This window comes from Salmo salar, chromosome 04 (genome assembly GCF_965601325.2).
Source record: "Salmo salar chromosome 04, fSalSal1, whole genome shotgun sequence".
In the NCBI taxonomy this organism is placed as follows: Eukaryota; Metazoa; Chordata; class Actinopteri; order Salmoniformes; family Salmonidae; genus Salmo; species Salmo salar.
Genome location: NC_138294.1, coordinates 37381059 through 37525237, shown reverse-complemented (window position 1 = coordinate 37525237; position 144179 = coordinate 37381059). Strand labels below are relative to the sequence as shown.

General features: G+C 41.8%; 4 protein-coding genes across 10 annotated transcripts; all 4 read right to left on the bottom strand.

The window, feature by feature from the left end:
- Nucleotides 1–25: 25 nt before the first annotated feature.
- On the bottom strand, nucleotides 26–21218 carry LOC106602834 (septin-5). 2 transcript variants are annotated; one of them, XM_014195759.3, is made up of 12 exons: nucleotides 20937–21218; nucleotides 9734–10135; nucleotides 6334–6430; nucleotides 6085–6171; nucleotides 5800–5923; nucleotides 3534–3668; nucleotides 3262–3379; nucleotides 1597–1698; nucleotides 1395–1491; nucleotides 948–1110; nucleotides 680–791; nucleotides 26–495 (listed from the first exon to the last, which is right to left on the bottom strand). In XM_014195759.3, the coding sequence occupies exons 2-12, from the start codon at nucleotides 10082–10084 to the stop codon at nucleotides 424–426; spliced, it is 1458 nt and encodes a 485-aa protein (XP_014051234.1). In that variant the 5' UTR covers nucleotides 10085–10135; nucleotides 20937–21218; the 3' UTR covers nucleotides 26–423. The 2 variants fall into 2 exon arrangements, with proteins under 2 accessions (XP_014051234.1, XP_045572768.1); XM_045716812.2 differs by lacking the exon at nucleotides 20937–21218 and adding an exon at nucleotides 11173–11517.
- A 21015-nt stretch (nucleotides 21219–42233) lies between these two features.
- On the bottom strand, nucleotides 42234–71082 carry LOC106602833 (septin-4). Of its 5 annotated transcripts, none has more exons than XM_014195753.2 (12): nucleotides 70869–71082; nucleotides 69946–69972; nucleotides 61898–62041; nucleotides 55550–55646; nucleotides 55281–55367; nucleotides 54957–55080; nucleotides 54630–54764; nucleotides 54427–54544; nucleotides 53924–54025; nucleotides 42775–42871; nucleotides 42507–42649; nucleotides 42234–42329 (listed from the first exon to the last, which is right to left on the bottom strand). In XM_014195753.2, exons 1-12 carry the CDS (start codon nucleotides 70875–70877, stop codon nucleotides 42300–42302), a joined length of 1113 nt encoding a protein of 370 aa, XP_014051228.1. In that variant the 5' UTR covers nucleotides 70878–71082; the 3' UTR covers nucleotides 42234–42299. The 5 variants fall into 5 exon arrangements, with proteins under 5 accessions (XP_014051228.1, XP_014051222.1, XP_082830497.1 ...); XM_014195747.2 differs by having other exon boundaries at nucleotides 61898–62137; nucleotides 70869–71081; XM_082974371.1 differs by having other exon boundaries at nucleotides 61898–65325; nucleotides 70869–71080.
- Nucleotides 71083–76589: 5507 nt separating this feature from the next.
- On the bottom strand, nucleotides 76590–92246 carry LOC145878634 (uncharacterized). Of its 2 annotated transcripts, XM_082974369.1 has the most exons (15): nucleotides 92177–92246; nucleotides 91947–91970; nucleotides 89308–89367; nucleotides 88642–89091; nucleotides 88420–88536; nucleotides 87501–88022; nucleotides 87050–87385; nucleotides 86644–86964; nucleotides 86483–86515; nucleotides 85997–86401; nucleotides 85279–85338; nucleotides 85080–85118; nucleotides 82806–82847; nucleotides 82287–82352; nucleotides 76590–79928 (listed from the first exon to the last, which is right to left on the bottom strand). In XM_082974369.1, exons 1-15 carry the CDS (start codon nucleotides 92229–92231, stop codon nucleotides 79882–79884), a joined length of 2577 nt encoding a protein of 858 aa, XP_082830495.1. In that variant the 5' UTR covers nucleotides 92232–92246; the 3' UTR covers nucleotides 76590–79881. The 2 variants fall into 2 exon arrangements, with proteins under 2 accessions (XP_082830495.1, XP_082830496.1); XM_082974370.1 differs by lacking the exon at nucleotides 85080–85118.
- A 14-nt stretch (nucleotides 92247–92260) lies between these two features.
- elnb (elastin b) lies at nucleotides 92261–138688 on the bottom strand. Its single transcript, XM_014195741.3, has 33 exons — nucleotides 138380–138688; nucleotides 127168–127320; nucleotides 125965–126114; nucleotides 125355–125594; nucleotides 125234–125260; nucleotides 124853–125041; nucleotides 124356–124541; nucleotides 118183–118371; nucleotides 117728–118036; nucleotides 117466–117546; nucleotides 117296–117343; nucleotides 117070–117132; nucleotides 116929–116979; nucleotides 112119–112181; nucleotides 110649–110699; nucleotides 109669–110175; nucleotides 109231–109257; nucleotides 106580–107050; nucleotides 105522–105554; nucleotides 105051–105392; nucleotides 101275–101307; nucleotides 100829–101149; nucleotides 100441–100527; nucleotides 100255–100284; nucleotides 99919–100068; nucleotides 99645–99683; nucleotides 99399–99473; nucleotides 99035–99199; nucleotides 93458–93520; nucleotides 93201–93275; nucleotides 93068–93100; nucleotides 92417–92437; nucleotides 92261–92307 (listed from the first exon to the last, which is right to left on the bottom strand). The coding sequence occupies exons 1-33, from the start codon at nucleotides 138450–138452 to the stop codon at nucleotides 92261–92263; spliced, it is 4392 nt and encodes a 1463-aa protein (XP_014051216.2). The 5' UTR covers nucleotides 138453–138688.
- Between the last annotated feature and the right edge of the window lie 5491 nt (nucleotides 138689–144179).

Here is a 144179-nt window from a genome sequence, read left to right as displayed (position 1 = left end):
AGGACAAAAGTATGATGAAAACAAATAATAATGAAGATTCTTAATAAATCATATTACATTTACTACACACTGTTTGTGCTGCTTCTTTCTTTCTGACACTTCAACGGTCTAAGTTTACTTCCTGAATTGACACCTAAGGTATGTAGGGAATCAAGACTAGGCCACAGCATTAGTAACAATGTTTACAGGACCTTCTCATAAAACAGTTTGGGGGAACAAAAATGACATGGGTTCAGAACATTCAGATGCAGAGGATTCCTGCCTGATCTCATTTCCATGGAGACCTCGAAGACTGATACACCAATGAGGTGAATGTGCTGGTTTGAGTGAGGTTGTCACGTTTCTTCCTCTGATGCAAATTTCCTCCCCTTTTCTAGGTGTCTACGGAATGAACCTCAGAGGCCCAGGAGGATTGTTGGTAAATCAGTAGTCTGGTTTCTGTCCTTGTTGCATCTGCTCCTGGATCCTCTCCAACACCTCCTGCATCCTCCTCAACTAGAGGTGAGAGAGAAGGTAAGGAAAGTGAGTATGTGTGTGTCGGTCTAGGTTTTTTGAGACGCTGAAGAACGTTCCAAGCGTAGACTGGAAGAAGACCAACTTCTATGCGGTGCAATACATCCAGGTACGGGTGTGTGTGCTGTCGGTCTAGGAGTGCACGTGTGTGTGTGTGTGTTCTCACCTCCTCGTCCTTCTCCCAGATGAGCCTCTCTGTCTCGCGGTCTACGGGGGCCAGTGGGAGTGGGGTCATGGGGAAGTCAACGCTGCTCTCACTCCGAATCTTATCACGCAAGCTAACACACAGAACAAAATAAAGGTCAAATAAATGATGTCATTATTTTTGTGCATAAAAACTTTGTAGCACAACCGTTGTGCCAAATGTGTTGTATATCAGTCCAACTTTAGTGTGTATGGGCCTGGGTAATTCTGTGTGTGTGTCTAGTACCAACCTGCGTTTCCTCTCCTGCACCACCATGCGTGTCATGTTCTGTATACACTGTGCTCTGTAGTTCTCGTAGTGTGTCTCTCTGGTGACATCCTTCAGGTCCTGCATGTGAGTCTTCACCAACATGTTCCTCAGCAGCAGGAAATCACTGTGGGCCGGGTCCTCCACTGACAACACAACACTGGTATTAGGTCCGTGTGTTTTCATAGAAAGACATTTAGGCTGGGATTCAATCGAAGGTACACTGTCGACCAAGTCATTTCCTTGTAGTTCACGGAGATTGAATTCATGGTAATCTGTGCGGATGCTGGTTCAAATGTAAATCAAGTGTATTTTTTACAGGCAAGCTCAATGAGGCCCAACTCTGCTGTTCACCGCAGCGAGGAAAGTTCAGTTGTGTGTGTGTGTGAGATCTGTAGTGTAAATGTGAAGGTGTGCCTGTGCAGCGTACCTTCCACTACACCCCAGGGGTAGAGCCGACCCCTGAACTTGCGTCCTTTACTCTCAACCTGGATGTTACTGCCTATTACAGCAAAAGGAATACTGTCCTAGAGAGAGAGAGAGATTTTCATGGTTAAGCCATGTGGTCAGCGCTATATGCAATGGACAAAACATACAGATGCCCTAATAGCCCTCCCCAGGTCTGAAGTCACCTTGAGCAGTTGCTCCTGCTGTTTAAACTCCTCATCTTCATCAAAGTCACAGTCTGGGAACTGGTAGATGTTGATGCCAAACTTCTCCATCTCCTCTCGGATCTACACAGGCACACACATACAGTATTCACACCCCTTTACTTTTCCACGATGTGTTACACTTAGAATTTAAAATGGATTCAATTGCATCCATAATGTCAAATTGATTTTTTGTCTTGATTTTTACAAATTAATAAAATAATAAAAAGCTGAAATGTTTTGAGTCAATAAATATTCAACCCCTTTGTTAAGAAAGCCAAAATAAGTTCTGAAATAAAAATGTGCTTAACAAGTCACAATCATTTGCAACAAGGCACTAAAGAAATACAGCAAAAAATGTGGCAAAGGAATTCACTGTTTGTCCTGAATATGAAGTGTTGTATTGGCTTTACCTTAAACACAACACATTACCGAGTATCAATCTCCATATATTCAAGAATGGTGGTGGCTGCATCATGTTATGGGTATGCTTGTAATCATTAAGGACTGGGGAGTTTTTCAGGATAAAAAAGAAATTAAGTTTAGCACAGGCAAATTCCTAGATTCCTAATTCCTCACCATTCAGCAGGACAATAACCTACTACACAAGGCCAAATCTACACTGGAGTTGCTTACCAAGAAGACAGTGAAGTTTCCCGAGTTACAGTTTTGACTTAAATCTACTTGGAAATCTATGGCAAGATCTGAAAATGGTTGTCTAGCAATAATAAACAACCAATTTGACAGAGCTTAAAGAATTTTGAAAAGAATAATGGTAAATATTGTACATTCCAGGTGTGTTACCCAGAAAGACTCTCAGCTGTAATCGCTGCTAAAGGTAATTCTAACATGTACTTACTCAGGGGGTTGAATACTTATCTAATCAAGATGTATGGGTTTTATTTTTCATATTCTCTTTTACAAATGTTAAAAATGTTCTTCCATGCTGACAGAGTAATGAAAAAAAAAAAAAAAAGACAAATCCATTTGATTGCCATTTTGCACCAACATTATAGCACAAGTATATACCCCAACATTATTGCACAAGTATATACCCCAACATTACAGCACAGGGCAAGTATATACCCCAACATTACAGCACAGGGCAAGTATATACCCCAACATTACAGCACAGGGCAAGTATATACCCCAACATTACAGCACAGGGCAAGTATATACCCCAACATTACAGCACAGGGCAAGTATATACCCCAACATTACAGCACAGGGCAAGTATATACCCCAACATTACAGCACAGGGCAAGTATATACCCCAACATTACAGCACAGGGCAAGTATATACCCCAACATTACAGCACAGGGCAAGTATATAACCCAACATTACAGCACAGGGCAAGTATATAACCCCCCATTATAGCACAGGGCAAGTATATACCCCAACATTATAGCACAGGGCAAGTATATACCACAACATTATAGCACAGGGCAAGTATATACCCCAACATTACAGCACAGGGCAAGTATATACCCCAACATTACAGCACAGGGCAAGTATATACCCCAACATTATAGAACAGCTATAGATTACAGAAATTCTGTAGCACAGATAGGAATATCTCAGGTAAAATTAGCACTGGTAAAGATAATTAAAGATTACCATAACACAGGTACAGTACAGTCTCTTACCTTCATCTTCTTCCTGCGGACCTCAGTGGGTGTGAGGCTGTCAGCTTTGGCCAGAACAGGGACTATGTTCACCTTCTCATGCAGAGCCCTCATACATTCCACATCCAACGGCCGCAGACTGGAGAGTCACACACACACAGACAGACAAAATTATTAAAATAATTGTGGAAAAGCAGGTTTACTGTGAAAGAACTGTGTGTATATACCTCGTACTTGTGTCGAGAGAAAGAAAATATGCATTGTATGTGTAGCATGTGTGTGTAGTCTGGTACCCATGTCCGAAGGGAGAAATGAAGTAGAGGCAGCAGTGGACTCTGTTATCCTGGATGTTCTTTCTGTTCAGGCCGCTCTCGTCTCTGAAGTACTGCTCAAACTGCTGGTCAATGTAGTCCTCTATCTCTTTCCAGCTATAAAGAGCACAAACACCACTCAGAGGAAACTACAAACATGGTGGATCAACATGATGATAGATGTACACTCTCCACTATAGCTCCACACGGCAAAGTGACATTTTCTACGAAAATCACGGAAGTGGGGTATAGAAGCAATCTTTCCCCATTGAAAGTAGTCAAGCCAAGCCCGAATTCAAGCAATAACGACACGCATAGTTAAAGCATTTTTTCAATTATAGCGCCCGTCCAAATGTCGTGAACGATATACAGTAAACACACACACAAGTATATATATATATATATATATATATGTCATAGTCACCAGTCAACTCCATTACACTCAAAAGTTACTTAACTCTTTAGGGATAGGGGGCAGCATTGGGAAGTTTGGATGAAAAGCGTGCCCAAAGTAAACTGCCTGCTACTCAGGTCCAGAAGCTAGGATATGCATGTAATTGGTAGATTTGGATAGAAAACACTCTAAAGTTTCCAAAACTGTTAACATAATGTCTGTGAGTATAACAGAACTCATATGGCAGGCGAAAACCTGAGAAAAATCCAACCAGGGAGTGGGAATTCTGAGGTTTGTAGTTTAAGTGAATGCCTATCGAATATCCAGTGCCCGTGGGGTCAGATTGCACTTCCTAAGGCTTCCACTAGATGTCAAGTCTTTAGAAGTTGTTTCAGGCTTCTATTGTGAAAGGGGAGCGAATAAGAGCACACTAAGCAGATGGCCCAGGTGAAAGCCTTTAATTTAGTCACGCGCGTGAGCGCAAGCTCCGTTCCCTTTCTAATGAATACAGTATTGTCCGGTTGAAACATTATTGAATATTTATGATAAAAACACCCTAAGGATTGATTAGAAACATCGTTTGACATGTTTCTACGAACTCTAATGGAACTTTTTTGGCTTTTCGTCTAGACTTTGTGCATTTGGATTACTGGACTAAACGCGAACAAAGAGGAGGTATTTGGACATAAAGATGAACTTTATCGAACAAAACGAACATTTATTGTCTAACATGGAGACCTGGGAGTGCCATCAGATGAAGGTCAAAGGTAAGTGATTCATTTTAACGCCATTTCTGACTTTTGTGACACCTCTCCTTGGTTGGAAAATGGCTGTACGGTTTTTGTGGCTAGGCGCTGACCTAACATAATCGCATGGTGTGCTTTAGCCGTAAAGCCTTTTTGAAATCGGACACAGCGGCTGGATTAACAAGAAGTGTATCTTTAATCGGATAACATTAGTATCTTAAATCAATGTTTATGATGAGTATTTCTGTAATTCGATGTGACTCTGCATTTTCACCGGATGTTTGTTTGAGACAATGCATTTCTGAACATAACACGCCAATTTCAAATGAGGTTTTTGGACATAAAGATTAACTTTATCGAACAAAACAAACATTTATTGTCTAACATGGAGTCCTGGGAGTGCCACCAGACAAAGATAATCAAAGGTTAGTGATTAATTGTAACACTATTTCTGACTTTTGTGACACCTCTCCTTCTTTGGAAAATGGCTGTATGGTTTTTTGTGGCTAGGAGCTGACCTAACATAATCGCATGGTGTGCTTTAGCCGTAAAGCCTATTTGAAATCAAACACTGTGGATTAACAAGAAGTGTATCTTTAAAATGGTGTATAATACTTGTATGTTTGAGGAATTTTAATTATGAGATTTCTGTTGTTTGAATTTGGCGCCCTGCAATTTCACTGGCTGTAGGCCAGGTGTTCCGCTAGCAGAACCCCCTTCCCAGGAAGGTTAACCAGTGAATGCTAGCATTGGCTAGCTAATCTACCAGTCTGTATTAATGAGTGTTAGCACAACCTGCACACGTAAATGTATATTTATATTTAAGGGGTATGCAGCAGATTGATAACAATATCACCAAAGTATGCTGTATTAGACATTTCAAAACAGCATTCCTAGCTAATGAGTATTTAATTTAAAAGTAGGAACAAGATTTAACAAGGCAACCTTGGGACTAATGTGACTTGGTGCCAATGGGCAGATTGAGGGATTTTTTACATCTGTACCCCAGTAGAGGGGCGTGGCCACTCAATCGTCATTCCATGAGGGACTATGATAGCAGCAAATCATCATGAGATAATCATGATTCCGGCCTAGATAACCCATGTACCTCTCTGTGTTGTTGACAGCGTCACCAAACCCTGGTGTATCTACGATGGAGAGTCTGAGTCTGACCCCCTTCTCCTCGATACCCACGGTGTGTTTGGTGATGAACACTGTTTGTGCGATCCGCTCTACACACACACACAAAAGCAATCTTGAAGATCAGGGTTGTAACAGTAGAGGCAAATCATTCCAAAAGGACACAACTTGATGTTATAGCAATACAATAATAGTAGTTAATAGTAACGGACATATTGAGAAATGAGTTTTACTGACAATATTTCCGTCTCACCCTCTGCATTCAGCACCTTCCTGTTGTTGTAGAGGTCTGTAAGGTACAGACTGTTGACCAGAGTGGATTTACCCAGACCAGACTCTCCTAGAGAAAGAAGGCAAGTCAGTCATTCTTCTATCATCTACTTTTTTCTGCGCAAATACATGTTGGGCAATGTTCAGCTAAATAAAACAAAGTTATTTGGAATAGATTATTCTCTGTCTATAATTAATTTCAGTAGTAATCTAAGTAATTTAGATGTCTCACCTGCTACCATGAGGGTGAAGGCAAAACCCTTTTTGACTGACTTCCTGTGTACCTGGTTGGGCAGAGTGGCAAAGCCTACATACTCCCTGTCCATGTCCTGTAGGGAAGACAGAAGACAGGATATAAACACGTTATGTTTGCAAATGTATTAAATGAAATACAAAAATATCTCACATACACTACCATTCAAAGGTTTGGGGTCACTTAGAAATATCCTTGTTTTTGAAAGAAAAGCAAATTTTTTGTCCATTAAAGTAGCATCAAATTGATCAGAAATAGAGTGTAGACATTGTTAATGTTGTAAATGACTATTGTAGCTGGAAACAGCAGATTTTTAATGGAATATCTACATAGGCGTACAGAGGCCCATTATCAGCAACCATCACTCCTGTGTTCCAATGGCATGTTGTGTTAGCTAATCCAAGTTTATCATTTTAAAAGGCTAATTGATTATTAGAAAACCCTTTTGCAATTATGTTAGCACAGCTAAAAACTGTTTTGCTGATTAAAGAAGCAATAAAACTGGCCTTCTTTACACTAGACAAGCATCAGCATTTGTGGGTTGGATTACAGGCTCAAAATGGCCAGAAACAAATAACTTTCTTCTGAAACTCGTCAGTCTATTCTTGTTCTGAGAAGTGAAGGCGAGAATTTGCCAAGAAACTGAAGATCTCGTACAACGCTGTGTACTACTCCCTTCACAGAACAGCACAAACTGGCTCTGACCAGAATAGAAAGAAGAGTGGGAGGCCCCGGTGCACAACTGAGCAAGAGGACAAGTACATTAGAGTGTCTAGTTTGAGAAACAGACGCCTCACAAGTCCTCAACTGGCAGCTTCATTAAATAGTACCCGCAAAACACCAGTCTCAACGTCAACAGTGAAGAGGTGACTCCAGGATGCTAGCCTTCTAGGCAGAGTTCCTCTGTCCAGTGTCTGTGTTCTTTTGCCCATCTTAATCTTTTCTTTTTATTGGCTTTTTTGTTTGCAACTCTGCCTAGAAGGCCAAATCTGCAAAGAAGAATGGGAGAAAATCCCCAAAGCAAAGATACAGACATACCCAAGACAACTCAAAGCTGTAATCGCTGCTAAAGGAGCATCTACAAAGTACTGACTCAGGGGTGTGAATTCTTATGTAAATTAAATATTTCAGTATTTCATTTTCAATAAATGTGCAAAATTATCAATTTAATCCATTTTGTATTCAAGCTGTAACAAAACGGGAAATATGTGAAGGGGTATGAATATTTTCTGAAGGCACTATGTTGGGCCATTTACAGTGCATTGGGAAAGTATTCAGACCGCTTGACTTTTTCCACTTTGTTACAGCTTTATTCTAAAAAGGAAAAAAGTATTTCCCTCAATCTACAGACAATACCCCTTAACGAAAGCAAAAAACTGGTTTTTAGAAATGCTGCTAATATATAAAAATAAAGTGAAATATCACATTTACATAAGTATTCTCAGACCCTTTACTCAGAACTTTGTTGAAGAACCTTTGGCGGCGATTAACGCCTCGAGTCTTCTTGGGTATGACGCTACAAGTACATCTGTATTTGGGGAGTTTCTCCCATTCTTCTCTGCAGATCCTCTCAAGCTCTGTCAGGGTGGATGGGTAGCGTCGCTGCACAGCTATTTTCAGGTCTCTCCAGAGATGTCCAAGTCTGGGCTCTGGCTGGGCCACTCAAGGACATTCAGAGACTTGTACCGAATCAACTCCTGATTTGTCTTGGCTGTGTGATTAGGGTTGTTGTCCTGCTGGAAGGTGAACCTTCGCCCCAGTCTGTGGTATATGTATTTATTAGGGATCCCCAGCAGCTACTCTTCCTGGGGTCCAGACACATTAAAGCACCCACATTACATATAAAACAAAAGATAAAACAGTACAACATATCTACAATACAAAATGTTTGATACCACCATACAACAATGTCATGTAGTCATGGCTCCTTGTAGTCGTATGCGCCTCCCACAGTCCGTTCTGGACTTGGGGACTGTGAAAAGACCTCTGGTAGCATGTCTTGTGGGGTATGCATGGATGTCCGAGCTGTGTGCAACTATTTTAAAACAGACAGCTCGGTACATTCAGCTCTTACAAAAACAAGTAGTGATGAAGTCAATCTCTCTTCCACTTTAAGCCATGAGAGATTGACATGCATGTCATTAATTTTAGCTCTCTGTGTACTTTTAAAGAGCCAGCTGTGCTCACGTGCGCTCTGGAGCAGGTTTTCACCAAGGATCTCTCTGTACTTTGCTCCGTTCGTCTTTCCCCTCGATCCTGACTAGTCTCCCAGTCCTGCTGCTGAAAATCATCCCCACAGCATGATGCTGCCACCACCATGCTTCACCGTAGGGATGGTGCCAGGCTTCCTCCAGACGTGATGTTTGGCATTCAGGCCAAAGAGTTCAATCTTGGTTTCATCAGTCCAGAGATTCTTATTTCTCATGGTCAGAGAGTCCTTTAGGTGTCTTTTGGCAAACTCCAAGCAGGCTGTCATGTGCCTTTTACTGAGGAGTGGCTTCCGTCTGGCCACTCTACCATAAAGGCCTGATTGGTGCAGTGCAGCAGAGATGGTTGTCCTTCTGGAAGGTTCTCCCATCTCCACAGATGAACTCTGGAGCTCTGTCAGAGTGACCATCTGGTTCTTGGTCACCTCCTTGACCAAGGCCCTTCTATCCCGATTGCTCAGTTTGGCCGGGCGGCCAGCTCTAGGAAGAGTCTTGGTGGTTCCAAACCTTGTCCATTTAAGAATGATGGAGGCCACTGTGTTCTTGGGGACCTTCAACGCTGCAGATATTTTTTAGTACCCTTCCCCAGATCTGTGCCGACACATTCCTGTCCAGGAGCTCTACGGTCATTTCCTTCGACCTCATGACTTGGTTTTTGCTCTGACATGCACTGTCAACTGTGGAACCTTATACAGACAGGTGTGTGCCTTTCTAAATCATGTCCAATCAATTGAATTTACAACAGGTGGACTCCAATCAAGTTGTAGAAACAGCTCAAGGATGATCAATGGAAACAGGATGCACCTGAGCTCAATTTAGAGTCTCATAGTAAAAGGGTCTAAATACTTATGTAAATAAGGTATGTTTATTTGTAATACATTTGCAAACATTTCTAAAAACCTGTTTTCACTTGTGTGTAGATTGAGGAAAACAATGTAATATATTTTAGAATAAGTCTGTTATATAATAAAATGTGGATAAAGTCAAGGGTCTGAACACTTTCCGAATTCACTGTAGTTTCACATTATAAAAGATGCTTATTGGTCACTACATCATTAGATACAAATGCTATCACACCTCTGCACACTCTTCCTGAAGTTTTCATAATGACTCTTGCACTACATCTGTGCACACATAGGTCTCACTCACACACATATCCACCCCTCACCCACCTCTGCAGAGTCGTACGGGTCAAAGTGTCCCCAGGGGCTGCGTGGTCGGGACTGAGGGGAGGAGTCCATGGACCGCGACCCCATAGAGGTCAGCTGGTACTTCCTCAGCTGCAGCGGCTCAAACTCTCCCTCCAGGGGGGCACGTTTGGTCCTGGGGGGGGTGAAGGGAGGGGGGCCACCAGGGGAGGGCCGAGAAAGCAGGGGTGTCCCTCCTGGGGTGTGAGGGGGTCGCCCCATCTCGAGCCCAGTTCCCTGTGGTTCTCGGTCAACGACAGGTGTGTGGCATCCCGGAGTTGTGTTTTGGTCCACAGATGCACCCCGGGGTGGGGGGGTGGGGGGCAGGTCTCTCATAGTGTAGGCCAGCTCTGCATCCTCTGGCTCCTCGATAGACAGACTGGACAACTGGGAGAGGAGGGGGTTATAAAGCCAAATATCAATCATATAGCCTTTTTACATCAGTAGTTGTCTGAAAGCGCTTTACAAATACCGGCCTAGACACTGAAGCGCAAGCAAAGCAGAAACATAGCGGAGGAGGGAAACTAGGATATATACATGCAGAACAGATTGTCACCACATAACTAACATCTGTCTCGTTATTTCATGTTAAAGGACATGAGTAAAGGAAGCCTCTTTAGACTATTGAGATGTACAGTAAATGGCCTAAGCATCACTTCCTGGCGGGGGGTGGGTCTGTGCTGTATGCAGGGCTTCGTAGAGAAGAATCCTCAGTCAGCTCACATTAACTGTCTGATCAATAGGCCCGTCTACCTTCTCACACTAGTTAACCATAGAATTGCCCTACTTCACACCTTAAATAGCGCGTTTCACTCTGGGATCGATAGGTGGTAAATTTGCAAAGTCTGAGGTAAACACTGACTGAGTTAAGTGAAACATGGGGTCCTGTGCCGACAACATACCCAAAGTAAACTGCTGTGTACCCTACTGCCGGTTGGATTCCACACGACACAACATGCAATGTCACCAACTACCGACTGACCCAAAACAACAAGCAATTTGGAACACTAATTCGGAACGACAGACATAAAAGTAGCAAGTGGACATCTGTATGTAGACTGCATTTTGAGGGGGTGCCAGGACATACGACCAGAATACGTCAACAATATTTCCCTGGTTCAAGGAATGGCCTGACATAATCAAAACACACAACCTGACTAATGCACAAATTCCCCTGAATGAACCCCAACTTGCCCCATCGACTGTAAAAGGCCTTGGAAGAAACCAGCTGCGCCCAGACGAAGAGGACCATCATCTGCTTGCTTGCTAGCTAAGTTAGCTTGACGCATGCTGTTGTTAATTAGCTAGCTAGTTAACAGATCTTTTGTAGCTAACCAGGTTGCTTACGGTGCTCTTTTGGCAGCCAACAATAATATTAAAACAGGCATAATAAAGCGGGTGTTTCTGCTTTATTCAGCCCATACCTGAATGTGGATTGTGCCTGGCTTTATCTATGTAGTAGTCTTACAAGGCACAGCTTCATAGCTAGCTAAAGCTACAATCTGGTATTGGGCTATCCTACAAAAAAAAAAATGAAGAGAAGAGACACTGTTCAAAACCACATTTTTTATTTTTTTATCAAGTGTTGAGTAATGGCCAAGAACTGCAAGAGAATAATTAGGTAACTAGCTAGGTACTCCTAAAATAACAGGCTTATAAATAACTAGGCTATTCTCGTCCACACGTTCCAATATGGTGACTTACCTTTAGAGTAGTTTGTGAGTGAAGAGAGGCTGTCATCTAATTGTGACAAAGAAAACTGTCTAGGGCAGGGATGTGTGGTCCCCATTTTGAAGGCCCCTCCCCTTTTTTTTTTTTTAGGAACTCGGTCTAGGTCTCAACTACTATTGCGAGTTAGGATAACTGCTAACTGCTAATGCGCTATCTTGTTATGTCAGTCACTGATAGGCAATTAGCCCATGTCAGATTTTTTTTTGTTTAGCGGCCAGCTAATTTAGCAATCTATCTAAACTTGTTATCATGGTTAAATTACCAGCCGGGGGCCCCCTCATTTACTTTGTTGGTCAGTCTCACTCAGATATCATAATAAAAACTGCAAACATTTCTCTCCAGCCTATGGCAAAATGTGTAGAATTGCAGGAAATTTGTTGTACAACAGCTCATTTTCCTCTCCGCCCAAGGCAAAATAAGTGAATTGCACAGAATGAACACTAAAACTTAAGAAATGTATCTCTGCTGTCAATAGGGCGGCCACTAAAAGGTTTTGCTACGCGTTCATGAAATCATGCTAGCACTTGCACCTCAAAAAGCATGCTGGACTGACTATGTGACTTTCATGATCCCAGTTGGGGCAGGACGAGATCCTTGTCTGTTTCACATGCATTAATTCTTACCACAGTGGTTAAAAGAGAAATAGGAATAGGCCCAAGCCTCGTAGGCCTCTACAGACCTAATAACTTACCTCTACAATAACGCCTTGCTGTGTAGGCCATTTGTGAATACATGCAACAGTGTATATTATACTAGTGTTATTGATTCAGAGAGGCAAGAATAATATATCTCCTCTGTCTCGTTCAGGCTCCTCTTGGGTCTGTGCACACAGTGGGAGAAGGCACCTCAAGCGCTGTGGAGACAGTGAATGATGATCAGTTAAACATTATTGTACTACAAGTATGTTGCAGGTGTGAATTGGTGTTATTGTTTTTGAGAGGAGCCACAGAGTGTCTAGATGACATTACAAAACTGAAAATCATTGAAACAAGTCAGGAGACTTACCTATTCTTACTGGTCTAGTATTTTTCTTTAACTTTCTGGAGGGCTGGTAACATCTCTGCTCCTGGAAAGTACAGCTTGGGTCTGCAGTGTTGATGCCGGTGCTGATTGTATCCAAAAGCCCAAACAGAAGTCCAGCCACATGATTGCACTTCTCACCTGCCCCAGCCACACAGGTACAGTGGGAACTTGCCACTGGTCCAGTGTTATGGAGGACCAGACCAGTTTGGTAGTTTTTTTTCTTCTTCAAAATGAGGAAAGGACTTCTGCCCTGACATCAGTAGCATCCTGCACTTCGTTGAGTTCCACCTCGCTCACACCAACAGTGCATTCGGAAAGTATTCTTTTTCCACAATTTGTTATGTTACAGCCTTATTCATAATACCCCATAATGACAAAGCAAAAACTGTTTTTATTTTAGCAAAAAAAAACAAATACATTTATATAAGTATTCCGACCCTTTTCTCAGTACTTTGTTGAAACACCTTTGGCAGCGATTACAGTCTCGAGTCTTCTTGGATATGACGCTACACGCTTGGCACACCTGTATTTGGGGAGTTTCTCCCATTCTTCTCTGCAGATCCTCTCAAGCTCTGTCAGGTTGGATGGGAGCGTCGCTGTACAGCTATTTTCAGGTCTCTCCAGAAATGTGAGATCGGGTTCAAGTCCGGGCTCTGGCTGGGCCACTCAAGGACATTGAGACTCGTCCCGACGCCACTCCTCCGTTGTCTTGGCTGTGTGCTTAGGGTTGTTGTCCTGTTGGGAACTGAACCTTCGCCCCAGTATGAAGTCCTGAGCGCTCTGGAGCAGATTATCATCAAGGATCTCTCTGTACTCTGCTCTGTTTCTTTCCCTTGATCCTGACTAGTCTCCCAGTCCTTGCCGCTGAAAAACATCCCACAGCATGATGCTGCCGCCATCACCACGCTTCACCGTAGGAATGGTGCCAGGAATCATCCAGGCGTGACGCTTGGCATTCAGGCCAAAGTGTTCAATCTTGGTTTCATCAGACCAGAGAATCTTGTTTCTCATGGTCTGAGAGTCCTTTAGGTGCCTTTTGGCAAACTCCAAGCAGAATGTCATGTGCCTTTTACTGAGCAGTGGCTTCCGTCTGGCCACTGGACCATAAAGGCCTGATTGGTGGAGTGCTGCAGAGATAGGAGAACCTTCCAGAAGGACAACTATCTCCACAGAGGAACTCTGGAACTCTGTCAGAGTGACCATCGGGTTCTTGGTCACCTCCCTGACCAAAGCCCTTCTCCCCCAATTGCTCAGCTCTAGGAAGAGTCCTGGTGGTTCCAAATTCCTTCCATATAAGAATGATGTAGGCCACTGTGTTCTTGGGGGACATTTGTGTCTTGACACAAACCTGTCTCGGACAATTCCTTCAACCTCATTGCTTGGTTTTTGCTCTGACATGCACCGTCAACTGTGGGACCTTATATGGACAGGTGTGTGCCTTTCCAAATCAATTGTATTTACCCCATGTGGACTCCAATCAAGTTGTTGAAACATCTCAAGGATGATCATGGAATCAGGATGCACCTGAGCTCAATTTCAAGTCTCATAGTAAAGGGTTTAAAATACTTACACAAATAAGATATTTCCGTTTTTTTATTTTTAATACATTTGCAAACATTTCTACAAACCTGCTTTCGCTTGGTCATTATTGGGTATTGTGTGTAGATTGATGAGGAAAATGTTTTTAATCAATTTTAGAATAAGGCGGTAACGTAACAAAATGTGGAAAAAGTGACAAGGTCTGAATATTATCCGAATGCACTGTATGTATGTACAGTTGAATTCGGAAGTTTACATACACTTCGGTTGGAGTCAATAAAACTTGTTTTTCAACCACTCCACAAATTTCTTGTAAACAAACTATAGTTTTGGCAAGCCGGTTTGGACATCTATGTGCATGACACGTAATTTTTCCAACAATCGTTTTACAGACAGATTATTTCACTGTATCACAATCCCAGTGGGTCAGAAGTTTACATACACTAAGTTGACTGTGCCTTTCAACAGCTTGGAAAATACCAGAAAATGATGTCATGGCTTTAGAAGCTTCAGATAGGCTAATTGACATTATTTGAGTCAATTGGAGGTGTACCTGTGGATGTATTTCAAGGCCTACCTTCAAACTCAGTGCCTTTTTGCTTGACATCATGGGAAAATGAAGAAAAAAAAAATCAGCCAAGACCTCAGAAAAAGAATTGTAGACCTCCACAAGTCTGGTTCATCCTTGGGAGCAATTTCCAAACACCTGAAGGTACCACATTGATCTGTACAAACAATAGTACGCAAGTATAAACACCATGGGACCACGCAGCCATCATACCGCTCAGGAAGGAGACGCGTTCTGTCTCTAGAGATGAACGTTCTTTGGTGTGAAAAGTGCAAATCAATCCCAGAACAACAGTAAAGAACCTTGTGAAGATGCTGGAGGAAACGGGTACAAAAGTATCTATATCCACAGTAAAACGAGTCCTATATCGACATAACCTGAAAGGCCGCTCAGCAAGGAAGAAGCCACTCCTCCAAAACCGCCATAAAAAAGCCACACTACGGTTTGTAACTGCACATGGGGACAAAGATTGTACTTTTTGGAGAATGTCCTCTGGTCTGTTGAAACAAAAATAGAACTGTTTGGCCATAATGACCATCGTTATGTTTGGAGGGAAAAGGGGGATGCTTGCAAGCTGAAGAACACCATCCCAACCGTGAAGCACGGGGGTGGCAGCATCATGTTGTGGGGGTGCTTTTCTGCAGGAGGGACTGGTGCACTTCACAAAATAGATGGCATCATGAGGCAGGAAAATTACGTGGCTATATTAAAGCAACATCTCAAGACATCAGTCAGGAAGTTAAAGCTTGGTCGCAAATGGGTCTTCCAAATGGACAATGACCCCAAGCACACTTCCAAAGTTGTGGAAAATGGCTTAAGGACAACAAAGTCAGGGTATTGGAGTGGCCATCTCCACTGGCTTCCTGTTGAAGCTCGCATCCGCTACAAGACCATGGTGCTTGCCTACGGAGCTGTGAGGGGAACAGCACCTCCATACCTTCAGGCTCTGATCAGGCCCTACACCCAAACAAGGGCACTGCGTTCATCCACCTCTGGCCTGTTCGCCTCCCTACCTCTGAGGAAGCACAGTTCCCGCTCAGCCCAGTCAAAACTGTTCGCTGCTCTGGCACCCCAATGGTGGAACAAGCTCCCTCACGACGCCAGGACAGCGGAGTCAATCACCACCTTCCGGAGACACCTGAAACCCCACCTCTTTAAGGAATACCTAGGATAGGATAAAGTAATCCTTCTAACCCCCTCCCCTTAAAAGATTTAGATGCACTATTGTAAAGTGGTTGTTCCACTGGATATCATAAGGTGAATCCACCAATTCGTAAGTCGCTCTGGATAAGAGTGTCTGCTAAATGACTTAAATGTAATGTAAATGCCATCACAAAGCGCTGACCTCAATCCCATAGAAAATTTGTGGGCAGAACTGAAAAAGTGTGTGCGTGCAAGGAGGCCTTCAAACCTGCCTCAGTTACACCAGCTCCGTCAGGAGGAATGGGCCAAAATTCATCCAACTTATTGTGGGAAGCTTGTGGAAGGCTACCCAAAACGTTTGACCGAAGTTTAAATTGTTTAAGGCAATGCTACCAAATACTAATTGAGTGTATGTAAACTTCTGACCCACTGGGAATGTGATAAAATAAATAAAAGCTGATATAAATCACTACTATTATTCTGACATTTCACATTCTTAAAATAAAGTGGTGATCCTAACTGACCTAAGACAGGGAATTTTTACTTGGATTAAATGTCAGGAATTGATAAACTGAGTTTAAATGTATTTGGGTAAAGTGTATGTAAACTTCCGACTTCAACTGTATATAGTATATATATATATATATATATATATATATATATATATATATATATATATATATATATTATATCAGCAACAAAAGAAACGTCCTTTTTTCAGGACACGGTCTTTCAAAGATAATTTTTAAATATCCAAATAATGTCACAGATCTTCATTGTAAAGGGTTTAAACACTGTTTCCCATGCTTGTTCAATGAACCATAAACAATTAATGAACATGCACCTGTGCAACGGTCATTAACACACTAACAGCTTACAGACGGTAGGAAATTAAGGTCACAGTTCTGAAAACTTAGGACACTATCAGAGGCCTTTCTACTGACTCCGAAAAACACCAAAAGAAAGACGCCCAGGGTCCCTGCTCATCTGTGTGAACGTGCCTTAGGCATGCTGCAAGGAGGCATGAGGACTGCTGATGTGGCCAGGGCAATAAATTGCAATGTCCGTACTGTGAGATGCCTAAGACAACGCTACAGGGAGATAGGATGGACAGCTGATCGTCCTCGCAGTGGCAGACCACGTGTAACAACACCTGCACAGGATCGGTACATCCGAACATCACACCTGCAGGACAGGTACAGGATGGCAACAACAACTGCCCGAGTTACACCAGGAACACACAATCCCTCCATCAGTGCTCAGACTGTCCGCAATAGGGCTTGTAGGCCTGTTGTAAGGAAGGTCCTCAACAGACATCACCGGCAACAATGTCACCTATGGGCACAAACCCACCGTCGCTGGAACAGACTGGACTGGCAAAAAGTGCTCTTCACTGACGAGTCGCGGTTTTGTCTTACCAGGGGTGATAGTCGGATTCACGTTTATCGTCGAAGGAATGAGCATTACACCGAGGCCTATACTCTGGAGCGGGATCGAATTGGAGGTGGAGGGTCCGTCATGGTCTGGGGCAGTGTGTCACAGCATCATCGGACTGAGCTTGATGTCATTGCAGGCAATCTCAACGCTGTGTGTTACAGGGAAGACATCCTCCTCCCTCATGTGGTACCCTTCCTGCAGGCTCATCCTGACATGACCCTCCAGCATGACAATACCACCAGCCATACTACTCGTTCTGTTTGTGATTTCCTGCAAAACAGGAATGTCAGTGTTATGCCATGGCCAGCGAAGAGCCCGGATCTCAATCCCATTGAGCATGTCTGGGACCCATTGGATCAGAGGGTGAGGGCTAGGGCCATTCCCCCCCAGAAATGTCTGAAAACTTGCAGGTGCCTTGGTGGAAGAGTGGGGTAACATCTCACAGCAAGAACTAGCAAATCTTGTGCAGTCCATGAGGAGGAGATGCACTGCAGTACTTAGTATCTGGTGTGGCCACCAGCTGCATTGACTGTTACTTTTGATTTTGACCCCCCCCCCCCTTTGTTCAGGGATACATTATTCCATTTGTGTTAGTCACGTGTCTGTGGAACTTGTTCAGTTTATGTCTCAGTTGTTGAATCTTATGTTCATACAAATATTTACCAATGTTAAGTTTGCTGAAAATAAACGCAGTTGACAGGGAGAGGACGTTTCTGTTTTTGCTGAGATATATATTTACTACCAGTCAAAAGTTTGTACACACCTACTCATTCAAGGGTGTTTCTTTATTTTTTACTATTTTCTACATTGTAGAATAATAGAGAATACATTAAAACTATGAAATAATACATATGGAATCATGTATTACCCAAAAGTGTTAAACAAATCAAAACATATTTTAGATTATTCAAAGTATCCACCCTTTGCCTTGATGACAGCTTTGCACACTGTTGCCATTCTCTCAACCAGCTTCATGAGGTAGTCACCTGGAATGTTTTTCCAGCAGTCTTGAAGGAGTTCCCACATATGCTGAGCACTTGTTGGCTGCTTTTCCTTCACTCTGCGGTCCAACTCATCCGAAGCCATCTCAATTGGGTTGAGGTCGGGTGATCTGATGCAGCACTCCATCACTCTCCTCATTGGTCAAATAGCTCTTACAGCCTGGAGGTGTGTTTTGGGTCATTGTCCTGTTGAAAAACAAATAATAGTTCCACTAAGCCCAAACCAGATGGGATGGTATATCGCTGCAGAATGCTGTGGTAGCCATGCTGGTTAAGTGTGCCTCGAATTCTAAATAAATTACAGACAAAGCACCATCACACCTCCTCCTCCATGCTGCACAGTGGGAACCACATGTGGAGTTCATCCATTCACCTACTCTGCATCTCAAAAAGACACGGCGGTTGGAACCAAAAATCTCAAATTTGGACTCATCAGACCAAAGGACAGATTTTCACCGGTATAATGTCCATTGCTCATGTTTCTTGGCCCAAGCAAGTCTTCTTATTAGTGTCTTTTGGTAGTGGTTTGTCTAGGTCTTCCTTTCCTGTGGTGGTCCTCATGAGAGCCAGTTTCATCATAGCGCTTGATGGTTTTTGCGACTGCACTTGAAGTAACTTTCAAAGTTCTTTACATTTTCCGGATTGACTGACCTTCATGTCATAACGTAATGATGAACTGTCATTTCTCTTTGTTTATTTGAGCTGTTCTTGCCATAATATGGACTTGGTCTTTTACCAAATAGGGCCATCTTCTGTATACCAACCCTACCTTGTCACAACACAACTGATTAGCTCAAACCCATTAAGGAAATAAATTCCATAAATTAACTTTTAACAAGGCACACCTGTTAATTGAAATGCATTCCAGGTGACTACCTCATGAAGCTGGTTGAGAGAATGCCAAGCGTGTGCAAAGCTGTCAAGGCAAAGGGTGGCTACTTTGAAGTATCTAAAATATATTTTGATTTAACACTTTTTTGGTTACTACATGATTCCATATGTGTTATTTCATAGTTGATGTCTTCACTATTATTCTACAATGTAGAAAATAGTAAAAACAAAGAAAAACGCTGGAATGAGTAGGTGTATCCAAACTTTTGACTGGTATATTGTGTGTGTGTGTGTTTATATTTATATATATTTTTTTATTGTTGGACATAAGACTGTAAAAACACCAGGAAACGAGCTCCATATGATTTTATTTCAGAAATATGTTCCCAAGTATTCCCACTCATAATAAAGAGACACGTGAATGTGTACAAATGTAAGCAAGGTTGGAAATGTATGTTTAGTCAAACATATGTTTGGGCTTCTTGCAGTCAATTTGCAGTCTACAAATGATTTGCAATTATGTTCCGGATCCCCGACCATCTGCTCAAGAAAAAAAATTGGGCCGTGGCTGAATCTAGTTGATCTCTGCTGTACAGACACAGTGATCTGAGATAACTGATTGGCCTGCTAACTGAAGTGCACCTACCACCAACAGCGTAAAAAATAAATAATTGTAATGCAAGGTGTTTGTTTACAGAAATGTTTGGTGATCGACTAAGAATGCCTTGAAGATTGACCAGTCGATTGTGACCGGTTGGTTACCACTGTTCTAATCATTATAATTCTATGGAACCAACGTCCTACCCGTCACATCATATTACCCACAACAACGGGCTTAACGCTAGGCTCTCTCTAATACGCTGATCTCCGGTAAGAGGATGGGGAAGTTGGAGACTTAGTCTAGCACACAAACACACACTTGTTTACCTACTACAGTACATTGTAACCTACAACAATTCTACAAATATAGATTTAACTAAAAGGTAAACTCTTCTCCGTATGTAGGGTTTTCAGCAATTACATTTGCCCACATTTGGCTCTGTGTAAACTACAATTCCGACACTATTTTAACGTATAGAAACGTCAAAAATCAGCACTTTCAATAAGGTTTTTCTAAACGTATACTGACATGCCTCTTATCTTTCATGTAAGCGAGAAATAATCTTTCAAATTAAAAAGATACTTACTGTAGCAGTTTTGCACAGATCCATACACCGTGTGTGCCTCCAGTTGAGAAACTACACTACCTCCCCATTTAGCTTCACACAGGTGTTCAAAGCAATTAGCATAGGTGGGGGCCAGTCGTTCCCAAAAACAAGCGCTGTAACATGGAGATCTGGCAATGTGGCAACATTAACCCTATAAAATGTGTGTAGTAATTTACCTTTTGTTTTTTTATTATTATTTCCTGCTGATATGAAAGATATATTCCTTATGTTTCCAAAACAGTACCGCAAGCAATGCGAGTTAATGTTTAGAGGAAGTGTTGGGCTCTTTAACAAAGATACTATCGTTAATAGGCGCTAAAGTCTATGAATGGGGTACTAAAGGTCCTACCTGGATGTCTGAACAGAGTGCGGAATAGAGACCAGAGGAGAGGACAGGGAGGACACAAGAAGTTATGGGAAGATAACATGCTGTTCAATCAATAAAGAGATTAATTGATCAATGTAAAACTGTCTGACCTGGCCAAACGGATATCAGTAAAAAAAAAAAAATGAAATAGACGACAGCAGAATAAACTAAATTATAGACCATCTATTGCACAAAAAAACATTATCCAACATTACACCATAACTGCAAGTAAAAGTAGAAAATGTTAAATCATACATAGAACAGAGCGTAAGCTCTTTTTCAATAATATTGCAGTTGCTATTTCAAAGGGCTAGATCCCATGACTGCACCCCGAATTTACCAGGGTTGAAGCTGCCACGTAACCTGACAGGCGACGACATGTGGTCCATGTTGTGGTGCAGTGCGCTGTCAGCTGGTCATCGGACGGCTAGGATCGCGTACCTTCCGTGTCTGTCAAAACAAACTCGCTGCGTCAATGACCGGATTTTATTCCAACTAGGCCCTAAACCAGTGGTACGTTCAGTTTGCTTGAACGTTTGCTACGTTGCAGAACGGTTTGTACTTAACGACACGTTTTCCCAAAACGTTCTTGAACAGACTTTGAGATATGTTTGCTCGGGTCAGTAGGTGTGCGGGGGTGTGGCTTGCAGCAACGAGTGACCAATTTAAAGGGCAGCGGTGAATTTTGAACCCACCCCTTCCCCGTTTTTCAACTGGTTACACCGCTCCTTTTCAGTTGGATGTTCTATACAATTTTGATGTATTCAACGCAGCCCTGACCAACTGAGCTAATTGATCAGTTCACTTCAACACGCCTGGTCTTCCAGGTCGGTTAAATAACAAATATGTAGTGCCTGCGCCACTCCAAGACCAGGGTTGCCTACATATCTGATTTCACTGGGTTCATGACAACTCTGAACTCGGAAAGAAAATTAGATCCGACTGGGAAGAAATCATCATCCAACTCGGAATTCCAAGTCGGAAACTCAGGCATCTTTCTAGCGCACTGACTTTCCGACCTGAAGCTCACTGACGTCATGATTTGACCTTGTTTCTTCCCGAGTTCCCAGTTGTCTTGAAAACAACATTAGTCAATGCTTATGAACTGAATATTGTATGTGAATTTATATATGACACTAACAAAAGAGTTGAATTTTTAAGCAACATGTGCAGTAAATGCTAACATGGCTTTGGTGATGAAAGGTACATAATGCTTTTGTCATATTCTTATCTGGCCACTGCATGCTGTGACATGGGCCTGGATGCTGACACATCTTCACGCTGACTGACTGAATACTGTGGCCTTCAGTGGTGCCGGAAGCACAAAAACCCTCTCTGTCTCACAGCCATTCTTTCAACATGTATTGTATGTAACCACTCAAATTCAAGCAAATCACTACAGATGCAATCACTGACTTATATTCATATTGTCTACTTGTCCCATTCTTCAATCTTGTCTGGGATATATTTTAGTTGACACACCTGTGTGATGTCTGATATACATGAATAAAAATGTATTCACCCTGGACCCTACTTTAGAACTTTTGAATCATAAGCTCCAAGTGTTGTCTTTGTGTTTAAGTTAACACAAAGGTTAGTGTGAATACCAAAATGACAAACATGCTATGAAAGTTGTTTTGTAATCTAACAATAACAAATAATAAAAAATGAGAATACAAAACTATTGCATTTGGACATCCCAAAACTGTTTTAGAAAGGATGCAACTATCAAGGCTTTCAAAGGGAACTGTATGCTGATAACCTGCCAAACTGTTGACAGCAATTTTTTTTATAAAAAAATGTTTACCCCCTTTTTGTCCCCAATTTCGATCTTATCTCAGAGAGGCGAAGGTCTTATAGTCATGCGTCCTCCGTAACATGACCCGCCAAACCGTGCTTCTTAACACCCACCCGCTTAACCCGGAAGCCAGCCACACCAATATATTGGAGGACTGTTTTAGAAAGGATGCAGTCAGCCTGCAGTCAACCGCAGTCAGCCTGCAGGCACCCGGCCCGCCACAAGGGGCATTGTTTACTAACTAAATTATTGGGATCATCTGGTTACCACCAATGTTTGGAATACATTGAGCTCATTGACAAATAGACCATGGGATGCCTTTTCACACTGAGATACTTTGTCAAAGTTCCGGTCTGTGTAAGCTATGCAATTTTTATATTGAATGTCATCTATTAATTTACTCTTATAGCATTTTAAGTAGCAGCTAAATGTCAGCCAGGGAAACGAATTGTTCTCACATACAGAATTTTCTGCATGACTGTCACGCTCTTTACCTGAATTGTTAGGATGTTCTTGTGATCACAATATTCACGACAGTACTACTTATTGTGTTCAAACAGAAAGATAATTAAATCGTGTTTACTTTAAAAAGATGGGCCTGGCTTAGAATAGAACATTCAGTTTTCTGCCTGTGTGGCACTGTTTACTGCAATTTTCTGGAATATCTTGTGACCAGAACTAGAGATTGAAATAACGGTGTTTCTTTAAAAATACATTAATACAATACATTAAGGGGAAAGGATCCACAGACACAGATTATCTTTCTGCACATCTCTTTATTTGCAATGCTGGCTGCCATGGTTAACACAAACACAGGACATTCAGGGCCGGCATTATGGGCTGGCCATATAAAATATTGATAATTTATTTGACGAGGCGCGCTAACAGAAAGATGCATCAATCTCACATAAAGCATCCAAGCGAGCGAAACAGCGCCCCTCTGTCTCCGTATGTGTAAACCATGTATCTGATGCTGTCTGGACAAAAGGAGTATGGCATGTCACCTTTTCTGTCCAGACAGTATCAGATACATTGACTACATAAGAAAGGGGTGTTGTTTCAGCAGAGAGGAAGAGGCGAAGCGAGAGGGGTCACTCTCGCAAAAATCTGTCCTGAATAAGCTCAACGCGTTTCGATAAAAATAATATGCAGACCTAAATTTGTCGACTGCATTACCGCCTTGTCATTATATATGGATCTCTGGTTTCACGCACTTGCAAATTAGAAAGAAAAGTTGGCGGGTGCACGGTGCACAGTGCATTGTTCGGATGCTGGCTTCCCCTTTTTCCAAAACTATATAATTACTCCTGTCTAAATGAAATCATTTAAAATACTTAGCTACACAGGATCATTACCTTCTTTAAAAAAAAATGCTGTGGATTGTTTCAAATCACAAGTATAGGCCTATGCAGTGGCGACCCATCATTCAGGGCAGGTGGGGCTCAAAACAGGTGGGGCTCTGCATACAAACATGGTCTCTTTTTTGCTTTCTTGAGTAAGGCAGCTCTAAAATGCAGGTGTTTCAGCCTAGTTCAGTCCTTTTTGTGGTGGGGCAGCCAGCGGAAAATACGGAGCGTAGGGGTTGGTAATATTCTCTAGTTGCGCCGTGATTGGCTCAGTGTTCTGTCACTCATGGGGACTCTACGTCACAGCAAAATCTACGGGTATAACTCGAAAATTCAAGCCCCTTGGGTGCTGCCATAGTTACATTAGAAGTGCCCCTCCAAGAAGGCTCAAGGTCATTGGCACCAGATAATATTATGTCAAATCAGGTTACATCTACCGTAGCTTTGATTGGACTGATCATGTCAACATCATACTTTCAAAATCTTAGCTAGCAAGCTAGCAGTCATCATCATGAATCAAGTCAACAATCTACTGGCAAATCATTTTCGATCCTTGTCAAGCTTTATCTGAATGATGCACTGAAATTAACTACTCTCGGGGGGGATCACTATTGTAGCTAGCTATGGCTATTCTCAAGAACAAGCAAGCCCCTATCTGAGAAGCATGTCCGACTGACTGATGGAGTATATTCGATGAGCGCTGATTTAATCAAAAGTGCATTACAGGCTGACCACACCATTCGCGTCGTGTGTGCGAGCGTTGCAAAATAAATGTTGAAATCTATGTTATTCAATTATTGCACCCATACTGCTCGCATGCGCCAACGAGCATCTGTGTGCCAAGGACTAAAAATAGAAATCAGTTCTATTTCTGATGCAGATCGCGCTGCAAGTCCTGCCTCTCTCATCTCCTCATTGGTTTATAGAAGCAGGTACCCACGTGCCATCTCCTCATTGGTTATACCCACGTGGGTGACTGAAAGACAAACGAGGTTAGTGGCGGTAATGCACCTAATTTATGAAAGTTGCCCATCGCAATATAAAGTCAAGAGAAGATAAAGCCTGGAAGGATGAGAGATGACTAGAAAAGATTTGGTTGACCGTTCAATGTTTATATACCAGGACAAATTAGCTATCGACAGCAAGCTAGCTAAAAAGGACAAATTAGCTAGCAAGTGCAAGCTAACTAGCTAAATTGCCATAAATGTTTAATGCTTTTCAACCTATCCCCAAATTAATATAATTGGTTCAGAGTTTGTTTTGATATTTTAACCTGTGTGTTGTGATCGCATTTGGTGTGGGGGGACAAAATAAATGTATGCACGATGGAGCACGCACACAGCCGGATTGGGTTCCGTGTTACAGTGGCTTGGAAATACAATGACATTACAAAGGGATCCTGAGTGGCGCTGCGGTCTAAGACACTGCATCGGCAGTGATAGAGGCGTCACTACAGACCCGGGTTCGATCCCGGGCTGTATCACAACCGGCCGTGATCGTGAGTCCCAAAGGGCGGCGCACAACTGACCCAGCGTCGTCTGGGTTAGGGGAGGGTTTGGCTGGGGTAGGCCGTCATTGAAAATAAGAATGTGTTCTTAACTGACTTGCCTCGTTAAATACTTAAAATAAACATTTTAAAGGGAGTAAAAATGTGTAGGAAAACCTTTAGTCATCATTTTAATGTCACCAGATTGACTTCAGATGTAGTATAACGTTAGCTAGCTAAGATTGGGGGGAGACCAACTCGGATTTCCAACTCGGATTTTAGCTAGCTACCGTTAGCATTGCTAGCTATTTTGGGCTAACTTTGTTAGCTATTGACAACATTTCCATCCATTTGACAATATGTTAATGATGGGAAAGTTGTTTCCTACTAAACATCTGCTTACTTCAGCAATATCTTATTTCTAAGTCACTATAGTGTTATTTAGACAAAACTGTTGTTAGCCTCCATCTATCACGACTTTTGGGCACCAGTATGGCGCCTTCTTTTTCAATGAGGTTTAACGATGGTTGGCATCCAATAAATGTTGCATTACCACCATCTACTAGACTGGAGTATAACTCCCTTATACTTTGCTTAATATATATATATAATAAAAATAATAATACAAATACCCTACCATCTAACACTATACTCACAAAAAATAATAATAAATACCATACTCCACTATTTGAATCTATTTAGTTCTACTTCAGTCCAACAGCCTGAAAGGATGAGACACCACCACTTAACACACCCTGTAACTATTCTGATGTCTCGCACACCCAAATACCTCTTTGCAGCTACCACCACAACCTCTATTTTCCACGACTTACTTTCCATCTCTGCAGTACAGTTGATAACCATTCCTATAAATGCCAAAAATCCAATCTTACTGAAACATATCACTTGTACTGGTACAGATCTACTACTCACACCCCTTCTCTCAGAAACCCTCCCCCTTGACCAATCTTCCTCTACTTTCTTCACTGCCTCAGCATATGACAACTTCTGCACTACTCTAACCCTTGAAATCTCAACCTGCCTCTCTCGCACTGGACATCTGATCCCCAGCCCCATAGGCACCCCTACAATTAACACATACCACAACTTTCCCCAATGCTACACATTTCTTTGTCTCATGCCCTTTTGCACACTTCTCACACGTTGGAACCTCCCTCCTACACATTGCTGCCACATGCCCATAAGCTTGACACCTCTAACAACATAATGTAGTCAGCTCAAAAGCTTGTACAGAATAATTTATATTTCCTAACATCACTTTGTCAGGCAAAGACTCAACATCAAAACTCAAAAGAACAGACAATGACTCCTCTGTTTCACCACTCACGCCATCCTGTCTGCGTCGCACCAAACGGCGAGCATCACAAACACCGGGAATCTTCCCCTTCAGTTGGTCAGCTTTCACATTTACTGCTACCCCAGTAATCACTCCTTTCAATGGCACCCTTTTCTTGAGAGTAAAACAATTCACATCTCTTGCCCCCATTTGTTTAACACGGAGCACCTGCTCCCTCTAACCAGCAAACACATACAATTATCACAAGACCACTTCTGGTTACCCTCACCGATTCCACAGCACCCAACTCTGTTTTCACCCACCCTGAAACCTCAAAATGGATCAGCCAAAAGGCAAGGGTCCACTTTACCAAAAACTTCACTCCTATTGTCATAGACTCATCTTTATCCTGACCCTCGGTGCAAGCCTCGGGCTCAGAGGACTTCACCAAACCTACGACCTCCAATACTTCGCCCTCATTCACTTCCATTTCTCCTCCTGTCTTCAGCTCCCTCTGCTTACACTTTCTACCATTCTTCTTTAACAAACATCTTTTTTCCACAATTCTTAACCAACTCAAGCTCACCCTCTTCCTCTCTCTCTTAGACCGCCTCTCTTTTTCTCCTTATGATAATGCTGCACTTCTCTTGACATACATCTTCTTGCCTTATGACCATTTAACCAGCGGTCACAATCTCCGTACAACCAGCACAAACCCCTCAGGATGTAGCACTCAACAGTGCATCCCATTTGTAAAGCAGCCACTTCGTCTTGATGTTCTTCTTTACCAATATATTCCTCAACGCTTTTCCATTTCAAACACGCTTGCTCTCTTTCTCCCGTATTCCTCGATTTCCTGGAACGTGAAGTCCGCCTCCAAACCTCTCCACTTCACTTCCCATTTGGGCGTTTACGCGTGCCTCTGTCATTATGCACAAGCATCCCAAAACTGAGGGTATAGATGCCAATTAGACCCTCCGATCCCAGTATGGCGCCGCCGGTAGAGGGCGGCTTGACATGGCCCAATGACTGAGGTGCAACCTATCAATAGCAACATTTGTTTAGCATTTGCCCATTTTGCCCAGGTCTCAGATTGTGTGTATGTGTGTCTGTTTGCCAGGCTGTCTGTCTGTCTTGGGGTATTCTATATTAGGTACTACTACAGTGCTAGCTAGTACATGGATTTACAGAACTAATCATATTTAATTGATGTACAGGGTCCACTTTGACCCAAGAAAACAATCCAGACTAAGAATTTGCACAAGGTAAGATCATAATGAATATGGACAGATTGGACTTTATCCTAGATCAGCACTCCTACTCTGATGACGAATTCTCACTCTCCCTCATCTTTTCTATAACTTCAGATTGACCCACTGGTCTATGATTAGTAGATGTGGGTGAGTGGACATACAGATCTGGGACTAGCCTGGCAACAGCAGCTCTTCTCAAATATTGGCAAGGATTCATTTGACAGCCAATCACCAGGAGAGATGCATTATTTTGCATTCAACACTTCTATTGCAGGAGTGGAGAGCACCTATCAGATCACCCTGCTGTCCTTCGCCTCTTGGTGCAGTCTGCTGACCATCGCTGAGGCCAGGAATAACTCCACCAGCCAAAGTAGGAGCCATGTTAATCGCCATGCAACACTCTACTGACCGAGGTAGACTGTTCTTTGAGTAGCAACTAACTGACAGGCAGACAGACAGGCACACACACACACATTTGACATTACTCGTCGGTATAGGTACCCCCTTCTCCCTTCACATTGATCTCCCTTTCACCACCTTAGGTGCCAAGTGGTGTCCCATCTCCTTCATAGTCGCCTCAGCTGGACCCCGCTGCATAACCTCTTGGTCTAGAAAGGTGAATCAAGAGCTTCACCAGAGACGGAAGTAGAAGTGAGACATCCCACTCCCAAATGTTTTCTGTTTCAATTCAAGTCAATGAACTAAGTAGACCAGACCCAGCTGCTATCGGATTGGGTGTCTATGGGAGAACCACCCCCTTAAATAGACAATGGTACACGGCCTGAGTAAACAATCTTCATTTATCCACCATCTTTGGCTTCCTTTGAAACTCCACCCTAAGTGTATCCCCAAAGATGGAGGGAGCACATCTGCTTGCTCTGTCCCTGCAGTACTGTTTACACCATATTCGCTTGAACAATAAAGTTGTTGCTTGAGTCAATACTTTTAAAGATACATCTTATTTCACAAGATAGAAAATCCTACAATAAATGCATATCAAGTTGTTCCTTGTCACTGTCAACATGAAAAGGTTGTGTGAGGTATAATGTAAATAACGTTGATATCATTAGTTCATTGATTTGTCATGGCCAATCTGAACATTTAACAATATACCGTTACTGTAGTCTTGGGGACCTATGATGGAAACATTGTCCTAAAGGTTACGCAGTCATTCTTGTCCTAAAAAGCACTGATGTTCAACAAACAGGTTACAATTTTTATAAGTAGTACGCAACTATACTAAACAAAAATATATACGCAACAATTCCAACTATTTTACTGAGTTACAGATCATATAAGGATTAGGCCCTAATCTATGGATTTCACATGACTGGGCAGGGGCGCAGCCATAGGCCCACCCACTGGGGAACCAGTCCCAGCCAATCAGAATGGGGTTTTCCCCAAAAAAAGGGTTTTATTATTGACAGAAATACTCCTCAGTTTCATCAGCTGTCCAGGTTTCAGACGATCCTGCAGGTGAAGTGGAGGTCCTGGGCTGGTGTGGTTACACATGGTCTGCAGTTGTGAGGCCGGTTGGACGTAGTGCCAAATTCTCTAAAACTACGTTGGAGGCAGCTTATGGTAATTCTCTGGCAACAGCTCTGGTGGACATTCCTGCAGTCAGCATGCCAATTGCACACTCCCTCAAAACTTGAGACATCTGTGGCATTGTGTTGTGTGACGAAACTGCACAATTTAGAGTGCAGCACAATGTGCACCTGTGTACTGATCATGCTGTTTAAGCAGCTTCTGGATATGCCACACCTGTCAGGTGGATGGATTATCTTGGCAAAGGAGAAACACTCACTAATAGGGATGTAAACAAATTTGTGCACATTTGAGAGAAATAATATTTTTGTGCGTATGGAATCTTACTTCAGCTCATGAAACATGGGACCAACACTTTACATGTTGCTTTTATATTTTTGTTCAATATAGGTTTCCGTGAATATGGTTTCCAGCAAAGTGGACAGAACTTCACTACAGAGCAAGTACATGTCTGTATATTAATTATATTTACAGAATACATTGGCCATATGACTATGTAACACCTACCGCCTATAGAGTTACCTAACATGGCACAACTACCAGACTACGGCAGTTCCTTTTTACTGAGGGGGAACCATAGGAAGACTGGTTCGTTTCAGGCCACCCATTGAATTGACTCATGAGTTCTGAGCATTACAATGGACCAGACAACACTTTATAAAAAGTTGATTTTTAAGTTACAAGATTAAAACAACTGGCACTTCCTGTTTGTTAGCCAGTTCCAACAGTCATTAATCAATAATACATAGCCGGCTGGTAGTCTCAGACGGGTTGCCTCCCACAATGTACCGGCTTATACGTCTGCACGTAAAAAACATCAGTTTGGCATTGAGGAACGGGCGGAGTTGGGACATCCGGCATTCCTACGTCACTGCCTTATCCACATTATTGCCCTAGCGCAATGTTTCACAACTCCAGTCCTCAAGTACCCCCTACAGTACATGTTTTTATTGTAGCCCCAGACAAACACATCTGACTCAACTTGTCAACTAATCATCAAGCCCTTGAGCTGAATGAGGTGTGTTTATCCAGGGCTACAACAAAATAGTGTACTGTTGAGGAATGGAGTTGGGAAACACTGCCCTTGCACAATGAGGGAGTTCTATTAATCTGAGCTGCGGTGCAACGGTATGACCTGTGACGTGAATGAGCAAAAGTGGTGAGGGAGGAGCGCCCTTCTCAAATCTAACAGTAATTTGCCTCGCTCTGTCATTTTGTCATTAAGGCAGCATGGTGCATCGTCCAGAAATATCCCTTCTCCATAAAATATGTTAACATTTTAAAAATAGTTCTCATTGGGAAGGCCAATTTAAAGCAATTTTTTTCTCCAAAAGGAATCACTTTTGCATGTGAAAAAACACAATCCTACTCATTACACCATGTGCTTAATCTTGCCTTCGTCACTTTTGTTTTGAGCCGACTTTGCGTTGGGCTTTTAAAATGGGGCACCTGGCTCACGCCCAGGAGGCAGTTCCAAAATGAATGCAATCACTTTTCACCCAGTGCAAACTCCTCTCACTGGGTTAATCTGGGCCAGATAATCTAATCCCCTCAATTCCTGCTAGCATTTTAAACCCTGTCCACCCAAACTTGTGATTTGTTGGGAGAGTCGTCTGAAGAGGACCCTCCTCCAGATTTTATTTCTTCTTTCGTTTTATGAAGTTACCAATAGAGTCCGTCATTAATCCAAAACCTAGTCACTGCTGTTGCCTTGGTCTGGATTTCCGAAACTACCCGGATGGTGGTTTGCGCTCTATTCAATCAATACTTTATATAGCTTGGAGTACAAAGCAATAAATTAGTTACATCTCAATCATAACAAATACCTTAGCGAAGCCACCATCACACCGAGCATGGGGAAGCACGTGGAGTGGCGCAAGATATTTAAAAAAATAACAATAGCTGACATCCCTGAAAGCAGGGAAAACTACACAGTGTACAAAACATGCTATGATCCCTTGTCATTTGTTAAATCCACTTCAATCAGTGTAGATGAAGGGGAGCAGACAGGTTAAAGAAGGATTTTTAAAGATGCACTATGGAGAAATCGCTCCACCAGTTCCTGGTTGCAAAAATTTGAATAGTTTGCCTTATTTCAATTTATGTGAAAAAACAAGCAAGTATAACGTAGAGCAGGGGTATTCAACTCTTGCCCTACGAGGTCCGGAGCCTGCTGGTTTTCTGTTCTACCTAATAATTAATTGCACCCACCTGGTGTCCCAGGTCTAAAATCAGTCCCTGATTAGAGAGGAATAATTTTTTAAAAAGCAGTGGAACTGGCTTCGAGGTCTAGAGTTGAGTTTGAGGGGTGTAGAGAATCATTGTACCATCTAAACCACTGAAATATATTTTCCACAACCAAATATATTGTATTTCTTAGCTGTTTGAAGCAGGTGTACAAAACTGAAACCTAACAGGAAGCATAGAAAATGGACATAGAACATACCTACTGCTTCTTAGACCTGCTTCCAATGAGAATGACAGATTTATAACACACATTTCTATGTGAATTTGGTCAGGATGTCCCAAAAAGGTACATATTGCAGCTTTAAGCCATGAGACATGGATTGTGTATGTGTGCCACTCAGTGTGTGAATCGGCAAGACAAACTATTTAACTTCTCTAGGGCCAGTGGGACGAAATCGTCCCACCTACGTAACAGCCAGTGGAATCCTGTGGCGCGTTATTCAAATACCTTAGAAATGCTATTACTTCAATTTCTCAAACATATGACTATTTTACATCATTTTAAAGACAAGACTCTCGTTAATCTAACCACACTGTCCGATTTCAAAAAGGCTTTACAACGAAAGCAAAACATTAGATTATGTCAGCAGAGTACCCAGCCAGAAATAATCAGACACCCATTTTTCAAGCTAGCATATAATGTCACAAAAACCCAGAAGACAGCTAAATGCAGCACTAACCTTTGATGATCAGCAGATGACACACCTAGGACATTATGTTATACAATACATGCATGTTTTGTTCAATCAAGTTCATATTTATATCAAAAACCAGCTTTTTACATTAGCATGTGACGTTCAGAACTAGCATACCCCCCGCAAACCTCCGGTGAATTTACTAAAGATTTACTAAATTACTCACGATAAATGTTCACAAAAAGCATAACAATTATTTTAAGAATTATCGATACAGAACTCCTCTATGCACTCGATATGTCCGATTTTAAAATAGCTTTTCGGTGAAAGCACATTTTGCAATATTCTCAGTAGATAGCCCGGCATCACAGGGCTAGCTATTTAGACACCCAGCAAGTTTAGCACTCACCAAAGTCAGATTTACTATAAGAAAAATGTTATTACCTTTGGTGTTCTTCGTCAGAATGCACTCCCAGGACTTCTACTTCAATAACAAATGTTGGTTTGGTCCCAAATAATCCATAGTTATATCCAAACAGCGGCGTTTTGTTCGTGCGTTCAAGACACTATCCGAAAGGGTAAAGAAGGGTGACGAGCACGGCGAATTTCGTGACAAAAAAAATCTAAATATTCCATTACCGTACTTCGAAGCATGTCAACCGCTGTTTAAAATCAATTTTTATGCAATTTTTCTCGTAAAAAAACCGATAATATTCCGACCGGGAATCTGCGTTTAGGTAAAAAGAGAAAAGAAAATAAAGCACGGGGTCGACTCGTGCACGCGCCTAAGCCCATTGTCCTCTGATCGGCCACTTGCCAAAAGCGTAAATGTGTTTCAGCCTGGGGCTGCCTCGATATCATTCAGCTTTTTCCCGGGCTCTGAGAGCCTATGGGAGCCGTAGGAAGTGTCACGTTACAGCAAAGATCCACAGTCTTCAATAAACAGAGACAAGAAGAACAAGATCTTGTCAGAGAGGGCACTTCCTGTAAGGAATCTTCTCAGGTTTTTGCCTGCCATATGAGTTCTGTTATACTCACAGACACCATTCAAACAGTTTTAGAAACTTTAGGGTGTTTTCTATCCAAAGCCAATAATTGTATGCATATTCTAGTTACTGGGCAGGAGTAGTAACCAGATTAAATCGGGTACGTTTTTTATCCGGCTGTGTCAATACTGCCCCCTACCCCCAACAGGTTAAGTACCTTTGAACGGGGTATGGTAGTAGGTGCCAGGCACACCAGTTTGTGTCAAGGGCTGCAACCAGGGGCAAAAATCTGATATCAACTTTGGAGGGGACAATTACATTAAATTTTCTCAAGAGCAATTCCTGAGGGGGACACCAAAAGTAGTGCTGTAACACATAGCCTACGTTGTAATATGGTAAATGTATATTGAGGAACCAAAGAAATAAGGTGTTTGCCGTACTCCTAACTACCGGTACCCAAAACTACACAACTAATCACAACAGCAATACCATTGCCTTTAACAAATCTTAGTTCAGTCACCAGTTTAAGTTGAGAGTGGGGGTATCCATGGCATTTTCCAATTATGTTCCTATTTTACAAGTAAAAAAAATTGAGAACCTTTCATAATGTTGCCAAACAAAGACTCAACAAACTTACCTGAGACTCCCTGTCTCTGCCAGTCTGTCCCTGCATATCTGTCCCCAACTCTGCTGTCTGTGTGCCATCTGTTGCCTGCTCTGCCTAATGACATCATTGTGAAACATTCCATTAGCATTTCACTTCTTTCTTATGAACATTTTATCAACTAGTCTGAGATATTAGGCTACTAGGGTTCTTACTTTGCGTTTTGGTGTACTGAAAAATACTCTGATGTCCATCTTTTTTTGCCATTTTTCTACCTGGCTGGCTACACACACACAGTATGTAGGTTATTTACAGTAGGAGATGGGCTTCTATCATCTTATCTTCTATCATTCTATATGGGCTTCGATCTAAAAGGTAGCTAGCAAATGTGAAACAGATTGCAGTGACAAGAGTTGACAGCTGTATGAGTTCACAATTTACACAACATATGCTGCAACCTTTTGTAATTTTAATCGTTTGCTTCATATTGGCTGGCTTCTAACAATAGCTGAATTTGCAAAGCTAGCGAGCACCAATTCAGTGGTGTTTGCTATAATCTTTGCTACCCGGGTTAAATAAAGGTGAAATAAAATATATAAATAAAAGTTCCCTTGCGACAATTTAGCTTTTGCAACGAGACCATTAAATATATTTAAAACAATGGTAGAAGAGAGTGTAGTTCTGTTCAGTTTATCGCTAACCTTATCACAGGGACGTTGAAGCACTAACTTACATGCATGCTGATCTTGGAATAAATTGACGATAGCAAAGATTCCATCTTTGACGACGCCACATAAATGGAATAGGTACTAGCTAGCTTAATAGTTAATATTTGTGCGCTAGCTCTGCATATTCAGCTAGTGTGTGTGCGCGATTGACTGGATTAACCTCACGTCAGTTACGTTCATTGAGTGCCTTTCAGACAGTAGATACGACCTCTACGTTACCTAGCAAGCTAAGGATCTGGCAGTGGATCAAACCATTGTGAGGCAAAGGGTGGGGGGGGTCGCAATCTTTTGAAACTTAAAAACGCGCTATTAAGTATCTATAATCAGCACAATTGCTTTCATTGCGTATTATTAATATTATTTAAATTACATAGTTAGGTTTCAGTGATATATTGGGGGGGACACATCATATTTTTCCCAGGATGGGGGGGTCGTGTCCCCCCCGTCCCCCCCGGGATTTCCGCCCCTGGCTGCAACACTGCTGGGTTTTTCACGCTCAGAAGTTTCCCGTGTGTATCAAGAATGGTCCACCAACCAAAGGACATCCAGCCAACTTGACAACTGTGGGAAGCATAGGAGTCAACATGGGCCAGCATCCTTGTGGACCGCTTTCGAGACCTTGTGGAGTCGATGCCCCGACAAATGAAGGTTGTTCTGAGGGCAAAATGGGGGGACGGAGTGCAACTCAATATTAGGATGGTGTTCTTAATGTTTTGTACACTCAGTGCATGTTAGGTCCGACGCCACTATGAGCTAGCACCAACTAGAGCTCCGCAACTCAGACATTTGCAGTTTGGACCGACAGCTTGTTTCTTGGACACAAGCGCCATGGAAACGTTCCTGCTCCCTTGAGGTGATCGACCACAAACACAGGTGGACTACAGGTTATAAAGAGGCAGATGGCATGAAATGCAAGGAGAGGAGTTAAGTAGTATGCTCCAATCACAACAGGAGGGTATTTCAAAATGTTCAGATAATGAAACACAGTTGATTGGAGTGGAGGCTCAGTAGTTGGAGTTGAGTACTGTAGGATGGTTGTGGTAGGAAGGAATGTTTGTGGTTTCTGGAATGGAGATACAAGCACATCAATTAGGATACACATAATATAAAAAGTGCATGCAGGATGAAGTAGTGGCAAATATGTAGGGAGAGTGCCAGAGCTGAACAAAACTTTAATAGCGTACCCAAAGTGGAGATGAGGAAGATCCTAACTTATATTCAGGTACTAATGCAGATTCTGGATGACAGGAAAACATGGCTTGCTATAAAACAGTCTTGTCCATAGTTGCCAGTTTAATGCACTAAGATTTTCAGGGGTACAATTTACTTTTTGGAGAAAGGAGGCAGTAACCAGGCAACTTTCAGCCAATTTGGTGCCACAACATCCCTTCCTTTCCATGGGAGAACATCCTCACCTGGCTGATAGTGGACAGATCTAAAAGACAGGTGGTCGGCTGGAGCACCTACAGGAGCTGCTGAAGTTAACTACACACATCAATGGCATTGGTCAGGTGTTCCACTCCCTTCTCCTGAGGGTTGGAAAACAAAATAGATTAGTTGAAAGGCACACTGCCAGGTCAGGATTAGATGAAGTCTAAATTATTATAAACTATACAGAACAAAAATATAAAGGCAACAAGTTAAGTGTTGGTCCCATGTTTCATGAGCTTAAATAAAAGATCCCAGAAATGTTCCATATGCACAAAAATCTTATTAATCTCAGATTTTGTGCACAAATTTGTTTCATCCCTGTTAGTGAGCATTTCTCCTTTGCCAAGATAATCGAATAGAATTTTCATTTCTCTACCATAAGCCGAGGCGGCTTTGTTGTTTTAGAGAATTTGTCAGTATGTCCAACCGGCCTCACAACCGCAGACCACGTGTAACTACACCAGGACCTCCACATCCGGCTTCTTCACCTGTGGGATCGTCTGAGACCAGCTATCCGGACAGCTGATGAAAAGGAGGAGTATGTCTGTCTAATAAAGCCCTTTTGTGGGTAAAAACAAATTCTGGCTCCCCAGTGGGTGGGCTTTGCTCCCAGGCCCACCCATGGCTGCGCCCCTGCTCAGTCATGTGAAATCCATAAATTAGGGCCTAATTAAATTATTTCAATTGATTGATTTCCTTATATGAACTGTGAATCAGTAAAATTCTTGGAATTGTTGCATGTTGCGTTTATATTTTTGTTCAGTATAATATAGAAAATTATTTATTCCCAAAAAACTTCAGTAAACTCCTAACCAGGCAACAGCCCACTTACAGTCTCCGGTACTGTCCCGAGGGAATATAATCATTCACTATTGTAAGTCATCCGACCATGATGACATTTAATTTATAAAGTAAAATCTGCGCCTCTAGAAGAATGTGAAGCCCCTAGTTGATAAATGAGGCTGGTGGAAGCAAACGGGATTGTAACTGTAATCCAGCTGAGGCCACTGAAGTAGATGGGAGACCAGGTGGCACCTAAAGTGGAGAAAGGGAGGTGAATGGGATGGGAAGGAAGATGGGGGGTACCTGTGAGTAGAGTGCTGTCACTATAAGGTCAAGTCAAATTTGAGTATGTTTCAGTTGCTACTCAAAGCATAGTCTACCTCGGTCAGTAAAGCGTTGCATGGAGATGAACATGGCTCCTACTTCGGAGATCTTCCTGACCTCAGCGATGTTCAGCAGAATGCACCAAGGGGCTCACCTCTCCTGCAAAAGAAGTGTTGAATAAAGGATAACGCATCTCTCATGGTGATTGGATATGTAATAAATCCTTGCCAATAATTAAGAGCTACTGTTGCTAGGCTAGTCCCAGATCTGTATGTCCACTCACATCTACTAATCATAGACCAGGGGCTCAATCTGAAGTTACAGAAAGTATGAGGGAGAGACAGAATTCACCATTAGAGTAGGAGTGCTGATCCAGGATCAGGTCTACTCTGTCCATATAGTACTAGTATTCATTATGATCTTCTCTTTTGCAAATTATTAGTCTGGATTGATGGCATCGACAGAGATGGTCGCCTCGCTTCTATTCCTTCGGAAACTATGCAGTATTTTCTTTTTTTTATGTATTATTTCTTACATTGTTAGCCCAGAAAATCTTAAGTGTTATTACATAGTCGGGAATAACTATTGGATATCAGAGCGACGTCAATTTATAAACATCACGACCAGGAATACGGCTTTCCCGGAAGCGGATCCTTTGTTCGCACCACCACCCAAGGACATTGGATCTGATTCCAGAGGCCGACCCAAAACAACGTCGTCGCAAAAGAGGTAGACGGAGGGGCCTCCTGGTCAGACTTCGAAGGCATGCAACACCACCCACCGCTTCCGAGTATATTACATTTGTCATATTATTACTCGCCAATGTGCAGTATCTAGATAACAAGGTAGACGAAAATAGTCGGTACAGCCATTCTTTATACGTCGTTCACCTGAACTAGAATTCCTTACAAATCAAATGCTGACCACATAATCCCCCAAAATAATTCTCGTCAGTCATTATCACAGCCGTTTATATCCCTCAAGCCGATACCACAGTGGCCCTCAAGGAACTTCACTGGACTCTACACAAACTGGAAACCATATATTCCCGAGGCTGCATGTATTGTAGCTGGGGATTTTAACAAAGCAAATTTGAGAACAAGGAAACCTAAATTCTATCAGCATATTGATTGTAGCACTCGTGCGGGCAATACACTGGATCACTGGTACTCTAACTTACACAATGCATACAAGGCCCTCCCCCGCACTCCCTTCGGTAAATCCGAACATGACTCCATTTTGCTCCTACTGTTCTATATAAGCAGAAACTCAAACAGGAAGAACCCGTGACTAGAACTACCTAACGCTGGTCTGACCAATCGGAATCCATGCTTCATGATTGTTTTGATCACGTGGACTGGGAAATGTTCCTGGCAGCCTCAGAGAATAACATTGATTTATACGCTGATTTGGTGAGTGAGTTTATAAGGAAGTGCATTAGAGATGTTGTACCCATTGTGACTATTAAAACCTACCCTAACCAGAAACTGTGGATAGATGGCGGCATTTGCGCAAAACAGAAAGAGCAAAACACTGCATTTAACCACGGAAAGATGACTGGGAATATAGCCGAATATAAACAGTGTAGTTATTCCCTCCGCAAGGCAATCAAACAAGCGAAATGTCGGTATAGGGACAAAGTGGAGTCGCAATTCAACGGCTCAGACGAGACGTATGTGGCAGGGTCTACAGGCAATTATGGACTACAAAAAGAAAACCAACCACGTCACGAATACCGACGTCTTGCTTCCAGTCAAACGAAACACCTTTTTTGCCTGCTTTGAGGATAATACAATGCCACCAACGCGGCCACTACCAAGGACTGCGGGCCCCCCCTCTCCTTCTCAGTGGCAGATGTGAGTAAGACATTTAAACGTGTTAATCCTCGCAAGGCTGCCGGCCCAGACGGCATCCCTAGCCGCGTTCTCAGAGCATGCGCAGACCAGCTGGCTGGTGTGTTTACGGACATATTCAATCGCTCCCTATCGCAGTCTGCTGTCCATACATGCTTCAAGATGGCCACCATTGTTCCTGTACCCAAAAAGGCAAAGATAACTGAACTAAATGACTATCGCCCCGTATCACTCACTTGTCATCATGAAGTGCTTACCTGCCACCCTAGACCCACTTCAATTTGCATACCGCCCCAATAGGTCCACAGACAATGCAATCGCCATCACACTGACCTATCCCATCTGGACAAGAGGATTACCAATGTAAGAATGCTGTTCATTGACTATAGCTCAGCATTCAACACCATAGTACCCTCCAAGCTCATCATTAAGCTTGAGGCCATGGGTCTCAACCCCACCCTGTGCAACTGGGTCCTGGACTTTGACGGGCCACCCCCAGGTGGTGAAGGTAGGAAACAACATCTTCACTTCACTGATCCTCAACACTGGGGCCCCACAAGTTTGCATGCTCAGCCACTTCGTGGCCATGCACGCCTCCAACTCAATCATCAAGTTTGCAGACGACACAACAGCATGATTACCAACAACAATGAGAAAACCTACAGGGAGGTGGTGAGGGCACTCAGAGTGTGGTGTCAGGAAAACAACCTCTCACTCAACGTCAACAGAAGATGATCGTGGACTTCAGGAAACAGCAGAGGGAGCACCCCCCTATCCACATCAACGAGACCGCAGTGGAGAAGGTGGAAAGCTTCAAGTTCCTTGGCGTACACATCACAGATAAACTGAAATGGTCCACCCATACAGACAGTGTTGTGAAGAAGGCGCAACAGGAGGCTGAAGAAATTTGGCTTCTCACCCAAAACCCTTAAACTTTTACAGATGCACAATTGAGAACATCCTGTCGTGCTGTATCACCGCCTGGTATGGCAACTGCACTGCCCACAACCACAAGGCTCTCCAGAGGGTGGTGCGGTCTGCACAACGCATCACTGGGGGCAAACTACCTGCCCTCCAGGACACCTACACCACCCGATGTCACTGGAAGGCCAAAAAGATCAACAAGGACGACAACCACCCTATCCACTGCCTGTTCACCCTGCTACCATACAGAAGGCGAGGTCAGTACAGGTGCATCAAAGCTGGGACCGAGAGACTGAAAAACAGCTTCTATCTCAAGGCGATCAGACTGGTAAAACAGCCATCACTGACAAAGGTATATACTGTATTCTATACCATCTATTGCATCTTGCCTACGCCACTCGGTCATTGCTCATCCATATATTTATATGTACATATTCTTATTCCATCCCTTTACTTAGATTTGTGTGTATTAGGTATGTGACCAATAAAATTCGATTTGATGAATTCATAGGTTGCACCGTTGTCACCTCATTACATTGGTGGAGTTCGTTTTTGCATGGTCCGGTGTCCCGGGTAAGGGGACATTTAACTTAAGGACTCATGGAATGGTCTAAAATAAGCAAACTCTGCTCACCTGGGGCACCAGGCCATGCAAAACAAACTCCACCATTGTTATGAACGTTCTTCAACCGCCCTCTGCCAGCAGCGCCATGGTGGTGCCCCAAAGTCGTGATATAGAGGCGAACGACTTTTGTCTAAATGGTCTGGAAATATGACGACATTGCTAAAGTAGGCAGATCTTTAGTAGGAAACAACTTTGCCATCATTATCATGTTGAAAGGATGGCAATGTTGTCATTAGCTAACAAAGTTTGTCAAAAACATAGCTAGCGATGCTAACGGTCGATCTGCAACTAAAGTAAATCTGGGAACATCAAAATTATGACTAAAGGTTAATTGAATATGCTCGATCAGTCAGTCGGACATGCTTTCCAGATAGGGGCTTGCTTGTTCTTGAGAATAGCCATAGCTAGCTACCAGTGATCCTCTCGAGAGTATCTAATTTCAGTGCGTCATTCAGATAGTTTGCTAACTACAGTAGTTGGTTGTGCTAGAGAATATATAATCATGCTAGCTAATTGTTTCAACGCAGCTTCCAAATATGAAATTACAAGACAAAAAGGACACTTACCTAAACTCTTCCTCTATGTCCTCTTAGTTGCAAAGGTAGGAGCTAGTCTCTTTCCAAGAGACTTCTGCCCAAAATGCAGTCCATGGGGGTCTAGAAGTATATGTCTGACTTTGTTTTGGGTCACCACATAACCCGTTCGGATGCATTTAAGATGCATTAGTTTGTATCCATGAAAATGTCCCTCGTCCGCCCAGTTGATCAAGACGGAATAACGTTATGTCAAGGAGGTCCGATAGTTTTTTCTGTCTGCCTTAGAGTACTCAGATTTCTCTGCAATGTAGGTAAACTACTGACAACACCATCTACAGTATATTGCACAATGACACGAATATCTCCCAATGCCTCAAATTGTGGAGAAAAATAAAACCGCCCATGTCAAGCTGTGCATGAGATGAAGTCAAGCCGGCCAAGTACCCTATGCTAACATTTCAGCATGATAAAGGCTTTCTCTCATAAATAATAACATGCAACCGGCTTATTTCGTATTAACTTGATCTTTCACGTCTTAAAGTAAATGGACTGTTGTTTCTCTTTGCTTATTCAAGCTGTTTTGCCATAATATGGACTTGGTCTCTTACCAAAAAGGGCAATCTTCTGTATACCACCCCTACCTTGTCACAACACAACTGACTGGCTCAAATGCATTAAGGAAAGAAATACCCCAAATTAACTTTTAACAAGGCACACCTGTTAATTGAAATGCATTCCAGGTGACTACCTCATGAAGCTGGTTGAGAGAATGCCAAGAGTGTGCAAAGCTGTCAAGGCAAAAGGTGGCTACTTTGAAGAATCTTAAATATAAAATATTTTTTGATTTGTTTAACACTTTGATTACATGTGTTATTTCATAGTTTATGGCTTCACTATTATTCTACAATGTTGAATGTAAAAATAAAAATGTAAAAATAAAGAAAAACCCTTGAATGAGTAGGTGTTCTAAAACTTTTGACTGGTAGTATATGTAAAGTCAGTAAAAAAAAGTGAACTAGCCCTTTATTACTCCTGTATGAGCAGAGAAAAATACTTGTCAGCACCCACTGTGTGTTTGATATGCTCCTTGTTCTCTTAAGTAAAGCATTCCTCACTGAAGTCAAAAGCATTTTGTCTCATCATCTAACACAATAGAATGAGAAAGATTGAAAACAAACTAAACTGACACAGTATACTGTACACACAGTATCAAAAAGGGACACCGATACTACATTTAGCTTGTGTCTTTATTCCAGTAGTAGTGTATCATCTTTTGTTTTACACCAAAGGCCTCCTGGATTAGATTGAGGTGTGGCAGAAGTCATAATCCTAAAAGAGAATGAAGTTAATGGAGATTTTACATATTAATTGGCAATAAAGTATTATTCTATTCAATTAATAACTTATTTAATACGATCAATATTATTTCATCAATCAACAAAAAAATAAAAAATATGATTTTGGTCTAAGCACAAGGACAAATCTCTTTCGCGTGTGTCTCCCTACCACAGTGCGTTGGCTCTTGCACAGCCACTGTGCTCTGTAACTCTCGTAGTGTGTGTCATGGGTCATGTCCTTCAAGTCCTGCATATGAGTCCTCACCAACATGTTCCTCAGGTGGACAAAGTCACTGTGATATGGGTTCTCCACTGACAGCACAACAAGACAACAGTGAACTGCAATAAACTTAAATGGAGTGTACAGTACATTTATCTGAAGTTTACTTACAAGGTGTGTGAGTGTGCATGTTCATGTATGTCTATTTATTCTGCACCTTCCACCACTCCCCAGGGGTAGAGACGGGCACGGAGCCGCCGACCATTAACATCCACCACCATGTTACTGCCGATCACTGCAAACGGAACACTCCTCTGACAGAGAATGAGAGACAGAAACTTATAGAACACACTTCCTCATTTAGCAGCAGGGTAAATCCATTTGAACGGATTTGATTTTGTTGTTATTGACAGCATCGCTTTTGATTTAAACAAAACTTTCCTTACATGTTTGCCCATGGAAGAAGTGGTGAGAAAGGGACTTTTTTGACCTGAATGCAAAAACATTTAGGAGATAAAGGTCCTCAAAGTTCACCCATTTTGCATACCTTACGAGACAATGTCTTATTACTGGAAAAGATAAACGGTTGAGTTTGATATCATTTAAAAGCTTAGTGTTGTCAAACTATTTTATTATATCATTATAAAAAAATAAAACATTTTTAAACCTTTAATGTCAATTATCTAAAAACGTGTCAACTCAGATTGTCATTCGCATGTGTGGTAGCTTAGACCCTATAGCACATCTGAAGCTTTTGTGTTGTGCCCGCCATCGGTTGGGACAACATGCTCTTGAATAAAGCGTGGGTGTCATTTCAAGCTTAGAAATAAGTCACGGAATGGACCTGTCCCTTCAGACCACTGCAATTTAGCTGGTACACCCCTAACCCACCAACCGGCGAGGACGCTGTAATCAACTTATCTGATAAGGTACTTACTACACATCAGGCGTCTGCTTTAAGCAAAGGCCTCCCTTTTGTCCCCACATGAAACCAACTCTTGAGATAAAGAGTGATCTTTTTTAGCTTTTTTTGAAAAATATACAGTGAGGGAAAAAAGTATTTGATCCCCTGCTGATTTTGTACGTTTGCCCACTGACAAAGAAATGATCAGTCTATAATTTTAATGGTAGGTTTATTTGAACAGTGAGGGACAGAATAACAACAACAAAAATCCAGAAAAAGACACATCAAAAATGTTATCAATTGATTTGCATTTTAAATGAGGGAAATAAGTATTTGACCCCCTCTCAAATCAGAAAGATTTCTGGCTCCCAGGTGTCTTTTATACAGGTAACAAACTGAGATTAGGAGCACACTCTTAAAGGGAGTGCTCCTAATCTCAGCTTGTTACCTGTATAAAAGACACCTGTCCACAGAAGCAATCAATCAGATTCCACTCTCCACCATGGCCAAGACCAAAGAGCTCTCCAAGGATGTCAGGGACAAGATTGTAGACCTACACAAGGCTGGAATGGGCTACAAGACCATCGCCAAGCAGCTTGGTGAGAAGGTGACAACAGTTGGTGCTATTATTCGCAAATGGAAGAAACACAAAAGAACTGTCAATCTCCCTCGGTCTGGTGCTCCATGAAAGATCTCACCTCGTGGAGTTGCAATGATCATGAGAACGGTGAGGAATCAGCCCAGAACTACACGGGAGGATCTTGACAATGATCTCAAGGCAGCTGGGACCATAGTCACCAAGAAAACAATTGGTAACACACTACGCCGTGAAGGACTGAAATTCTGCAGCGCCCGCAAGGTCCCCCTGCTCAAGAATACATACACATGCCCGTCTGAAGTTTGCCAATGAACATCTGAATGACTCAGAGGACAACTGGGTGAAAGTGTTGTGGTCAGATGAGACCAAAATGGAGCTCTTTGACATCAACTCAACTCGCCGTGTTTGGAGGAGGAGGAATGCTGCCTATGACCCCAAGAACACCATCCCCATCATCAAACATGGAGGTGGAAACATAGCGCTTTGGGGGTGTTTTTCTGCTAAGGGGACAGGACAACTTCACCGCATCAAAGGGACGATGGACGGGGCCATGCAAATCTTGGGTGAGAACCTCCTTCCCTCAGCCAGGGCATTGAAAATGGGTCATGGATGGGTATTCCAGCATGACAATGACCCAAAACACACAGCCAAGGCAACAAAGGAGTGGCTCAAGAAGAAGCACATTAAATCTCCAGACCTTAACCTGTTAGGGCTAGGGGGCAGTATTGACACGGCCGGATAAAAAACGTACCCGATTTAATCTGGTTACTACTCCTGCCCAGTAACTAGAATATGCATATAATGATTGGCTTTGGATAGAAAACACCCTAAAGTTTCTAAAACTGTTTGAATGGTGTCTGAGTATAACAGAACTCATATGGCAGGCCAAAACCTGAGAAGATTCCATGCAGGAAGTGGCCTGTCTGACAAGTTGTGTTTCATCTTGGCTCTTTTTATTGAAGACTGAGGATCTTTGCTATAACGTGACACTTCCTACGGCTCCCATAGGCTCTCAGAGCCCGGGAAAAAGCTGAACGATATCGAGGTAGCCTCTGGCTGAAACACTTTATCGCGTTTGGCAAGTGGCCGATCAGAATACTATGGGCTTAGGCGCATGCACGAGTCGACCCCATGCTTTATTTTCTTTCGTCTGTTTACCTAAACGCAGATTCCCGGTCGGAATATTATCGCTTTATGAGAAAAATTGCATAAAAATAGATTTTACACAGCGGTTGACATGCTTCGAAGTACGGTAATGGAATATTTAGATTTTTTTTGTCACGAAATGCGCCATGCACGTCACCCTTATTTACCCTTTCGGATAGTGTCTTGAACGCACGAACAAAACGCCGCTATTTGGATATAACTATGGATTATTTTGAACCAAACCAACATTTGTTATTGAAGTAGAAGTCCTGGGAGTGCATTTTGACGAAGACAGCAAAGGTAATAACATTTTTCTTATAATAAATCTGACTTTGGTGAGTGCTAAACTTGTTGGGTGTCTAAATAGCTAGCCCTGTGATGCCGGGCTATCTACTGAGAATATTGCAAAATGTGCTTTCACCGAAAAGCTATTTTAAAGTCGGACATATCGAGTGCATAGAGGAGTTCTGTATCTATAATTCTTAAAATAATTGTTATGCTTTTTGTGAACGTTTATCGTGAGTAATTGAGTAAATTCACCGGCAGTGTTCGGTGGGAATGCTAGTCACATGCTAATGTAAAAAGCTGTTTTTTGATATAAATATGAACTTGATTGAACAAAACATGCATGTATTGTATAACATAATGTCCTAGGGTTGTCATCTGATGAAGATCATCAAAGGTTAGTGCTACATTTAGCTGTGGTTTGGGTTTATGTGACATTATATGCTAGCTTGAAAAATGGGTGTCTGATTATTTCTGGCTGGGTACTCTGCTGACATAATCTAATGTTTTGCTTTCGTTGTAAAGCCTTTTTGAAATCGGACAGTGTGGTTAGATTAACGAGAGTCGTCTTTAAAATGGTGTAAAATAGTCATATGTTTGAAAAATTTAAGTTTTTTCATTTTTGAGGAATTTGAATAACGCGCCACGGGATTAACACTGGCTGTTGAGTAGGTGGGACGCAAGCGTCCCACCTAGCCCATAGAGGTTAAACCCATAGAAAATCTGTGGAGGGAGCTGAAGGTTTGAGTTGCCAAACGTCAGCCTCGAAACCTTAATGACTTGGAGAAGATCTGCAAAGAGGAGTGGGACAAAATCCCTCCTGAGATGTGTGCAAACCTGGTGGCCAACTACAAGAAACGTCTGACCTCTGATTGCCAACAAGGGTTTTGCCACCGAGTACCAAGTCATGTTTTGCAGAGGGGTCAAATACTCATTTCCCTCATTAAAATGCTAATCAATTTATAACATTTTTGACATGCGTTTTTCATGATTTTTTTGTTGTTATTTTTTCTCTCACTGTTCAAATAAACCTACCATTAAAATTATAGACTGATCATTTCTTTGTCAGTGGGCAAACGCACAAAATCAGCAGGGGATCAAATATTTTTTCCCCTCACTGTAACTTAGGCATATGTTTGGCAAGTCTAATGACTCCAATGATGCACAAAGGGCCAATATCTCTGACTATATTAATAAAGCTGTCAGCATAAAACAATGTTTTCTGGACAGGGGTTACTCCACTCCGTGTTTGGAAGAGGCATACCAAATTGCGCTCTCTAAACCTCGCCAGGCTATACAAAACAAAGTTAAAACTTCTGAGTTGTTTGTTACTTGCATTTCTACATTCACTGGCATATGCTCACCTCAGACCCAGCCAGGAATTCAAGGATCCCCCCTTTTTCATCTACAAATGGGACCCCAATTTTGAGTTGACTAGTCCGTGCCAGCCTCAACACGGGTTCTAAACAAACCCTCTTTACTCCCCTGAGACGGAAACTACCCCTGTGGCAATTGAGCTCAGTGCAACACCAATACAACACCTCAGCGTTCTGACACCCTAGGTCTGGAGAAAGATAAGAGGTAAAGGCCATAATAAAATGTGATTTACATCCTACGCTGTGTTTGTGATAACATGTACGTGGGCAAGATATCCAGAAGCTTGAAAGAGAATTATTGAACATAAGAGTTCTATAAAGACACCAGGATGAAAATGACCGTTGCTTGTCACTTTGTACAGTTCTCAGTGTCTTCTCTACACTTAAAGGGCATTTAGAAGGTGGAAGTGTCACCAATATGAGATGACGACGACAGTAAACTCTGGCAGAGAGAACTCTTTTGAAGATTTTTATATGAGGGTCAAGTTATAATTCCTATTATCATCTTACACACCCCCTCCCTGTTATTAGGGGGTCCTGTATTCATGACGGCCCTAGTGGTCCAATACTTCCGACAGGTTACCTTTATCTAGTTATTTTCTAGATTTCTCCTGGTTCTATATTTGAAGGTGTCCACATACTTTTGTATATGTTTTCCTTCTTTTCTTTTGCCCTCTCTTTGAGAGTATGGGTTCCTTATACTAACACCACATTCCCTGTGTACATGTGTTTTTGTTCTAGTAGAAATAAATCCATATCCTGTTCTGTCCTGTAATGACACCTGGTGGATACATTAGATTACTACAGGTTTATTTTTATTTAACCTTTATTTAACCAGGTAGGCACATTGAGAACAAGTTCTCATTTGCAACTGCAACCTGGCCAAGATAAAGCATAGTAATTCGACACATAACAACACAGTTACACAGAATAAACAAAACAGTGAAAAATACAGTAGAAAAGAAAATAAAGTCTATATACAGTGAGTGCAAATGAGGTAAGTTAAGGCAAAAAAATAGGCCATGGTGGCGAAGTAATTACAATATAGCAATTAAACACTGGAATGGTAGATGTGCAGAAGATGAATGTGCAAGTAGAGATACTGGGGTGCAAAGGAGCAAGAAATAAATAAATACAGTATGGGGATGAGGTAGGTAGATAGATGGGCTGTTTACAGATGGGCTATGTACAGGTGCAATGATATGTGAGCTGCTCTGACAGCTGGTGCTTAAAGCTAGTGAGGGAGATATGAGTCTCCAGCTTCAGAGATTTTTGCAGCTCGTTCCAGTCATTGGCAGTAGAGAACTGGAAAGAAAGACGACCAAAAGAGGAATTGGCTTTGGGGGTGACCAGTGAGATGAGATAAGGCAGGGCTTTACCTAGCAGATAAATAACCTGTAGCCTGTGGGTTTGGCGACGAGTATGAAGCGAGGGCCAACCAACGAGAGCGTACATGTCGCAGTGGTGGGTAGTGTATGGGGCTTTGGTGACAAAACGGATGGCACTGTGATAGACTGCATCCAGTTTGTTGAGTAGAGTGTTGGAGGCTATTTTATAGATGACATCACCGAAGTCGAGGAGCGGTAGGATGGTCAGTTTTACGAGGGTATGTTTGGCAGCATGAGTGAAGGATGCTTTGTTGCATTTGCGATATAGGAAGCCGATTCTAGATTTCATTTTGGATTGGAGATGCTTAATGTGAGTCTGGAAGGGGAGTTTACAGTCTATCCAGACACCCAGGTATTTGTAGTTGTCCACGTATTCTAAGTCAGAGCCGTCCAGAGTAGTGATGCTGGACGGGCGAGCAGGTGTGGGCAGTGATCGATTGATTAGCATGCATTTAGTTTTACTTGCGTTTAAGAGCAGTTGGAGGCCACGGAAGGAGAGTTGTATGGCATTGAACTCGTCTGGAGGTTAGTTAACACAGTGGCCAAAGAGGGGCCAGAAGTATACAGAATGGTGTCGTTTGCGTAGAGGTGGATCAGAGAATCACCAGCAGCCAGAGCAACATCATTGATGTATACAGAGAAGAGAGTCAGCCCAAGAATTGCACACCCATAAAGACTGCCAGAAGTCCAGACAGGTGTCTGCAATTACCTCTGGCTCACTGTGTGGCCTTACCTGTCCCACTATTGTTTGTGGAGTTATGTTCTGATGAAGGTCGATTGACCGAAAACTCAGATATAATTAAAATACATTCGCATCTGACTGGAAGTGAGCACGCCCCCATTCTCATCGACGGGGCTGTAATAGAGCAGGTTGAGAGCTTCAAGTTCCTTGGTGTCCACATCTCCAACAAACTAGAATGGTCCAAACACACCAAGACAGTCGTGAAGAGGGCACGACAAAACCTATTCCCCCTCAGGAGACTGAAAAGATTTGGCATGGGTCCTCAAAAGGTTCTACAGCTGCAACATTGAGAGCATCCTGACTGGTTGCATCACTGCCTGGTACGGCAATTGCTCAGCCTCCAACCGCAAGGCACGACAGAGGGTAGTGTGTACGGCCCAGTACATCACTGGGGCTAAGCTGCCTGCCATCCAGGACCCCTACACCAGGCGGTGTCAGAGGAAGGCCCTAAAAATTGTCAAAGACCCCAGCCACCCCAGTCTTAGACTGTTCTCTCTGCTATCGCATGGCTAGCAGGACCGGAGCGCCAAGTCTAGGACAAAAAGGCTTCTCAACAGCTTTTACATCCAAGCCATAAGACTCCTGAACAGGTAATCAAATGGCTACCCGGACTATTTGCATTGTTCCCCCCGCCAACCCCTCTTTTACGCCACGGCTACTCTGTTTTTCATCTATGCATAGTCCCTTTAACTATGCCTACATGTACATATGACCTAATTTTGCCCGAGTAACCGATGACCCCGCACATCATAATCTAAAATAACCCTAATTTGACTAATGGTGGTCAGACCCATCTATGTGGTGCTAGCCACAATAAGGATTAGCCACAATAGTGGACTTTGCTGTTAGCTTTCAAAATAAACATATGTCACTGACAGTGATGCAAATTAATACAAATAGTAGAATTATGCATTAATTGAATAGATCATGCTAAACAAGATTGGAATGTTATATAAATGTCAACAAAAAGACAATTTGTTAATTTAACAAAAATTTGTTGAAATCACACTGGACGTATTATACTTTAGAATTTTATTGGGGGCATACTTACTTCACTGTACAGCCTTACCTATGGACTGTGGATCAATGACATGGGGTATCAGTCTACTCAGTGACACCTAGAGAACATTAGTGTCATAGCTCTTATTGCGGGACTCTGAAACAACTGAATTGAGCCACATTTATTGTCAACCTACAGTGGCTTATGAAATGATTCACCCCCTTTGCATTTTTCCTATTTTGTTGCCTTACAACCTGGAATTAAAAGATTTTTTGGGAGTTTGTATCATTTGAATTACACATGCCTACCACTTTGAAGATGCCAAATATTTTTTTATTGTGGAACAAACAAGAAATAAGACAAAAATACAGAACTTGAGCATGCATAACTATTCACCCCCCCAGTCAATACTTTGCAGAGCCACCTTTTGCAGCAATTGCAGCTGCAAGTCTCTTTCTTGGGGTATGTCTCTATAAGCTTGGCACATCTAGCCACTGGGATTTTTGCCCATTCGTCAAGGAAAAACAGCTACATCAAGTTGGTTGGGTTCTGCTGGTGTACAGCAATCTTTAAGTCATACCACAGATTCTCAATTGGATTGAGGTCTGGGCTTTGACTAGGCCATTCCAAGACATTTAAATGTTTCCCCTTAATTAAACCACTTGAGTGTTGCTTTAGCAGTATGCTAAGGGTCATTGTCCTGTTGTAAGGTGAACCTCCGTTCCAGTGTCAAACCTCTGGAAGACAGATTTCCCTCAAGAATTTCCCTGTATTTAGCACCATCCATCATTCCTTCAATTGACCAGTTTCCCAGTCCCTGTCGACGAAAAACATCCCCCCCCCCCCCCTGCATGATGCTGCCACCACCATGCTTCACTGTGGGGATGATTTCTCGGGGAGATGAGAGGTGTTGGGTTTGTGCCAGACATAGCATTTTCCTTGATGGCCAAAATGCTCAATTTTTGTCTCATCTGACCAGAGCACCGTCTTCCATATGTTTGGGGAGTCTCCCACATGCCTTTTGGCGAACACCAAATGTGTTTGCTTATTTTTGTCTTTAAGCAATGGCTTTTTTATGGCCACTCTTCCGTAAAGCCCAGCTCTGTGGAGTGTACAGCTTAAAGTGGTCCGATGGACAGATACTCCAATCTCCGCTGTGGAGCTTTGCAGTTCCTTCAGGGTTATTTTTGGTCTCTTTGTTGCCTCTCTGATTAATGCCCTCCTTGCCTGGTTCGTGAGTTTTGGTGGGCGGCCCTCTCTTGGTAGGTTTGTTGTGGTGCCATATTCTTTCAATTTTTTAATAATGGATATAATGGTGCTTTGTGGGATGTTCAAAGTTTGATATTTTTTATAACCCAACCCTGATCTGTACTTCTCCACAACTTTGTCCCTGACCTGTTTGGAGAGCTCCTTGGTCTTTATGGTGCCACTTGCTTGGTGGTGCCACTTGCTTAGTGGTGTTGCAGACTGAGGCCTTCAGAACAGATATATATATATATATATATATATATATATATATATATATATATATATATATATATACACACACACTGAGATCATGTGACACTTAGATTGCACACAGGTGGACTTTAACTTATTATGTGACTTCTGAAGGTAATTGGTTAAATAGGGCTTCATAGCAAAGGGGTGAATACATATGCACGCACCACTTTTCTTTTTTTTTTTATGAATTAAGTTATTTTTTTCATTTCACCAATTTGGCATATTTTGTATATGTCCATTACATGAAATCCAAATAAATATCAATTTAAATTACAATGTAATTGTAATTTGTTGTAATGCAACAAAATAGGAAAAACAAGGGGGATGAATACTTTTGAAAGGCACTGTATGTGTATTGAACACTATTCCCAAGTAAAAACCATACTGCGTGGATGTTTTGGAGTCTGATAACTCTGATGTTGGGAGAAAATAAAAAAATTGCTTGGGTATTGATAAACTTATACCCCATTTCACTGATCCTCAATCCTTTGGTAAAGCTGTGCAGTGCAATATGAATGTCACACACAATAGCCTGACTAGGGAGGTGATTTCAGTCAATCGATAAGAGCTACAAATTAATATTTGCGTAAACTGGCCCAAGCAAGTCTCTTCATATTGATGTCCTTTAGTAGTGGTTTCTTTGCAGCAATTCGACCATGAAGGCCTGATTCACATAGTCTCCTCTGAACAGTTGATGTTGAGATGTTTCCAAGCATTTGGGCTGTATTTCCAAGGCTGGTATTTCTAATGAACTTATCCTCTGCAGCAGGGTCTTCCTTTCCTGTGGCTGTCCTCATGAGCGGCAGTTTCATCATAGCGCTTGATGGTTTTTGCGACTGCACTTGAAGAAACTTTCAAAGTTCTGACTGACCTTCATGTCTTAAAGTAATCTTTGCTAATTTGAGCTGTTCTGGCAATAATGACTTGGTCTTTTACCAAATAGGGCTATCTTCTGTATACCACCCTTACCATGTCACAACACAACTGATTGGCTCAAACACATTGAGGAAAGAAATACCACAAATTAACATGGCACACGTGCTAATTTAAATGCATTCCAGGTGACTACCTCATGAAGTTGGTTGAGAGAATGCCAAGAGTGTGCAAAGCTATCATCAAGGCAAAGGGTGGCAACTTTGAAGAATCTCAAATATATTTTGATTAACACTTTTTTGGTTACTACATGATTCCATATGTGTTATTCCATAGTTGGTCTTCACTATTATTCTACAAATGTAGAAAATAATAAAAATAAAAACCCTTGATTGAGTAGGTGTGTCAAAACATTTGACTGCTACTGTATATGTTGGAGGTCAATGAAGGGTGAATAAGAACTTTGTGTATAGAAAGTTACTGAGTGAGACAATGGGAAGTGCAGAAAGTTCATCTTCTGTTCAAACATGTTATTGCTAAATATTAATATTTCTAAGGAGGCAAAGGGTAGCAGTCTGGTTTCAGTTCCTGATAAGGCAGGCCAGCTGCTGTGGAACTAGGACAATGAGGGATGTGGAACTCAACTCAAGATAAGTCAACAGTTGAAGAGAGAAGACACTGCTGGGAGGGGGGCCATAGGGGTCCACCCTGAAGACCATCTGACTACAGTGCTATCCCATATTCACACACTTCCACGCCCATGATGGTCCTAGATTTAGGTAGGGCCATGACAATACCAGTTAGAGGAAAAGATTGAGAATTGTTTATCTTACACATACAAGGGGGTGACTCTGCCTTGTCAGACGGTATAAATATGTTATTTTGTGACTTGTATGTTGTGTTCGCAGCAGAAGCACCCAATGGGTTGAATAAAGACGGTTTTAGCTTTTTCTAGATGTCTGAGTTTTTACTCGGTTTGTTCAGAACCTAACAATATATATGTACACACACGACTCTGACTTTTACTTTTTAGATGTGTGTATTGTTAGATATTTCTGCAGTATTGGAGCTAGGAACACAAGCATTTCACGACACCCGCAATAACATTGCTAAATATGTGTATGCAACCAATAAAATTTGATATTTGAAAGAAATCAGAGATTAGAATTTTTTGATAATTGACATTAAAAGTAAAAAATAAATATATTTTTAAGAGATTATAAAACAGTTTGACAACCCTGTTTGGAGGCTTTTAAATTATATAAATCTCAACCATGTATCTTTTCCAGTGATGAAGACATGGATGTCTCAATGTACAGTGGGGGATACAAAATGGGTCAACTTTGAGCACCTTTATCTCTTGAATGTTTTGGCATACAGGTCCAAAAAGTCCCTTTCTGAGCACTTCTACAATGGGCAAATATGTATAGAAGGTTTTGTTCAAATCAAAAGGTTGGCTGTCAAAAAGTGATTGAATTCAAATGGTTTTAACCAACATTTTGCTGATAAAGCTGTTATTATTGTCATCATCATCCATCTGTCCATTTTCACCTTGAGCTCCATGTCCTGCCTCCTGAACTCCTCGTCCTCATCAGAGTCACAGTCTGGGAACTGGTAGATCTTTAACCTGTACTTATCTATCTCACTTAGAATCTGTATAGGGGAGGGAGAGGGGGGGATGGAGGGAGGGGGAAGTAGAGAAAAAGGGGGGGAGAATACAAGGAATATGGAAGCGGGATTGGGGGAAGGGGAGATATAGAAGGCAAGAAAGGGGGAGGGAGAGGGGAAGCGAGAGAGAGGGGGAGTGAGGGGGAGATAGTGGGTAAGAGTGAGAAGGAGCAGGAGGAAGGGGGAGAGGGGGTGAGGGTGAGAGGGGGGGAGACAGGGGAAAAGGGAGAGAGTTAAGGTTTACAGGTGTAAACCTCTGGCTTCTATTTTAGAGTGAAAATGTGTAATAAAGGTAAAATATCTGCACAGTGAAATAAACAACTGGTGGGAAAGGTGATAGCTTGAGACATGTCACCAACTAGGGTCTGGAAAACTCTCTTATTTACCCTGCTCTTCTTCTTCTTGACCTCATCATAAGTGAGACCATCAGATTTGGCCACAATAGGGATGATGTTGACCTTGTCCTGCAGAGCCCTCATACACTCTACATCCAATGGCCGCAGACTGACGACACACACAGAGTGTAACATTTGTATAGGTTGAGTGTGTAGTATGAGAGTGTGTAGTATAAGTGTGTGTAGTCTGGTACCCATGTCCGAAGGGAGAGATGAAGTAGAGGCAGCAGTGGACTCTGTTATCCTGGATGTTCTTTCTGTTCAGGCCGATTTCATCCCTGCGGTACTGCTCAAACTGATGGTCAATGTAGTCTGAAACACACTTATAGCTACAGCAGCACACACACACACAGGACAGAAATGTGTGTAAGTACAGCTCCCATGACACACACTCACAAGTGCACACAATGGCTCTGGGGAGGACTTTTTCATGAGCACACCATGTCATTTTGAGACTAGGGTAAGCTTATTACTACTTAGCGTCTTTATGACTCTACATGTACCAGTGAATACCTACATACCTGTCTGTATTATTGATGGTATCGCCATAGCCTTGTGTGTCCACTACGTTGAGTTTGAGCTTCACTCCCTTCTCCTCGATGCACACTGTGTTCTTAGTGATGCCCACAGTCTGAGCCAGCCTCTCTGGACAAGACAGATGCGCACACACACACAAAGAAAAAACAAAAACACACATACACAGAAGATCAGAGGTTGTATAAAATCAATCTTGTAGATCAGGGTTGGGTAGGTACAGTAGAGAAAACCACTCCACAGGATACAACTTGATGTTGCAGAAGTACAATAGCAACAGTAATAGACCCATTGAGAAATCACACTCTCACCCTCTGCATTCAGCACCTTCCTGTCCTTGTAGAGGTCTGTAAGGAACAGACTGTTGACTAGTGTAGATTTACCCAGTCCAGACTCTCCTAGAGAAAGAGAGGGAGGGAGAGAGAATGATGAAGAGAATGAGGGAGATAGCGCGCAAGAGATCCTGCTTAGCCTCAGACCCTGATCATATGCCTGCTAAATACTTCTAATTTGGCAGTGGAAACACTGTCATGAAAGTGAACAAACTACAAGTCCCTGACAGCCCTTCCCCTGTCCTCACCTACCACCATCAGAGTGAACTCAAATCCCTTCTTCACTGACTTTCTGTGTACCTGGTTGGGTAGAGTAGCAAAGCCTACATACTCCCTGTCCTGGTCCTGCAGGGGTTGACCACATGACAAACCAATATAAAGCAAAGACAAACAGATTATACTGTAACTCACTACTCGCTTAAGAGAATATACTGTACTCACTGCTTACATAAAATAAACTCAGCAAATAAACAAAACATCACTTTTTCAGGACCCCGTCTTTCAAAGATAATTCGTAAAAATAACTTCACAGATCTTCATTGTAAAGGGTTTTAACACTGTTCCCCATGCTTGTTCAATGAACCATAAACAATTAATGAACATGCACCTATGGAACGGTCGTTAAGACACTAACAGCTTACAGACGGTAGGCAATTAAGGTCACAGTTCTGAAAACTTAGGACACTAAAGAGGCCTTTCTACTGACTCTGAAAAACACCAAAAGATGCCCAGGGTCCCTGCTCATCTGGGTGAACGTGCCTTAGAAATGCTGCAAGGAGGCATGAGGACTACAGATGTGGCAGGGCAATAAATTGCAATGTCCGTACTGTGAGATGCCTAAGACAAAGCTACAGGGAGACAGGACGGACAGCTGATCGTCCTCACAGTGGCAGACCATGTGTAACACATGCACAGGATCGGTACATCCGAATATCACACCTGCGGGACAGGATGGCAACAACTGCCTGAGTTACACCAGGAACACACAATCCCTCCAACAGTGCTCAGACTGTCCGCATTAGGGCTTGTAGGCCTGTTATAAGGCAGGTCCTCACTAGACATCACCGGCAACAATGTCGCCTATGGGCACAAACCCACCGTCGCTGGACCAGACAGGACTGGCAAAAAGTGCTCGTCACTGACGAGTTGCGGTTTTGTCTCACCAGGGGTGATGGACGATTCCGCGTTTATCGTCGAAGGAATGAGCATTACACCGAGGTCTGTACTCTGAAGCGGGATCGAATTGGAGGTGGAGGGTCCGTCATGGTCTGGGGCAGTGTGTAACAGCATCATCGGACTGAGCTTGTTGTCATTGCAGGCAATCTCAACGCTTTGCATTACAGGGAAGACATCCTCCTCCCTTATGTGGTACCCTTCCTGCAGGCTCATCCTGACATGACCCTCCAGCATGACAATGCCACCAGCCATACTGCTCGTTTGTGCGTGATTTCCTGCAAGACAGGAATGTCAGTGTTCTGCCATGGCCTGCGAAGAGCCCGGATCTCAATCGCATTGAGCACGTCTGGGACCTGTTGAATCGGAGGGTGAGGGCTAGGGCCATTCCCCCCCAGAAATGTCCGGGAACTTGCAGGTGCCTTGGTAGAAGAGTGGGGTAACATCTCACAGCAAGAACTGGCAAATCTGGTGCAGTCCATGAGATGGACTTAATGCAGCTGGTGGCCACACCAGATACCGACTGTTACTTTTGATTTTGACCCCCCCCTTTGTTCAGAGACACATTATTCCATTTCTGTTAGTCACATGTCTATGGAACTTGTTCAGTTTATGTCTCAGTTGTTGAATCTTATGTTCATACAAATATTTACACATGTTAAGTTTGCTGAAAATAAAACGCAGTTGACAGTGAGAGGACGTTTCTTTTTTTGCTGAGTTTATAATATGCAGCTCAATCAACAGAGACGTTGTAAATAGGTATGATGGCATCATGAGAAAGCCCTGAAAGCTGCCTGTTTTCAGACCATATATCACGTTTCACCTTTGACTCTTGAAATCTAGGTTTTAGATTTACATCAGGAAAATCTAACTCCATTAACAATTCAGCACAGGAGCCAATGTGGGCTCTTAATACTACCGTTCTCTTCCTGTGCCTAGGGTTGCAAAAGGTTGGGAAATTTCCCAGAAATATTCCATGGGAAGTTAAGCCCGGGATTTTGGGGAATTTTGCTTAACCCCTCTTGGGTAGGGGGCAGTATTTTGAAGTTTGGATGACAAACATGCCCAAAGTAAACTGCCTGTTACTCAGGCTCAGAAGCTAGGATATGCATATGCATGGTAGCATTGGATAGAAAACACAAAAGTTTCCAAAACTGTTAAAATAATGTCTGAGTATAACAGAACAGATATGGCAGGCAAAAACCTGAGGAAAATCCATCCAGGAAATGGGATTTTTTGATGTGGGTAGTTTTCAATTGAATGCCTATAGAGTATCTAAATGGTTAGGACCCAGATTGCAGTTCCTATGGCTTCCACTAGATGTCAACAGTCTTTAGACATTGTTTCAGGCTTGTTTTCTGAAAAATTAATAAGAATGAGACCAATTTATAAGTGGATTGTAGAATCAAGTAGAGCTGGTTTGCGCGTGACCGATTGCGCGCTCTTCGTTGTTTTTCCTTTCTAATGAAGACGCTATTGTTTAGTTGAAATATTATAGATTATTTAGACAATAGACAACCCGAGGATAAATTATAAACATCGTTTGACATGTTTCGACGAACTTTACCGGTACTATTAGGATGTATGCCGTCTGCATGTTTTGACCGGCTTTGAGCCAGTGGATTACTGAACAAAACGCGCCAACAAAACTGAGTTTTTTGGATATAAAAGGGGACTTTATCGAACAAAACAAACATTTATTGTGTAGCTGGGACTACTGTGACTGCAACCAGAAGATGATCTTCAAAGGTAAGTGATTAATTTTATCGCCATTTCTGACTTTTGTAATTCCTTTACTTGGTTGTAAAATGTTTGTATGCTTTTGTAAGCGGGGCGCTGTCCTCAGATAATCGCATGGTATGCCTTCGCCGTAAAGCCTTTTTGAAATCTGACAAAGCGGCTGGATTAACAAGAAGTTAATCTTTAAACCGATGTATAACACTTGTATTTTTATGAAAGTTTATTATGACTATTTCTGTATTTTGAATTTGGCGCTCTGCAATTTCACCGGATGTTGGCCAGGTGGGATGCTTAAATTGATCTAAAAAGTTAGCTTATAACAGTGAACCTTTTTTTGTGGAATACACACAAGGCAAGTCTAAGTCTTGTGGCATATTTTGGTTAAACTATCCCCAATTCAATGGAATTGCCACCCTCTGCATGCACAGTGCATTCTTCCATCACAAGTACAGCCGATTCTCAAGATCTTGCACACTAATGAGATGCTATTGAGCCCACACTACTACACTGTCTGAGCCAAGGACCACATGCTTTCTGGTAAGTATTGATTACAATACTGGGTGAGGTGAATGTATTTTATGACATACGTGCTTTTTTTGCTAACTAGTAAATAGTAGCCTACAGCAAAGTGTGTTTAAATCATTTCTAACTTGTTAGCCATTTCTGCTAGTTAGTTTTTGCTACCATGTGGGTTTTAGCTTGCTTGAGCCTGCTAACTGAGGATTGTTAATTCACCTGTTGTTTCCAAACAACTTACAAAGGAGGTATTTAATTTAACTGTTTAACTATTTATCTGTACATGGAATTGTATTTGGGTTTTCTTTTTACTCATTTTTTTCTAATCTCTACAGGAAAATGCCACGGGCACTATCTGATGTGTGGAGACATTTCACTGCAGCTAAAGTAGAAGGAAAAGCTGTACATTTGCAAATACTGTGCCAAATCATATGTGACGAATGCAACAAAGATGCAGAATCATCTGGCCAAGTGCATAAAGTTCCCTCAGTGCTCACAAGCAACCTCTGACAAAAGTCCCTATACTTCTATTCGAGGTGAAAATGAAGAAGCAGAAACCTTATCGATAGCAACAGCTCATGGTCCTCCTGGAATCGGAGTTTTTTTTTTACTCAATGGAGGAACGCAGTCAGAGAAATGCTGATGAATGTCTTGCTCGATCTGTGTATGCAACTGGTTCACCTCTGATGCTCACAGGCAGTGTGTATTGGAAGAGATTTCTAAATGTTCCTCGCCCAGCATACACCCCTCCAACCAGACATGCTTTATCTACTCATTTGCTGGATACAGAGTTCAGAGTTCAAGTGAAGGTCAAGCAAATCATAGAGAAAGCAGACTGTATTGCAATCATCTCTGATGGGTGGTCAAATGTTCGTGGGCAAGGAATAATTAATTACATCATCTTCACTAGAGGTCGACCGATTAATCGGAATGGCCGATTAATTAGGGCCGATTTCAAGTTTTCATAACAATTTGGACGCCGAATGTTTTTTTATTTTTACACCTTTATTTAACTAGGCAAGTCAGTTAACCTGTCAAGGTATAGGGGGCAGTATTTTCGATTTCGGATGAAAAGCGTGCCCAGAGTAAACAGCCTAATACTTGGGCCCAGAGTCAAATATTTGCAAATTATTAGTAGATTTGGATAGAAAACACTCTGAAGTTTCTAAAACTGTTTGAATGGTGTCTGAGTATAACAGAACTCATATGGCAGGCAAAAACCTGAGAAAAATACAACCAGGAAATGAAAATCTGGTGCCTGTAGTTTTTTCCAAGTCATTGCCAATCGAACACACAGTGAGTTAGGGTTCATTTTGCACTTCCTAAGGCTTCCACTAGATGTCAACAGTCTTTAGAAAGTTGTTTGAGGCGTCTATGATGAACAGAGACCGAACAAGAAGGCTGGGAAGTTGGTGACCCAGGGAAGGACATCAGTTCATTGGTGCACATTCACATGAGGAGGTAGCTCTGTTCCAAAACGTTTTTCAAGACAATGGAATCGTCCGGTTGGAATATTACTGAATTTTCACGTTCTAAAGGCCCTAAAGATTGATGCTTTACAACGTTTGACATGTTTGAACGAACGTAAACAGAACTTTTTTTGACTTTTCGTCGTGACATTTTCCTCGCGCGCCCTACATTTTGAGTAGCTTACTGAACGCGCAAACATGGAGTTATTTGGACATAAATTATTAACTTTATTGAACAAAACAACATTTATTGTGGACCTGGGATTCCTGGAAGTGCCTTCTGATTAAGATTATTAAAGGTAAGTGAATATTTCTAATGCTATTTATGCATTTAGATGACTCCAAAATGGCGGGTATCTGTAATTGCCTGATGTATTTTTCTGAGCGCAGTACTCAGATTATTGCAAAGTGTGCTTTCCCAGTAAAGTTATTTTGAATTCTGTCAATGCGGTTGCATTCAGGAGATGTTAATCTATAATTCTTTGAATAACAGTTTAATATTTTATCAACGTTTATAATGAGTATTTTTGTAAATTGTTGTGCTGATCCACCGGCAGTTTTGGGGGAAATACATTTTCTGGACGTCACACGCCAATGTAAAATGCTGTTTTTGGATATAAATATGAACTTGATACAACAAAAAATGCATGTATTGTCTAACAATGTCCTAGGAGTGTCATCTGATGAAGATTGTCAAAGGTTAGTGCATAATTTTAGCTGGTTTTCTGCTTTTGGTGACGCTTGTCCTTGCATTGAAAATGGCTGTGTGTAATTTTCTGTCTATGTACTGTCCTAACATAATCTAACTTTATGCTTTCGCCGTAAAGCCTTTTTGAAATCGGACAACGTGGTTGGATTAAGGAGACGTTTATCTATAAAATGGTGTAAAATAGTTGTATGTTTGAGAAATTTGAATTATGACATTGTTGTTTTCGAATTTGGCGCTCTGATTTTTCACTGGCTGCACGGTGGGTGGGACGCTTGCGTCTTGCAACCTTACAGTTAACTAGTCCAACGCTCTAACCACCTGCTTTACATTGCACTCCACGAGGAGCCTGCCTGTTACGCGAATGCAGTAAGAAGCCAAGGTAAGTTGCTAGCTAGTATTAAACATCTTATAAAAAACAATCAATCATAATCACTAGTTAAGTACACATGGTTGATGATATTACTAGTTTATCTAGCCTGTCCTGCGTTTCATATAATCGCTTAGGTACACGTTGCTCCAAGTGAAATAATCTGTCTGTAAACAATTGTTGGAAAAATTACTTGTGTCATGCACAAAGTAGATGTCCTAACCGACTTGCCAAAACTATAGTTTGTTAACAAGAAATTTGTGGAGTGGTTAAAAAACGAGTTTTAATGACTCCAACCTAAGTGTATGTAAACTTCTGACTTCAACTGTATTCCCGTTAATTCCCATGGAAAGTTTCCACCTCTGAATATTTCCCAAAATGTGCAACCCTACGCTGTGCCTAAAGCCTAATTGTGAACTTACACAAGTACGCAACGCAAGAACACAACTACACAAAATGGCTGTTCTGCGTACTTGCGTAGCAAAAATATGCAGACATGTGCAACCCCGCAATTTGTAGCTCGATGCAACTACACAGGGTCGCAATTTTGTGAAGCCAATTGGGTCTTTCTGTGTTTACTTCCATAAGGAATAAATTCAGATTTTGGCCATAGCTAAATCACCTCAGAGGTGTAGGGGTCTAGGCAGCCCCAGGGGCTCTTGGGTCGTGGGGGGCGGTCAGAGGTCCAGCTGGTGGGTGTGGCCAAGTAGCGGTGTTCCGGGAGAGGGGAGGAGTAACAGAAGTTTCCCAAGATCGATCCTGTGCCCTGGTGGGAGGAACAGTTGTAACTGTCCTGGGGTAACTCCCTGATGAAACTCTCCAGACTTAAGTTCCCCATTTCATCTATAGCCAGGCTGGAGAACTAGACAGAACAGAGGAGAGAGGAGGGAGGGTTGTAGAGGAAGGAGAAGTAGAGAGGGGGAGAGGAGAGGGAGGGGGATAGATTCCTTATTAAACCGGTGTGGTTTGTGCTACTGTATGTCTGAGTGTAGGGTTTACAATAGCTTACATAGGGAGAAAACAAAATCTGATGACACTTCATTGGCATGGCACAGTGATAACAGTATCTCCAAAAATATTGTTGCTAACTGCTTTCTGTGCATCCTACATACCTCTCCATCTGAAGGCAGTGCAAGTATGGTGGCAGAGGAGAGAGACACACACATTCAGGATCATAAAGAGAGAGGGGACCAGGATGATGTCAGCACAATTTCAACACCGAAGGGCGGAATCTTACTGTTATATTATAGGCTAGTCTACACCTGCTGAACATCACGTCAAAATACCAAAATTGCTGCCAAGAAATGTGTGAGTATCTGACAGGCAGCAATAAGCTACATTTCTATTGATTATGCAGGGCTCTACAGTGACATTTTTTACAAGGAGCAAATGTGCTCTAAGTAGAAAGATGTCGGAGCACAATGAAAAATATTTTAGGTATTAAAGCAGCAATCCACAGTTGAAACAATAAAGCATTCTCAACACCACTGTTTCTGTAAAAGGTTGAGGGATGCGGCTGCAGAAACGTAACCACACTCAAATTCATAGACAGATGGATGCATCCATGATATCAAAATTAGTTTGAACCATGTTTTAAGGCTATACAGTGTTTGTTTACATTTAGTTTGTTTACAAACCTTGGAAAAATAAGCTTATATTTCGGCTTCTGATGTGGTACGACAGTTAAACTAAGCTCATGGGGCATTTAAAAGTGATATTCTTCAATAATCAGCGGGTTTACATAATTCAATTTTAAGTCCAAAAAGTGATGTAGTAACTGCAGCAAGCCCTATTAAATTATAAGGATTGACAGCAATAACAAAATACAGGGTTTAGGAGCACCAGAAAAATGTATTTTTAAGATTGGGCCTATGAATCCTTGCTACTTTTGAAGCACTCCCTTTCTTTGTGCTACCACATATTTGCACTACTGTGGCTGCGGGACATTCCAACAATTATTCCATGAGTGATTTTTTTCTTCCTAGGGGCACTGGTTCACGGTAGCACAGCTGGCCACACCATTATAGACAGAACACCAGCTGACAGCTTCTTCCCTAAATACTACTCGCATAGTTTGGAGCTGTACTTTCGGTCATTGTCCTGTTGTAGGAGGGAATTGGCTCCAATTAAGCGCCGTAGACAGGGTATGGCATGGCGTTGCAAAATGGAGATCCCTTTTACCCTGTACAAATCTCCCACTTCACCATCACCAAAGCATCCCTAGACCATCACATTGCCTCCACCATGCTTGACAGATGGCGTCAAGCACTCCTCCAGCATCTTTTCATTTTTTCTGCGTCTCACGAATGTTCTTTAGTGATCCGAACACCTCCGACTTAGAACACTTTCCTAATCCTCCTATGTCCAGTGTCTGTGTTCTTTTGCCCATCTTAATCTTTTCTTTTTATTGGCCAGTCTGAGATATGGCTTTTTCTTTGCAACTCTGCCTAGAAGGCCAGCAGCCCAGAGTTTCCTCTTCACTGTTGACATTGAGACTGGTGTTTTCCAGGTATTATATATCTGTTTCTCAAACAAGACACTCTTATGTACTTGTCCTCTTGCTCAGTTGTGCACTGGGGCCTCCCACTCCTCTTTCTATTCTGGTTAGAGACAGTTAGCGCTGTTCTGTGAAGGGAGTAGTACACAGCGTTGTATGAGATCTTCAGTTTCTTGGCAATTTCTCCCATGGAATAGCCTTCATTTCTCAGAACAAGAATAGACCGACGAGTTTCAGAAGAAAGTTCTTTGTTCTTGGCCATTTTGAGCCTGTAATCAAACTCACAAATGCTGATGCTCCAGATACTCAACTTGTCTAAAGGCGGCCAGTTTTATTGCTTCTTTAATAAGTACAAGTTTTCAGCTGTGCTAAGATAATTGCAAAAGGGTTTTCTAATGATCAATTAGCCTTGTAAAATTATAAACTTGGATTAGCTAACACAACGTGCCATTGGAACACAGGAGTGATGGTTGCTGATAATGGGCCTCTGTACGCCTATCAAATCAAATCAAATTTATTTATATAGCCCTTCGTACATCAGCTGATATCTCAAAGTGCTGTACAGAAACCCAGCCTAAAACCCCAAACAGCAAGCAATGCATGTGAAAGAAGCACGGTGGCTAGGAAAAACTCCCTAGGAAAAACTCCCTAGAAAGGCCAAAAACCTAGGAAGAAACCTAGAGAGGAACCAGGCTATGAGGGGTGGCCAGTCCTCTTCTGGCTGTGCAGGGTGGATATTATAACAGAACATGGTCAAGATGTTAAAATGTTCATAAATGACCAGCATGGTCAAATAATAATAATCATAGTAGTTGTCGAGGGTGCAACAAGCACGTCCGGTGAACAGGTCAGGGTTCCATAGCCGCAGGCAGAACAGTTGAGACTGGAGCAGCAGCACGGCCAGGTGGACTGGGGACAGCAAGGAGTCATCATACCAGGTAGTCCTGGTACGCCTATGTTGATATTCCATAAAAAAAATCTGCCGTTTCCAGCTACAATAGTCATTTACAACATTAACATGTCTACACTGTATTTCTGATAAATTTTATGTTATTTTAAATGGACCAAAAAAAAAGCTTTTCTTTCAAAAACATGAATGCCAAACTTTTGAACAGTAGTGTGTCATAAACCCTCAAAGTTCCAGGACGGTTTGAAAATGACAGCCATATTAGTCAGCAAGAAATCCAAACCAGTCAAAAAAATTAAAAGGCACGTGATATACACTATATATACACACTAGAGGTCAACCGATTAATCGGAATGGCCGATTAATTCGGGCCGATTTCACGTTTTCATAACAAATCGGTATTTTTGGCCACCGATTTGCCGATTGTTTTTTTTGTTTTTATAAATATTTTTTTACTAGGCAAGTCAGTTAAGAACACATTCTTATTTTCAATGACGGCCTAGGAACGGTGGGTTAACTGCCTTGTTCAGGGGCAGAACGACAGATTTTTACCTTGTCAGCTTGGGGATTCAATCTTGCAACCTCACGGTTAACTAGTCCAACGCTCTAACCACCTGCTTTACATTGCACTCCACGAGGAGCCTGCCTGTTACGTGAATGCAGTAAGAAGCCATGGTAAGTTGCTAGCTAGCATTAAACTTATCTTATAAAAACAATCAATCAATCATAATCACTAGTTAACTACACATGGTTGATGATATTACTAGTTTATCTAGCCTGTCCTGCGTTGCATATAATCAATGCGGTGCGCATTCGCGAAAAAGGACTGTCATTGCTCCAACTTGTACCTAACCATAAACATCAATGTCTTTCTTAAAAATCGATACACAAGTATATATTTTTTAAACCTGCATATTTAGATATTTCTTTTAACTAGGGAAAATGTGTCACCTCTGCATCAGAGTCAGGGTATATGCAACAGTTTGGGCCGCCTGGCTCGTTGCGAACTAATTTGCCAGAATTTTACGTAATTATGACATAACATTGAAGGTTGTGCAATGTAACGGGAATATTTAGACTTATGGATGCCACCCGTTAGATAAAATACGGAACGGTTCCGTATTTCACTGAAAGAGTAGAGATGATAGTTTCCAGATTCTACCATATAAATGACCTAAGGCTCGTATTTGTGTGTAATTATGTTATAATTAAGTCTATGATTTGATAGAGCAGTCTGACTGAGCGGTGGTAGGCACCAGCAGGCTCGTAAGCATTCATTCAAAATAGCACTTTTGTGCGTTTTGCCAGCAGCCCTTCACAATGCATTGCACTGTTTATGACTTCAAGCCTATCAACTCCCAAGATTAGGCTGGTGTAACCGATATGAAATGGCTAGCTAGTTAGCGGGTGCACGCTAATAGCGTTTCAAACGTCACTCGCTCTGAGACTTCGGGTAGTTGTTTCCCTTGCTCCACTGGATATCATAAGGTGAATGCACCAATTTGTAAGTCGCTCTGGATAAGAGCGTCTGCTAAAGGACGTAAATGTAAATGTAACGCTGCTTCGAGGGTGGCTGTTGTCGATGTGTTCCTGGTTCGAGCCCAGGTAGGAGCAAGGAGAGGGACGGAAGCTATACTGTTACACTGGCAATACTAAGGTGCCTATAAGAACATCCAATAGTCAAAGGTATATGAAATACAAATCGTATAGAGAGAAATAGTCCTATAATAACTACAACCTAAAACTTCTTACCTGGGAATATTGAAGACTCATGTTAAAAGGAACCACCAGCTTTCATATGTTCTCATGTTCTGAGCAAGGAACTTAAACGTTAGCTTTTTTACATGGCACATAATGCACTTATACTTTCTTCTCCAACACTTTGTTTTTGCATTATTTAAACCAAATTGAAATGTTATTATTTATTTGAGGCTAAATTGATTTTATTGATGTATTATATTAAGTTAAAATAAGTGTTCATTCAGTATTGTTGTAATTGTCATTACAAAAAGTATTTTTTTAAATGTAAAAAAAAAATATAAATTTTTTTTTTAAAAAGCTGATTAATCGGTATTGGCTTTTTTTGGTCCTCCAATAATCGGTATCGGCGTAAAAAAATAATAATAATAATAATAATAAGTCGACCTCTAATATAAACACAAAAGTATTTGGCGACTCCTACAAATTAGTGGAGTCGGCCATTTCAGCCACACCCGTTGCTGACAGGTGTTAAAATCGAGCACACAGCCATGTAATATGCGTAGACAAAACAAAGGCAGTAGAATTGCTCGTACCCAAGAGCTCAGAGACTTTCAATGTGGCACCATCATAGGATACCACCTTTCCAACAAGTCAGTTCTTCAAGCTTCTGCACTGCTAGAGCTGCACCGGTCAACTGAAAGTGCTGTTATTGTGAAGTGGAAACGTCTAGGAGCAACAACGGCTCAGCTGCAAAGTGGTAGGCCACATAAGCTCACAGAACGGGACTGCCAAGTGCTTAATATAAGGAACTTGAAACGATTTATACTTTTGATGCTAAGATGTACTTAAGTAATTCCATTTGTAGAGTTAAAATTGTTATTCCAGCAAACTTCAGATTATTGGAATAGTGCACAATGCAGAGCAGAACAATCAGGTTGAGGGTCAGTGGCCACAGACCGCGAACAGGAATGTTCCAAGTTCAGACAGAAGGGGGGAGTCAGATCACTATGATCGCCAGGAACTTTGCTTTTGGTTTCTAATTTTAATTGTTGAGCTACTGGTGATGCCTGTTGATGTTAGGTGGGCAGCTACAGTAGCTGAATGATGTTAACATCTTCGGGTTTTATTTCATTAAATGCATTTTATTTTATCTGGGTGCTTACGTCACCTACTAACACCCTGGTACTACCAATAGCTCCCGCTCTCCTCAGTCTGAGAAAACACAGAGAGAAAGAACAGCTTGTCAGGTGGTGCATTGGAGACTGATGTGTTCCTGTCCTGTCTTTTCACAATACTATTGCAGATCAACATAAAAGCCTAAAAGACAGCCGTTGTGTCGCTCTTCATTTCTTGGTTCTCCTGTGGTGCATAGTAGAGCCGCTCCACATTTAATTTTAATACTTAAGTATATTTCAAACCCAAATACTTTTACTCAAGTAGTATTTTACTGGGTGACTTGAGTCATTTTCTATTAAGGTATCTTTACTGTAAGTGTTGTTACATAGATGCTGTGTTCACTATGCATGATTAATACATAATTCAAGGTTTATTTGATGTAGTAAATAAATAAATGATTTATTGATGTATAGATAAGAATTTAAATGTGATGTAACAGGTAAATTAACGTTAGGCCATTGTTTGATTTTTTATGTTCCATCCCTGAACTAACGTTCTCTGTTGTGTTACTGCTACGGAATTTGTTAATTGACTGTGTGCAATCTAACTTAAGCAGATCTTAGTCTGAGTCATAATTGTTGATGGCAGAGGCTAAGAAAGACAGTAAAGGGACTTTCAAGGGACTTTAAGGATTCAAGAACCTATTTTCAGGACAAGCAGCCAACGAGGTATTTTGTTCAACCTATAGAACTTTGTTTATAGTCGCGCCAAGTTCTATTTGTATTGTCGCGCCAAGCGCCATTTGTATTTCTTTGTTTCAGTACTCTATAATTTATCAACGTTACTGTGTTCATTCAAACATATAGTTCTCACGGCGTGACGTGGATGCATCGAAGAAAAAGACGTGCAATGCAATAAACGCCCGTTTCAAGGAACCAACCTGTGTCTGTTGTCGTGAAGAGAGCTACATTTACTTTTACTCAAGTATGACATTTGAGTACTTTTTCCACCACTGCTAAATTTGAGTTGAGTTCTTGGAAAGCTATATGTGCTATTATATGATAAAATGACAGTACTTGTTGCAATTACAACTTGTCTAAGTCCTATCAAATGATTTCAGCCAGTGTATGGCTGTAGATTGACTGCATTGTTTGAATGGAATGTTGACAAATTGGCAGTTTATTAGAAAAATGTATATAATCATTCCTTAACTGTCTGGCTGCTAAAACATACAGTGCAGGTAAATTCTTCTAATTCATTATTCTACACTATCTTTTCTCAGCACTGGCAAACCATGGTTGACCAACTCCCTGACCTTTATCCCATCATAAGAAGGTTCATGTCCATTCTAGTATTCTAATTAAGCATTAAGGCCCAAGGAGGTGTGGTATATTGCCGATATACCACGGCTAAGGGCTGTTCTGGACACAGCCCTTAGCTGTGGTATATTGGCCTTATTGCTATTATATACTGGTTACCAACGTAATTCGAGCATTACAAATAAATGGTTTGTCATACCCATAGTATATGGTCTGATATTCCATGGCTGTCAGCCAATCAGCATTCAAGGCTCGAACCACCCAGTTTCTAATTCTTAATTATATGCCCAGAAATGTTAAAGTATGTCATGTTGCTAGGTAGCCAATGTGCCTGTGCAGCTAGCTTTACTAATGTTGCTAGCTAGCTAGCTAGAAATTGTAGAAAGTCATTTGGCTACAACTAGCTAGCCCAAGATGTACTCTTAAATAGCCAACCGTTACTCCCTAAGGTCCAGGGACCTTATATGTTATTTACTGAGGTAGACTGACTTTGGGAGCCAAAACAGCCATATACTCCATCTAAACAGGAATCAATTCTCAATCGTGATATCTAGAAACAAAGCCCTTTACTTTCATATGACATCAAAATAACTTCACAAATGCAACATATACACTTACTGTACACTGGTTTAACCAGATGTATCACTATTGCAGCCTACAGTATTTTTTTCAATTACAAGTTTTGGGAGCCTTCTTCCATTACACAGGTGTTCGGGGCATGCTAGATAGCTAATTAGCACTCAGTCTTCCGTAAACACGCGCTGTAACATGGAGATATGGCTGTCTGGGAACACTAACCCTAAGGTGTGTATCATTTTTTTTTTTTTAATTATTATTACAATATTTCTTGATAATATAAAACGGTCCTTATGCTTCCCAAAACGTACCGCAAGCGATGCGTATTAATGTTCAGACCGAGAATTTGGGCTCTTAATGAAACTCCCCTGTACAGAAAATGCCTTCATCCAATGACTTACGTGTAATGTAATGAAACTGAGTCATGATCACAGGCTAGATAACTAGTTAGCAAGACGTTTAATAATTTAATTCACCCTCACCACGCTGTAACTAACATCATGTAGCTATGTAGACATGGACACCTGCAAATAAGACTTCTTAGACTAGCCTACCTGGAAGGCCTTCGTCTGTCTGTGTGCCTGGAGTGGAAAAATGTTAAAGGTTTTAGCTTTGTAACCAACTCAAATGGCATAATGCCATGTTATGAATAAATAACTTATCTCTGAACAACAGTCTCACTTGGACAAGTGACAAGCAGGGAAGTTACACCATGATTTGTTTGCTAGTTGCTAGCTACCTCAACCTGGTCTCAGAGCACTTCATATTATTATAAATAATCCGAAAAACTCAAATTTAGTTTGATATGTTACGTATGGTATGTATTAATTTGTGGATATCCATCATCCATTTCGTTAATGTTGCGAATTACAATTTGTATGACTTGTTAAGAACCTGAAATATGTACAATATGTTACGAATTCTAGTCAATGCCACTCCTACATTGCTCGTCCTAATATTTATACATTTCTTAATTACCTTTTTACTGTATGTATTGTTAGATATTACTGCATTGTTGGAGTTAGGACACAAGCATTTCGCTACACCCGCAATAACATCCGCTAAATATGTGTATGTGACCAATACAATTTGATTAGAATTTTCTAAAGTATGATATGTTACAAATTCTAAATTGTTTTGGCTCACATTAGCTAGGTGGCTCTAATGGTTAGGAGCAAAAACGTACTAAGTAGTTGAAGTTGTTAATTAACTAACTAAAGTTCTCCGTGATGAGATTCGAACAAGCAACATTTCGACTGTGGCTACCTAGGTAACATTCTGACTGTAGCATTGAATCGAAGCTGTTTTCAACCCACAATAAAATACACAAGGCAAGCTAGCTGGAGACAGTCAATAGCTTATTTGGTGTATACTGTAAAAGCAAACGGGACAGGTGAAAATAAAGGTGTTATCTTAGTAGATATTGATGTGGCTGGCTTATTATGTTCTTGTTTTTTTGTCTACAATTTGTGTTTACCTTGTTCATCGTTGTACATTGTATTTATGTTGTCGTCAGATAGCGAGGTTCAACGGTTAGAATCGTTACATTTAAAAGTAGGCTATATACCCAATGCGTTCGGGCACCAACATAGATAAACCGCCAAATCCTCAAATCCGCGCGCTCGACGACATGCGTTACGCCTCATGTCCACCAGATGCATCAAACGCTTTGCGTTCCTCTGGAAGTAATTCATTATCAATCTAGCAGACCGCAACGCTACGTTGGGGGTGCAGCGCTAGACTTCTTCGGTGGTGTTTATCGGTGGTTGGCATCCAACGTTATGGTGCATTACCGCCACCAACTGTACTGGAGAGTGGGCCAGAGACGGAGAAACTAAATCCTACCTGCCAGCCCTGTTGTTCTTCAAAAGATAACAAAATATTTGAGACTATATCAAATGACGTTCTACTCCATATACTCTTTAAACAAATGTCCTGTATCCTCTTCTCCCTCATACTAGATCTCATCCTCTCTTTCCCTCCAATAATGTCCACACTGAATCAATACATGGTCCACTGTCTCTGTTTCCTGGCGAACTCACATTTTCCTGTTGGATGCTTTCCTATCACATGTAAGGTCTAATTCAACTGGCTGTGTCCCACCCATAATCTTGTAAAAATAGCCTCCCCTCCCCAACTTTCCTCTGTACTTGAAATAAATGCCTGCCATTAGTATCTCTATCCACTGCTCCTGCCATTTCTCCACCATCACTGTTCATATCATGCTTTTTGCCTCTGCCTAACTCATTGAAACTACCACATCAACATCCCCAGTACTTAGTGCTTGTTTAGCCAGTATATCAACTGCCTCGTTCCCTTCCACTCCCACATGAGCTGGGACCCATGTAAATATTATCTGTATACCCATTTGTTTACTCATGCCATGGGTTTGTAGTACCTCAAAGCAGGTTTTGTCTGCTACGTGATATAAAAGAACTGGAGATGCCTTAACACTGCACATGAATCAGAGCAAATAACTACCCTTTCTGGCTTAACTTCCTCCACCCAAGGCAAGGCCAACAGTATGGCCATCATCTCCACCGTATATAGAGACATTCTCCCTACATTCCTGCACTACAAATGCTGACCCAGTACATCCTGTCCTTGGAACTGTTGAACCATCTGTGTATTTGGCCACAAAATCCTGATACACAGTATCCAGACTTCTGTTAAAACAAATCAGATGTATCAACACCCTCCCCATCTTTCCGTAGTCTCTCCAACACTTCTAGATCAACTACTGGAAGCGGGGGTAGTCATGGTGGATTCACAGGAATAGCTAACGTTGGGCTAAACTCCCTTCCATACAGTCCCTTCTCCTTCGCCTGGGTATTACTCACCCAAAGCTCGTGTTCTGTCTTCGCTCATGTTCCCAGCATGCCTGTAAAATCCCTTTTATAGGATGAGATACCCCATGTCCCTATAGGTTGACCCAAAAATTCATTGCCAGCTGCTGTCTCCTAATCTGCAATGGAATTTCCCCCATGTCCACCTGTTGTGCAGCCACTGGGGATCTCCAGAACGCCCCACAACATATTCTGAGTCCTTGTCCCTATATGACATCTAGCCTTTCCAATGAGGTCCGGGCTGCAGAACCATACACTATACTTCCATAGAGTATAACAGATCGGATCAATGCAACATACATGGTCCTCAATGAGGAACGCCCAGCCCCCCACTCCTTCCCCGTCAGACAGCACATCACATTTAGAACCTTCTTACACTTCCCCACCACTCTCAATGTGTTCTACCCAGGTCAGTCTAGTGTCAACGTTTACCCCAAGGAACCTGAAGGCCCCCACCCTCTCCAAGTTGCTCCAAGCATACCTCATCTCACACCTTCCTCCTGGTAAAGAACATTGTCCGAGTTCTCTACAGAGAACCTGAATGTCCACATTAATGCCCACCGCTCTACCTCAATTGCTTACTGTACCTGACTATGTATGGCACATTTCTTCCTCTCTTCCATAAAGCCAAATCATCTGCAAATAACGACCTCCTAACATCCGTCTGTACCTAAGAGTAAACATCATTAATCACGATTGAGAACATAGGACTAATCAAACTCCCCTGTGGTATACCATTATCCACCAGGCAGCTAGCTGCCTGATAAAGGATTTCCTATTTGGAAGGTTTATCCAGTTGTACGTTCTTCCTCCTAACCCCACAATATCAAGCTTGATTAACAATATCAAGCTTGATCCAAGATGGTGTAGCAGTCAGACGTCTTTGTCCTTCGTCTTGTCCCATGTATAAATTTTTTTCTGAACCTCAACATCAACTCTCCTGCAACCCGCCTCACCCAATGTGGTGCGGATCTGTCTTTTTTCGAAAGTATTTTTATTCACCTCGAATCCGGAATCCCCCAACAGAAGCTAGCCAGCTCACTAGCTACTAGTCAGCTAACCACTGCTAGCAGTCATCAGCTAAGCTTTAGCTCGGAAAGCTCTCGCCAGTTTGTACAACGCGACTCAACCAGAGCATACCAGACCTATTTTCTCTCCATATCCCCAGATTCCTACTGCAAGCTCTGGACATTTTCACCTGGATCGTCGCAGCTAGCTAGCTACTATCCGAGTGACTACTGGCTAACGTCGGTCCCGGAGCAAGAACCAATTAGCCTGGAACTAGCCCATGCTAGGCCCTTTCTCCCGGCTAGCTAAAGAGGCCCATCAGCCACTCCTGGGCTACAATACCCAGACCCCTTCTACTGCCGGTATGTGGCACGGAACCCCGCCGATCCTTCACGACAGGACTACGACGTAATCTGCTCGAGGGGGTACTCAACTGGCCTCTACATCGTGACGTCCACTGAATGCCCATCTGCTCGCCGCGGCCCGCTAGCTGTCTAGAGCATATTAGACTGTTAGCTGTATAGCTCCATCGGCCAATTTCTTGGGCCACTATACCTATTTTGCCAATTGGAAATCTAGCTACAGTTTCAGATATTATACGTTTCTAATTTTGTCAGAAAGTTGTTTTCATTGCAAGTTAAGGCTTGCCGTTAACTAGCCAGCTGGAGCTCGATGACTGGCTTGCTAGCTAACGTTAACATTGAACCTAACTTATTTGGTTAATTAAGTTTAGCTATGACAATCGGTTTGTATTGCTAGTAACATTACTCTATTGATTGGGATTAGTAAATGTTTTAGCTAGCTAACGTTATTGTGACATGTCTTAACGAAAGACCCCAAGTTAAAGCTTGCTGTTAGCTAGCTAACGTTAGCTGAGGTTAGATTGCTGGCTTGCTAGCTAACTTTAATTTACATGTATGAATTGTGTATAATGTTAGTGATGTTTTCTCAGAATGCCATTTCGTATTGCTAGTTATAGCCTAATGCTAGCTAGATAACATTAAACCTATTTGGTTAACTTTAGGTAGCTATGACAATCGGTTTGTATTGCTAGTTAAAGCTTGCTGTTAGCTAGCCAGCTGACGTTAGATGGCTGGCTAGCTAGCTAACATTACGTGTGTGTAGTGATGTTATCTCAGAATGCCATTTCGCATCTATTGTATAATACTGCTAAAATATTTGTATCTGGAATTTGTCTTTCAGCATCAGTAGAACATGCCTGACTCTCCTCCACCAGTCATAAGGAGAATGGTCTAGTGCCTCCCATCAAAAAGAGACCTGGCCCAACAAGCAAAGGCAGCAGCACAGTCATCAACTACATGCACCATTTCTTCACCAACTACGGAGTTGGGGAAACACGTGTGGACCTGAATTGTGATAACTGCAGTGGTCAAAACAAGAACAAGACTGTGCTCTAGTATTGTGCCTGGTGGACCATACCACAAGCTCCACCACAGTCTGGACCTTCACTTCCTGATCACAGGCCACACCAAGTTTGACCCCGACTGGTTCTTCGACCTCATCAAGCAGCACTTCAGAAAGACCAGAGTGAACACTTTGTCTGAGATTGCTGGTGTTGTGAAGGACAGCATTGTGACGGGTCAACATCCCACAGCTGGTTGGACTGGAGGATGGTACGGTGCTGGTGGAAAGCTATGGCTGGCAACAACACCTGACTCCGTACTTCAGGCCATTGCCACAGTTTAACCAGTACCAGCACAGGTGAACATAATTTTCATTGCATTGTATGAGGTTATTCTTCTTATCTAGACTTTCAAGGTGAATTGATGTTGTGCATTTGACACTTTCTATTTCCTATATTGCTACTATGCAAGTAACCATTTGGCTGTACCGTTTACAACTTCTGTAGAGACCATCCACTTAGCAAGACATTGATTTATAAAATGAGTATTGATATGTGTGTTCTTAACATGATTTTGTAACATATCACAACAATATCATGTGACCGTATCAAGTGTCCACCACACGAATATATGGCGGATGCATCTGTTTATGTACTGTACATGTGTACCTCACTCAGGTTACAACTCAGGTTGCATAGCCTTAACTTATGTATGGAATACTATGTGATAAGTGTGTGTGTAACAGTATATAAAGTATGCTAATGTACAGGTGTGAAGGCATTTGGGCAGTGGTCAAAAATACTTAAGTAGTAATTTAAAGTATTTTTACTTTAAGTATTTTTTTTTTGGGGGGGGGGGGTATCTGTACATTACTATTTATATTTGGGGAACTTTTACTGTTACTAAACTACATTCCGAAAGTAAAGAATGTACTTTTTACTCCATACATTTTCCCTGACACCCAAAGGTACTCGTTACATTTTGACAGGAAAATTATCCAATTCACACACATATCAAGTGAACATCCCTACTGCATCTGATCTGGCAGACTCACTAAACACAAATACTTTGTTTGTAAATTATGTCCGAGTGTTGGAGTGTGCCCCTGGCTATCTGTCAATTGTCATACTTGAGTAAAAGTATAAATCTTTTCAAATTCCTTATAATTAAGTAGACGGCAAAAAAAAGTACTTTTTTTATTAAGTACTTTTTCCACCACTGGATGTGGCTGAAATTAATGCATTTCTTTTACATGACCCATCATTTTAGTGTGTCTGGGTAAGCGTCATCTAATATTTATAAAATATTTCTGTTTTGACACTTGCTGTTTAACTGACATTTTTCCTTATTGTAGGCTGACTGTTTAGCACATGACCTCATGTGAATCCTTAAAGGCTTGGGTGGGGCTAAAGCTTAGGAGGGTGTGAACAATGCTGAATGGGTGTAGACAAAGGAGAGCTCTCCAGTAGGTACCAAAATATTCAAAGGCCCTTTTCTCAAAAGTGAGTTTACAAGTGTATCAATTTTCAAAGCAATACCAAGAGAACACCAAGAGTGTGCAAAGCTGTCATTAAGCTAAAGTGTGGCTACTTTGAAGAATCTAAAATATATTTTGATTACCACATGATTCCATATGTGTCATTTCATAGTTTTGATGTCTTCAGTATTATTCTACCATGTAGAAAGTAGTACAAATAAAAAAAAACCTGGAATGTGTGTGTCCAAACCTTTGACTGGAAATGTATACTGTGGTTCTGTTAATGCTACGCATAGCCCCAGGCTGTAACTCAGGGTTACAGTGGTGGTGTAGCATGCCAGGCCAGCAGAGGAACACTTATGGTTAATGCTGGGAGTAGAATGTCATGTGCCTTGGTGGGAGGGGTGTATCTGTTTCCTCTTGCTGTGCAAAAAAGCAGACATCACTAGAGTGGTGTGTGTGTGCTTGCGTGTGTTGGAAAAGGTTACACTTACAACACAACATTCAGGTAATTTCTTTATTTAAAAACTGTGTACTGTGTGGGAAAAAAAGTGCATAATTCTCTTCTAAGGTAAAACACAGATGTTCTTTGTCTGTCTGGGCTTAATGATATAAACACTAGAGCCCATAGATGATAACTCAAGATTACAAAGTTTCATTAAACATGTAACATGACACCTCAGGTAACACTAGCATTACAGAGCAAAGACAATGTAAAAAAATAAAGCACTTCATTTTTTTAAATCAGAAGACTAAACATTGTTGAAATTGTAGGTTAATAAAGACTACAAAAATGTTTTAGCATTTTTTCTTCATAATTTAAAAAGCTAAAGTAAACAAATAGTTTAAATTCAGAGTGAAAAGACTTGAACTGCATCAGTGTTAAGCCGAAATCACACCAGGAGATGCCTGTCAACCGTGTGAAATTTGCTTGCGAGAGGCGAGCGTCAATTCACATATACTGCGTAGTGTACGTCAACGTAATCGTCATGATAATCCATAATAAACAGTTGTATTTGTTATGTTCGCTATATAGCACCTGGGAACTATTTTTGTGTGTTCCTTTTGATTCATCTTAGATGTCCTATGGGAGCCACCGTACCTGCCTGCACAGGCTAAATAATTGTTATTCATGAACATGAGAGTTGTAGCTAATAAACCTGAGCAGTCTATAAGGAATTTAGCTAGTCTCGTTCTTCCTACATAATAGTATTCTCTCTTGAAATCGTAGTTCCTCGAGTTTCCCAGCCGTAGTCTGCCAAGGCCTGGGGTCTCCAGCAGGTTGATCATGAGCTACCAGTAGCTCGCAGCTCACCTATGAGTAGCTCACCAAACAATTCTGAAAGCATATGCAATTGGTCATGTGTTCCATCGCAAACTGTCATAAACAAATCTCCCAAGTATCCGGCACTGCAAGCTCCCACCTATCTAATCAACACAACATTGACATTATCCCAGCCCTTGTTAGCCACTATTGGCATAAAAAATAAAACCTTAAACAATATCTGCCAATTAATTTCCGGTAGTATTGCCCGTCTGTCTACTGTATATGGTGTGGCGCGTTTGTCTATCACTCTGTGTGTATAGCCAGTTGATGCGATAACCGTCTTGTGGGCTGACAGAAATGCTTTCCCTAAAAAGTTCTCAATTAAATGTTAACTGCAAAGTAGGCTTACCTGGCAGAAGTTTATCATAAGTAAGTATATCATTTGTATCTATTTGTTATTTACTAACTTTGCCATGAAATTAGCAGCAGTACAGAACCATCGCTAGACTGGCACATTAGACAGCACATTCCTTACTCGCTAGATGCACAATAAAGGGGAAATCTATTTGTTTTCCTCCAGACCCCACCCAAAAAAGGTATCCTGATGTGATTTAACCATGACATGGACTCAGAACAAACTATTTTGTTGTTTCTCTATGAACAATTGTAATTTTGAGAGTAAAATCAAAAACAATCTTAAACCAGAAAACATAAAACAGAGAACGTATTTTGGGAAATTGAAAACATAATTTGAGAAAGAAAATCAGACTTTATAGGGATCCCCTTAGAGTTGTTTATTAATAATTATTTTACCAGGTATATTGACAGAAAACAGTGCACTACTTTCTCTTATACACTAAGGACCTGAGGAAGAGTTGAATGGGAGAGGAGAAGAGAAGCGACATGTTTAATTATTTTTAAAGTAACTCAGGCTAGAAAAGGTTGGAGACCCCTGGCCTAGGCTATATGCCTGTGATCGAAATCCCATGCCATTGTTTTCAAATATGTATTGGCAGTTAAACTTATCAACACTAAATAGACACTTTTAAACTATACATTTCACATTTCCAGACATAACGATGCAAACAGTCTATTTTCTGGCAATTTATTTGCTAATTTTACCAGCATTGCTTCGTGTAGATGTGGAGAGAAATAGACTTGCTTTCTAATTTGATGTGGATTGACGCTGTTGAGGCCAATCTGTCTCTCATTCACTCCCATGCATTCTATTTCCTGCGTGAATTCACGCGCGTAAAAAAACATGTCTCGTTTAATTTGGGCTTTTGTCAACAGTCTGCAGCTATATGCTCTCTACAGTTCACTGTATAACATAACCGTCTATGTCACTAAAACTAAATGAACTGAGTACTGGTAACTTACAAAAAATGTGTTCCTTTAATTGAATGAGTCAAGGCAATCAGTTTTCTCAAATAATTTGAGTTAACAGAATTATGTTTTACGGTGATAGGTCTGAAAACAGGCCAATCTGTGGCGATCAGCATGATTATAATATTAGTTTTAATCAACTGCAAATGTACATGTAGGTACTGTTGCTCTCGGTAAAGCCAATATGAGGATTTTAAATAGAAAATATACGTTTGCACATTTTCAGTCATCTCAACTATGGCTGTACTAACACGGTCATATCGATGTGATTAAGTGTTCAAAACACTCACAGCAATTCAGTGTTATACAGCCATTCAGAAAGATGTTGATAATATTTCAGGCAAGTGGCTTATTAAAACCTTACTATATATTCTGTAAAGGCATTATAAACGACTGCATATACAATCTTAAAACCTTTACTAATGGCTCTAAGGGCAATAAGCTCCCTTTTTTTGAGAACTGCCGAAACTAGAAGCAGTTAGAACATGAGCATTGCTGTGGACACACACTGCTTTTGAGGGTTCAGAGTGGACACAGTTCTAAATCAAAAATGGTGGTTGTAAAATTACCACTCTAAAGATATCTCCTATGATTTTAATTTATACCAGCAGTGTATGTATATATCTCAAGACACCTTGGGCCAGATTTTGTAAATGTTTGCTACTAAACACCTTGAACAAAAACTAGGTGTATTGAAAAGTGCAGGTGCAAATGTTGAGTAAGTCTGGGCCTGTGTGTCAATAGCATAGCTTCGTAGAGGGATGTTAGTCACATTAATCAGAAAACAGACAGTCAGCATACAGACAGGTCTAGAGGCACTCCGTTGTGGGACGCCTTAGTATCAGTGTTTTAAACAAACATAACTCATGGTGGAGCTAAATGGGTAAATGGGGTACACAGGTGGGTTAAGGGGGGTGGAGGTAAAGGGGTACACAGGAGGGGCTAAAGGGGTACAGGTGAGGAACAATTAACACATCACAGTTTCAGAATAAAAGATCAAACAGGCTCTGGTTTTGCCATTGCCCGAGATTCACACTTTAAAAGAAAAAAAAGGGACATATTAGTAGTTGAAAATCAGTACATTCTGGAATCATGCAGTAGCACCACAATGTTGTTGATGAGGTCACTTCTTTTTGCTGCTCTCACTTCCACCTCCGTCCGCAGTATTTACCCTGGCAGTCGGCGCCCCCTGAAGGACCATTCACAGCACAGTATCTCAGGGCCATTTGATCAAATGACATACAATCAAATAAGAATATTTACAGTACAGCAAGGGTGGAACAACATGTATTATGCACAGTGGTGTCTGAAATTACTGACAAGGGCCCCAGGACCAGGGGAAGCGAAATAGCCCCATAACTTCAATAATCCACTTCCATATTTGTCTGTTGATATGGGGTTCTTTTCTGGTTGTGCATTCTCATTTTAACACCTAGCTCACCACTGGTGTACGTGGCCAAAGAGCTCTATTTTGTCATCAAACATATGTAAACGCCTGGAGTTTGCTAAACGGTATTTGGATTGGAACTGTGCTTTTGTCAGATTACATGAAAATAGAGCTTTTTTGCCACGCACACCAGTGGTGGGTTCAGTATCGAAATGAGAATGTAAAAGCAGAAAAGAATCCCATACCTACTGTCAGGGACGGACTGGGACAAGAGTTCAGCCCTGGAATTTCATCCTCACCAGCCCACATCACTGTGCGCACTACCAACTCATCCCAAAAACCCAAATGTATACATATTTTATTTTTTACCTTTTAACCTAGGCAAGTCAGTTAAGAACAAATTCTTATTTATATATATATGCAGTACAGTACCAGTCAAAAGTTGACAACACCTACTCATTCAAGGGTTTTTCTTTATTTTTTACTATTTTCTACATTGTAGAATAATAGTGAAGACATCAAAACTATGAAATAACACATATGGAATCATGTATGTATACTGTGAACCATCAGATCCTCCTCTCCACCCTCTCCGAGTTGGGCATCTCCGGCGCGGCCCACGCTTGGATTGCGTCCTACCTGACAGGTCGCTCCTACCAGGTGGCGTGGCGAGAATCTGTCTCTGCACCATGCGCTCTCACCACTGGTGTCCCCCAGGGCTCTGTTCTAGGCCCTCTCCTATTCTCGCTATACACCAAGTCACTTGGCTCTGTCATATCCTCACATGGTCTCTCCCATCATTGCTATGCAGACGACACACAATTAATCTTCTCCTTTCCCCCTCCTGATAACCAGGCGGCGAATCGCATCTCTGCATGTCTGTCAGACATATCAGTGTGGATGACGGATCACCAGCTCAAGCTGCGCTCCATCCATATCTCATAGCCATATCAAATATCTTGGTTGTATTACGTTGTTATTAAGCTGAATAGTGAGAGTTGAGAAATTATACCTACAGAAAGCTGAGACCCTACTCTCTTTGACAGGGACAAGGGGAAGAAGCTTCAAAAGGTGTGTTTTTCCCGCAATTGCATTTTTAAATGTTTTACGATCGAACGCATTTTTCTCTCAAGTGCATTGGGGAAGAGGAGAGGGGTTCGCTTATCACAGCAGCATACTCCTGCATAACAGGCACAGGGGCAGGGCAGACACTTTTATTACAGGAATCATGAGGTTAATGCCCTTTACTATTAGCCATGAAGTTGAGTGAGGTTACAATATCGAATGTGCTCTTTCTAAGTTTTTAGGCACCCTTTCTGTTTTTTACGATTCATGATCTTGGCTGTCTAACTAATGATGGAGTCGGCGCAGGTCTCTTTGCTGATGTCGCATTTGACTTTGAATGTTAGGCTGATCTGAAGTCACGCAAACTATCAGAAAACCGTGCTGGTCCATCTTGGACGGGGGGCTGGCCGTTGCCCACTGATCAGCCAAAGGCTTATTATATAAACTGAGAAATTGCAAAAAAGTTGTCAAAAAAACTGTTCCAAGGCCCATGAGCCGCCGGCCATGTCACCTTTTTTTCTTCTTTTTTAGTTCACCTTTATTTAACTAGGCAAGTCAGGCCTAGGAACAGTGGGTTAATTGCCTTTTTCAGGGGCAGAACGACAGATGTTTTAAAATGTTGTATTTTTCTATAACTTCAAAGATCCACCACCATATTTGTTTTATCGGGCTATTTTGCTTCCACTGGTCCTGGGGCCCTTGTTAAGGTCAACAGCATCATGAACTTTACCCAGTACCAGGACATTTTAGCCAGAAACTTGGTCACCTCTGCCAGGAGAATTCTGTATGGAGTAATGGACTAAGATCCCTCCCAATGTGTTCTCCAAAAAATAAAACATCCTCGCAAGGTGAGGTATTGAAAGCTATTAAAAACAGAGGTTTCAACAATTTTGACCCCTTCCTTTTTGAGAAAAAATGTATTACTTGTTAAACAAAATCTATTTCTGCGAGCAATTGTATTAGTATAAAATAATATAATTTTCTCTTTTTTTTAGCACACAGTATAGCTCATCTTTATCAAGTTGGTAAATAATTTTGGACCCCACTGTATATTATTTATAACACAAGACATTGTGCTTTTGTGTTGGTGTTTACCTCTGTAGCTGCGTGCTCCCAGGAAGCCTTGCATGGCTGTGTATTTGGCTGCCTTCTGTGCCTTCGCTGGAGGAGTAGGATAAGACAAGGAGGTTCATCAATTTAAACTGAAACCTTGTGTCCAGTACAGCTCAGGAATGCCAGAAACATGTCTATTTCATGTATCAGGGGTTGTGCCATAAGGTCAAGTAGTTTTGACTCATTTCATCACTAAGCAAAATGAGACCAAGTCCCTAAAAGACAAAAAAAATAGCTAACAATTTGCGAGTCCTTGAGCTGATCTTGTTTTATTTGCAGTAGTATGTTAATCATTCTGACTCAGTGAGGTGTCAGGCTAATCAAGATTAACATGTGTTAATTAACTGTGAGCAAGCGTGAGTGTGTGTTTGCATGCATTTAAGCATCCAATCAAGCGTGTGTGTGTGTGTGCGAGCATGCGTACATGTGTATTTGGGCTTACATGTGCATTTGACTATCAGGACAGTAATTTATTATAATATGTGAAGCAGAATGTCTTACATTTCTGCCCTGCTTGTCCCACTTCTCCTACTCCGTAGCCTCCTAGAGAAGAAAAATAACAGGAAATAGACAAACCCACATCAGTCATATTAAACAGCTGATCATTCCTACCGAACTGACTATTTAATCTGTTCATTTTTTGTCAGGCATTTGTTAACATAATAAATAAAAGGACTGACATCTCTGCAATATCAACGTTTATAAAACCCAAAGACTTTGACTCTCAGAAAATTATATACTAAAGCTTTCCAACATCTTTTTTTCTTACCATGGGAGAACATTGTGAATATAAACTCATGTGAGACGTCTCTTTGGGTGAATCTCTATAGTAAAACTCCTAAACTTCTTCTAGCAAACACAGTGGAGGATTATACTTAGAACTATTGAGAAAAAGTGCATTGATATGGTTTTGCAACATTTTACGACACCTTGGCTGCTATTTAGATATTTCACTAGTGACTATTTTGAAGCAGAGATTAATTGGTATTTGTGAATTGACATTGTAGTCTCGGTCCTAATTTAATGTGCTCTACATCATCTCTGGCCGCATGGCAAATGGCCCAATACAATGCCCAAAGGTCAGTCAGCCCTTCCCTGTCAAGAGGCCAAATTCTCTATCTACAGTATCCAGAGGACTTACCATTGGAATGTGTGATATAATAATACTAAGGATTCATGTTTGGTATCTATCTGAAACTTGTTCACTGAGGGTAACTCTGATGCTATATGGATGTATGATCTCTGTGGTAACTTGTATATGTTCAGTGTGTACTCGACACCATATGCAAGGATCTCTTTTGTCCTCAGGAATTATCGCTCTCCCTCACCCCCTTAGGTGATCACATATACAGTAACTTCAGAAAGTATTCATCCTACTTGACTTATTCCACATTTTGTGTTACAGCCTGAATTCAAAATGTATTAGATATATATATTTTCTCACCCACGTACACACAATACCCCATAATGACAAAGTGAAAACATGTTTTTAGAAATGTTTGCAAATGTATTGAACATAAAATACAGAAGTCTCTCATTTACATTAGTATTCACACCCCTGACTCAATACTTTGTAGAAGCCCCTCGATGACGATTAGGGGGAAGAAAGGGGTCCGATGACGATTAGGGGGAAGAAAAAATAAATCTATTGAAGCTCCCTCTAAGGAGACCTGTGGTGCTCTCCATCCTGATTGCTTCAGGAAAGTCTGTGGTAAGAGGGAGAGTGTGGCCAGGAGAACCAAACAGGGTTCTACCACTTGCCCCTCTTGCAGCTTTGAGTCGTTTTGGAAATGTCTGTATCAGCTTTGCACATCTGGATTTGGGGATTTTCTCCCATTCTTCCTTGCAGATTTTCTCAAGCTCTGTTAAGTTAGACGGGGGAGTGGTGGTGAACAGCAATCATCAAGTCTTTCCAAAAATGTTCAATGGGATTCAAGTCTGGGCTTTGGCTGGGCCACTCAAGGACTATCACATTCTTGTTCTGAAGCCATTCCGGCGTTGCTTTGGCTGTATGCTTAGGGTCATTGTCCTGTTGGAACGTAAATCTTCGCCCAAGTAAGGTTGTTTGCATGCTGAAGCAGGTTCTCATCAAGGATTTGCCTTTATTTGGCTCCATTCATTGTTACCTCTATCCTTACCAGACTCTGCTGCTGAAAAGCATCCCCATAGCATGATGCTGCTACCACCATGTTTCACGGTAGGGATGGTGTTGGCAGGGTGATGAGCTGTGCCTGGTTTTCTCCAGACATAGCGCTTTGCATTCAGGCCAAGGAGTTACATTTCAAAGAGTTACATTTTTGTCTCATCAGGCCACAGAATCTTTTGTCTTATGCACTCAGACTTTCACGTGCCTTTTGCAAACTCCAGGCGTGCTGTCATGTGCGTTTGTCTCAGGAGCGACCTCTTGTCTTGCCACACTCCCATAAAGCCCAGTTTGGTGAAGTGCTGTAGAGACTGTTGTCCTTCTGGCAGGTTCTCCTGTCTCAGCCAAGGAACTCTGTAGTTCTGTCAGAGTGGTCATTGAGTTGTTGGTCACCTCCCCGTCCTTCTTGCCCGGTTGCTCAGTTTGGTTGGATGGCCAGCTCTAGGCAGAGTGTGTGTGTGTGTGTGTGTTTAACACAGGACAGGTAAGTTTGTAACTAAAGAACAGCTCCTTAGAGCCAGCCTAATGCCAGCCAATTCTAACTGCATGTTTGAATTCAGAACCATATTTAGCAACATGTTCATAACACTTGCACTGTTAAAGCTCCATGGTCTTTGTTGTCTTGCTCTCACCTGGTTGATAGCCAGCTCCACCCTGGGAGCCATAATAACCTGGAAAGAGGACACAGTAAACAAGCCATCTAGCCTGCACTAAACAGGCAGAGGCTACATGAGAATACCAACACATGGGATGTATGTTCCTACCCCCCTTGGTAGTTCACCTTGTACCTAACTCCAGGTACACCCTATATTTACACCCCAGGTAACTCACCTGGAACTCCTCCTCTTCGCCCGGTAGCTCCAGCACCAGGTACCCCACCTGCTCCAACACCTGGATAGCAGGTACAGGTGTGTTAGTGTGTGTGTAAGATAGAAGGGAGTTCAACAAGGGTGCTGTTTGCGGCAAACAATTTCAGTTGAACAATTTGAATTAACATTCCAAAATGTTACGGTAAAGCTGCAAATAGCAAATCTTAGTATGGATTACTGTGACTTTTTACCAGCAATATTCAAAGTGCAAATGACTTTGCTATTATTACTGCGTAGAAACCCTACACAGCCACATTATTACAGCAGTTTAAACCCGAAACAGATACTTACGTTCACCAAACAATGACCTTTCCCATATAAATACATGGTAGATATAAAGAATTGGCCTAAAAATATATTTCCAAATGTATGTATTACAAATATATTTACGTTTCAAAATTGCCAAAGAAATACCTTATTTGGCAAAATGTTTATATTTCACATGTATCCTAAAATGCATCACTGTTACATACAAAACAAATGGAATGTTTCCCTTCTTAAACGCACCTATTGACTAACAGGTAAATTGGACACACCTGAAGAACAGATTGATTGTAAATTCAAAAGCGCCAGAAGGCTAGTGAAAAGGTAAGCATGTGTCTAGTTATCATCAGTTGTAGCTACACCAAGACCCTGGACAGTTAACTACAGAGGGGATACAAGTATGTTTTCTTCCACACCTGGTCCAAAGAGAGCTCCACCCAAGGAGGAGGAGCCATAACCTGATTTGTTTGGCTTCACTGCACCCTGTCCAGCTCCACCTGGTCCATAACCACCAGGCCCAGTCCCGTAGCCACCTGGTACGGACCCAACTCCTCCCTGGCCAAGTCCAGTTCCAGCACCCCCCCCTGGTCCATAACCGTCAACAGTTCCACCACCAGGTCCAAATCCAGCTCCAGGACCATAACCACCAGGGACTCCTCTACCTCCACCAAGCACAGATCCAGGCACTCCTCCCTGGCCTAGTCCAGTCCCTGCTCTCCCTCCTGGCACTCCTCCCTGACCAAGCCCAGTCCTTGCTCCCCCTCCTGGCACACCTCCCTGGCCAGCTGCTTGTCCTCCTCCAATGGAACCACTTAGCATACCTGTCAGTGGAAGAACTTCATCAGCAAAAATATTATTCCTTGCGAGAATTAATGGAACATCTAAAAATATTATATACTCACCATATTTACGAGCTTTTGCATTTGCGTCATACCCTGCAATACAAAACAGGTATCACAAATTGTTTGCTCTAAAGTGCATTTTTCTGAGTGGAGAGGTGTATAAATAAATACAAAGAGGAGATCTCCATTGATCCACACTTAAAAGCAGTAATTTTCAGTACCTCCAGCTCCAGTTCCCTGTCCAGCCCCAGCTCCAAGTGGTCCATAGCCACCTGGTCCAGCCCCGGCTCTTCCCTGACCAAGTCCGGTCCCAGCACCACCTCCTGGTCCATAACCACCATGAGTTCCAATGCCAGGTCCATACCCAGCACCGGGACCACTACCACCACCAAGCCCAGATCCAGGCACTCCTCCATGGCCTAGCCCAGTACCTGCTCCCCCTCCAGGCACTCCTCCCTGACCAAGCCCAGTCCTTGCTCCCCCTCCTGGCACTCTTCCCTGGCCAGCTGCTTGTCCCCCTCCAAGGGAACCACTTAGCATACCTGTCAGTGGAAGAACTTCATCAGAACAAAGATTTATTATTCTTTGAGAGAATTATTGGAACATCTAAAAAGATTATGTACTCACCATATTTATGAGATCCAACTCCACCTGGTCCATAGCCACCAGGTCCAGCCCCATAACCTCCAGGACCAGCTCCGCCAGGTCCAAGACCAGCCCCAGGCCCATAACCTCCAGGCCCAGCACCATAGCCACCAGGTCCGGCCTCTGCTCCACCTGGTCTGACCCCAATTCCTCCCGGCCCTGCACCACCTGGTCCATAACCTTTAGGTCCGGCACCGTATCCACCTTGCCCGGCCCCAGCCCCACCTAGTCCGGCCCCAGTTCCTCCTGGTCCATAACCAACTGGTCCGCCACCATAACCACCAAGCCCATCTCCATCTCCAACAGCTCTCCCATAGCCTGAAACAGAGGGGAGAGTGAATTCACAGACACTAGGATACATTTTTATTTTCACACATGATGTAAATGTGATGTGACATTATAAAAAATGTATGTGACAATGTTTCTGCCATACTTTTAGGTGGTTTTCCAGTGCCAGTTCCTGTACCAGTTCCAGCACCTGTGGGGTATCTGCTACCAACTCCACCTGGTACATAGCCACCTGGTCCAGCTCCACCTTGACCTCCACCTAGACCTCCTCCTTGACCTCCACCTACTCCTCCTGGTCCTGCTCCGGCTCCTATGACACCCAGGCTACCAGTTCCACCCAGACCTCCACCAACACCACCGGCTCCAGCACCTCCAGTCTTGTATGGCTTGGATCCATATCCTCCAGGCCCAGCCCCAGCACCATAGCCACCTGGCCCAGTACCATAGCCACCAGGACCAGCTCCAGCCCCATAACCGCCTGGACCAGCACCATAACCACCTGGACCAGCACCATAACCGCCTGGACCAGCACCATAACCACCGGGTCTGGCCCCATAACCACCGGGTCCAGTGCCATATCCTCCAGGACTGGCTCCGTATCCGCCTGGTCCGGCACCATATCCTCCAGGACCTCGTCCTCCTGCTCCAAATTGGCCAGCACCATATCCTAAGTGGAGGAGAGAGAAATTACATGGATGAGCCTGTGCAGATATTTTTTTAGAAGAGATACAAACACAGAAAGACATGCAGACAGCTGAAAGAATGCTCAAAGCCTGGCTTCCCTGAGCCCAGTCCTTCTCTAGCCCCAGTTGGGTAATGTAGACCTGACAAACCAAGCCTGTGATTAATGCTCTAATAAAATAAACATTGTGTGTGTGTGAGCGCCTTTCAGACTGACAGGGCAGTAACTTTAACATACCTCCACCTGGCAGGACTCCACCAGCTCTGTAGCTTGCAGAGAGAATAATTACCATAATGAAGACATCAGGACAATCATCTTGTTGTGGTGTTGAGTTGAAACCAGAAGACTTGTTTGGTATATCTGGTTTGAAGTCATGGCTTACTTTTTCCTGGTTTGGGGGTTCCAGCTCCTACATCACCGGCACCACCAGTCCCAGGGACCAGAGCTGCTCCTCCAGCACCTCCTGCACCCAGACTGCCAGCTCCACCTGCTCCATAACCTAAAGTTGCAGAGACCAACAGATCATTAAAGTGTCATCTTAATCATCACTTCGTTGACAGTGACAGCCCTATATAGTCTTGTTATAGTAGCTTTTAAACTGTACCTTTGGGTGGTTTGTCACTCCTGCCTGGTCCTGCACCTCCTCCAACTCCTCCAGGTTCTACTCCTGCTCCTCCACCTCCTGAACCTCCAGCTCCCCCTGCACCGTTAGGACTTCCTCCCACTCTAACTGCAACACCGTCTTTCCCCCCTGCTCCTCCCGGTCCTCCTCCTCCTTCACCATCACCATCTCTTCCTACACCGCCAGATCCACTGCCTGCTCCTCCTGGTCCTCCTCCTCCTCCTATACCATCACCATCTCTTCCTACTCCGCCAGATCCACTGCCTGCTCCTCCTGCACCATCAGGACCTCCACCAACACCTCTTGCTCCTCCTCCTGCATCTCCCTCTCCTTCACCAGGTGTATCTCCTCTTGGAGCCTTCAGAGGTTTAGTGCCAGGTAGTCTCCCCCCTCCAGTGATATCACCGATAGCAGCACCTGTAGAACCAGCACCTGTAGAACCAATCAGGTGACAGAGGTTTCAGACCCAAACCTTGCCAGACCGATCGATGTGGATCACAGCATAACTCGATTGTAATTGCTGCAATTGTCTCTTGTTAATAACCTTTCTTTTAACAGTTTCATTCAGACAGACTTAGCTGATATTTCATGTTTTAAGTTTTACAGGAGATTGTTTTGGTGAAATCATGTACACGATGAAACCATCACCTGCTTGTCTTTCGTTAGAGGGTTTTCCGCCGGCACCAATACCGATGCCTGTTCCCGAACCTAATGAAGATAAAGGACTTAAAATGACATCACCTGTACACACAGCATAACTGTTAGTCAAGCACTACTGAAGGCTATAGGGGCGGAGCTTGATTTGGCATCGACAGTACCTTCAGAAAGTATTCAAACCCATTCACTTATTCCACATTTGTTACAATCTGAAGTCAAAATTGATTAAACATTTTTTTATCTCACCCATCTACACACAATAATACCCCATAATGACAAAGTGAAAACATGTTTTAAGACAGATTTGCAAAAATGTCTCTTTTACATAAGTATTCACACCCCTGAGTCAATGCTTTGTAGAATCACCTTTGGCAGCGATTACAGTTGTGAGTCTTTCTGGGTATGCCTCTTTCTACCCCTGGATTGTGCAACTTTTACCATTATTCTTTTCAAAACTCTTTAAGCTCTGTCAAATTGGTTGTTTATTATTGCTAGACAACCATTTTCAGGTCTTGCCATAGATTTTCAAGTAGATTTAAGTCAAAACTATAACTCGGCCACTCAGGAACATTCACTATCTTCTTGGTAAGAAACTCCAGTGTAGATGTGGCCTTGTGTTCTGTGTTATTGTCCTACTGAAAAGTGAATTAATCTCCCAGTGTCTGGTAGAAAGCAGACTTAACCAAGTGTTCCTCTAGGATTTTGCCTGTGCTTAGCTCCATTTCCTTTCTTTTTTTTCCAGAAAACTCCCCAGTCCTTAACGATTACAAGCATACCCATAACATGATGCAGCCACCACTAGCTTGAAAATATGTAGAGTGGTACTCAGTAATGTGTTTTGGCTGGAGGTAAATCAGACACTTGCACATATATAAACTAGGATTAATTAGTTTCTAATTTATGTTAATAAGTATTGGTGGTTATGTTGTACATTGTTATTGTTTAATTTGTTTAAAAAATAACAACTGCTTAAAGCAAGCTAGTTACAGTACGCTCTTATTTGTCATGGGTAATCAGATTATTGATTAGTTTTCGGTGCAAGCGGAAAGTATTTTGGTTTTACAATTCCAAATGGCTGAGACAGTAATAGAATAATCCAGAAATTGTACCTGCATTAGCCCTAGACCAGGCAGGGTTAGATCACAACAATCACCAGGTTAAAGTCCTGGACTAAGTGTTGGACATCACTTTTAACTCTTATCTTGAACAATGATGAGCATCTGGAAAATGAATTATTAATTATGTAAGCAGAAATCTTTGATTATAAAAGGGCTTATCTTTGCACTGGCAATTTATTATTAGTAGTAGTAAAACCGTGCAAACAATCAGACCATCAGTGAACCAAGCAGCTTGTTTCCTTCTTGAAGCTATTAGTGGTGAATACTGCCCAGTTCAGGCATACCTATATCAATGTCACATACTGTTCTGGACAAACATGTTATGGTTAGCCCCAGTAACTACTGTACTGGCCTGAATTGTTATGGTTAGCCCCAGTCACTACTGTACTGGACCGACATGTTAAGGTTAGCCCCAGTCACTACTGTACTGGACTGACATGTTATGGTTAGCCCCAGTCACTACTGTACTGGACTGACATGTTATGGTAAGCTCCAGTCACATTCTTTACTGGCCTGAAATGTTATGGTAAGCTCCAGTCGCATTCTCTACAGGCCTTAAATGCTATGGTAAGCTCCAGTCGCATTTTGTACTGGCCTGAAATGCTATGGTAAGCTCCAGTCACATACTGTACTGGCCTGACATGTTATGACAATGACCAGTCATATGCTAATGTAAAATCATGGCATGTTATGACCAGGTTCCAGTCACATACGGTACTGGCCTGTCAAGGAACAGAGCCTTCATTTACCTCCATCTTTACCACCAGAGCCGATACCCAACCCAATACCACCATCGCCACCGACGCCCAGCCCAATACCAGTACCCGCACCAACACCAGTACCAAACCCCACACCAATCACATCACCAGATGAACCTGACCCAGAACCAGTGGAACTAGAACCAGCGGAATCAGAACCAGAGGAACCTGATGAAGAGGCCAAAGGTTGAAATAGATGAACCTGTTGTCAATGAGGTCATCACTCTGGAGGTACTTTCATGCTCCTCACATGTCTTCTGAGTGTTGTAGAAAGACAAATAATCTACATTCAGTTTCAAACAGCCAATTCGACTGGATCAAACAGACTTATTTAGCAACGCTAGTTAAAACTCCACCTTTTCTCCTTGTATGTTAGACGAGCATCATGTCCAAAGATATCTATATACAGACACACACACACACACACACACACACACACAGTGGTGGAAAAAGTACAAAATTGTGATACTTGAGTAAAGTAGATACCTTAATAGAAAGTTGAAAAAAAAGTGAAAGCCATCCAGTAAAATACTACTTGAGTAAAAGTCTAAAAGTATTTGGTTTTAATTAGTCTCTAGTTTCCCCCTTTATGTGAGGAACATCAGGGGTCTGACAGTCACTTACCAGCACCAGACTGGCTCTGGTGCTCACCACCAGCTCCTGAGTTCTGTGCAGACCACAGAATGAAAAAATAGGTACCTAGACATAAGGGTATGTGATAAGTTTACAAATATGTGGTTATTCTATTTCTCACCTCCAGAGTGAACTCCTACCCCATCTGCAGCTCAAGAGAGTGGGAGTGGGAGAGGGGGGAGAGTGAGTTAGAGCAAGAGAGTGAGGAAGGCGGATGGAGTGAGAGACAAATAAAGAGAGAGAAAGAATACCGTAAGTCACAAATGCATGCAACAGATATCAATAATTAAAAGGCTGTTATTACATATGTATATTGATATCACAATTAACACAAAGACAACTGATACTCACCAACTCCAGCCCCAGCTGTATAACACAAGACATGAAAGATAGTATTAGACTTCATGTAATGGTGACACAGACATCAAGATAATATCAATGCACCACAGACTCACCACTGGGTCGAACAACTCCAGCCCCAGCTGTACAAGACACAAGAATTTCAGATGTTGGCCAATGAAACCACACCTTATTGAATTCAGGATTAGTATATCATACGTATAGATAACATCAGATTCTTAAGTCACTTACTTTCTGGCACTGCAATTCCACCTACGGAACCAAATGGAAACAGACATTTTATAAGTGAAAAAATACTATGTACTGTACATCTGTTACATAATAGTGATAAAAGTTAGCATGAAAAGGGTTGAGAGCTGATGTGTGAGAAACTCAGAGTTGGAAGCAAAGAGAGGAGAGAGAAAGGGTGAGAGCGCGATGCATATTGCCTTACTGGGTGAATCAGGGCCTGTGTCACTAATGATAATAGCGATGCCTGTTGCCAAAAGAGACAACAGAGAACAATGACTATGGTCCTTGCAATAAGCTGTAGAACACAACAGGGATGCGTGCCAAATGGCTCCCCATTCCCTATATAGTGCGATACTTTTGACCAGGGCCTGACAAGGGCTCTGGTCAAAGTAGTGCCTGGTCACAAGTAGTGAACTATGTTGGGAATAGGGTGCGGAAAGCACACAAAGTATTCTGGTATCATATGTGTGCACATGAAGCCAGACAAAAACCAACTACTAGTACTTTGCACACACAGCACTGCCAATGATATTGCAGAGAGGATGCAGTGATGTTGGGGATGAAGCAAAGGTAACTTTAACACAAACAGTGCTCGTTAACAGATGCAGTAGAGACCTATTACATTCTCTCTAAAAGATCAGATGAACACACCTGGGATTGCTGTCCCTCCAAGCCCCGATTTATCTGTTAAACAGAAAAGAAAGAGAAATGCATGTGTTCACACATACAACTAAAGCCCAAGACTGGGACTAGGGATGTTTGATCGGGTAGTTATCAGAAATACCTGGTTTTCCTCCAATGATAGGGATTCCTGTGTCTCCCACCCTTCCTCCAACAGCACCAGCTGTGAGGCCGGTACCTGTCATGAGATGATAAAGGTGTTCTAAGAAATATATAATGTCAAAAACATCACCTTAGTTTATGGCTTCTTCTCTAAAACCACTGTTGCACTTATTGAAGTCAATGGTTAAATCTTGGTTGGCCAGAAATGATGTTAGAATGGTTTTAGCAATAGGATTTGGCCCATCCCACCATACCCACCATCTCCTGGGCCACCAGAACTTCCAGATCCTTCTAGAACCCCACCGGCACCACCAGGCTCACCTGGTGGAACAAAGTAACTACAGGTAACTGCCAAAATAGAGGAAACACCAACATAAAGCGTATTAATAGGGCGTTGGGCCAGAACAGCTTCAATGCACCTTGGCATAGATTCTAGAAGCGTCTGGAACTCTATTGGAGGGATTCAACACTATTCTTCCATGAGAAATTCCATAATTTTGTTGATGGTGTTGGAAAACTCTTGCACCACTCTAGAATCTCCCATAAGTGTTTAATTGGGTTGAGGTCTGGTGACTGACATGGCATATGGTTTACATCGTTTTGATGCTCATCAAATAATTTAGTGACTACTCGTGCCCTGTGAATGGGGGCATTGTCATCCTATGGGGGTATAGCTTTGGTAGCCAAAATAATAGCCTACCCAGCATTTCTATATATGATGGGATGCTCATTGCTGAATTGACTCAAGAACCACACTTGTGTGGAATACTTGCTTTCAATATACGTTGCATCCCTCATTTATTCAAGTGTTTCCATTATTTTGGCAGTTACCTGTACTTTGAAAACTGGGAAAGTTTCAAATATTAATGGAACGAATATGACATGCAGTGACATTCCCAGTGTGACATAGCAAACAAAAAGGGAGAAAAGTGTTTATATTGGACATCCTAGCTATTATTTAAACATCCATTGCAAAGTTATGGCATGTGTAACCACGTATTTACCGTAACTGTTAATGAAAACCTGCTCCAACAGACCAAATGTAAATATCTAAATTCCATGGAGGCACCATCCAGAGTACCGCTAACACTGTTACCTCTGTCCACATAAACCTAGGTAACATCCCAAATGGTACCCTATTCCCTACATAGCATTACTTTTGACCAGAGCTCTATGGGCCATGGGCAAAGGTAGTGCACTATAAACTGTAGGGCAGGGCTCTCCAACCCTGTTCCTGGAGAGCTACCGTCCTGTAGGTTCTCTCTCCAACCCTAATTTAGTGCACCTGATTCTAATAATTAGCTAGTTGATAAACTGAATCCGGTTAGTTACAACTGGGTTTGAAATGAAAACCTACAGGAAGGTAGCTTTCGAGCCCTAATATTGTGCCTTCAGAAAGTTTTCAGACCTCTTTACTTTTTCCACATTTTGTTGTGTTATAGCCTGAATTTAAAATAGTTTGTTTTCTACATTTTTACAAATGAATTAAAAATGAAAATCTGAAATGTCTTGAAACAATTGTATTCATTATGGACTCGCTCTGTGTGCATTATTTTTGAATGACTACCGCATCTCTTTGGGGCGGCAGGTAGCCTAGTGGTTAGAGCGTTGGACTAGTAACCGAAAGGTTGCAAGATTGAATCCCCGAGCTGACAAGGTAAAATCTGTCATTCTGCCCCTGAACAAAGCAGTTAACCCACTGTTCCTAGGCCGTCATTGAAAATAAGAATTTGTTCTTAACTGACTTGCCTAGTTAAATAAAGGTAAAATAAATGAATATCTGTACCCCACATATACAATTATCTATAAGATCCATCGGTCGAGCAGTGAATTTCAAACATAGATTCAATCACAAAGACCAGGGTGGTTTTCCAATGCCTCGCAAAGAAGGGCACCTATTGATAGGTAAAAAAAAAGCAGACATCAAATATCCCTTTTGAGCATCGTGATGTTATTAATAGACTTTAGATGCTGTAACAATACACCCAGTCACAACAAAGATATAGGTGTCCTTCCTAACTCAGTTGCCGAAGAGGAAGGAAACTGCTCAGGGATTGCCTCCATCAGGCCAATGGTGACTTTAAAAAGAGTTTGAGTTTAATGGTTGTGATAGGAGAAAATTGAGCATAGATCAGCAACATTGTAATTACTCCACAATGCAAACCTAATTGACAGAGTAAAAAGAAGGAAGCCTGTACGGAATAAATATTCAAAAAATGTATCCTGTTTGCAACAAGGCACAACAGTAATACTGCAAAAAATGTGGCAAAACAATTCCCTTTTGTCCTGAATGCAAACTGGAACACGCTGTCATTCACGTTGATCCAGAGCATCCCAAACATGCTCAATGAGTAAGAATGCAGGCCAAGGAAAAACTAGGATATTTTCAGCTTCCATGAATTGTGTACAGATCCCTGTGACATTCAGCATTATGGTGAAACATGAGGTGATGGTGGCAGATGAATGGCATGACAATGGCCTCAGAATCTTGTCCCGGTGTCTCTGTGTATTCAAATTACCATCGATAAAATACAATTGTGTTCATTGTCCGTAGCTTATGCCTGCCCATACCATAACCCCTCCACCACCATGGGCCACTCTGTTCCCAACGTGGATATCAGAAAACAATACGATGCCATACACGTGTTCTGCGGATGTGAGGCTGGTTGAACATACTGCCAAATTCTCTAAAACAACATTGGAGGCGGTTTATGATAGAGAAATTAACATGACATTTTCTGGAAACAGCTATGGTGGATATTCCTGTAGTCAGCATGCCAATTGCATGCTCTCTCAAAACTTGAGAGATCTGTAGCATTGTGTTGTGTCCCCAGCAGAAGGTGCACCTGTGTAATAATCATGGTGTTTAATCAGCTTCTTGATATGCCACATCTGTCAGATGGATGGATTATCTTGGCAAATGAGAAATGCTCACTAACAGGGATGTAAACAAATTTGTGCACAACATCTGAAAGAAATAAGCTTTTTGTGCGTCTGGAAGATTTCTGGGATCTTAAATATTTCAGCTGATGAAACATTGGACCAATATTTTACATTTACATTTATATTTTTGTTCACTGTAAATAGTGTACCAAAAATGTTGCTAGAAATATGCAAATGTTTAATGGCAAACAGTTCACCAGAGGGTTTTTTTCTGCCGAAAAACTTGAGGCAACCATATTTAGAACCATAGAAGAAAAATATTGGAATTGGAAACCTAGTGAACTAGCTTTCTACCAAAGTTGTGCCTGATGAGTGCCTGATAACTTGTTAATAAATTGTCCTAATAAACCTAAAACTCGTTAGGTATTTGATGCCTGGTTAGCATTGTCATGTTTTTATGGTATAGGGTGAAACACATTTTTTTACTGGGTAGCTAGCTAATGGCTAGCGCCTAGCTAGCTTAGCTTGCTAAAGTTAGCTATTATAAATAGCTAACTAATGATGCGATTGATATCTTAAAGACATATTTTTAGATGAAGACACTGCTGTCTTTAAATACCAATAATATGTCAATATGGTAGCGTCACTGTTCAGTAACGTTAGCATGTTTATTATCTAGCACAACAACTAAGGTAGCAACTATATGAGTTGACTTGACATCTAAGCAAAACTACTCTTTTGCGGATTGGATACCCTTTTCCCTACCCATGGTGTTGGAAGAGGCTGCATTGGGAAGAGGATGCATCCTACCCAAGGTGTTGGAAGAGGCTGCATTGGGAAGAGGATGCATCCTACCCATGGTGTTGGAAGAGGCTGCATTGGGAAGAGGGTGCATCCTACCCATGGTGTTGGAAGAGGCTGCATTGGGAAGAGGATGCATCCTAACCATGGTGTTGGAAGAGGCTGCATTGGGAAGAGGGTGCATCCTACCCATGGTGTTGGAAGAGGCTGCATTGGGAAGAGGATGCATCCTACCCAAGGTGTTGGAAGACGCTGCATGGTGAAGAGGATGCATCCTACCCATGGTGTTGGAAGAGGCTGCATTGGGAAGAGGATGCATCCTACCCATGGTGTTGGAAGAGGCTGCATTGGGAAGAGGATGCATCCTACCCAAGGTGTTGGAAGAGGCTGCATTGGGAAGAGGATGCATCCTACCCAAGGTGTTGGAAGAGGCTGCATTGGGAAGAGGATGCATCCTACCCATGGTGTTGGAAGAGGCTGCATTGGGAAGAGGATGTATCCTACCCAAGGTGTTGGACGAGGCTGCATTGGGAAGAGGCTGCAGCAACACCCTGGAAAGATTTTTGTTGTACACTAAGACTTTTTTAAATTGATAAATATGTGTATCGTCTTCAAGCTTGATAAGGTAAGAAAATGCATGTATTGTTCTCAAACACCTATACATTCATCCTTTGTAACAATTAGATCTTTCATTGCTTTAAACTAGGAGCTCTCTCTTTCTAGAAGCAATCAGTTACCAGGCAAAAAGACAGATTGAAACTTTCAAACGGAGGACAGCGAAATATGTGTGCACCAGGTCAAGACTTCTTGCATGCATTACCTTGATGTAACTCAAATATAATTAATTTAGGAAAAATAATATAAATAGTCATATTAGGCATAACTCAATTTTATGTTGCTTTTCTTCCACACAAGCCTTATACACCCAAATCAGGAATAAGAGACAGCTAGTAGACAACTGGCTCTTCATCATGATATCCCAATTCAGTCTAGATTGAAGATTGTAAATTAGTTAATTCGTTTGAATCAATTGTGTTGAGGCTTGGCTGGAGAAAAATCTTGTATACTGTGGCTCTCTAGGAACGATTTAGCCACATATTTAAGATTTAGTAGGCCTAAGTCCCACTTTATGCTAGCTACATCGTTTGTTTATATAGAATTTATACAGGGCAGAAACATTCTATATATTTTTCAGCAAGGAAACAATATCTGTTTCAGTTAGAAGAAAAGCAACATCAAGGCAACTTTGTTACAGCTCACCCAGTTTTTCCGAAGCCTAACCCACCTATTAGCTGGTGAGTCTACCTCTTAAGATGACAAAATATGAAATGTTTTAGGTACTTGTTTTCTATCTTAATTTTGTTTTGTGTTCTCTGATTGTTCCAGTGGATGCATTCAACAAGCTTTGGATGAAGGACTCCAAAGTTCACTCAAAAAGGCAATAGTTCTGACCTGGGTTTGATTTTGTTTTTGTTGTTTTAATTGTTTACATTGGTTGAAAGCTCATCGCTCAGTTATATACTGTCCTAAGGTTAACATCCCTATAGTGTTCACATTTCTCTCATTTAAATGTTGTAGCTATGTGAAAGCATTAAATAAACAATTTATTTGGGAAATATTGAGTCTTTGCTCTTTTCTTCATTAGCATGCTGATGATTTCAAGGTTAATATTGTAACACTTGGCATTATGTTTTAATTGTAGGATAGATAAGAATTTGATTGGATTTATTTGTATATGTTAAGACATTGAATACATGTTTAGTTTACTCTATGAGAAACAAGTTCATTTAAAGCTATGTGTGATTGGTTTTATGTAAATAAGACATTTCAATGTGAAGTAATCAAAAGGCTGATCTAATTTGCATATTCAGAAGGAGTTTGAAACAAATTTGCAACAAACAGTGTTCTCCACAAGTTTCCCAGAATTGTTTGCCAGATGTTCACGTCGTCGCAAATTTGGCACAACAGTTTAGTGAAAATATTATTGCCACAACTGTTTGCCAGAAGCCTGTTTTTTTTCTGTAAGGGCATGCAGCAGGTAAAGAGAGATTAATAGATGCCAGAACCAGTTCAAACAAGATTATTCAGTTGAAATTAATTGAAATTAAGTCAACTCAAACTTTGACCTATAACTCTGATTATGTACCCTACCTCCAGTGCCTGCTCCTCCTGCGCCTGTCCTGTTTCCTCCTGCTCCTGTCACAGTGCCATCTCCTCCTGCTCCTATCACAGTACCGTCTCCTCCTGCTCCTGTCACAGTGTCATCTCCTCCTGCTCCTGTGCCTGTGCCAGGGCCAGGTGTAGGTCCTGCACCTCCTAAGTAACAATAGAAATAAGTCATCCTCATCATCCTCAACATCCTCCTCGTCATCATCAGACCGGATAACGAAGGATGGACCCTCATCGTATTTATCAGGTTTGCTTCTGGCTCCACTAGGCACACCTGCAAAACAGATAAACCATAAGCTCTGCCCCTTCCTAGACTCTATCCCTAACAGTACCAACTTGACCTTACCTCCAGTACCTGTCCCAGCTCCGGTCCCAGCCCCTGCACCTCCAGCTGCCCCAGCACCAAGGGCCCCACCTGGTCCTACAAAAATAAACATAAAGGCAGTTCATATGTCTGCATCTTTCCATCTGAGAGATGATGGGAAATGCAGCAGCAAAGTATAGTAGGGTTAATTGGGGTCGGTTTAGCTCTGGGAACTTCTTCACTTGAATGCAACAGTGCAGTATTCTGGAAAACAAAACCCATTCTCACCGTATTTGTCTGCCTTAAATCCAGATCCAGTACCGTAGCCTGCAGATCCCAACCAAACACACAGAGACCAGTGTCAGACATCAGAGCATACTCATACAATACACTTACCCATTGGTCTTTCTCTGTACTTATAAAGTACATTTCATGTACTTACCAACTTGTCTTCTATGTAAAGTAAAGGTCAGTGAAATGACCCAAACTAACCCATCTATATCCTCTCCACCCTCCCCCCTTTTCCCCCAGGGAGAACCCCTGTACCCTCCTGGAAGCCCACCTGGCACCCCTCCTGATCCTGCTCCGCCCCCGGGTCCATAGCCACCTGGTCCGGCTCCAAAGCCACCTGGTCCGGCTCCATAGCCACCTGGTCCGGCTCCATAGCCATCTGGTCCGGCTCCATAGCCACCTGGTCCGGCTCCATAGCCACCTTTGTATACAGAGTGTGTTAATATAGGGATGTGATGATATTGTATCATCTGTTTTGCTGGAATGTGGTGTTGCAGTGTGATTATATGTACAATGTTCAGCTGTTACTTAAATTTTGGTAGTGCAATAAGTAGCTTTGAGAGGCAAAGTCGATATTGGTGCTAAATAATAGGCGATATTTTCTCACCTGGTCCATAGCCACCTGGTACCCCTCCGACTAAGGAAGTAAGAGGTAATCCCCAGATCAAACTTAGACATTTTATGGACATCGATTCAACTTTATATTCCCTTAAAGGGATAGTTCACCCAAATGACAAAATACAATATTGGCTTCCTTGGACAATGTATGACCAGAGTGACAAGACAAACTCACATCCTTGTCCAGCTCCTCCTCCAAGGGTCCCACCGGCCCCACCAGCACCTTGTCCGTATTTAGCAGCTTTTGATCCGGCACCATATCCTGTAGAATCATAGCGACCCTTTTCACTACAGAATGTTGAACTCAAAACCAACAGGAAAAAACTGCCCAACCAATGCCATTATGTAGGAAGCTTGAAGCCCAACAAACAATGTTTTCCCTGGAATACACAACAAGGATTCCCAATCAAATAATTCCCCCAAGTCCAACTATTATTAGTTGCCTTTATTTAACCAGGTAAATCAATGAGAACATATTCTCAACAAACAAGGAACGCTGCTTTGTAAATAGCCCCTATATCCCAACCTGTCCTAGGGAACCCCTGGCTCTGCTGTTGACTAACCTCTTCCAGGTCCATATCCAGCCCCAGGTACTCCTCCTGCTCTTGCCCTAGCTTCATAGCCTCCTCCAGGGACTCCTCCTCCAGGGACTCCTCCTGCTCCCTGACCATACCCAGCTCCAGGCCCTGTTCCTGCTCCATACCCAGCACCAGGCCCAGCTCCAGTCCTGTATCCACCCCCAGGCACTCTTCCTCCGGCCCCTGCTTCTCCTGCTCCTAAGGCGCCTCCTGCCCCTGGTCCGTAGCCTCCTCCTGGCAGACCTCCTGAGGCACCGAATCTCCCACCAAGGCCTCCACCCGGAGCTCCTCCACCTCCTCCTGGACCTGGCAGGACAACACGGGAGGGGTCAGGGGTTAGGGTTAGACAACATAAATATGGCAGCCATCATACTGTTTTGTTTCAAGGATTTTAACATAAATACTCTCCACAAAGAGAAAATAATGATTACCGTATTTCAGTGACTTAGCCCCAGCAGGATATCCTGTGAGACAGAGCACATGATGGGAGACATTTAATGATGGGAGACACTTCATTGGTCCTATACCAGGCAGTGTCAGAGGAAGGCCCTAAAAATGGTTGAAGACTCCAGCTACCCAAGTCATAGACTGTTCTCTCTGCTACCGCACGACAAGCGGTACCGATGCACCAAGTCTGGAACCAACAGGACTCTGAACAGCTTCTAGCCAAAAGACTGCTAAATAGTTAACCAATTAGCTACCCGGACTATCTGCATTGACCCTTTTTGCACTAACTCTCATCACATACACTGCAGCTGCTGCTGCTGCTTATTATCTATCCTGTTGCCTAGTCACTTTACCTCTACCTATACAGTGCCTTGCAAAAGTATTCATCCCCCTTGGTGTTTTTCCTATTTTGCTGCATTACAACCTGCAATTTAAATGGATTTTTATTTGGATTTCATGTAATGGACATACACAAAATATTACAAATTGGTGAAGTGAAAAAAATGACTTGGTTCAAAAAAATAAACAACTGAAAAGTGGTGTGTGCATATGTATTCACCCCCTTTGCTATGAAGCCCCTAAATAAGATCTGGTGCAACCAATTACTTTCAGAAGTCACATAATCAGTTAGATTGCAGACAGGTGGACTTTATTTAAGTGTCACATGATATCAGTATATATACGCCTGTTCTAAAAGGCCCCAGAGTCTGCGGCACCACCAAGCAAGCAGCACCATGAAGACCAAGGAGCTCTCCAAACAGGTCAGGGACAAAGTTGTGGAGAAGTACAGATCAGGGTTGAGTTATAAAAAAAATATCTGAAACTTTGAACATCCCACGGAATACCATGAAATCCATTATTTAAAAAATGGAAAAAATATGGCACCACAACAAACCTGCCAAGAGAGGGCCACCCACCAAAACTCACAAACCAGGCAAGGAGGGCATTAATCAGAGAGGCAACAAAGAGACCAAAAATAACCCTGAAGGAGCTGCAAAGCTCCACAGCAGAGATTGGAGAATCTGTCCATAGGACCACTTTAAGCTGTACACTCCACAGAACTGGGCATTACGGAAGAGTGGCCATAAAAAAGCCATTGTTTAAAGATAAAAATAAGCAAACACATTTGGTGTTTGCCAAAAAGGCATGTGGGAGACTCCCCAAACATATGGAAGCAGGTGCTCTGGACAGATGAGACTAAAACTGAGCTTTTTGGCCATCAAGGAAAACGCTATGTCTGGCGCAAACCCAACACCTCTCATCACCCCGAGAAATCATCCCCACAGTGAAGCATGGTGGTGGCGGCATTTTCGTCCTCAGGGACTGGGAAACTGGTCAGAATTGAAGGAATGATAGGTGGTGCTAAATACAGGGAAATTCTTGAGGGAAACCTGTTTCAGTCTTCCAGAGATTTGAGACTGGGATGGAGGTTCACCTTCCAGCTGGACAATGATCCTAAGCATACTGCTAAAGCAACACTCAAGTGGTTTAAGGGGAAACATTTACATGTCTTGGAATGGCCTAGTCAAAGCCCAGACCTCAATCCAATTGAGAATCTGTGGTATGACTTAAAGATTGCTGTACACCAGCAGAACCCATCCAATTTGAAGGAGCTGGAGCAGTTTGAAGATTGGGAAAAAATCCCAGTGGCTAGATGTGCCAAGCTTATAGAGACATACCCCAAGAAAGAGACTTGCAGCTGCAATTGCTGCAAAAGGTGGCTCTGCAAAGTATTGACTGGGGGGGTAAATAGTTATGCACGCTCAAGTTTTCAGTTTTTTTTGTCTTATTTCTTGTTTGTTTCATAATAAAAAATATTTAGTATCTTCAAAGTGGTAGGCATGTTGTGTAAATCAAATGATACAAACCCACCCCAGAAATCTATTTTAATTCCAGGTTGTAAGGCAACAAAATAGGAAAAATGCCAATGGGGGTGAATACTTTCGCAAGCCACTGTATGTACATATAAATCCAACACTGTTATCAGGAACTATTCCAAAAGTTAGGAACAGCTTATGTGCTGCCACTCCATAAGGCAGGGATAGTAGTGAACTTGATAATTATCGTCCCATCTCCAGGCTTCCATGTCTAGCTAAGATTTTCAAATATTTGGTAAATAATCAACTTCACTCTTTTATATCTGAGAATGGTATTTTGAATATAAATCAATCTGGATTTAGGCCAGGGCACTGCACTTATCACAGCAAGCACATTAGTTGTTAATGATATTGTCAATGCTTTAGACACTAAAATGAAATGTGCTGCTTTGTTTGTGGACCTGTCAAAAGCTTTTGATACTGTTGATCATGCTATTTTATTGAACAAATTGTCCTAGATTGGCCTGGGCTCTGATGCCTGCTCATGGTTTCATGATTAACTCAGTGACAGAACTCAGGCCATCTTGATTGATGGGGTTAAGTCCAAATTTCTTGAACATAAAGGTGTTCCGCAGAAGTAGATACCAGGAGCTGTTCTTTTCACAATTTTTATGAATGCTATTGGTCAATCTGTAAACATGCTGAATATACTACTATGTACACAATTTCCATGACTGCTGACCTGGCTGTGACAAGGCTACAGTTCGATTTTGTAACTGTACAGGAAGCCCTTACTGATTTCAAAACTCGTGCTTAATACCGGCAAAACTAAATACATGCTGTTTTCAAGTTCTCGTAAGATTGTCTCTGCTGCATTACATCTTCACTCATCATCGGATGGTTCTATAAATCGAACAAGTCCCTGCATACAAATACCTTGGTGTGTCGATTGACAATGATTGAACATTTTTTTTAAAACATATGAATGAGCTTGTTAAGAAGCTAAGATTAAAAGTGGCCTTTTTTTTACAGAAACAGATCTTGCCTCTCTAGTCAGCAGGAAGCAGATTGTGCTGTTAACCTTTCTAGCTGTTCTTGATTATGGTGATGCTATTTATCAAAGTGCAGCTGCCACTACTCTTAAACCCCTTGATGCACCCTTCGTTTTATCACAGGAGACAGTTTTATTACTAATCACTGCATTCTTTACAAAAGGTTGGCTGGACGGTTAAAGGTTAAAGTCACGTACAGTAGATCACATCATTACGCTCTTTTTGTTTATAAAGCCCTGCTCCACAAGCTTCCATCTTACCTATCCTTACTGTTAAGATTTAAAACTGCAAGTTATCAAACCCGTTCACAGGGTTAAATAACTCTGAAGACTCCTTTGGTGTCTACAGAGTTAGGTAAATCAGCCTTTAATTTCCTTGTTTGGAATAATCTCCTAAATGTTTGGAATAATCTCCAAAATACACTTTGATTGGATGCTTCGGTTTTCCAAGGGAAATTCAGAGGATTTTTATAATGAAGAATACATTTCTTTTAATTGACTGTTTTGTATCTTAATGTTTTTAATGTGTATATTGTGTTTATTTATGTGTATCTATACTTGCCTATTGATACACTTGTTTTGTATGGTGCAGGGCTCATTTGTAAAAGAGACTTTAGTATCAATATGACTTCCCTGTTGACATAAAGGTAAATAAATATATCTACCTCATTTACCTCGTACCCCTGCACATTGACTTGGTATTGGTACCCCGTCTATAGAGCCAAGTTATCGTTACTCATTGTGGATTTATTCCTTGTGTTATTATTTTTCTGTTTTTCTCTCTGCATTATTGGGAAGGGCCTGTAATTAAGCATTTCAGTGTTAGCCTACACCTGTTTACGAAGCATGTGACAAATCATTTTAGATTTTTTGACCCACTGGTTTAATGTACCTCCAGCACCAGGTCCGTAACCAGCACCACTACCAGGTAAACCACCTCCGGGTCTGTATCCACCACCAGGCACTCCACCAGCACCAAGCCCAGCTCCAGGCCCTGCTCCCTGGCCAAGTCCAGTCCCAGCACCCACTCCTGGTCCATAACCACCACCGGTTCCACGGCCAGGTCCATATCCAGAACCAGGACCATAACCACCAGGGAAACCTCCACCACCACCAAGCCCAGATCTGGGCACTCCCCCCTGGCCTACTCCAGTCCCTGCTCCCCCTCCTGGTACTCCTCCCAGGCTGGCTGCCTGTCCTCCTCCTGGGGTCCCAAGGACACCACTTAGCATACCTGTCAGTGGAGACATTGATTTTCCTCTCTATTAAAGTACTATACCAGCTGGTACTGTATGCATACAAATAAATATTTCAAAACGGAACTTTCAACTTTACAAAAGACAAGGATATTGGATTTACTCACCATATTTACGAGCTTTGGCATTTGCATCATATCCTGTAAAGGAGCACATTTATGAATTAAATATACATCCTGTTTTCTCTTTTACAGAGCATTCTTGTCACTGAACAGGAAAACAAAGGGATGCAAAGTCACTGAATACTGAATCACTTATAGCTGTGCCTCCAGCTCCAGTTCCTTGTCCTTCCCCAGCTTCACCTGGTTCATTGACTGGTTCTTTGACTGAATGTCTATTTAATGTGTATATTGTGTTTATTTATACTTGCCTATTGATACACTTGATTTGTATGGTGCAGGGCTCATTTGTAAAAGAGACTTTAGTATCAATATGACTTCCCTGTTGACATAAAGGTAAATAAATATATCTACCTCATTTACCTCGTACCCGTGCACATTGACTTGGTATTGGTACCCCGTCTATAGAGCCAAGTTATCGTTACTCATTGTGGATTTATTCCTTGTGTTACTATTTTTCTGTTTTTCTCTCTGCATTATTGGGAAGGGCCTGAAATTAAGCATTTCAGTGTTAGTCTACACCTGTTTACGAAGAATGTGACAAATGTGGAAGGACCACCAGAGGGCAGGCTGGGCTCACGGATAGTAGCCCAACAAGGCATGTGAGACAAGGTAACCAGAGTCAATTAAGCACAGCTGACGGTACTAATGAGATATTCTCTTTCCCCTACAAGAGAGAGGATGGAACCAGCAAGAAGAGGGGAAGATAAACTATCTCTGGAAAATGGCTACGGAGAGAGAGGTGTTATCCAAGAAGATCCATTAAGACGGTGACGAATATGTGATTGTTGTTATAGTTTGAAGATAATCGTAATGTGATCCTGTGTCATCTAAAGAAGAAGATATATGTTGTTCCTTTGGAGATTCTCATTGACTGTGTTGGAGTGTTTGTATTGTCAGAAATCCCTCAATAGAGAATTGTGTTAAATCAAGAAAACCTACTCTGGACTCGTTTATTCCACCTTTCCACTTTAGAGTGACACCAAATGACTTGGTCCGCTCACACAAATCATATTTGATTTTTTGGACCCACTGGTTTAATGTACCTCCAACACCAGCACCAGGTCCGTAACCAGCAACACTACCAGGTAAACCATCTCTGGGTCTGTGTCCACCACCAGGCACTCCACCAACTCCTCCACTTGGTCCATAGCCGGCTCCACCTGGTCCATAGCCAGCTCCACCATGTCCTTCCCCAGCACCACCTGGTCCAACCCCTCCACCTGTTCCATAACTTCCAGCACTACCTGGTCCATAGCCACCAGGTCCAGCTCCACCTGGTCCATAGCCGGCCCCACCTGGTCCATAACTGGCCCCATCTGGTCCAACTCCACCTCCAGGACCGACGCTACCGCCAGGCCTGTAACCGCCTCCTGGTTCCCCTCCAGCCCCACCAGGCAGTCTTCCGGTTCCAATCCCAGATGCAGGCACTCCCTGGCTGAGCCCAGCACCAGCTCCTGCTGATGGACCTCCTCCTCCTAGACCACCACCAGCTCCAGTGCCTGCTCCACCCTGACCTGGAGAAAGGGAGGCAATGGTCTTGTATGAAGAGTGCTTATTCGTCAACAATTACAGGACCAGTGAACTACATGTAGTTAAACTAGTAATTTAATTCCACTTTGCAGTAGCTTGGTGGTAGTTGAACTAAATTCAAATCTTGCTACTGTTTTTACCATGCAGTGGTGTACTTAACTACACACTATTATAAATATATATAATATTATACAGTTGAAATCGGAAGTTTACATACGTTTAGGCTGGAGTCATTAAAACTCATTTTTCAACCACTCCACACATTTCTTGTTAGTAAACTATAGTTTTGGCAAGTCGGTTAGGACATCTACTTTGTGCATGACACAAGTAATTTTCCCAACAATTGTTTACAGATTATTTCACTTATGATTCACTGTATCACAATTCCAGTGGGTCAGAAGTTTACATACACTAAGTTGACTGCCTTTAAACAGCTTGGCAAATTCCAGAAAATTATGTCATGGCTTTAGAAGATTCTGATAGACTAATTGACATCATTTGAGTCAATTGGAGGTGTACCTGTGGATGTATTTCAAGGGCTACCTTCAAACTCAGTGCCTCTTTGCAGGACATCATGGGAAAATCAAAAGAAATCAGCCAAGACCTCAGAAAAAAAATTGTAGACCTCCACAAGTCTGGTTCATTCTTGGGAGCAATTTCCAAATGCCCGAAGGTACCCCGTTCATCTGTACAAACAATAGTACGCAAGTATAAACACCCTGGGACCACGCAGCTTCCATACCTCTCAGGAAGGAGACGCATTCTGTCTAGAGATGGACGTACTTTGGTGCGAAAAGAGCAAATCAATCCCAGAAAAACAGCAAAGGACCTTGTGAAGATGCTGGAGGAAACAGGTACAAAAGTATCTATATCCACAGTAAAACGAGTCCTATATCGACATAACCTGAAAGGCCTGAAAGGCCGCTCAGCAAGGAAGAAGCCACTCCTCCAAAACCACCATAAAGAAAGCCAGACTACAGTTTGCAACTGCACATGGGGACAAATATCGTACTTTTTGGAGAAATGTCCTCTGGTCTGATGAAACAAAAATAGAACTGTTTGGCCATAATGACCATCGTTATGTTTGGAGGAAAAAGGGGGATGCTTGCAAGCCGAAGAACACCATCCCAACCGTGAAGCACGGGGATGGCAGCATCATGTTGTGGGGGTGCTTTGCTGCAGGAGGGACTGGGGCACTTCACAAAATAGATGGCATCATGAGGAAGAAAATGGTGTGGCTATATTGAAGCAACATCTCAAGACATCAGTCAGGAAGTTAAAGCTTGGTCTCAAATGGATCTTCCAAATGGACAATGACACCAAGAATACTTTCAAAGTTGTGGCAAAATGGCTTAAGGACAACAAAGTCAAGGTATTGGAGTGGGCATCACAAAGCCCTGACCTCCATCCTATAGAAAATGTGTGTGCAGAACTGAAAAAGCGTGTGCGAGTAAGAAAGCCAACAAACCTGACTCAGTTACACCAGTTCTGTTATGAGGAATGGGCCAGAATTCACCCAACTTATTGTGAGAAGCTTGTGGAAGGCTACCAGAAATGTTTGACCCAAGTTAAACAATTTAAAGGCAATGCGACCAAATACTAATTGAGTGTATATGAGTGTAAACTTCTGACCCACTGGGAATGTGATGAAAGAAATAAAAGCTGAAATAAATCATTCTCTCTACTATTACTCTGACATTTCACATTCTTAAAATAAAATGGTGATCCTAACTGACTAAGACAGGACATTTCTACTAGGATTAAATGTCAGGAATTGTGAAACTGAGTGTAAATGTATTTGGCTAAGGTGTATGTAAACTTCCGACTTCAACTGTATATATAATAATAATAATTATAATAAAAATAATAATATGGGTAAGTTTGCGTTTGATATGCTAAATTACACATTCTGTTAACATCTGACTCCAGAGTGATCTATTCTAGTTTGGATGTAGTGAACTACTTTTCCAAAGTAACTTTAGCTAAGTAAACTATACATTTCTTAAGGGTAGCTTTAGTGTAGTTTAACGTCTTCCAGTGTGAAGTAATTGGTAGCTTGGTAAACTATATTTTCAGAGTAGCTTACCCAAAACTGAATAGGATGCAGACAGTTACCTTAAATAAATCATAGTTATGTGCTCTTGATATTGAAGCAAACTCTCACCATATTTGGCTGCCTTAGATCCAGCTCCTGTAAAATAGAGCGATGCAAGAAACTGAAATTAGCATTGGCATCAGATGAAATAACTTATCCTTCAAAAAATAAGAATATTTAAGTGAACTCTTTCTGTATTTCAAACGCCAAATGCGTAGCCATGCAGAGTGTAGGATGGGAGGTAGCCAGAAGGAGGGACCTGGTGGGGGGGAGGAGTGAGTGTACACATATCTAGCACATTCTACACGTGTATGATATGTAAGATATCATGTGGAAAGATAGGAGAATGCCCCCACACACTGTTTAGATGCTCTCAGAGTTTGTTGAGGACCAGATTCAATGTTTATGTCAATATGGTCAAAATTTTGCAACATCAAAACAGCTAGGAGTATTTAAAAACTTGTCAGCAAGTATTCTCCTTTCTTTTCCTTTATGTCTCTAACTCACCTCCTGGGTAGGCACCTCCTACTCCTAGGCCAGCCCCTGGGTACCGCCCTCCACCTGGGTAACCCCCTGGGTATCCATACCCACCTGAGCCAGGGACGCCCCCTGCCCCAGGTACGCCTCCTGCTCCGGCTCCGCCCCCATAACCAGGTACGCCTCCTGCTCCGGCTCCGAATCCAGGTATGCCTCCTGCTCCACCTCCGTAACCAGGTACACCACCAGCTCCAGCTCCAACTCCATAACCAGGGACCCCACCTGCTCCAGGTACACCGCTAGGTACTCCTCCTGCTCCGGCCATGCCCCCTTGACGAGGTACACCACCAACTCCATAACCAGGGACCCCATCTGCTCCAGGTACACTGCTAGGTACTCCTCCTGCTCCGGCCATGCCCCCTTGACGAGGTACACCACCAACTCCATAACCAGGGACCCCATCTGCTCCAGGTACACTGCTAGGTACTCCTCCTGCTCCGGCCATGCCCCCTTGACGAAGTACACCTCCAGCTCCAGCTGGCCAGGGACAGACAGTTCTTATCTTTGACTCCAAACCACACTGAACCCCCAAACACCTAGGTCCCCCACACTACAAACACTTGAGTCCCCCCACATCAAACACCTGAATCCCCCCAGACCACAAATACCTGAGTCTCCCCACACCACAAACACCTGAGTGCCCCCTGACCACAAACAACTAAGTTTCCCTATTCCCCAAACATGTGAGTCTCCCCACACAACAAACACCTAGGTTCCCCACACTACAAACACTTGAGCCCCCCCACATCACAAACACCTGAGCCTCTCCACACCAAACACCTGAATCCCCCCAGACCACAAACACCTGAATCATTCAATACCTGGGTAATAAAACCTGTTATGTCACCAAACGTACACTTACCATCTTCCTAAGGACTAGTTCATCTAGTCTTACCGTAAACCTACCAACTACCACTTTCCTAAAGGATGAATTATTAATTCAGTCTTACCATATTTAGCAGCAAGCTTGGCCTGGGAATTAGCTGATTTGCCTCCAGCCCCTAAAAATGGAAGAGAAGAAGAGGACAAAGAGGAGGAATGAAATAAGCAAAGGAAGAGAAATAGCAGGGTAATAGATATGGATTGTGGATTGTTGTAGTAGTTTTCTAGTGTCCCAACCTGGTCTCAGAGCATTTCATATTATTCTGTACGTAAATACGGGACACTCAATTTATAGTGAACAAAATGTCAAGTGTTGGTCCCATGTTTCATGAGCTGAAATAAAATAATCTCAGAAATGTTTCATTTGCACAAAAAGCTAATTTCTCTCAAATGTTGTGCACAAATTTGTTTACATCTGTTAGTGATCCTTTGCCAAGATTATTCCATCCACCTGACAGGTGTGGCACATAAAGGAGCTGATTAAACAGCATGATCATTACATTGGTGCACCTTGTTCTGGGGACAATAGAAGGCCACTAAAATGTGCAGTTTTGTCACAACACAATGACACCAATGTCTCAAATTTTGAGGAAGCATGCATTTGGCATGCTGACTGCAAGAATATCCACCAGAGCTTTTGCCAGAATTTCATGTCAATTTCTCTACCATAAGCCACCTCTAACGTAATTTGGCAGTACGTCCAACCGGCCTCACAAATGCAGACTACGTGTAACCACGCCAGCCCAGGATCTCCACATCCAGCTTCTTCATCTGAGGCATTGTCTGAGACCAGCCACCCAACTGAGTATTTCTGTCTGTAATAAAGCTGTTTTGTTGGGAAAAACTCATTCTGATTGGCTGGGCCTGGCTGCCTAGTGAGTGGGCCTGGCTCCCCTGCCCAGTCATGTGAAATCAATAGATTAGGGCCTAATGATTTATTTCAATCGACTGATTTCCTTATATGAACTGTAACTCTGTAAAATCATTGAAATTGTTCCATGTTGTGTTTACTATGGTATGTATTAATTTGTGGATGTCCATCACCTATTTCGTATGATATGTTTCGAATTACAATTCGTAATATATATTATGAATTCGCAATTGTACAATATCTTACACATTTCTAAAACATACTATATGTTACGAATTTGCTAAACTTATGATATGTTATGAATTCTAGCTAGGGGTTAGGGTAAAGTTTAGGAGTTAGGTTAAACGGTTAGGGTTAGCTAAAAGGGTTAAGGTTAGGGGTAGGGAAAGGGTTAGCTAACATGCTAAATATTTGAAAAGTTGCTAATTAGTTAAAATGCTAAAGTTGTCCGTAACGAGATTCGAACTTGCAACTTTGGGTTGATAGACGTTCGTGTTATATGCCCACTCATCCACTCCGACCAATCACGCTACTTTCATTTTCACCTTAAGTCTCATGTAACTATACAAAACATAACATACAAATTTGAGTGTCCCAAATTTATGTTTACTATGTTACGTCTACTATGATACATCTAGTTTATGAGACCAGGCTGAGTGTGCAGTACCTCCAGATTTAGGTGATATGAGGGGATATCCACGGAACACTCCATTTAAACTGCCTCGGCCACCTGAGGAGAAGAATATACACTATATACAATGTATTTATTTATATATTAATGTACATGTAACTGCCAAAATAAAGGAAACACCAACATAAAGTGTCTTAATAGGGCGTTGGGCCACCACGAGCTGCCAGAACAGCTTCAATGCATCTTGGCTTTGATTCTACAAGTGTCTGAATTCTATTGGAGGGATGTGACCATTCTTTCACGAGAAATTCCATCATTTTATGTTTTGTTGATGGTGGTTGAAGACGCTGTGTCAGGTGACGCTCCAGAATCTCCATACGTGCTCAATTGGGTTGAGATCTGGTAACTGAGACACACACACGCTATGCTCTTATGCTCCTTAGAGACCCCTCTTTCAAAATCTCTTCTTCTAGCCATGGTAGACAAAATAATGGGCAACTGGGAATTTTTATAAATGATCTTATGCATGATGGGATGTTAATTGCTTAATTAGCTCAGGAATCACACCTGTGTGGAAGCACATGCTTTCAATATACTTTGTGGGACACTCATTTACTCAGTGTTTCCTTTATTTTGCCAGTTACCTGTATATTAATGCACAAGGTGAGTGTTTATATAGAGTACATCCTGTGAGCTACAAAAGTATTGTACTCCAGCACTTTCGATTTGAAATGATATGATGATTTTAAGGTTCAGACTGTCAATTCTAATTTGAGGGTATTTTCATCCATAGCAGGTGGAACATTTAGAAATTACAGCACTTCTTGTACATAGTCCCTGCATTTTAGGGGACGGAAACTATGGGGACAAATTCACTTATATCCTGTTAGGGATAGGGGGCAGTATTTTCACGGCCGGATGAAAAACGTACCCGATTTAATCTGGTTATTACTCCTGCCCAGAAACTAGAATATGCATATAATTAGTAGATTTGGATAGAAAACACCTTAAAGTTTCTAAAACTGTTTGAATGGTATCTGTGAGTATAACAGAACTCATATGGCAGGCCAAAACTTGAGAAGATTCTATATGGGAAGTGCCCTGTCTGACCATTTCTTGTCCTTCTATAGCCTCTTTATCGAAAATACAGGATCTCTGCTGTAACGTGACATTTTCTAAGGCTTTCATTGGCTCTAGGAAGGTGCCAGAACGTTGTATGATAGCTCTGCAGTCTCTGGGCGAAAAACAGTAGGGATTTTGGTGAGTGGTCCTTCTAAGCACAATGGCACTGGTCCGCGCGTGCATGTGGCGACTCCATGTTTTACTTTCAGTGTTTGAACGGATACAACGTCTCCCGGTTGGAATATTATCACTATTTTACGAGAAAAAAAGCATAAAAATTGATTTTAAAACAGCGTTTGACATGCTTCGAAGTACGGTAATGGAATATTTGAATTTTTTGTCACGAAATGCGCCGGCGCGTCACCCTTCGGATAGTGACTTGAACGCACGAACAAAACGGAGCTATTTGGATATAACTATGGATTATTTGGAACCAAAACAACATTGGTTGTTGAAGTAGAAGTCCTGGGAGTGCATTCTGACAAAGAACAGCAAAGGTAATCCAATTTTTTTAATAGTAAATCTGAGTTTGGTGAGTGCCAAACTTGGTGGGTGTCAAAATAGCTAGCCATGATGGCCGGGCTATCTACTAAGAATATTGCAAAATGTGCTTTCACCGAAAAGCTACTCTCCTGACATAATCTAATGTTTTGCTTTCGTTGTAAAGCCTTTTTGAAATCGGACAATGTGGTTAGATAAAGGAGAGTCTTGTCTTTAAAATGGTGTAAAATAGTCATATGTTTGAAAAATTGAAGTTTTTGCATTTTTGAGGTATTTGTAATTCGCGCCACTCTATACCATTGGATATTGGTGAGGCGTTCCGCTAGCGGAACATCTAGATGTAAGAGGTTTTAAGACAATTGATGTATGGATGACTCATAGTGAAGACTGGGTCTGTCCCTAACAGGATATGTGTATTAAAGTAGTAAAAAGTTAAGTATTTGGTCCCATATTCATAGCACGCAACATCAAGTTTGTGACTTTACAAATTTGTTGGATGTATTTGTATGTTTGCTTTGGTTGTGTTTCAGATTATTTTGTGCCCAATACAAATTAATAGTAAATAATGTATAGTGAGAAAGTTACACACACAAATATCATACCCCCAAGACATGCTAACATCTCACCATTACAACAAGGGAGATTGGCATTTTATATTGTTGGGGGGGTATGAAATTGTGCATCTGTAACATTCTCACTCATCATTATTCACAATTCATCAGGACTATCTGTAATCATGGTAGCATCCACATTAATATAGAAGTGTTTAGAAACATATGATATTCTTATTACAATAAAAGTGACTCCAAAATGACACAATACATTATTTACCATTCATTTCTGGGCACAAAATAATCTGAAACAACTAAAACAAACAGCAAATGCATCAAACAAAAATGTACGTTTTTACTACTTTAATACACATATACAGTGCATTCGGAAAATATACAGACCCCTTGACTTTTTCCACATTGTTACATTACAGCCTTATTCTAAAATGGATTAAATCGTTTCCCCCCTCATCAATCTACACGCAATACCCCATAATGACAAGCAAAAACAGGTTTTTAGAAATGTTTGCAAATTTATACAAAAACCCCCTGAAATAATCACATAAGCATTCAGACCTTTTACTCAGTACTTTATTGAAGCAGCTATGGCAACGATTAGAGCCTCAAGTCTTCTTGGTTATGACACTACAAGCTTGGCTCACCTGTATTTGGGGAGTTTCTCCCATTCAACTCTGCAGATCCTCTCAAGCTCTGTCAGGTTGGATGGGGAGCGTTGCTGCACGGCTATTTTCAGGTCTCTCCAGAGATGTTCGATCGGGTTCAAGTCTGGGCTCTGGCTGGGCCACTCAAGGACATTCAGAGACTTGTTCCGAAGCCACTCCTGCATTGTCTTGGCTGTGTGCTTAGGATCGTTGTCATGTTGGAAGGTGAACATTCGCCCCAGTCTGAGGTCCTGAGTATTCTGGAGCAGGTTTTCATTAAAGATCTCTCTGTACTTTGCTCTGTTCATCTTTCCCTCGATCCTGACTAGTCTCCCAGTCCCTGCCACTGAAAAAAATCCCACAGCATGATGCTGCCATCACCATGCATCACCATAGGGATGGTACCAGGTTTCCTCCAGATGTGACACTTGGTATTCATGCCAAAGAGTTCAATCTTGGTTTCATCAGAACAGAGAATGTTGTTTCTCATGGTCTGAGAGTCCTTTAGGTGCCTTTTGGCAAACTCCAAGTGGGCTGTCATGTGCCTTTTACTGAGGATTGACTTCCGTCTGGCCACTCTACCATAAAGGCCTGATTGGTGGAGTGCTGCAGATATGTGTGTTCTTCTGGAAGGATCTCCCATCTCCACAGAGGAACTCTGGAGCTCTGTCAGAGTGACCATCTGGTTCTTGGTCACCTCCCTAACCAGTGGCCTTCTCCCCCAGGATTGCTCAGTTTGGCCGGGAGGCCAGCTCTAGAAAGAATCTTGGTGGTTCCAAACTTCTTCCATTTAGGAATGATGGAGGCCAATGTGGTCTTGGGGACCTTCAATGCTGCAGACATTTTTTGGTACCAGATCTGTGCCTCGACACAATCCTGTCTCAGAGTGCTACAGCAATTCCTTCGACCTCATGGCTTGGTTTTTGCTCTGACATGCACTGTCAACTGTGGGACCTTTATATATACAGGTGTGTGCCTTTCCAAATCATGTCCAATCAATTGAATTTACCACAAATGGTCTCCAATAAAGTTGTAGAAACATCTCAAGGATGATCAATGGAAACAGGATGCACCAATTTCGAGTCTCATGCCCAAGGGTCTGAATACTTATGTAAATAATGTATTTTTGTTTTTGATTTTTAATCAATTATTTTTTCGCTTTGCCATTATGGTGTGTTGTGTGCAGATTGATGAGGACATTTTTTTTGTTGAATCCATTTTAGAATAAGGCTGTAAGGTAGCAAAATGTGGAAAAAGATAAGGGGTCCGAATACTTTCCAAATGCACTGCAAGTGAATTTGTCCCAATAATCTTGGTCCCCTAAAATATGGAGAGGGCTATGTACAAAAAGTGCTGTTATTTATAAAACGGTTCACCCGATATGGATGAAAATACCCTCAAATGAAAGCTGACTGTCTGCCCTGACAATCTGCCCTTTAACTCTGAAAGTGCAAATTGTACACTACAGTATTTTCAGTGAACATATGAATCCTACTGTACTGGTGTTAAAATAATACTTTAGAAAGTGTTAATATTCATTTATTAACTTTTATTTATTCAAGGGAACACAATAGATCCCCATGGGGGAGGTGTCATAATGCCCATAAAACCCAGCAGTCAAACATGGAGAATAATGGTTCCAATTGATTTTCCACCATTCATTTTTCCCACAGGGGATTTTAGAGACACTTAAAATAAGGGCTGTGTTTTGTTTAGGCTTTGTGTCATTTTGATAACCATGTAAATCTGGGGAGGGCTATGTACAAAAAGTGCTGTTATTTATAAACGTTTCACCCTATATGGATGAAAATACCCTCAAATTAAAGCTGACAGTCTGCCCTGACAGTCTGCCCTTTAAGAGGTTAACCTCCTATCATTTCAAGTGCTGGAGTACAGAACCAAAACAACAACAAAAATGTCACTGTTTCAATACTTGGAGCTCACTGTATATTCACGTCTTATAAAATCAATTATAACACTGTTGTCCCTCTCTGTTTGATAAACCCTTACCTCCAGCTCCAGTGCCAACTCCAACTCCACCCTGACTCAGCACACCTGCCCCTGTAGGAAAGACGAGACCAAGGTCAACAGGGTGCAGAATTAGGTTAGGGGTCAAAGGTCAGTAGTTCAACAGGTGGATGACAGACTCACCTGTCTGGGGAACAAGTCCGGATCCAGTGGCAACACCTGGTAGAACCCCACGCCCTCCGAAACCTAAACACAATAATGGAGGAGAAATGAGAGCGCACCAAGGCAAAGTTTTGCAAAAGCAAACATGTAAAGTATTGCAACGTATCTCAGCTCAGACATGTAACGTATCTCAGCTCATCTAATCTCACAACATATCAACCAAATCAGAACATCTTGGCAGACATACCTTGACTAGGTACTATTCCACCTTGATAGAGTCCAGGTACTCCAACACCTGTGTTGATAAAGTAAGGAATATATGACAAAACAAAACTACTGTATATTGAAATAAAACTACTACCTTTACATCTATACTGCAGTAAGATATGGAGTTGGCCTCTGGGACTTGTAGTTTACCTGGCACTTGTTTGTTGGCCTTCCAACCGCTCTTCTCTCTAGCTCCACCCCCAGGGACTCCAGTCTGTGGAAGTACTGGTGCTGCAACAATATACATCAATCATTTTAATGAGGTGTATTGTACTGCATATCTTCTCCCTTAATTTCCCACTCAGTCTAATTTATATACTTTACACAATGAAATAGTGTTCAGCCTCACTCTGTTTTTTTGCATGTTCTCTGTGGATGTCGTAGTTCTCGGGTTTGATAAACCCTTACTAACCTCCAGCTGGTACTGCTGCGCCACCAGGCCCAAAACCACCAAGACCAACTCCACCTGCGCCACTAGGCCCAGTTCCTGCGCCACCAGGACCATATCCACCTGCGCCACTAGGTCCCGTTCCTGCGCCACCAGGCCCAGTTCCTGTGCCACCAGGCCCATGTCCACCTACGCCACCAGGCCCATGTCCACCTGCGCCACCAGGCCCATGTCCACCTGCGCCACCAGGCCCATGTCCACCTGCGCCACCAGGCCCATGTCCATCAGCACCACCAGGCCCATATCCATCTCCTCCTAGTGTACTTCCTGCTCCTAATGCAGATGAAAAAGGGTGAGAGAAATGCACAGAACAATCAGGCAATAGCCAGGTGGCCATAAAGAGCTGACCAAACTCTGTATACCTATGACATATGGCTCTGGTCATTCCACCCCTAGCCCCATCCTCCCAGAGCCTGTACCTGTTTTGGGAGGTTTCTGGCCTGCCCCCACCCCTCCAGCGTATAGACCACCAGCAGCACCACCGTAGCCTCCTCCAGGTCTGTATCCATCTCCTTGGCCAGCTCCAAGACCTTGGCCTGCTCCAAGTCCTCCAACCCCTTGACCAGAACCTCTGGATCCCAGTCCCCCAGCTCCGAGGCCTCCATACCCTGATGGGAACACAGTATAGACATGATGTTTTGATGTGTTACATGAATCCAACACATGACGACATCATTAAATGGTGGCCTCACCCTGCTCCGAGGCCTCCATACCCTAATGGGAACACAGGAGGAATTATGTTTTATATGAATCCAACACATGATGGCATCCTTGCATTGTGGGCACATTTTTCTGAGGTTAATGTAAAATACATTTTAAATAACACTTAAATCCAAGCCTGGCTCCAAGCCCTGGAGTACGAAGCACTGCCCTCCTTTGGCCACTTACATTACAGCATCCAGTTTAATTCCCAGGTGTATTACACTACATCAGTGTTTCCGAACTGGTTTTCCCTCGGGACACAAATTGAACCAGGTTGTCTCAGTCTCAACCCAATACTCACATTGCACATTTTTAAATAATAAATCGGCAAGATACAGTCTGGAAAACATTTTTCATTGTTATATTTTTAAGTATTTCAAATAGTGTTTGAACCCAGGTCTGTGGCCCACTTTCTATCTCAGGGTCTAAAGCAGAGGTCTCCAGCAGTTTGATCATGAGCTACCAGTAGCTCACAGCTCACCTATGAGTAGCTCACCAAACAATTCCAGAAGTATGTGCAATTTTTTATGTAATCCATCGCAAACTGTCATAAACAAATCACACAAGTATCTGACACTGCAAGGTCCCAGCTACTGTCTAATCAACGCAACATTGACGTTATCCCACCCCTGGTTAGCCACTATTGGCTTAAAAAGCCAAACCTATGAAAATATCTGACATTTAATTTCCAGCAATATTGCCCTTGTCTGTCTGTATGGTGTGCATTTGTCTATCACTCCGTGTGTAGCCAGTTGATGTGATAACCATCTTGTGGGTTGACAGAAATACTTTCCCCAAAACCTTCTCAAATAAATGTTAACTGCAAAGTCAACTCGGTCTCAGAGCATTGTGTATTATTCTGTACATAAATTCGAGACACCCCATTCAGTATGATATGTTACTTTTCATATGGTATGTATTAATTTCTGGATGTCCACCACACATTTTGTATGATATGTTACGAATTACAATTCGTATTATATGTCACAAATATTTGCAAAATGTACAATATGTTACAAATTTGCAAAACGTACTACATGTCAAGAATTTGCAAAAGGTATGATATGTTACAAATTCTAGCTAGGTGGCTAGATGGCTCACATTAGCTAGGCTAGTCTTAGGGTTAAGTTTAGGAGTTAGGTTAAAAGCTTAAGGTTAGGGTTAGGGGAAGGGTTAGCTAAAATTGTTAAGGTTAGGTTTAGGGGAAGCATTAGCTAACACGCTAAGTAGTTGCAAAATAGCAAAAAAAAAGTAAGTACTTGAAAAGTTGCTAATTAGCTAAAAATGCTAAGGTTGTCCATGATGAGATTCAAACTCACAACCTTTGGGTTGCTGGATGTACGCATTATATGCTTACCATCCACCCCAACCAACCACCTTTCCTTTGTTTTTGCGTTAAGTAACCATCTGTCTCATGTAACCATACCAAAAGTAACATATCATACTAATGTGAGTGCCTGATTTACATTTACTATGTTATGTCTAATCTATAAGACTAGGCTGGCAAAGTAGGCTTACCTGGCAGAAGTTTACCATGAGTTAGTATACCATTTGTATCTATTATTTCTTATTTGCAAACTTAGCCATGAAATGAGAAGCAGCAGTACAGACCCGTCGCTAGACCTGCACAATACAAGGCACATTCCTCACTCGCTAGGTGCACAATTAAAGGGTCAGATGCACAAATAAAGGGGAATTACACTCAAAAATCAATTCCTTCAGACCTAAAAATGTTTTTCTTCTAATGTGATTTAAACATTTACATGGACTCAGAACATCCAATTTCATTGTTTCACTATGAACAATTGTAATTTTGGGAGTGAAAAAAAAGTATTATTATAAAACCAGGAAAAATAAAACTGCTAAAACATCATTTTGGAAAAAAATTCAAATTTTATAGGGCCCCCTTTAAAGTTGTTTTTTAACCATTATTTTACCAGGTATATTGACAGAAAACGTAGTGCACTACTTTCTCTTATACACTAAGGACCTGAGGAAGAGTTGCATGGGAGAGGAGAAGAGAAGAATGTGCCTATTTAAAAGCTAGAAAAAAAATGTGCTCACAACGTTACATTTTTTTAAGCAGCTCTCATGCTAGAAAAGGTTGGAGACCTCTGGTCTAAAGGGTGGAACATCTAACTAAAGGTTCCACAAAGGCAGGTCATAAGCATCGAGAACTGCTCCTCGGATAACATCATCAACATTCCTCATTCTAAATAAGCTGCGTGTGTGTGCGTGCATGTGTGTGTGTGTGTGCATGTTCGGTGTGCATACAACCCAAATAACAACCCCAGGCTTCAGTTGTGTCTGAGGAAATTAGATAATGGATAACTTGATCCATTTCCTGCTTTCACTTATGCAGGAAAATACAACTAAAGCATGTGATGTATCAGAAATTGTGTAATGGAATATAATTGACCTAAAGTATTGTCATATAATTTTAAATACAGTTTATATAGACATTTTCGGTATAAACAGACCATAAATGTCTCAGATTTTGTTTCTTGGAAAGCTGTGCTATTATATGATATATGCATGCATATATGATATGATATACACTCAACGGCCAGTTTATTGGGTACACCACCCAGTTCACAAAAAATGTATCACTCCTACAGACAGTGGACGTGGCTTGCTATGTAAAGCAGGCAGACAGGCAGGCATTCAGTTACTATTTGATTGAACATTAGAATGAGCGTGGTATGATCGTCGGTGCAATGCGTGCCGGAACCAATATCTCAGAAAGGGCCACCCTCCTGGGCTTTTCACGCAAGACAGTGTCTAGGGTTTACCAAGAATGGTGCAAAAAAAATAAAATCCCGTCAGCAGCAGGCCTGTGGGCAAAAACAGATTGTTGATGAGACAAGTTAAATACAGATTGGCAAGTATCGTGCCAAGTAAGAGACGGACCACAAACAGACAAATAACGGTGCACAGTGGTGTGTAGAACACACAACTCGTCAGTCCTTGTCACGGATGGGCTATTGCAGCAGACGACCACACCAGGTTCCACTCCTATCAGCTAAAAACAAGAACAAGCGGCTCCAGTGCGCACGCGATCACCAACTCTGGACAATTAAGGAGTGAAAAAACATTGCCTGGTCCGATGAATCCCGGTTTCTGTTGCGTCATGCTTATGGAAGATTCAGGATTTGGCGTACAGTGAGGGAAAAAAGTATTTGATCCCCTGCTGATTTTGTACGTTTGCCCACTGACAAAGAAATGATCAGTCTATAATTTTAATGCTAGGTTTATTTGAACAGTGAGAGACAGAATAACAACAAAAAAATCCAGAAAAACACATGTCAAAAATTTTATAAATTGATTTGCATTTTAATGAGGGAAATAAGTATTTGACCCCTCTGCAAAACATGACTTAGTACTTGGTGGCAAAACCCTTGTTGGCAATCACAGGGGTCAGACGTTTCTTGTAGTTGACCACCAGGTTTGCACACATCTCAGGAGGGATTTTGTCCCACTCCTCTTTGCAGATCTTCTCCAAGTCATTAAGGTTTCGAGGCTGATGTTTGGCAACTCAAACCTTCAGCTCCCTCCACAGATTTTCTATGGGATTAAGGTCAGGAGACTGGCTAGGCCACTCCAGGACCTTAATGTGCTTCTTCTTGAGCCACTCCTTTGTTGCCTTGGCTGTGTGTTTTGGGTCATTGTCATGCTGGAATACCCATCCACGACCCATTTTCAATGCCCTGGCTGAGGGAAGGAGGTTCTCACCCAAGATTTGACGGTACATGGCCCCGTCCATCGTCCCTTTGATGCGGTGAAGTTGTCCTTTCCCCTTAGCAGCAAAACACCCCCAAAGCATAATGTTTCCACCTCCATGTTTGACGGTGGGGATGGTGTTCTTGGGGTCATAGGCAGCATTCCTCCTCCTCCAAACACGGCGAGTTGAGTTGATGCCAAAGAACTCCATTTTGGTCTCATCTGACCACAACACTTTCACCCAATTGTCCTCTGAATCATTCAGATGTTCATTGGCAAACTTCAGACGGGCAAGTATATGTGCTTTCTTGAGCAGGGGGACCTTGCAGTATTTCAGTCCTTCACGGCGTATTGTGTTACCAATTGTTTTCTTGGTGACTATGGTCCCAGCTGCCTTGAGATCATTGACAAGATCCTCCCGTGTAGTTCTGGGCTGATTCCTCACCGTTCTCATGATCATTGCAACTCCACGAGGTGAGATCTTGCATGGAGCCCCAGGCCGAGGGAGATTGACAGTTCTTTTGTGTTTCTTACATTTGCGAATAATCGCACCAAATGTTGTCACCAAGCTGCTTGGCGATGGTCTTGTAGCCCATTCCAGCCTTGTGTAGGTCTACAATCTTGTCCCTGACATCCTTGGAGAGTTCTTTGGTCTTGGCCATGGTGGAGAGTTTGGAATCTGATTGATTGATTGCTTCTGTGGACAGGTGTCTTTTATACAGGTAACAAACTGAGATTAGGAGCACTCCCTTTAAGAGTGTGCTCCTAATCTCAGCTCGTTACCTGTATAAAAGACACCTGGGAGCCAGAAATCTTTCTGAATGAGAGGGGGTCAAATACTTATTTCCCTCATTAAAATGCAAATCAATTTATTACATTTTTGACATGCGTTTTTCTGGGTATTTTTGTTGTTATTCTGTCTCTCACTGTTCAAATAAACCTAGCATTAAAATTATAGACTGATCATTTCTTTGTCAGTGGGCAAACGTACAAAATCAGCAGGGGATCAAATACTTTTTTCCCTCACTGTAAGCAGCATCAGTCCATGGACCCATCCCGCCTGGTGTCAACGGTACAGGCTGGCAGTGGTTGTGTACTGGTGTGGAGAATGTTTTCCTGGCACACTTTGGGTCCCTTGATACCAATTGTGCAACGATTGAACGCCACAGTGTATCTGAACATTGTTGCTAACCAAACCCAATTGAGCATCTTTGAGATGAGATGGAATGGGCTGTTCACAGCATGAATGTACCGCTGTCAGATCTACAGTATGGACCAACATCCCTGTGGAACTTTTCCAACACTTTGTAAAATCCATGCCCCGAAGAATTCAGACTGTTCTGTAGGCAATGGGTGTACCTAATAAACTGACCATGGAGTGTATATGTATATGAGATATCACATATGATTATATGAGGAGTACCTGTTTAATTTACAACTCTAAGTCCTACAGATGTAGGATCTTAATTTGAGACAGTTTGCTACAGTAGGAAAATAATCCTGCAGCAACAGGATATTTGAATTATTATGTGAATTATAATTAATATACCTTTTTGTAGGGGTCGATACATTGTCCATTAGGACAAAACAAGTCTGACATTTCAAAGTTGAAATTACAAACTTAAGAAGCCTTTTTAAAACTCAAATACACTAGAAGTTTGCATTTCCTCCTGTGCAGGAAAATTATCAGCAACAAAAGAGTGAGCAAATGAAGATCCTTCAGTACATCTGTATCATCAACTGATTTCAGCCAGTGTATGGCTGTGGATGGCTGCATTGCTTGAATGGAATGTAGGCGTATTGGCAGTTCATTTGAAAAATGAATGGAATCATTCCTCTAAAACTGTGGCTACCTAGCTAACACACATACAATGCAGATCAATTATTAACATTCCTTGTTTTACACAATATCTTATCTCAGCATGGTTGACAAACTCCCTGACCAACATGGCTGACCTTTGGACCATCATAAGAAGGTTCATGTCCATTCTAATAATCTAATTCCTAATTATATGGATGCTACTGCATAATGACGGTAACATGGCTTTGGCTTTACTCCATCACAGCAGTCACAGACTGTCATCATTAATAGCACCCAAAGACGCACCTACAGTAGCAAGTTACAGTATATCAGACTCATGGGCTATACGAGTTAGGCCATACACCCTACCAGCTCCAAGGGCGTCTCCTTGTCCGCCAGCTCCAAGACCACCACCAAAACCACCTGGACCAGCTCCACCCTGGCCAACACCAGAACCAGGCCCATATCCTCCTGGTCCAGCTTCACCTGGTCCATAGCCTCCAGCTCCTAATCCAGCCCCCTGTCCCCCAGGACTGCGACCTACATAGCCAGCTCCTGGGGATCAAACACAAGAAATACAGACTCAAACAGACAAAAACACATCTCAAAGGTCTACTGTACATAGAGACAAGATCCACACACATCTGTTTTGGAAGGATTCCCGCTGGCTCCTGTAGAAAGATGGAGAAACAGCAGAGGAATAACAGAGGCCATAAGATCAGGTTGTATTGCATGAGTTAGTGTGACTCCCAAAAGGCACCCAATTATGGGCAAAAGTAGTGCACTATTTAAGGAATATGGTGCCATTTGGGAACACGGCCGGTATCTTTGACTGTACTCCATCTGTAGACCTCAGGGTTCGTTACCTGTTCCATCGGGTCCATAACCATGACCATAAACTCCAGGACCAGCTCCCCCAGGACCAACACCAACACCAAGCCCATAGCCACCTGGTCCAGCCCCAGCTCCACCTGGTCCATAGCCACCTGGTCCAAAACCTCCAACACCCAGTCCAGCCCCCTGTCCTCCAGGATCTCTACCACCATAGCCAGCTCCTGGAGATCAAGATCGACTGCATCATCCTCTTGATAACAACAAACAGGCTTAAAAGCTTTAGGAGGGTCTTTGTCATGTGTAGTGTTCATTTAGATATATTGAGGAAATAGACTGCCATTGAAAAAACAAGTCAATAGTTTGTGAGCCCTAAAAGAGGTCTAGGGCAGACCTGAATTGTCTATGTCGCTCACCTGCCTTCTCTGGCTTTCCTCCAGCTCCTATGGAAACACAACAATCATCAAAAATACATTTCTGTCAAATTAACTGAAAATAGTAATAATTGATCAGATGATCAAATCAAGAAGCTCATACCTGCTCCAAGGCCTCCGGCACCTAGACCACCGCCAAGTCCGTAACCACCACCAAGACCTCCAGCCACAGCTCCGCCCAGACTAAGACCAGCACCAGGCCCATAACCACCTGGTCCAGCCCCAGCTCCACCTGGTCCATAACCTCCTGGTCTGACTCCTTGTCTAAGACCTCCTCCTCCCAGACCTCCAGCTCCTAGTCCAGCCCCCTGTCCTCCAGGACTCCGACCTCCATTGCCAGCTCCTGGAGAGGAAGACTCAAGCATCAGTATCACAACTGAATCTGTCCATTACATCCAGGGCCGGATTACAGAAGGGGCACGCAGGGCACAGATACCAGATACCATATGATAGCAAAATGTGTAGAACTGCAGGAAATTAGCTTTAAAACTATAAAAAATTCTCTCAGCATTATTGAAAAATGTTTAGTATAGCAGGAAATTTGCTTTAAAACTGCCCTACCCCACTCCCCAACAAATATCCCTGGGGCCCCAAATGCAGTAGTTCGGCCCTGATTACATCTCTAAGCCAAGAAAATACCAATATAACAAACAGGGTGGTTTAGGAGCTAAAGGCCTTGGAGCAGGTATAGTATGAGCTACTTCATACTATACCTGCTCCAAGGCCTCTAGCTCCTAAACCACCGCCATGTCCATAACCTCCTGGTCCGGCCCCAGCTCCTTCTGGTCTAACTCTTCTTTCCCCCAGACCTCCAGTCCCCAGTCCTCCTTGGCCTTGGCCTACAACCTGACCACCATAGCCAGCTGCAAGAAACAATGGTCATATCAACAGAATTACATCCCAACAAATGAAAACACAGATATTTGTTTAATCGAAGGTCATCATCCTAACCTTGAGACTAAATAAAGGCAATTATCAATTTGTTGATTGATTGATTGTCTGTGAGAGCATGAAACATTGTAAGACTTTAATAGGAATATGATAAACATTGCCCTTGGCAGCAACACTGATGACCAATAAGAAAAACAGAGGAAGGATTTTCTCTACTGGCTCAGTTCCTTCTTCCCATTCTTCATTCCTTCAGTCCACAGTGGACGGCTGATTTGCTTCTTTAATCAGGACAACAGTTTTCAGCTGTGCTAACATAATTGCAAAAGGGTTTTCTAATGATCAATTAGCCTTTTAAAATGATCAACTTGGATTAGCTAACAGAACATGCCATTGGAACACAGGAGTGATGGTTGCAGATAATGGGCCTCTGTACGCCTGTGTAGATATTCCATAAAAAATCTGCTGTTTCCAGCTACAATCGTCATTTACAGCATTAACAATACAAAACTGTATTTCTGAGAAATTTGATGTTATTTTAATGGACAATGTTTTTTTGATTTTCTTTCAAAAACAAGGAAATGTCTAAGTGGCCCCAAACTTTTGAACGGCAGTTTACGTTTTTCCAGCAACAGACTATGATCGATAATGTCAAAAGCCGCACTGAAGTCAAACAAAACAGCCCCCACAATCTTTTTATCATCAATTTCTCTCAGCCAATCATCAGTCATTTGTGTAAGTGCTGTGCTTGTTGAGTGTCCTTCCCTATAAGCATGTTGAAAGTCTGTTGTCAATCTGTTTACTGTAAAATAGCATTGTATCTGGTCAAACATAATTTTTTCTTAAAGTTAACAAAGGGTTGGTAACAGGCTGATTGGTCGGCTATTTGAGCCAGTAAAGAGAGCTTTTCTATCCTTAGGTAGGGGAATAACTTTTGCTTCCCTCCAGGCCTGAGGGCACACACCTTCTAGTAGGCTTAAATTGAAGATATGGCAAATAGCAGTTGATAGTTTAACGTTCTCCCTTACCTCCCGTCTTCCCTGGCTTGGTGTAACCTCCACCGGCTCCAGGGCCAAAGCCTGCACCACCTGGACCAGCGCCAGCTCCACCTACACCTCCTGCTCCTCCAGCTCTTAATCCAGCCCCAGCTCCTTCACCTACACCAGCAGGTATGTACACACCTGGAACACAGCACAACCATGCTAAACCACTGTATACACACAACTAAAGCACACACCTGAAACATAGCACAACCAGTTCTGGTCCTGGAGAGTTACAGGGAGTCCAGGCTTTTGTTCCAGTCCAGCACCAAAATACCTAATCAATCATCAAGTGAGGTATGGGATTGAGTTTGTGTTCAGGGATATTTCTTTATTGTGAGAATTAATTGATAGATTGTGTGTTTGATTGCCAGATTGATTGGTTGATTGGTGGGTTGATTGATTGTCTGTGAGAGCATGAAACATTGTAAGACTTTAATAGGAATATGATAAACATTGCCCTTGGCAGCACTGATGACCAATAAGAAATATAGAGGAAGGATTTTCTCTACTGGCTCAGTTCCTTCTTCCCATTCTTCATTCCTTCAGTCCACAGTGGACGGCTGATTTCATAACCATGTTAATCTTAAATACAATATGTCAATGAATAACCGTTTATCCATATTTTCATTTGTTCTGGACTCTTAAATGACCACGAAACTTCTGAGGTTCTATGTCTGCGTTTACACAGGCAGAACAATTCTGATATTTTTTACACTAATTGGTCTTTTGACCAATCAGATCAGCTCTGAAAAAGAGCTGATGTGAAATCATCTGATCCGATTGGTTGAAAATATCAGAATTGGGCTGTCTGTGTAAACGCAGCCTGTCATAGTTTATAAAGCACAGTTTTATTTCCTCATTGCCTTGGCTGTTCAGTATGGTTCTGATAGTTTACTCTAACTTGTTCCATTGCACACTTTTGTACATTATGCAAATTTGCACACACAATTCCCCATAATAACAAAGAAAATAGTTCGTTTTTTAACATTTTTGCAAATAATAATAAAAATTAAATAAAAACACACATTTACATAAGTATTCAGACCCTTTACTCAGTACTTTGTTGAAGCACCTTTTTCAGTGATTACAGCCTTGAGTCTCCTTGGGTATGACGCTACAAGCTTGGCACACCTGTATTTGGGGAGTTTCTCTCATTCAACTCTGCAGATCCTCTCAAGCTCTGTCAGGTTAGATGGTGAACGTCGCTGCACAGCTATTTTCAGGTCTCTTCAGAGATGTTAGATTGGGTTCAAGTCCAGGCTCTGGCTGGGCCACTGAAGGACATTCAGAGACTTGTCCCGAAGCCACTCCTGCATTGTCTTGGCTGTGTGCTTAGGGTTGTTGTACTGTTGGAAGGTGAACCTTCACCCCAGTCTGAGGTCCTGAGTGCTCTGGAGCAGGTTCTTCTTCAAGGATCTCTCTGTACTTTGCTCCGTTCATCTTCCCCTCGATCCTGACTAGTCTCCCAGTCCCTGCCGCTGAAAAACATCCCCACAGCATGATTCTGCCACCACCATGCTTCACCATAGGAATGGTGCCAGGTTTCCTCCAGACGTGACACTTGGCATTCCTGCCAAAGTTCAATCTTGGTTTCATCAGACCAGAGAATCTTATTTCTCATGGTCTGAGAGTCCTTTAAGTGCCTTTTGGCAAACGCCAAGCAGGCTGTCATGTGCCTTTTACTGAGAAGCAGCTTCTGTCTGGCCACTACCATCAAGGCCTGATTGGTGGAGTGTTGCAGAGATGGTTGTCCTTCTGGAAGGATCTCCCATCTCCACAGAGGAACTCTGGAGCTCTGTCAGCATAACCATCGGGTTCTTGGTCACCTCCGTAACCAAGGTCCTTCTCACAGGATTGCTCAGTTTGGCCGGGTGGCCAGCTCTAGAAAGAGTCTTGGTGGTTCCAAACTTCTTCCATTTAAGAATGATGGAAGCCATTGTGGTCTTGGGGACCTTCAATGCTGCAGACATGTTTTGGTACCCTTCCCCAGATCTGTGCCTCGACACAATCCTGTGTCGGAGCTCTACAAACAATTTCTTAGACCTCATGGCTTGGTTTTTGCTCTGACACGCACTGTCAACTGTGGGACCTTATATATACAGTGGGTGCCTTTCCAAATCATGCCAATCTATTGAATTTACAACAGGTGGACTCCAATCAAGTTCTGGAAATGTCTCAAGGCTGATTAATGGAAACAGGATGCACCTGAGCTAAATTTCGAGTCTCGTAGCAAAGAGTCTGAAAATGTATGTAAACAAGGTATATCTGTTTAGATTTTATAAATTAGCAAACATTTCTATGAACCTGTTTTAGCTTTGTCATTATGGGGTATGGTGTGTAGATTGATCATGATTTTTAGTTATTTAATCAATTTTAGAATAAGTGTAAACGGCTGTTGAATGGAGTAGACCAAGGCGCAGTGTGGTTAGTGCTCATCTTTGTAATTTAATGGAAAAAGAGAACACTTTACAAAATAAACAAAAGACAACAGCCAAACAGTTCTGTCAGGTAACAAATGACTAAACAGAAAATAACCACCCACAAAACCCAAAGGAAAACAGGCTGCCTAAGTATGGCTCCCAATCAGCAACAACGATATACAGCTGTCCCTGATTGAGAGCCATACCCGGCTGAAACAAAGAAATACCAAACATAGAAAAAAGGACATAGAATGCCCACCCCAACTCACGCCCTGACCAACCAAAATAGAGACATAAAAGGATCTCTAAGGTCAGGGCGTGACAATAAGGCTGTAACGTAACAAAGTGTGGAAATGCTTATTCCTGTCATTGTCTTGAATAATGCTTGGTTGATGCCTTACAAATATTGTATACTAAACAAATTTAAGGAATTGCACTTTAAGATTCTACATAAGATATATCCATGTAAATCTATGTTGTCCAAATGTATGGCTATTGATGACATCTGCGTTTTCTGCGAAAAAGGTACAAATCTGACTCATTAGTTCTATAAATGTAAATCTGGGATAACATTTTGGGAAAACCTTGTAAAATACTTATTATCCTTTTTGAACACTACCCATGTTTTTGACATGAAGGATATAACATGTTACTATTGCAATGATAACAAGACTATTGAAATGGTTGTGAATTATTTTATTCTTGTTGCCAAATACTATATACAAAAATGTAAATTCCAGAATTCTGTACCAAAATTACAAATGTTTTTGATTGAATTTAATCATCCTGTTAAGACATTATTCCTAGTGAATAACAAAAAGAATAACATCATCCTGAATCATTATAATGAGATATTTATGGAGTGAATACAATTGCGCTAGAATTGTCGTTCTTTAAAAAAAAAGTATATATATTTTTTGGTATTTATATATATTTTTACTTTTTTGTATGTATTTCGTATTTTCTTGTTCATACCTGTGTTCTGTTTTGTTACACATTTTTGATGTAGGGATGTAAGAAACAGCTTCATGAGGTCACCTGGAATGCATTTCAATTAACAAGGTAGGGGTGGTATACAAAAGATAGACCTTTTTGGTAAAAGACCAAGTCCATATTATGGCAAGAAGAGCTCAAATAAACAAAAAGAAACGACAGTACATCATTACTTTAAGACATGATGGTCAGTCAATCCGGAACATTTCAAGAACTTTCAAAGTTTCTTCAAGTGCAGTCGCAAAACCCATTAAGCGCTATGATGAAACTGGCTCTCATGAGGACCGCCACAGGAAAGGAAGACCCAGAGTTACCTCTGCTGCAGAGGATAAGTTCATTAGAGTTAACTGCACCTCAGATTGCAGACCAAATAAATAATTCAGTGTTCAAGTAACAGACACATCACAACATCAACTGTTCATAGGAGACTGCGTGAATCAGGCCTTCATGGTCGAATTGCTGCAAAGGAACCACTACTAAAGGACACCAATAAGAAGAAGAGACTTGCTTGGGCCAAACACGAGCAATAGTCATTAGACTGGTGGAAATCTGTCCTTTGGTCTGATGAGTCCAAATTTGAGATTTTTGGTTCCAACCGCCGTGTCTTTGTGAGATGCAGAGTAGATGAACGGATGATCTCCGCATGTGTGGTTCCCAACGTGAAACATGGAGTAGGAGATGTGATGGTGGGGGAGGGGTGCTTTGCTGGTGACTGTCTGGGATTTATTTAGAATTCAAGGCACACTTATCCAGCATGGCTACCACAGCATTCTGCAGCAACACGCCATTCCATCTTTTTTGCGCTTAGTGGGACTATCATTTGTTTTTCAACAGGACAATGACCCAACACACCACCAGGCTGTGTAAGGGCTATTTGACCAAGAAGGAGAGTGATGGAGTGCTGCATTAGATGACCTGGCCTCCACAATCACCCGAACTTCACCCAATTTTTAAATTATTTATTTTATTTAACCTTTATTTAACTAGGCAAGTCAGTTAAGAACAAATTCTTATTTACAATGACGGCCTATGCCGGCCAAACCCGGACGACACTGGGCCAGTTTTGCGCCGCCCTATGGGACTCCCAATCACGGCCAGATGTGATTCAGCCTGGATTTTGAACCAGGGACTGTAGTGACACCTCTTGCACTGAGATGCAGTGCCTTAGACCGCTGCACCACCAGGGTGCCCCAATTGAGATGGTTTGGGATGAGTTGGACCTCAGAGAGAAGGAAAAGCATCCAACAAGTGCTCAGCATATGTGGGAAGTCCTTAACCTGTTATGTCTAGGGGGCAGTATTTTCACGGCTGGATAAAAAACGTACCCGATTTAATCTGATTATTAGTCCTGCCCAGAAACTAGAATATGCATATAATTATTGGCTTTGGATAGAAAACACCCTAAAGTTTCTAAAACTGTTTGAATGGTGTCTGTGAGTATAACAGAACTCATTTGGCAGGCCAAAACGTGAGAAGATTCTGTACAGGAAGTACCCTGTCTTACCATTTCTTGAACTTCTTTGCCATCTCTATTCATTACAAATGGATCTCTGTTCTAACGTGACACTTCCCACGTCTTCCATAGGCTCTCAGAGCCCGGGAAAAACCTGAATGTCGTCATTCCAGCCCCAGGCTGAAACACATTATCGCCTTTCTCAAGTGGCCGATCAAGGGACTGTGGGCTTAGGCGCGTGCACTGGCCGCCCCCGTCTTTGTGATTTTTTTCTCTGTTTGCCGAAAAGGAGATTCCCGGTCGGAAAATTATCGCTTTTTTACGAGATAAATTGCATAAAAATTGATTTTAAACAGCGGTTGACATGCTTCGAAGTACGTTAATGGAATAATTAGAATTTTTTTATCACGAATTGCGCCATGCACGCGACCCTGATTTACCATTTCGGATAGTTTCTGGAACGCACGAACAAAACGCCGCTATTCGGATATATCGATGGATTATTTTGGACCAAACCAACATTTGTTAATGAAGTAGCAGTCCTGGGAGTGCATTCTGACGAAGACAACAAAAGGTTATCAAACTTTTGTAATAGTAAATCTGATTTTGGTGAAGGCTAAACTTGCCTGGTGTCTAAATAGCTAGCCCGTGATGGCCGGGCTATGTACTTAGAATATTGCAAAATGTGCTTTCACCAAAAAGCTATTTTAAAATTGGACATATCGAGTGCATAGAGGAGTTCTGTATCTATAATTCTTAAAATAATTGTTATGCTTTTTGTGAACGTTTATCGTGAGTAATTTAGTAAATTGTTAGTAAATTCCCCGGAAGTTTGCTAGTTCTGAACGTCACATGCTAATGTAAAAAGCTGGTTTTTGATATAAATATGAACTTGATTGAACAAAACATGCATGTATTGTATAACATAATGTCCTAGGTGTGTCATCTGATGAAGATCATCAAAGGTTAGTGCTGCATTTAGCTGTCTTCTGGGTTTTTGTGACATTATATGCTAGCTTGAAAAATGGGTGTCTGATTATTTCTGGCTGGGTACTCTGCTGACATAATCTAATGTTTTGCTTTCGCTGTAAAGCCTTTTTGAAATTGGACAGTGTGGTTAGATAAAGGAGAGTCTTGTCTTTAAAATGCTGTGAAATAGTCATATGTTTGAAAAATTGAAGTTTTTGTATTTTTGAGGAATTTGTAATTCGCGCCACGCCTATCATTGGATATTGGAGCAGGTGTTCCGCTAGCGGAACGTCTAGATGTAAGAGGTTAAAGACTGCTGGAAAAACATTCCAGGTAAAGCTGGTTGAGAGAAGGCCAAGAGTGTGCAAAGCTGTCATCAAGACAAAGGGTAGCTACTTTGAAGAATCTCAAAAGGAAAATATATTTTGATATGTTTAAAACTTTTTGGGTTACTACAGTGGGGGAAAAAAGTATTTGATCCCCTGCTGATTTTGTACGTTTGCCCACTGACAAAGAAATGATCAGTCTATAATTTTAATGCTAGGTTTATTTGAACAGTGAGAGACAGAATAACAACAAAAAAAATCAGAAAAACGCATGTCAAAAATGTAATAAATTGATTTGCATTTTAATGAGGGAAATAAGTATTTGACCCCCTCTCAATCAGAAAAATGTCTGGCTCCCAGGTGTCTTTTATACAGGTAACGAGCTGAGATTAGGAGCACACTCTTAAAGGGAGTGCTCCTAATCTCAGCTTGTTACCTGTATAAAGGACACCTGTCCACTGAAGCAATCAATCAATCAGATTCCAAACTCTCCACCATGGCCAAGACCAAAGAGCTCTCCAAGGATGTCAGGGACAAGATTGTAGACCTACACAAGGCTGGAATGGGCTACAAGACCATTGCCAAGCAGCTTGGTGAGAAGGTGACAACAGTTGGTGTGATTATTCGCAAATGGAAGAAACACAAAAGAACTGTAAATCCCCCTCGGCCTGTGGCTCTTTGCAAGATCTCACCTCGTGGAGTTGCAATGATCATGAGAACGGTGAGGAATCGGCCCAGAACTACACGGGAGGATCTTGTCAATGATCTCAAGGCAGCTGTGACCATAGTCACCAAGAAAACAATTGGTAACACACTACGCCATGAAGGACTGAAATCCTGCAGCGCCCGCAAGGTCCCCCTGCTCAAGAAAGCACATATACATGCCCGTCTGAAGTTTGCCAATTAACATCTGAATGATTCAGAGGACAACTGGGTGAAAGTGTTGTGGTCAGATGAGATCAAAATGGAGCTATTTGGCATCAACTCAACTCGGCGTGTTTGGAGGAGGAGGAATGCTGCCTATGACCCCAAGAACACCATCCCCACCGTCAAACATGGAGGTGGAAACATTATGCTTTGGGGGTGTTTTTCTGCTAAGGGGACAGGACAACTTCATCGCATCAAAGGGATGATGGACGGGGCCATGTACCGTCAAATCTTGGGGGAGAACCTCCTTCCCTCAGCCAGGGCATTGAAATGGGTCGTGGATGGGTATTCCAGCATGACAATGACCCAAAAGGCAACAAAGGAATGGCTCAAGAAGAAGCACATTAAGGTCCTGGAGTGGCCTAGCCAGTCTCCAGACCTTAATCCCATAGAAAATCTGTGGAGGGAGCTGAAGGTTCGAGTTGCCAAACGTCAGCCTCGAAACCTTAATGACTTGGAGAAGATCTGCAAAGAGGAGTGGGACAAAATCCCTCCTGAGATGTGTGCAAACCTGGTGGCCAACTACAAGAAACGTCTGACCTCTGTGATTGCCAACAAGGGTTTTGCCACCAAGTACTAAGTCATGTTTTCCAGAGGGGTCAAATACTTATTTCCCTCATTAAAATGCTAATCATTTTATAACATTTTTGACATGCGTTTTTCGGGATTTTTTTGTTGTTATTCTGTCTCTCACTGTTCAAATAAACCTAGCATTAAAATTATAGACTGATCATTTCTTTGTCAGTGGGCAAACGTACAAAATCAGCAGGGGATCAAATACTTTTTTCCCTCACTGTACATGATTCTATATGTGTTATTTCATAGTTTTGATTTCTTCACTATTATTATACAATGAAGAAAATAGTAAAAATAATGAAAAACCCTTGAATGAGTAACTGTTCTAAAACTTTTGACCGGTAGTGTCTGTAAAAATTATATTATACAACACATCATTCATAAGGCCTCATTTTGAGGGCCTAGTTTTACCCGGACAATGGCCTGAAACTTATGGTTTACAGGCAAAATCAGGCCTGGAAGTCACATTGCAAAGAGATGTGTAATTTCTATTGGAATCCTGCCAGAGTGGATATCAAACATTTTGAAATATTTTTTTTACCGCAACCTGCATTCAGAATTACTGCCGGGTTCAGAAGACTAAGATCTAAATCGGAACAACTATTTCAGTAACGGGGCAATTAGTCCAAGTAACAAATTGTATTAGTTTAGAAAAACGGTAATTATATTTGAGTATCATAAGATGATTTAAAAAATCAATGTACATGCAAAAACAACCTGCAATAAAGCATGTTGGGAAATATGATAATGGTTTTGTTTTAACACTTGTTATTAGCACCAACACTGGGGTTCTTTTACACCAATAAGAGTTAATTTAGCACCTTAATCAACATTAGAAATGTTACACTGAAAAATCAATACTAGTTAATATTGACCAATTTGACAACCTGACTGTACAACAGTATTTCATTACAACAGACTTTTTAAAAATAAAAACACCCGCTGGTGTTTTACATTTTTACAATTTACAGTAACACAAAGTAACACCACATAAGACCAAAACTGCGTAAACCAGGATATGAACACTGGTGATTTTGCTGTGTACATATGTAAAGAATAAGTCCTATGGAAATGTCAAAGAATGGCGATGCAGCCCAAATGGCAGCCTATACACAGTATATAGTGCACTCCTTTTGATCAGAGTCCTTAGTGCACTATAAAGGGAATAGGGTGCCATTTGGAATGTAGGCTGTGAGTTTCAAATCACTTTGTTAACAGTATAGAGCTGGTCTTTTTTTTTAAACAATCTTTATTAAGAGCTGTCATTTTATTGTGAGGAACTGCAGTTTTATAAGAATTTATTTATGTTTTGTCATCTGTTATATGAGTGATTTTTACACTTTAGTCTTTTCCCTTTTCAGTCATTCATCAATGTCATGTTTGATCTCCGAGGAACTCGCAAATGAAACTTCACTGTTTCAGAGATAATGAGAAATTATGCATCTAGTTTTGGGAGAGTTGTGGTCTGTGTTCAAAGGAATCTGAACATGAGAAGGACATCTGTTTCTATCATTGGACTTGACCAAGAGCACGGTGGAGTGGAAAGGTATAGGTTGTTCCCCAAATGACAGCATATCCCTTATAAAGTGCACTACTTTGACCAGAGTCTCCAGTGATATGTTCTGTCATTGGAAATGTACAGGAAATGTTGTGCATGTTGCTATAATCCACAGTGGGAGATTCAGTATCAAAATTACTCATTCCCTTCTGCCATGAATCGTCTGTAAAAGAACACTACAGTTCTGTATGTTTCAACAGAACAGGACAGATTTCTCACATCAGCTTAGATGTAAGAGTCTTGGAGGGGCCCAATGCTGAATTGAGTATTTCTCTATCAATGGGGAACTCAATCATACAAACCTGAACCATGCTCTACAAATCATTTCCTTTCATTGAGTTACACTCCATATAAACTTAAGCCTGAACCACAAACCTCACTGTTATTTCACTGTTACCAAAGACCAGCAAGATTTGGCATTTTCTTCAATCAGTGTGTAATAATAAAGTTGCATTTTCTATTCAACTTCCGATCTCCTCCAACAGTAGCTGAATATATAGTATTTCCAGTTGGTTCCACAGTTCACACACCTTGGTTGGACATGTGAGATACTGACATTACGATTGTATTACATGCTTATTACAGTGTTAGAAGCATAGTTATTACCTCCACCCTTTGACCTCTCTCAGAGCTGTTTAAGTCCTGTGTTCCAGTGATCGGAGAGATCATAGGAACCAGTAACCCTCTGCTGGCCTATCAAAACAAGCTAAACCAAACCCAACAGCCAATCAGACAGCTCACTGTCTACCTAAAGTATGGCATCGTGGGTAATTCTGAATGATGTAACTCCCTGTACTTTAGCGGAGCGGGGAGCAGAGTGGGGAAAGGAGTGGGACTCGAACTACAAGCCCCACTCCTAGAGGGAATACCAGCAGGTAAATACACACAGATCTGTCCTGTCAAAGCTCCACGGGCCAGTTCTATGTCACTCCACAGAACAGTAGAGCTCCAGAATGTTGGACACTTAAAAGCCTTTGAAATCTAAAAGATATTGAGAACGTTCTACAATTCTATCAAAATAGCATAATACATCAATACGTCTTGAGCAAATCAATACAACACTCAAATCTCAAAACACATAAACTTAAAACACTCAAACACCCTTGACTCTCCCATAGATTAATGCTCAGCTTGGAGCATCATGTACCTTGTACTTGCATACCAGGCTGGTGAACTATACAACCAAAATATCGAGCAGGGGTTAAGGACTATGGTTTCAGTGCCTGCAGCAGGGAGAGCGTTTGGAGTGTGTACACCTGCACAGTGCTATAAAGAACCCTTTCCTAAGGTTCTATAAAGAACCATTCAAAAACAGGGTTCCGTTACAGTTACAACCATTTTGGGGGCTATATAGAATACTTTTTTTATTGTTCTTTAGAGAACATTCTCAACCTGAAAGGTTCTTTGTAGATCCTTTTGAAGAACCATACAGGGTTTTTTATTCTGGTCAGCCATATTATATTGTTAAAATTCAAAATGCGTTATTATTATGTTAATTTACATGTTGAATCACGTGAGTTATCTCAGGAACAGCTGGAGGTCCCTGTGGAAAGAATCAAGAACCACTGACCGCTTTTGTCAACTGTTCACAATTGACACAAGACACTGTCACTAGCCATAGCCATTTATAGTATATCATTTCATACAGTAACACAGCACATTAAATAAACTGGAATGACACTCTCAATCATGGTTTTACAAAAAGAGCTGTGCATAAACCACACCCCAAAATATTCTAATGTACCACCTCCCTTACATTTTAATTATCACTAAAAGAGCAAACAACCCTTTTGTGAACCGTAAACAACCATTGAAGAGTTCAAAGGGTTCTTTGAGTCATTATAGTTCCACATAGAACAATCACCCTTACCAAAGAACCCTTGAGAAACCCTCATTTTTTTGTGTACAACCTTAGAGGGGCACCTGAAACACAGGGGTGTATATGAATACATATCCATAGTAAAGGGGGTCCTACCTCCTTGCAGTGAAGGTCTCCACAGAGACAGGAGCAGGAATCCATACAGGAACGCCACCGTCCCACTCGCCATCTCGCTCCCAAATGTCCCTCTCCTCTCCCAAACTCCTGATTTTATCCCCTATCAGGGCTCAGCCAGCCAGAGAAAGAAGGAGGGGAATAAAAAGTAAGAGAGACAGAAAACAAAAGACAGAAAGGATGAAGGGCAGGACAGTCCGTAATTAATGAAGAGAGCAAGAGAGAGAAACACACTGAGTTGAATAGATCACTTCATTGAACCAGCGGCTTTTCTCCCCCACAGACTGGTGGAGCTGCTTTTATTTGGTTGACTCCTGCCATAAAAACATGGTTGCCTAAAAGAGAGAGGGGGGGTTAATTGAGAAAGAGGTGGAGAAAAAGAAAGAGATGAAGAGGAGAGAGAGAGATGAAGAGGGAGAGAGATTTGGGTGAGTCCACCCCCTATCCCACCCAACAAAAAAAGAGACAGAGGGGTGGAGGATGGAAAGAGAGAGAGATGGAGAGAGAAGGAAATTGAGAGAGAGTTGGGGGTCCACCCCCCATCCCACCCCACCAAAGGAAAATAAACGGGACAGTCTGCCAGATATTCTCATAGATTCCAAAATGATGTCATTTTGTTAAGTCAAGGGGAAGAGGTAACTATACAGGCCTGATACGGCAATTACAGATGTGTGTTTTTTCTGCTGAATGTAACTGAAGAAAGACGGAAACTTTTCCGGAACATTATACAATACGGTATATCCATGGACAACTCTAGAACACTGGAGTAAGTGGATACTATGTTGTGTTGATGACAAGTAGCACCAAGTAAGACTGAGGAACCTCACCTGATAGACAGAATCCCATTATCCTCTTCGCACACTCTTCTAGACCCACTGTGTGTGTGTGTGTGTGTGTGTGTGTGTGTGTGTGTGTGTGTGTGTGTGTGTGTGTGTGTGTGTGTGTGTGTATGCATGTGCATATTTTGTGCATGTGTTGGTGTATGTGTGTAGAGGGGGTGGAGGGTCCTTGGCAGGCTTCCACTCAACACAGTCCTTTCCTGAGAAGAGCATGAAGTCATGTCACTAACGGGGGAAACTGAAATGTAAACTTGTTATTCATAGAAAGACGTAATTAAAGAATAGGAGATATATCAGCCAGATAGAAATTAGCACCTCCTAGTACCATTCCTTTGAGAAAGTGACACACACACAATCACACAGACACACAGCAAATTGGCCAGTGTTGATTTTTCAGTGTAACATTTCTACTGTTGATTCAGGAGTTAAATTCACTCTGTAAGAGTGAAATTAACATTCAGTGGTGTAAAATAACCCCCAGTGTTGGTGCTAATAGCTAGAGTTATTGTTTGACACTGTGGAAAATAAAATAGTCCCATCAAAACCACACCCGTCATTATCATATTTCCCAGCATGCTCTACTGCAGGTCGATTTTTAAAAAATATCAGCGTTTTTGCATGTACTGTATATTGATATATTCATTAATCTTATGCTACACATAGATAAATGTCACGTCCTGACCAGTATAGAGGATTATTTGTATTATTTGGTCAGGGCGAGGCAGAGGTATGTTTGTTTTGTATGGTGTTTTTTTTTGTGTATAGCTTAGAGGGGTGTGTTATTTATGTGTTCCGGGGGTTTTGTGGTGTATGTTTTAGTATGAGTAGGTTCTAGGTTAAGTTTTCTATGTGCAGATTTGGTTGCTGGACTCTCAATTGGAGGCAGGTGTTTCTAGTTGCCTCTGATTGGGAGTCCTATAAGTAGGTGTGTGTTTTGTTTGTCGCTTGTGGGTAGTTGTATGTTAGCACTGCTTTTGTTTAGCCTGCGACACTGTTCCTGTCGTGAGTTTTGTTTATTGTTTTTCCCTTGTGGTCACATTTAAAATAAATGATGATGAGCACGCAATCCGCTGCATATTGGTCCTCTTTGTCCGACAGCGATTTCAACATATCTTCTGACGAAGAGGTTTGTGACAATAAATAACATACATTTTTCTAATCCAATCAATTAGTTAGATTTATGTTTTTTCTGGTTTAAATGATTTAGGTAGTGTTTTTTTAACCAAGTATCTTAATCCACACAGTCAATCTGAATGCAGGTTGCGGGTGAATAAAAATGCCACCTGTTGGATATCCTAACCCAGGCTGGATTCCAATAGTACTTACACATAACCTTGCAAGCAAGCATAATGTGATTTGCAGGCCTGATGTGGCCTGTCATCCAGGAGTTTCCTGACACCACTGTTTTAGGGTTAAACTAGGCCACTTACTATACTAATAATTAAGACCTTATGATATATGTAATGCATTGGCATAGTTTCATTTTAAATGATAACATTCCCCTAGGCACTTACTTGGCAAAAGCACAGGCCTTTATAAAGGAAATAATTCGACAACCATGTCTCTGGCACTAACAAATACAGTCATGGGCGTTAACTCAATTTACTCAAAAAGAAAAGGCACCCTGGGAAATATACAAATTAAACGTTACTCTCTAAATCAAGTGTTATGTTTCACACTGTAGGTGTGGCGTACTACTCCACAGTAAAGCTATGCAAACACCACAATTTAGTTCCTTTGAACACTTTAAGAGTTAAATGGAGAACACTGCAACATAGTTAAATCTTTAACACTTTCAAACGTGTTATTTTAACACCAGAACAGTGAAAACAGTGTGCATTTTACACTTTCAGAGTTAAATGGGGAACACTGCAACAGAGTTAAAGGTGCAATATGCAGAAATTGCTCCGCCATTTCCTGGTTGCAAAAATTATAATAGTTTGCTTAATTTCAGTTTATGTAACAAGACAACACAAAATCATTGTACCATCTAAACCGCTGTGAAAAATATTTTCAATAACGATTTTTTGTTTTTTTTCAGGTGTTGAAGGTGGTGTACAAAACCGAAAGTAAATGAAACTTCAGAATGGGAAGCATAGAAATGGTGCACATAGAACACATCTACCACCTCTTTTAGACTTGCTTTCAATGAGAATGATAGATCTATAACTCACATTTCTATGTGAATTTGGTCGGGTTGCCAAAAAAGTTACATATTGCAGCTTTAAATCTTGTATGTTGTATTCAAGCCAAACCCATGGTGTTTACTAATACATGGCATGTTCGTATTAGAAACTACTTCTAATCTGAAATCCCGCAGCTGCGGCCTTGGACTGATTCATGTAAATGCCAAAAGTTTGATTTCTAAAATTGACTTAATTGTGACTCTTGCTTCTCAAACCAACGCAGACGTTCTGGTTATAACTGAATCTTGGCTAAAGAAGTCTATGCCGGACTCTGATGTGTATGTGACTTGTTAGAATGTTTTTAGATCTGACAGAGTTGGCAGAGGAGGGGCTGTCACCATATACATAAAGAGCAAGTTAAATGTTTTTGTATCCATTAACATCTATGTTGCCTAAGCAATTTGAATGTCATCTCTTAAATGTGAGCCTTGGTAATAATCTGAAGCTAGTGGGAATTTATCACCCTCCCTTTGCCTCCATATGTGCTCTTAACAAATTGTATGACCTGCTGTCTAACTATTCTAAATCTGAATTATTAATAGTGGATGATCTTAATCTGGACTAGTTGACACCAGTATCTGATAATCTGAAAGATATTTATACTGAGCTAAATCTAACTCAGCTGATAACTAAACTAACTCGCCTGAACTTTAAACACCCTGAAAAATCTACTCTCTTATCTATTATTCTAACGAATGCTCCTCATAAATGTACAGGCAATGGAATATTTGTTCCATTGCCTGCATAAGAGATCTTAAACTGCCTTAACCTGTTATGGCTTAAATTCCGTTAGCGGGATTGATATGACGACAGCCAGTGAAAGTGCAGGGCGGCAAATTCAAAACAACAAAAATCTCATAATTAAAATGTCTCAGACATACAAGTATTATACACAATTTTAAAGATAAGATTCTCCTTAATCTAACAACAGTGTCCCATTTCAAAAAGGCTTTACGGCGAAAGCAAAACATTCGATTATGTTAGGACATAAACTTCACAAGAAAATCCACACAGCCATTTTCCAAGCAAGGACATGCATCACAAAAACCAAAAGTACAGCTAAAATATTCACTAACCTTTGATGATCTTCATCAGAAGACACTCCTAGGACATTATGTTATACAATACATGTATGTTTTGCTCCATAAAGTTCATATTTATATCCAAAAACAGCATTTTACATTGGCGCGTGATGTTCAGAAAATGTATTCCCACAAACTTCCGATGAATGTGCACATCAATTTACAAAAATACTCATCAACGTTGATTAAATTTACAACAGTTATTGAAAGAATTATACATATACTACTCCTTAATGCTACCGCTGTGTCAGATTTTAAAATAGCTTTTCGGCGAAAACACATTTGTCAATATTCTGAGTACAGAGCTCAACCATCAAAGCAAGCTATACAGATACCAGCAAAGTTCCGGAGTGAACTAAACTCAGAATTAGTATTATAAATATTCCCTTACCTTTGCTGATCTTGGTCGGAATGCACTACCAGGACTCCTACTTCCACAATACATTTTATTTTTGTTCTAAATACTCCATATTTATGTCCAAATACCTACGTTTTGTTCGTGCGTACAGATCACTATCCAAAAGGCATAACGCGTGTGCGTAAAATAAGAGACAAAAAGTCAAATAGTTCCATTACCGTTCGTAGAAACATGTCAAACGATATTTACAATCAATCCTTAGGGTCTTTTAAAAATAAAACGTTGATAATATTCCAACTGGACAATAGCGTATTCATTCCAGCAGAAAAAGAATGAGCGGCGTGCTAAATGTGAACGTGCAGTAAACAACTCCCTGCTCCCAGGCAGTCCACTGATAAACTGAGCTCCTGTTCTATGCCCAGTAACAGGAGACGCATGAAAGACATTTCTAAAGGCTGTTGACAGCCAATGGAAGCCTTAGGAAGTTCAAAATGACGTCATAGACACTGTAGTTTGAATAGGGATTAGATAGAAGAACTACAAATCACTTCCTGGTTGGATTTTTTTATCAGGTTTTTGCCTGCCATATGAGTTCTGTTATACTCACAGACATCATTCAAACAGTTTTTAGAAACTTCAGAGTGTTTTCTATCGAAATATACTAATAATATGCATATCTTAGTTTCTGGTAGTGAGTAGGAGGCTGTTTATTCTGGGCACGTCAGTCATCCAAGCGACTCAATACTGCCACCATCCATAAGAAGTTAATCTCGCTCACAAATCATTACAAAGAAATATTATAGACATTTTTAACGAGCAACATCTTTTGTCTTAGCTGGGGTTGAGTGACTGGTGGGTTATGTCTGTGGCAGCCCTTCAGACATTTCAGATATAGATGTCTATCTATGCATGGTTAGAAAAGCAAAATCAATATATTTATTGAATTGTGTATCCACCCCTTTGTGGCCCCAGCAGGTTCTGACAGCCTCTTGTACCAAACTAGACATTTGTAGTGTAGAAAAAAAGAAGGAAGGGAAGCGCTGCTAAGGTACACCTTTTGATTTGAAGGAGTGGTTACATAATTCATTGGACAACACCTAGTAAGCAATACTATACACATTAAAAAGTGAAATACTGTAGATATGTTATCATTTGTAGTGCTTTTAATAACAGCTGGCCGCCACCTGTTTAAAATGATAGTCTCTGAAAATGTATCTCATTCCACTAGAGGGAGTCCTTTAGTCACCTCAAAACAGATTGTGAAGAATGATGCTCTAACAGACTCACATACTTTATTTTCAGTTCAACCATTTGTCA

What these genes read in the sequence shown, in the direction of transcription:
- LOC106602834 (XM_014195759.3), bottom strand. Translation starts at nt 10,084, where the DNA reads ATGAGAGACCTGCCCCCCACCCCCCCACCCCGGGGTGCATCTGTGGAC. An exon ending in ACCCGTACGACTCTGCAGAG is followed by an intron (nt 6,431 to 9,733) that starts GTGGGTGAGGGG and finishes TCTTCCCTACAG; the next exon opens with GACATGGACAGGGAGTATGT. An exon ending in GCTGTCAACAACACAGAGAG is followed by an intron (nt 3,669 to 5,799) that starts GTACATGGGTTA and finishes TGCTCTTTATAG; the next exon opens with CTGGAAAGAGATAGAGGACT.
- LOC106602833 (XM_014195747.2), bottom strand. An exon ending in GTTCACTCTGATGGTGGTAG is followed by an intron (nt 55,368 to 55,549) that starts GTGAGGACAGGG and finishes CTCTTTCTCTAG; the next exon opens with GAGAGTCTGGACTGGGTAAA. An exon ending in GAAGGTGCTGAATGCAGAGG is followed by an intron (nt 55,081 to 55,280) that starts GTGAGAGTGTGA and finishes TGTCTTGTCCAG; the next exon opens with AGAGGCTGGCTCAGACTGTG.
- LOC145878634 (XM_082974369.1), bottom strand. Translation starts at nt 92,231, where the DNA reads ATGAAGTCTAATACTATCTTTCATGTCTTGTGTTATACAGCTGGGGCT. An exon ending in TACAGCTGGGGCTGGAGTTG is followed by an intron (nt 91,971 to 92,176) that starts GTGAGTATCAGT and finishes CTTGAGCTGCAG; the next exon opens with ATGGGGTAGGAGTTCACTCT. An exon ending in GGGAGCACGCAGCTACAGAG is followed by an intron (nt 79,929 to 82,286) that starts GTAAACACCAAC and finishes ATGGTCCTTCAG; the next exon opens with GGGGCGCCGACTGCCAGGGT.
- elnb (XM_014195741.3), bottom strand. Translation starts at nt 138,452, where the DNA reads ATGGCGAGTGGGACGGTGGCGTTCCTGTATGGATTCCTGCTCCTGTCT. An exon ending in CATATCACCTAAATCTGGAG is followed by an intron (nt 110,700 to 112,118) that starts GTACTGCACACT and finishes TTCCATTTTTAG; the next exon opens with GGGCTGGAGGCAAATCAGCT. An exon ending in ACCAGGTGGCTATGGACCAG is followed by an intron (nt 100,069 to 100,254) that starts GTGAGAAAATAT and finishes CTGTATACAAAG; the next exon opens with GTGGCTATGGAGCCGGACCA.